We start from the raw sequence: 144,179 nt of genomic DNA, 5'->3' as shown, positions 1-144,179 counted from the left end.
GATTGGCCTTATGCCACCATTTGCTATTATTTTGATGAACAAAAACCAGGGAACAATGAAGGACTGTAAGGTATGCTGTTGTATGTATATGCATTCTGGGTCTTCATGAACAAACACTGGTTATCAAGGGTCATTGACTATCCTCTGCACCACTGAAATGGAATTACATTTATATAAGTAGTAGGCAGAACAGAGAACAGCACCAGAATAGAACTGGCTCTGCTAGAATTGCCTGGTGACAGGGAAACCTAAGGAAATTTCATGAGTGAGGTTTGGATCCAAATTCCCAAACTAAAAAGTCATCTCCAACCCCTTTGAATTTCATGGGATTTTAGCGTTCTGCCAAGGGAGTCGAACCAGTCTAGCCCGGTGCCGGAAAAACGCCATATTGGGCATTTATCCTGGAGAGAGAGAGAGAGAGAGAGAGCCACTGCTAGTCTGCCATAGTGATGGGCTGATGAAGTGCCAGGAGGATTCATTTCTGAGATTTGCCTTCCAATAGAAATACCAACTGGAAGGAGCTGCAGACACTGCTTAAACTGTCAGTGGAAAGGAGGGTGGGGGGGGTGTGTCTGTTAATTTTCAGCAGCGGAATTGATCTTTGAACATCCTGTTGCTGAGCTATAATGGTTTATGGGCTCTTCTTGCTGGTAAATGTGTCCTTTTAACGTGCTTTAAACAATACCTGGCAAAGCGACACATACAGATACGGAAAAGAAAAATGCCTTTGGTAATTGGTGATGAAGATGGGCAGATCCAGCATGCTCAGTCTTGCTATACAGGTGGTCCCCGTCTCCGCCCGCGTGGGTGGAAGTGTCCCCCAAGGTTGTGACAGCAGCAGTCTACAGACCGGAAATGAAAACCTGCCTTCTCTCCTAGAACAGGGTGTAAGGGAGTCATCTCCTATGCACACTTGCCCATACAGTGGTGGCCTTGGGCAAGTCACTTCACATTTCTGTGCCTGTTACCTCATCTATAAAATGAGGATTAAGACTGTGAGCCCCTTGTGGGATATGGACTGTGTCCAACCTGATTAGCTTGTATCTACCTCAGCACTTAGTGCCTAACACATAGTAAGTGCTTAGCAAATACCACTAAAAAAAGAGTAAGTGTTCTGTTGCCAATATACTTGGATCCCTAAGCACTTGATTGTCACCCTGCCACATAAACGTTTGATATTCACTCCACTCAGCCTCACAGCAATCTGTGAGGATTGTAAGGATTGTAAGCAATCCTTTCAATCTGCCATTTCCCCTATCTGCAGTTTATTTGAATATCTGTCTCCCCAGGTAGACTTTAAGCTCCTCACAGGCAAGGATCACATCTACTATCTCCATTGTACTGTATTCTCCAAGCACTTAATACAGTGCTCTGCATGTTGTGAGCACTCAATAAATACCATTGATTGACAGTGCTCAGCACACAGTGAGCACTCAATAAATACCATTGATTGACAGTGCTCTGCACACAGTGAGCACTCAATAAATACCATTGATTGACAATAGAATATGTAAGCTGATGTGTGCAAAAGGGCAATATTGACAAAAAATAATTGAGGATGTAGTTGAGGATATGACTTAGGGAGAAGAAAAATTCGCTGGGGAAGCCCTTCTGGAAGAGGTGGAATTTCAGAACAGGAAGCTGGTTGTGGGGAGAGAATGTGACCATTCATTCAATCGTATTTATTGAGCGCTTACTGTATGCAGAGCACTGTACCAAGCGCTTGGGAAGTACGAGTCGGCAACATATAGAGATGGTCCCTACCCAACAATGGGCTCACAGTCTAGAAGTACAGTTGCAATAGTACAAGTCCTATTGTTGTACTGTACTCTCCCAAGTGCTTAATAAAGTGTTTTGCACACAGTAAGCACTCAATAAATACAACTGAATGAAAGAAGGACTTTGAAGACAGGGATTGCTGTGGCCTGACAGATTTGGAGGGGGAGCGAGTTCTAGGCAGGAGGAAGGGGTTGGAGAGGAGGAGACAAGAACGAGGTATGAGAGTGAGGATGGATAGTTTAGCTTGGAAGAAATGAGGACTGCATGCTGGGGTGCAGTGGGAGAAAAGAATGGATAAGCAGCAGGAAGAGAGCCGATGAGGTGCCTTAAAGACAACAGTCGGGAGTTCCTACTTGATGCAGGAACTTAACCATTGGACTTTTCTGAGGAGTGCACTGAAGTGAGCAGAATGACAGTGTAGAAAGACGATCTGGGTAGAAGATTGAGGAATGGACTGGAGAGGGGAGAGGCTGGGGGCAGGGAGATTATTGATTCATTTATTCAATCGTATTTATTGAGCGCTAACTGTGCACAGAGCACTGCACTAAGTGCTTGGGAGAGAGTACAATGTAACAATAAACAGGCACATTTCCTGCCCACAGTGAGTTTACCGTCTAGAGGAGGACTTGATTAGCGAGGAGGTGCAGTGAGGAGTGCAGTGAGGAGACCTTTCCTGACTAATGGCTCATCTCTCCACCCTAATTCCCCCCTATTTTTCCACTTCAACACTTCCACGTCACTTATGCACTTAGACTCCTTACTTAGGTACTCATCCCACTGCTCCCCATGGTCTTTACCTTATTTATGTACATACCTTTAAACCCTATCTCTTCTCCTCGCCTATAATTTATTTTACTGTCCATCTCGCCTGCTAGATCATAAATTCCTTGAGGGCAGGGATCATGTCTACTAACTCTACTCTCCCATGTACTTCATCATCATCATCATCAATCGTATTTATTGAGCGCTTACTATGTGCAGAGCACTGTACTAAGCGTTTGGGAAGTACAAATTGGCAACATATAGAGACAGTCCCTACCCAACAGTGGGCTCACAGTCTAAAAGGGGTAGACAGAGAACAAAACCAAACATACTAACAAAATAAAATAAATAGAATAGATATGTACAAATAAATTAAATAGAGTAAAAAAATATGTACAAACATATATACATATATACAGGTGCTGTGGGGAAGGGAGGGAGGTAAGATGGGGGGATGGAGAGGGGGACGAGGGGGAGAGGAAGGAAGGGGCTCAGTCTGGGAAGGCCTCCTGGAGGAGGTGAGGCCATGTACTTGTATGGTGCTCTGCAAAAAGTGCATAGATAATATAGATAAATAGATAAAATACTATTGATTGACTGATCGATTGATCTGGTGGGGATATGCGGACCAGATTGGTGGCTGTTTGCATGAAGAGAAGTGGTGAATCCGGTTTTCCTAGGAGCCAAAGGAAGATCCTTCGAAAATTGTAATATTCTTAGATAGAGCAGGGGAAACTGAATCATTAGTAGATTTGATCAATTAGAGCCTGAAAAGAGTAACTGTCGCCTCATAATCCAGAGATTTCAGGCTAATGTCCAACAATACAATAATGGAAAGATTCAAGTCCCTTATAAAAGATCAGGCAGAAGTGGAGATTTATGCCTTCCTAAGAGTGCTAAAGAATTTGCAAAGCTGCAATTTTGGAACTCTAACGCATTCCTTCCTTAGAGAATTAGTAACGCATGCATGTTAAATTTGGGGCCTTGGACTGCATGCAGCCTACTCTGAAGGACAGCCAGTTGAAGCAGGGAAGTGGAACAGAGAGGAGAGAGAGAGTGAGACAGACAGGCAGAGCAACCATGTAGTGGAACTTGCCCCATCCCCACTTCTCCCTGCTCTGGGCTGTAAGGTCTGCTGCTGCCATTACCAGGCAGGGGATGCTCTTTGGGATTCTGGGGACGCAGGGAACCCACCTATGCCTAATTCTGGAGGCCAGCCTTTTGGCCATGGCAGCGGTGATGGCATGAGCCCCTCTGGTCCTGAGGGAGAATATGAGCTACCGGCAGATGCTGGGGAGGGGCAGGCATGATGGCATCTTTCTCTTCCTGCTGGTATGTCTGCTGTCGCTGCTAGGTGAGTATCTGTAAATAGGGTGTACAAGAGTTTCTGTAAATGAGAGGGAGGGGTATGTGTTGTTGGAAGTGTGAGGACAAGGGTTGTGTTGAGTACTGAGAGTGTGTGTGTGTGTATGTGTGTGTATGGAGTCTGTGATGGGTATTTGAAAGAGACAGAGGCTGACATTTTCTCAATCTTCCAGTCTTTCTCTCTCTCTCTCTCACACACACACACTCTGGCTCTCTCTCGCTCTCTCTTCCTTTCTCTCCACTGTTTTCCCATGCTAATCTTGAACAACTGTTCCTGTCCTATGGAAATCTCAAACACTAACATTGTGTCTGCAAGTAATTAGGAGAAATAGTTTTAATCCTCAATTAAATTTCATTTTGTTCTATTTAGTGATAATGTAGATTGCTAATGATTTTATAAAGATTTCATTGATAGTTTAAAGTATGGCCTCGATCTATATTTAAAGTGGCACAAGTGTCCCATCCACAGGAACAAGTTTGACCTGCCTGCAAAAGCTATTGGAATAACAAATGTGGGCATATGGAAAAACCTCCTGGAAATATATTAACTGGATTTAATGAACCATTGGAATATGTCAAGCAGCTGATGTTAATTCATTACACAGCCAAATGATGGGCCAAAAAAGCCATTTATTTGAGATGTAACTATTTACAATTGAACTTGGCTCATGACTTTTTCTCCTACAACTATGCCTTTATGCCCTCTCACCTACCCGTGGCACTTATGAGCGTATCAACTTGGCTACCCTGCTATTTAAGCATTAACTCCTCTACAAATCCACTTCTTCCAGACTGCATGGAGTGGTCAAAAGACTCAGATTGGCACTGCTGAATGATTACTTCCTATTCAGAATTTGTCCAGAAAGCCAGAAAATGGAGGTTTTTCCATCAGGTAGTCAAAGGACATTAAGGTTTGGGAATGCCCTCAAGACGTTCCTGAAGGTTCAGGCTGCTTGGGTGTATTGTGTGATGATTAAGGCAAGAAGGGCAGCAGCAGCCTCCATTGAAGTGTCTTGTTTGGGGTAGCATTTCTGCTCCCCAACCCTGAACATCCAAACAACTGCAAACCAGAAGCCAGACGGCCAGGCCCATAGGCGCATCTGGGAAGAGGCCCCCTAAGGAATCCATAGAAGAGAAGAGATGGGAAGACTCCCTTCTCTCCATCTACCTTCATTCAGCGCCCCAGCTCCTAAAGGAGGGGTTCGGATTAGGCGTCTGCCAAAGATGGCAGCCCTCTCTAGCCACCATCTTCCCCCTGCCACTGGAGAAATAATACGAATTTCACGCAATCAGACTTTTCTGTGTGATTTTCAGTACTCTCTGCAGTCGCTAGGTTGAAAGTACTCTGTGCTATTTTGGTAATTTTTGCTTTCTCTGGGCCTGGTTAGAATGAGGGGGAAAAAAGCAGGGGTGCATGTAAATAAATAACCCAAAGAAAATCTAGCAAGAAATCTGTCAGACCATTGAAATTGGCGCTCATCGTATCCCGATGGAGCTGACTTGTGATAGTAAAACCCTCTTAGTTGTCATTCATTATTCATTCAGTCACTACTAACATTTATTGTCTTGTGTAATGCATTCAAAACTTTAGGTTCCCTCCATATGTTCCTTTCTCTCATATTTTTCCAAGATGTGGAAGAGCCTGGCTAAGATATGTCATTCCTATCAGCTTCACTTGCACAAATATAAGGAGGCCATATGAAACTCCACAGCATTAGCAAAAATATAGAGGGCATTAATAATAATAATTTATTCCCTATCAAGCATTTCCACATTCAGGATGCTGTTCAAGCCCCTGGAATTAATTAGGCTAAGAAGTTTTCCTTGATAATGTCCTAAGACATTGTGAGGTTTTGTTGTGTTCTTGTGGCCGTTCTATTTAGCTCCTCCTGTTCTGGAAGTTTGGCTTTTTAACTGCACATTCAGATTGATCGTTTGCCAACCCTTTAACGAGGCTGTACTAGTGGATTTGGAATTTATTTTCCCAGTAGCAACACCCCAAATTGAGAGGGTGGGGGAGGTAAGTGAGGTTGGGGTGGTGGGGAAATTGCTCGGCTCCAGGTGTGTATCGTTCCCCTCCTCTCCCCACATCCCCGGGAGTTGCTCTCCCATCCCCTCCCTCCCCTCCCCACCTCCGTCCCCACCCTACGAAAACCCACCAAACCTGAGTCCTGGTGCAAATGCCACCCTGTGCCCTGAATTTGGCATGGTGATTTTCCCGCCTCCCAGCGGAGCTGGCAGACTGCTGTTCTGGGGGCGGAATATTTGGCAGATCCCAAAGTACTGCACTGACTCTGAAAGTGCAGGGTTCGTTCCAGCATGAAAATGCCATCTTCCCTGAGTTTGGAAGGCACCAGCCAATCAGCTGGATGGCAGTCTTGAAAATGGAGTAGAGGGAAAGAGTTTCGGTACAAGGTAGAAGGGGGAAACCGCCGGACTTATTAAAAGGCGGGGGGCATTGGATTCCCCATATTCATCAGTCAGGATCCCGGACTCTGAGGCTCGCTCTGAAGGAATCACTTAAAGGAAACTGAAATTCAATTTTATCTCCATGAGACGGAGGAGAAGAGTTAGTCACCTCCGTTAATCAAAAACGTAATGTGGGTAAAGGAAAACAGCTCCACCCTTCTCAAGGAAGGAACTTTAATAGTTTCACCTTCCGGCTAAAGCTTTTTCCCTTTTCTCTGCTTCCTCCAAGAACAGACTCCAAAATCCAGCTGTGTTTGAAAGGAATATCTATTTGCAGCTCTCCCTTTAGTATTTCAAGCTTCTGACATTTTCTCCAGGTCAGAGACGCTGCATGCAAATACCTGGCTGTCTATTCATGCTCTGCCACTCAGGCGGGGAGACCAAAAAGCTGGAATCAATCCCTGCCTTGGGATGATTGCTTAGTAAACAGGATGCACAAAATCCATTTTCATTATTAATACTCCAGTAAGGAGTCAGGTTCTCTATTTTGTCCTTCATAATGAGTGTTGTGTTAGAGGTGCTGGAATTTGCAGCTCGGAAAAGCCTCCCTGCGGACCGCAGAATTTCCTCACTTGTCAGCGTCCGACAGACACAAGGCATTTCTGTGCCAGGTGAAGTGATGGCTAGAGCAGAATGATTGTGAAACATCCCCTTAGCTGCCCATGGGTTCATTGGGTTATTGTCCTGTTGGCCTCCAAGGGCCCTCAGGTAACCTTTATACTGACCTGAAGGTAACAATCAATGGTATTTATTGAGCGCTTACTGTGTGTGCAGAGCTTGGGAGAGTGCAGGACAATGGAGTTGGCAGACACAAGGAGCCTCCCTGCCCACAAGGAGCCTCCAGATGCGTGTTCTGTTCCGTTTGTCACACAAGTCACGTGAAGAATGGAATGACATTATATGGAAACTTTAGGGAAAATTGGCAGTGCATAAACCCCCTGTCCTCTGTCCCTTCCCTCTAGAGCCATTGCTTCCCCCTCCCAGATCCCTGTGAACATGGGCCCTGCTTCCCAGCTGCAGGATTTGGTGACAGGTGCCAAGGCAGAGGAAACAGGCATAGGGGTTGGGTATGGTCACTGCAGACTTTCACTCCCCTATTTGTTCATTTGGGTGCAGAGAAATCAAAATCCTAGACCCCAAGGCATCCAGTGTCGGGCCAGTACTGCCAGGGAGGGGGCAGACCAGCTGAAAACTGGGCAAATGGTCACTGTAGTGATTGTATAATCTTTATTCTAAATCTGCATTGTTCCGCTCCTTTGCCAGTCACCCTCCTGTAAAATGGTTCACACTGGGAACAGAACAGCTAACATTAACTAAATGGAGTTCAGAAACAATTGTCAAGCAGGGTTAATTCAGCTGTGTCTAGCCCAGCGATAGACCCGGGCTGCTTTTCGGCAGCAAACTGGTTGATTTGAAGAAGTGTTAGAAATACTTGATCCGAGTATTTGGCACAAATGACTCTGATTCTCCCTCAGTTTTCTTTCAAACTCAGTGGAAGGTGTTTTTCTATTAAAAGATAATCCATCACCACCACACACCTAGGACTGCCAGAAGGGTGCCTGCAGCTGACTAGAAGTTCCTAATAACTAGTATTTTAAAAAATAACAGTTGCAAGTTGGTATCTTGCCACATTTGGAAAGAGACCACAAATCTGCTTTAAGCAAGAGAAACTGGAGGCTTTAGAAGGCTTGCTCAGGGACTTGATGCCTGCTTCTCACTTCTCATTGCCTGGGCCAAACCTAGCCTGAGTCCACAGAGGCCCACTTGGCTATTTCTATGCACTGCTTTGGTGACAGGTGTCTGTGATTCAGAAACAAATTAACATTAATAAGGTGCTCCTGTTGGCAGACTTGGCAGGTGAGGAAAACAACTGATGAGGCCATAGAGACAGATACAAATAGAGGAGGGAAAGTCTGCAATGACCATACCCAACCCCTGTGCCTGTTTTCTCTGTCAACTGAAGCCTCTCTGCTCCCAACGGCTAGTTTTACTAGCATTTAGAAAAACGAAACCCTACAAACAGTGACAAAAACGGGCAATGGCCGAAGCAGCTTGGTCTGATGGGGGCAAGGCACTGGGTTGAGTGGCAAAGGGACTTGGAGGTCAAGTCCTGGATTTCCCACTAACTAACTGCAAGGTCTAAAGCAAGTCACATAGCATCTCTTCCTCTCTCTCAGAGGGGTAGTGAGAATAAATAATGGAATTTGTTTGAAGTGCTTTAAGTTCCTTGGGAGACTAGGGCTGGATTGAAGTGGTGAGCTACTTCTTTTCAAAATCCCAAATGCTTTGGGTATGGCGTTATTTTGCTCTACGTTGATTTAGAGCTTTAAGCTAATGAGAGCTGATACTCTAAGTTCAAGCATTGGCCAAGCCCCAGACCATGAGGTGAAGCCCACAGAACATCTGCTCACAGCAAGGAAGTGAGAGGGGAGAGTTGCAGTAGCATCCACAGCCACATCTCCTGCTTAGAGCGGGAAACCAGAGAGAGGTGTCTTCCACTGCTCTAATTGTGGCTGTCTCTGATGTTTCTGTCTGAGAGGAAAATAGTCCACGTGGTTGTATGTGTGTAAGGGGTGGGGAGGGATCACTGTCTCTCTTTCTATGTATCTGTCTCTGGCTAAAGTTCTTTGTGTCTCTGTGTCTTTCCCTGAACGTCTGTTTCTTTGGACCAATCAATTGTATTGAGTGTTTACTGTGCGCAGAGAGCACTATACTAAGCGCTGGGGAGGGTCTCTGCTTCTCTGTCCCTCTGTCATCCGCTGCAAATGGCATCTGTCTCTCACTTGGTCTCTCTCATTCCCTCTCTATTTGTCTCTGCCTCTCCATCGCTCTTCTCTCTGTCTCTGTGTCTCTCTTCTTTCCCTCTGGCCTTCTCCCCCATTACTTTTACATCACTGCTCTGCCCCCATGGAAGTCCCACCTCCTCACACTGAATCTACAGGAAAATTAGCGAGAGAGAGGGTTCTTTCTCTAATTTTTGTTTCCTGTTGTTCCACCTGATACAGTAAGGATGGTCTGGTTACTGATTATTTTACGAAGGACACCTTAAGAGTTTGTAGCTTGTGTAAAGGGCAGCCTCTGTGTGAATGCATAACTACGCATGAGTCCCATCTCTAGGAATTCGTTCATTCATTCAATCGGATTTATTGAGCACTTACTGGGTGCAGAACACTGTACTAAGCGCTTGGGAAGTACAAGTCGGCAACATATAGAGACGGTCCCTACCCAACAAAGGGCTCACAGTCTAGAAGGGGGGAGACAGACAACAAAACAAAACATGTAGACGGGTGTCAAAATCGTCCGAACAAATAGAATTATAGCAATGGGCACATCATTAACAAAATAAATAGAAGAGTAAATATGTACAAGTAAAATCAATAGAGTAATAAATCTGTACAAGTGCTGTGGGGAGGGGAAGGAGGTAGGGGGCGGGGGGATGGGGAGGAGGAGAGGGAAAAGGGGAGTTTGACAGGCTTCCTCTAGTTTCTACAGGGCACGGGGGGGCGTGAGATTGGTTCGCAGTGATGCTCACACACGCGGATGCCCCTCACCTGCAGCAGCAGCTGCATCTCAAGCCCACAGAACGGCCAGCGAGGTGTAGTTCACCTGGCATCAGGGGCCTAGTGTTGTTTTGGGGGGAGGACTCAGTGGGCATTCTGTAATGCTCCACGAGGGGGAGGTAGAGGTCAAGCTGTTCTGGTCCCAATTCGTAATACGGGATTAGGAGAGGTTAAGAATCAACAGGCAGAATTTAGAAGGCTGCACGATTGAAACGTCCCGTCTCTTAGGTGGCAGGGACTTTTTTGTGACCATATAAACAGCCCGAAGCGGTTCTTTTTAATTTCCAGAGGCAGTATTTTCCGGAATGACAGTTGGGCCCCTAGCATTGGAATTTCACAATGTGCCGGCGGCTACAGAGCGGGTTTGGTGTGAGGCGAGGAGAGATACTTAGCTTCTGTCTAAATATCAATACCAACTATGTGCTGTGCATGGTAATTGCAACTACCCAGGCGGTTCTGGTAGGGGGAGGGAAAGGAGCAGGCAAGAAGATTTGGGATAAATAAATCCGCCCGAAAAAAGAAGTCATTTAGGACAACATCCTTTTCCCAGAGTTGTTTGTTAACTGTAGAATTTTTGGTTGAAAAATGGGACACCATCCCAAGCTTGTATGATGTCTTGTCCCTTCTTGGTGACCATGAAAAGGGCGGAGGATGAACGTTCCTCAGCCTTCTGGGATATCGGTGGGGACCGATCCCAGAATAAAATGGGAGTATGCACTGGGCATGCCCCAGGCTGTCTGTCAAAGTCCAGCATTGAAATAAGCAAGCACAGAGGAAGGTTGGTGCAAGGGAGGCTTACCAGTTTAGTTCAATTCTAGGACATATTTTTCTAAAATTGCCTAGGTCAACCTTCTAAAATCCAGGAATAGCCTGGTTAAAAAGGGATGCCTGATGGGGTTAGTAAAGTAGCTTGTAAATGTACTTGTTGTAGGGGGAGGATAGTAGCACACTTGGGCCTGGTCAAGAAGAAACAAGAGGTCTACAGCTCTTTGTGCAGGAGAGACGTTCAATTGCCACCCTCATCCCTGGAGGACTACTCTCATTGCAGGAGGTAGAGCCAGAGGAACAATTTCCTTGACACAACTTCAGCCTTTTATTCTTTATAATCTTGTGCATCCAGCCTTCCCATCTCTTCCCCTTCAGTGGTATGTATAGAATGTTTTCGATGTGTGGCACACCTTACTAAGCACTTGGGAGAGTACAGTGACAACAGAGTTGGTAGACTTGTCCGCTGCCTGTAATGAGTTTATAGTCCAGAGGAGGAGATGGATGTTAATATAAATAAATAATCGGCAGGTGTGTATTTGAGTGCTGTGGGGCGATTACCAAATGCCCGAAGGATACGGATTCAAGATGATGCAGAAGGGAAAGGGAGGTGGAGAAAAGAGGGCTCAACTGGGGAAGGCCTTTTGGAGGAGATGTGATGTTAATAAGGCTTTGAAGGTGGGGAGAGTGGTGGTCTGGTGAACATGAAAGGGGAGGGAGTTCCAGGCCAGAGGGAGGATGAGAGAAAGGGGTCAGCAGGGAGATAGATGAGATCAAGGCACACTGAGCAAGCTGGGGCTGGAGGAGCGAAGTGTGCCGGCTGGGCTGTAGCGGACACGGCCAACTGCCCTGTATCTTCCCTCTGTACTGGCTCCTCCGCTTTACTTAATCCCCCCAAGTATTTAGACTGTGAGCCCCATGTGGGACAGGGATTGCGTCTGGCCTGATTAGCTCATATCTACCCCAGTGCTTAGAGAATTGCTTGACAAATAGCAAGCGCTGAACAAATACCATCAACAAAACGTCTTCCTCATCACCCCAGCCTCAAATTCATTTTGTTCCCATGGTTCGTCCCGTGCTTACTGGTTTAATAATGATGGTATTTGTTAAGTGCTTACTATGTGCCAGGCACTGTTCTAAGTGTTGGGGTAGATACAAGGTAATCAGGTTGTCCCACGTAGGGCTCACAATCTCCATCCCCATTTTACAGATGAGGGAACTGAGGCACAGAGAAGTGAAGTGACTTGCCTAAAGTCACACAACTGACAAGTGGCAGAGCCGGGATTTGAACCCATGACCTCTGACTCCCAAGCCCGGGCTCTTTCCACTAAGCCAGGGTTTGCCTTTAACTAGGATCCTCTTCACTCATTCTTGTCGGTGTCAGGACGGCTTAGCCTTGCCTTTTCAGGGGTCCAGATTTTATTTTCCACTGATATATTTCAGGCTAGTGTCTTCCGGATCAAATGGCTTAGATCATTGCCTTCCTGGCTCCAGGATCCTGGTGACTAAGAATAATAATAAGGACAATACCAATAATAGTGGTATTGTTTAAGCACTTACATTGTGCCAAGTCTTCTAGACTGTGAGCCCACTGTTGGGTAGGGACTGTCTCTGTATGTTGCCAACTTGTACTTCCCAAGCGCTTAGTACAGTGCTCTGCACACAGTAAGTGCTCAATAAATATGATTGATTGATTGATTGCCAAGGACCCTACTAAGTACTGGGGTAGATTGGAGATAATCAGATCGGACACAGTCCCTGTTCCTCATGAGGCTCACAGTCTAAGTAAGAGGAAGAACAGGTATTGAATCCCCATTTTGTAGATGAGGAAACTGAGGCCCAGTGAACTGAAGTGACCTCCCCAAGGTCACACAGCATAAGAAGCAACATGGCCTAGTGATAACAGCATGGGCCTTGGAATCAAAGGACCTGCGTTGTAATCCCAGCTATGCTACTTGCCTACTCCACTTAGCTGCTGTGTGACCTTGGACAAGCTACTTAACTTCACTGTGCCTCGGTTTCTTCATCTGCAACATGTGGGTCCAATACCTGTTCTCCCTTCTACTTAAACTGGAACAGGGACTATGTCCAACCTGGTTATCATGTATCGACCCCTAGTGCTTGGCACATAGTAAGTTCTTAATAAATACCACAATTATTGAGTGGCAGAGCCGGGATTAGAAGCCAAGAATAAGAAGACCAACTGACAAATGAAGTTTCATCTCCTTTCCCTTCTGCTCCCTGGTGGAGGCGCTAATGATCGATGAAGCAATCAATAAGCAGAAGAAGAGAAGCAAAGAGCAAAGATAATTCCCCTGTTGACAATTCATCTTTTTATTAATTGAGAGCTGACTTGTTTAGGTAAGGCCTTTAGACAAGCTCCCGTCAGGGGAAGTTAGGATGAAATGGAGACTGGGGAGAGAGACTGGGTGAGAGTAAGTATCTGGTGGAAGTAGAAGGGACCAGACTACGAGGTGTTGAAGCCAAAGGCCAGAGCAAAAAGTAGGGCAGACGCCTGGGCAGAGATTTGAAATAAAAACAGACTGACATGGTTGAATGGGTAAAGGTCCAGGAAAGCTGTAGGCAATACAGGCTGGTCTGACAGGAAGAGGTCAGGGTGGGCATCGGTCAAATCAGACTAGTCCACAAGCTCAAGTAATAATAATTGTGATATTTGTTAAGCGCTTACTATGTGCCAACCACTGTACTAAGCACTGGGGTAGATGCAAGATAATCAGGCTGGACATAGTCCAACCTGAGCAAAAACTCCTCACTCTTGGCTTCAAGGCTGTCCATCACCTCGCCCCCTCCTACCTCACCCCCCTTCTCTCCTTCTCCAGCCCAGCCCGCGCCCTCCGCTCCTCTGCCGCTAACCTCCTCACTGTACCTCGTTCTCACCTGTCCTGCCGTCGACCCCCCGGCCCACGTCCTCCCCCTGGCCTGGAACGTCCTCCCTCCGCACATCCGCCAAGTTAGCTCTCTTCCTCCCTTCAAAACCCTACTGAGAGCTCACCTCCTCCAGGAGGCCTTCCCAGACTCAGCCCCCTTTTTCCTCTCCTCCTCCCCATCCCCCCCCACCCTACCTCCTTCCCCTCCCCACAGCAACTGTATATATGTTTGTACAGATTTATTACTCTATTTTACTTGTACATATTTACTATTCTATTAATTTTGTTAATGATGTGCATCTAGCTTTATTTCTATTTATTCTGATGACTTGACACCTGTCCACATGTCTTGTTTTGTTGTCTGTCTCCCCCCCTTCTAGACTGTGAGCCCGTTGTTGGGTAGGGACCGTCTCTATATGTTGCCAACTTGTACTTCCCAAGCGCTTAGTACAGTGCTCTGCACACAGTAAGTGCTCAATAAATATGAATGAATGAATGAATAGTCCCTGTGCCATATGGGGCTCACAATAAAGTAAAAGGAAGAACACATATTGAATCTCCGTTTTACAGATGAGGAAACTGAGGGCCAGAGAAGTTAATTGATTTGCCCAAGGACACACAGCAGGTAAGTGGCAGAGTTGGAATTAGAACCCAGGCCCTTTCCTCCCTTTCCTCCTTTCCTCTTTCCACTAGGCCATGGACTACTAGTCCCTGGGCTGCTAGTAGGCAAGAGGATTTGGCAGAAGGGCTAGACTCAGGAGAGAGTGTCAATCATCTGCCCCAGAAAGCAGGCACTGATTGCTCTTGATTGTGCTTGACTGTAGTTTTTTTTTTTTTCAATCATCTGATAATAGTAGTTCATAAAAATAATTACATTTCCATATTTTAAAGCACACCCACTATTTCCCCTTATTCCAGATGACATTTCCCCCAGTTTCCCCATTACCTTTTTCAGTGACTAATGAGGAATAGAGGAAGAAAGTGGAGAAAGTATGGGAAGGGCAGACAAATTCTGTGGGTCTTAAACTGTGCATCTTCTGTGCCTGCTCCAGCATAGACTGGAAGTCAAAGCACATAAAGAGCGCAAAAGTAGCAAGGAGTTGGTACACGGTGGACTACCGAGTTCAGTCAGGGCAGTCCCGTATTTTAAAATTGCCTCTAGACTGTAAGCTTGTTGTGGACAGGGAATGTGTCTACGAACTCTGTTGTGTTGTACTCTCTCAAGCACTGAGTGCAGTCCTCTGCAGACTGTAAGCACTAAATAAATACCATTGATTGACTCCGTCCTGGATCAGCTAGGAGCATGTATAGGCCAGATAACCAGCTCCTAGAAATCAGCTACACTGGGCTCACACTCTTAATCCCCATTTTTTACAGATGCGGGAACTGAAGCCCAGAGAAGTGAAGTGACCGGCTTAAGGCCACACAGCAGACATGTGGCGGAGCTGGGATTGGAACCCGTGACCTTCTTACTCCCAGGCCCGTGCTTTATCCACTACGCCACACTGCTTCAAGTAGCGGGGAGGAGAAGACTGGTGGCAGAGGAGGTGAGCATTAACACATGAACAGGAAGGTGCATTTCCCTCTCCTTGTGTTGGCAGCGACAGTGGAACACCAGGGATGGGGAGAAGGAGTGGGACACTAAGGTCTTGGGGCGAGGCAAGCTTTCTGTTGCTCAACAGGAAATAATAATAATGATGGCATTTATTAAGCGCTTACTATGTGCAAAGCACTGTTCTAAGCGCTGGGGAGGTTACAAGGTGATCAGGTTGTCCCACGGAGGGCTCACAGTCTTAATCCCCATTTTACAGATGAGGTAACTGAGGCCCAGAGAAGTTAAGTGACTTGCCCAAAGTCACACAGCTGATAACTGGTGGAGCCAGGATTTGAACCCCTGACCTCCGACTCCAAAGCCCATGCTCTTTCCACTGAGCCACACTGGGAATGGGTTGAGCACATCAGTTCTGAGGGTAAAATTGGCCCCTCTGACAGGCAACTAATGACACAGTTCAGTTGCAAAGTAATCAGGGCCTGCCCGAGGACTTTGGCAGTGAAGCCCAAAATAGGAGGGTTGAACCTCAGTGGTGTGACTTGGGAAATAGTAGCAAGGCCGAGCAATAGAATGAAAGCAGGCAATTGCTGGCGGTGACAAAAATAATTTAACATTGGTGGGAGGTAAGACTGAAGTCTTCATTGCTTATAGGAGGAAGGATTTCTAACGGGATATTATCTTGAACTGAGTTAGCGGTGGAGAGCTTCATCTTCTACCCATCTGTAACCCAAGGGAAATAACCACAGGGTGCCAATAGATGTGAGAGGAGCTTAGGGAGGCAGAGTGGCATAGTGGCTAGAGCACGGGCACGGGAGTCAGAAAGTCATGGGTTCATATATCCCCCTCGTCCCCATCTCCATCCCCCCCATCTTACCTCCTTCCCTTCCCCACAGCACCTGTATATATGCATATATGTTTGTACATATTTATTACTCTATTTATTTATTTTACTTGTACATATCTATTCTATTTATTTTATTTTGTTAGTATGTTTGGTTTTGTTCTCTGTCTCCCCCTTTTAGACTTTGAGCCCACTGTTGGGTAGGGACTGTCTCTATATGTTGCCAATTTGTACTTCCCAAGCGCTTAGTACAGTGCTCTGCACATAGTAAGCGCTCAATAAATACGATTGATTGATTGATTGATTCTAATCCCAGCTCTGCCACACGTCTGCTGTGTGACCTTGGGCAAGTCACTTCACTTCTCTGGGCCTCAGTTACCTCATCTGGAAAATGGGGATTATGACTGTGAGCCCCACATGGGACAACCAAACTACCTTGTATCTATTCCAGTGCTTAGAACAGTGCTTGGCACATAATAAAGGCTTAACAAATACCATAATTATTGTTATTAACCAAGATACTACCACTTTTCATATTCCAAAGATTGGCCCTCCTGAAGGTTTACAGACTCCAGATGTCTGCTCCATCTATACACTGCATACTCGAATAGTTTTGTGCTTGGACTATTGGTGGAATTCATCTCAGGGAATAATAGATGACACTGTGAGCTCGTTGTGGGCAGGAATGTGTTGCTTTACTTTCCCAAGCACTTAGTATAGTGCTTTGCACAGAGTAAGCACTCAATAAATAAAACTGAATGCATTTTTCTTTGAATGCCCCTATTTTGCACCACAGAACTGTAGACTGCTTGAGGGTAGTAACAGTCTCTCCAGAGCCTGTGAACCCCCCACTTTCTCATGGGGTACCTTCCCTTCATCCTTGACTTGTTCCTGTCCCAGTCACTGCTTCTCCTCGCCATTACTGAAACCTGGCTCACCCTAGATGACACTGTCTCCCCTCCTGGTCTCACCGGCGTCGGGGTTGGGGGGCATCTTTTCCCACTCCCCAAGACTCACTGAGAAAGGGGAAGGAGTTGGTTTCCTTCTTTAAGCGCCACTTTTGCTCCATCCCTCTCTTCCCCTTCCTTTGAAGCCCATACCATCCACCTCTCCCACCCACTCCAGTTACTAGTCACGGTCATCATCTACCACCCTCTTCACCCTCCACCCGGACCCCAACCCCTCCTTCAACTTTTTGAACCATTTTGATCCCTTTTTCACATTCCTTCTCACTTTCTCCATCCCCACATGGGTCTTTGGAGACTTCAATATCCAGGCTGACCTCACCATCTCCATTTCATCCTCACCAGCTTTAATTCTTTGCCTTCTGCCTGACAGCAATATTTCTCCATCCTTATTGACTTTCCCTTAGGTGAAAGGGCATAAGCCTGGGAGTCAGAGGTCCTGGATTCTAATCCCAACTCAGTCACGTGTCTGTTGTATGACCTGGGGTAAGTCATGTAACTTCTCTGTGCCTCCGTTATCTTATCTGGTGAATTCTCCTCTCTCCTACCTAGACTGTGAGCCTCATGTGAGACAAAAACTGTGCCCAACCTAGTAATCTTGTATCTACTCCAGTGCTTAGTACAGTGCCTGGCAAAGAGTGAGCACTTAATCAGTAACATTAAAAAAATGCTCATGTATCCCCTATCCTAAAAATAAAATCTCTCCCTTGACCCCACGGCTCCCTTTAGTTATCGCCCATTTTCCCTCCTACCATTTCCTCTCTGAACTCCTTGAGCAAGGTGTCTACACCCACTGCCTCCACTTCCTCTCCTCCAACTCTCTCCTTTAACTCCTCCAATCTGGTTTCTGTCCCCTTCACTCCATGAAGACTGCCCTCTCTAAGGTCACCGGTGACCTTCTTGCTAAATTTGACAACCTCTACTCCATCCTAATCATCCTTGCCCTCCCAGCTGCTTTTGATACTGTGGACCACCCTCTTTTCCCTGAAATATTATCCAACCTTGGCTTCACTGACAATGTTCTCTCCAGTTTCTCCTCCTATCTCTCTGACTGCTCATTCTCAGGCTTTTTCGCGGACTCCTCTTCTGCCTCCTACCCTCTAACTATGGGGATGCCTCAAGGTTCACTTCTGGGTCCTTCTATTCTCCATCCATACCCACTCCCTTGGAGAACTCATTTACTCTCATGGCTCTCCAGCCCTGACCTCTCTCTTTCTCTATAGCAGCACATTTCCTCCTGCCTTCAGGACATCGCCAGCTGGATACTAATAATAATGATGGCATTTATTAAGCACTTACTATGTGCCAAGCACTGTTCTAAGCACTGGGGGAGACAGAAGGTAATCAGGTTGTCCCACGTGGGGCTCACATTCTTAATCCCCATTTTACAGATGAGGTAACTGAGGCACAGAGAAGTTAAGTGACTTGCGCAAAGTCACACAGCTGACAATTGCCGGAGCCAGAATTAGAACCCACAACCTCTGACTCCCAAGCCCATGCTCTTTCCACTGAGCCACGCTGCTTCCAGCTGGATGTCTGTGTCACCTCAAACTCAACATGTCCAAAACAGAAGTCCTCATCTTCCCACCCAATCCCTGTCCTCCCCTGTATTTCCCATCCGTGTAGACAACCCCACCATCCTCCCTGTCTCACAAGCATGTGACCTTGGGATTATTCTGGATTCATCTCTCTCATACCACCCGCATATTGAATTTGTCACCAAGTCCTGCCAGTTCTACCTTCACAACTTTGCTAAAATCCACCCTTTTCTCTCCATCCAAACTGCTACCACTCACTTATCCTGCTTTTATTACTGTATCAGCCTCCTTGCTGACCTCCCTGCCTCCTGTCTCTCCCCACTCCATACTTCACTCTGCTGCCCAGATCATTTTTCTACAAAAACGTTCAGTCCATGTTTCCCCCCTCCTCAGGAACCTCCAGTGGTACCCATCCACCTCCACATTAAACAGAAACTCCTTACCATCACAGCTTTAAAGCACTCAATCCCCTTGACCCCTCCTACCTCACCTCACTCCTCCCCTAGTACAACCCAGCTCGCACACTTCGCTCCTCTAATGCTAACTTTTTCTCACTGTGTCCCGATCTTGCCACCCACCCCTCGCCCACGTCCTGCCTCTGGCCTAGAACACCCTGCCTTCTCATATTCATTCATTCATTCATTCAGTCGAATTTATTGAGCGCTTACTGTGTGCAGAGCACTGTAATGAATGCTTAGAAAGTACAATTCGGCAGTAGCTAGAAACAATCCCTACCCAACAATGGGCTCACAGTCTAGAAGGGGGAGACAGAGAACAGTACAAAACTAGCTCACCTCCTCCAGGAGGCCTTCCCAGACTGAGAGACTGAGCCCCCTTTTTCCTCTCCTCCTCCCCACCCCCCCCCCACCTCCTTCCCCTCCCCACAGCACCTGTATATATGTTTGTACAGATTTATTACTCTATTTTACTTGTACATATTCACTATTCTATTTATTTTATTAATGATGTGCATCTAGCTTTACTTCTATTTATTCTGATGACTTGACACCTGTCCGCATGTTTTGTTTTGTTGTCTGTCTCCCCCTTCTAGGCTGTGAGCCCGTTGTTGGGTAGGGACTGTCCCTATATGTTGTCAACTTGTACTTCCCGAGCGCTTAATACAGTGGTCTGCACACAGTAAGCGCTCAGTAAATACAACTGAAGGAATGAATGAATCAAATATCAGGCAGTTAATTGCTCTCCCTTACTTCAAAGCCTTACTGAAGGCACATCTCCTCCAAGAAGTCTTCCCTGACTAAGCCCTCCTTCTCCTCTTCTCCCACTCCCTTCTGCATCACTCTGACTTGCTCCCTTCATTCATCCTCCCTCCCGGCCCCATGGTACAAATAATAATAATGGCATTTATTAAGCGCTTACTATGTGCATAGAAATGTATATATCTGTAATTTATTTAGATTAATGCCAGTCTCTCCCTCTACACTACAAGTTTGTTGTGGTCAGGGAATGTGACCGTTATATTGTTAGAGAAGCAGCATGACTCAGTGGAAAGATTACGGGCTGTGGAGTCAGAGGTCATGGGTTCAAATCACAGCTCCGCCAATTGTCAGCTGTGTGACTCTGGGCAAGTCACTTAACTTCTCTGTGTCTCAGTTACCTCATCTGTAAAATGGGGATTAAGACTGTGAGCCCCATGTGGGAAAACCTGATCGCTTTGTATCCTCCCTAGAGCTTAGAACGGTGCTTTGCACATAGTAAGCGCTTAACAAATACCATCATTATTATTATTATTATAGTGTATTCTCCCAAGTGCTTAGTATAGTGCTCTGCACACAGTAAGCACCCAGTAAATACAAGTGATTGATTACAAGTCTCTTGGCTGACCTCCCTGCCTCCTGTCTCTCCCCACTCTAGCCCTTACTTCACTCTGCTGTCTGGATCAGTTTTCTAAATAACCATTCAGGTCATGTCCCCCTCTCCTCAAAAAGATCTGGTTGCCCATCCACCCCCACAGCAAACAGAAACTCCTACCAATGGTTTTAAATCACTGTCAACTCACCCACTCCTACCTTAGAACAGTGCCCAGCGCTTAGAACAGTGCTTTGCACATAGTAAGCACTTAATAAATGCCATTATTATTATTATTATTTTACCTTGCCTCGTGACTTTCTACTACTACCCGGTCCACAAGCTTTGCACTTTTACCATCAGCTTATTCACTATACCTTGATCTCCTCTGTCTTGCCCACATCCTCCCTTTGACATGGAACTCCCTCCTCTTTTATATCGACCTGTCAACTGTATTCATTGAGCACTTACTGTATGCAGAGCACTGTACTAAGCGCTTGGGAGAGTACAATATAAGAGTTGGCAGACACGTTACCTTCCCAAAACGAGCTTACAGTCTAGAGGGAGCTTACAGTATACAGGGGTTTACATCCAAGAGACCACCAATCTCCCCACCTTCAAAGTTGTATTAAAATCACATCTCCTCCAAGAGGTATTCCCTGATTATGCCCTCTCCCATCTGCAATGCCTATGCCCTTGTACCTGTATCCATTAAGTGCTTGCCATTCACCCCTCCCTCGACCCCACGGCATTTATATACATAGTCATAATTTATTTATATTACCACCTGTCTCCCCCTCTAGACTGTAAGCTTCTTGTGGGCGGGGAATGTGTCTACCAACTCTGTTGTACTCTCCCAAGTGCTTAGTATAGTGGTCTGCACACAGTGAGTGCTCAGTAAATATTAATGATTGTTTGACTTTCATACCAATCTCAATAGGGCCTTGCACACACTGAGCATAAAATGTTAGCAATCATTTCTGAGTGCATCCGGTTAAGAGGACAGTCCAATAAACTCATCTCATTAGGAACCTGAAAGTCTTCCTGATGGTGGAGGCTGGAGATGTATGTTCTGCACAGGTGGCTCCCATCAGAATGAAGCCATATAGGTGGTGAAAAGTGCTTGAGAAACAGGACCTCACGGACTGGCAACGGTTCTGATAGTTTCCTGGCCCACTAATGTACTGCAGATGGGTTTCAAAGCGAGTGTTGTCTCCTCCAGGTATAGGCCATGTGGTGCACACATGTGTCTTTTTGGTCAGATCCTTTGGTTCAATGGCTTCACGCTGGCAGCTTGGTAGGTATCAATCCCCTGGATCCTGGTCACCTTCCCTCAGTGGGGCAAGCCAATGCATGTGGGGTGGGCTGGATTTCATTGATGGGGAGACCTGTAGCCAGGGTAAGCAGACCCACAGAAGGCTTCCAAGCATCACTGCCAATTTATCCTTCTATCCTGACCTGAAGATCTGGCAGTCTGCTTCCAACTGCCGATCGTGCTGAATAATGTTCAATTATGCAGTGCTGCACGCGTTTAGGAGGGTTGGGTTGAGACCTCCAAATTCTTTTTCACATTTTCACCACTGTTATGTGAATCGAGCCAAGATCTTTTTCTCATGTTGGCTGTGGGGTGTTGGGAAGAAACGGGACACCAGATGCCAAACAAGTGAGTAAAGTAGGTTAAGGCTTTGCCCTGTAGTGGGGGTGGGGGTGGGGGCGGGGAAGAGAAGCAGAGCTTCAAGCTGCTGAACATGTCTGCGTTAGTTTAACCATTCATTACTTATTGGAGATTTGAAAAATAAAAATAATTTTTTCAAGACTCAGATTTTAGACAGATGGCTACGGAGTTCCCCAAGGGATTACAGTCCTCATGAACTCTGACCCTCTTATTTGGCAAATTCCTCTAAGATGAGTGGATAAACAGCCACCATCATCTAAGTGGTTTAAACTACATTCGTCGTTCATTGCAGGCCTAGGGACAAGGTGGCAGAGCTAGGGAAGAGGGAGGTGGAACATTCCGGTGAGCCCTGCTTCTTCCCTTCCCTCTGCCTCCTTTCTGTTCTCCTCCACTGAAGCCACTGCTCCAGGGGAAGGACAATGATTTTGATTTTTCTGAAATATTCTCTCTCTTTCTCTCTCTGTCCCTGTGTCCCACTGTGATTCCACTGTCTCGGAAGATTGGCAGATCCTCCGATCAATCCAAGAGAAGCAGCGTGACCTAGTGGAAAGAGCACGGGTCTGGGAGTTGGAGAACCTGAGTTCTAATGCCAGCTCCGCCAATTGTTTGCTGCGTGACCTTAACTTCTCTGTGCCTCAGTTTCCTCAACTGTAAAATGGGGATTAAATCCTATTCCCTCCTACTTAGTCTGTGAGCTCCATGTGTTCAACGTGATAAACCTGTATCAAGCGCTTAACAAATGCCCTCAGTATTATTATTATTTTTATTATTATTACCCCAGTGCTTAGAACAGTGCTTGACACAATATAAGCATTTAACAAATACCTTAAAGAAACAAACAAAAAAAATCAATCAGATCCTGTCTGCAGGAACAAATCAGAGGATATGACTTGTGAGCATGCTGTGAATCAACTCCTCCAGCACCACTCTCACTCTCTCATTCCTGCCAGTCATATTCCCCCTGGAGCATAGAGTGCAATGAGCACATAGGAGGGCAAGCAGCCAGCTCAGTGTGTTCAGAACCTCTTTACTGACTAAGCCACTGCAGGTTGTGGCCATAGCAAGCACCGTGATCCAGCCAGCCATCGGCTTGCTAGCCACCAGTGGTCTTTGTTGCTCATATTAACCAGCTATTTTTCACCTCGTGGAACACCCTATGCAGTTCTGTGGTTAAAAATATTCACCAGTGATGAGACAGGCCCAGCAGGCAAACCTCTATTTCTAGCTGTTTCACCTCCCCCAACTCAGTGAGGTGTGGGGTCAGACTTTGGAAAGATAAGATCATTACATGGTGTCAGAAGAGCTGTGGAAAAGATATGAAAGACAAAGTGAACCCTGCAAAGGAAGAAGTGAAGGCTTGTAGAGGCCTTCTCCCTCCCTCCTCCCTGCCCCCATAAGATAAATAAAACAGTACTCTGAGTATGGGAGAGGACTTGAAAGCTATCTATAGATGTCTTACAACTCTTAATCTGGCATTCAGTTGACAACTTGCAGAAAACTGGAGATAATTCAGGCAATGGTTTGAATATGCATTTGGCAGCATGGGGCTGAGGTGAGATGGCCATTTCTCCAGTTTTATCCCAGACTGCCCATTTTTCAGCTGGTCAGTCTTCTAACCGATTCCATGGAGTGTGTGTTTGTGTTGGGAGGAGGGGAGGGCCATCAGTGGCCACCTGAAGCCGAGGACATGAGAGAGCAAAGAAAATCCTCCATCATCTTGCCCGTTGTTGACAAAGAAGCACTGGAGAATTCTATGGATTTTAAAATTTGATGACGGATAACAGATTTAAGGGAAAAATGGACCAAACCTGAAGAACATTCTGTACCACCAAAATAAGATGTTTGAATGGTTTTCAATTCTTCACAGGTGGGCAAAAACCAAATGAAAGCATGGCACAGTGTGACCCAGAAAGGAAAAAACTGGGCAGTGCCTGTGCTTTTGGGAATTGAGTAGATTCTCTGATGAGAGATCAGATTAGCTGTGGATTTCAGAGTCAGACTATAGCATGAAGAGGACACAACCCTAGATAAGGCTGTCTGGATCTGCGGAACAGCAGATACTGCGGAAGGACCAGGCCAGAGAGTTAAATTCACAGAAAGAGACTGCTCCTGAACAGAGCTGATAAGAAGAATATGAGTGAAAGGGTCGGGTTACTTGGCATAAAAGCAGTTGCCAAAGGGAGAATGAGGTTATAGACAGGCAGGCAACAGACATGGTCCTCAAAGCAATCCTGTGACTAAAACGTTGGCCTACCAGGTGTAGACGAAAACAACCGCTTTGCTAAAAGCCGCAATTCCCCACCATGTAAAGTTCGAGTCTATTCTGATGTTCATCTACCAAAGAAGAAATTTCAGATGGCTGTGGTGGACTCAAGAGGACCTCCTCTCTGATTTCTCATCTTCCTGTCTCTCCCTGCTTCAGTCTATACTTCACTCTACTACCCAGATTCTCTTTGTACAGAAATGCTCTGGGCATGTCACTCCCCTCCTCAAAAATCTCCAGTGGTTGCCTGTCAACCTATGAATCAAGCAAAAACTCCTCACTCTCGGTTTCAAGGCTCTCCATCACCTCACCCCCTCCTACCTCACCTCCTTTTTCGCCTTCTACAGCCCAGCCAGGACCCTCCGCTCCTCTGCCGCCACTAACCTCCTCACTGTGCCTCGTTCTCACCTGTTCTGCCATCAACCCCTGGACTGGAATGCCCTCCCTCCAAACTAGCTCTCTTCAAAGCCCTACTGAGAGGTCACCTCCTCCAGGAGGCCTTCCCAGACTGAGCCATTCATTCAATCGTATTTATTGAGGGCTTACTGTATGCAGAGCACTATACTAAGTGCTCAGTTTCGAGGTCTTCTCAGGGTCCATCTTCAGCCCACTTCCCCTTGTCTGGCAAGACCATGGACAAACAGTTACACGGTCACTGGCACACCCATATCCTCTATGGGAAGGAACATTCTACAACCTCTTTCCTTTTCAGTCTGAACCACTGAATATCCCACCCCACTGTCCTGCTCAAAGTTCACCCCAAAGTGGTCCCTTTACATTTAGAGACAATTAGGTGTTAATGGTTGCAATCATCCCTAAGGATGGAAAAGGCAACAAAATTAACATTTGGAGCCATTCTCTAACAAGGGACTGATAGTGGACTAGGAATTGGAAGGTGATCCCTAGTCGGAAGTGTAATCTCGTTGTGGGCAGGGAATGTGTCTGTTTATTGTATTGTACTCACCCAAGCCTTTGGTACAATGCTCTGCACACAATAAGCGCTCAATAGATATGACTGAATGAATGAAAGATCTGTTTCTGCATAGTAACCTGTTTTTTCTCAACCTGGAGTTGATGAAATTGTTCAAACGCTAAAATCATTGCAGGAGGTAGGAACTTTTCAGTAAGTGCTCAATAAATGCTATTCATTCATTGTCATATTTATTGAGCACTTACCGTGTACACCGCAGCCCTACTGAGAACTCACCTCCTCCACGAGGCCTTCCCAGACTGAACCCCCTTTTTCTCTCCTCCTCCCCATCCCCCCGTCCTACATCCTTCCCCTCCCCACAGCACTTGTATATATTTGTACAGATTTATAACTCTATTTTACTTGTACATATTTACTATTCTATTTATTTTGTTAATGATATGTGCATATAGCCTTAGTTCTATTTGTTCTGACGATTTTGACACCTGCCTACACGTTTTGTATTGTTGTCTGTCTCCCCCTTCTAGACTGTGAGCCCGTTGTTGGGTAGGGACAGTCTTTATATGTTGCCGACTTGTACTTCCCAAGCGCTTAGTACAGTGCTCTGCACACAGTAAGCACTCAATAAATATGAATGAATGAATGAGAGTACAACACAATAATAAACAGTTACAGTCCCTGCCCACAACGAGCTTACAGTCGGGGGGGGGGGGGGGGGGGGAGAGAAATTCATTGATTTATCCGGGGGATCCCCTTCCTCCTCCAAGAGGCCAATCCTTTGCCAAGAAATGCAAATCCAAGATCTCTAGGAAGTTTGGGGAGGGAGTGGGTTTTGTTTGTCTCTTTGGCAGCTCTCTAGTACAGCCAGTGGGGTACAGAGAGAGACTTTTTCAGGCTGCCAGAAGAAGGCTCCAGACTTTCTCAGCTGAAGCTCACTCCCTCTCCTTTCCTCTTCTCCTGCTACTCTGTGCTCTGACGAAGCAGAATTTGAGATAAGATACCGGAATTGTGGTAACTTACTAGTTTAGCATCATTGCTGGGTTGGGGACTTTTGAAAGCACAGATCGCTATTATTGGCTTCCACATGCATTTGTCTGCTAAGTGCACCATTGAGATAAGGACCTTGTTGGTTTCAGCTTTTTTTTAGGAGGGGCCGGAGGCGGGTAGGGAACTTTTATAGCTATTACCGGAAAGAAGATTATGGTCCTCCCGCTTTTAAAATGAATTCCCTGCTTTGTCTCTGGTGAGCCCATTTGATATGGAAGAGGATACATGGGAAGCAGCATGGCCTGGTGGATAGAGCACGGGCCTGAGAGTCAGAAGGGCCTGAATTCTAATCCTGACTCCGCCACTTTTCTGTTGTGTGACCTTGGGCAAGCCACTTAGTGGCTCTGTGCCTCAGTTACCTCATCTGTAAAATGGAGATTAATGTGGGGCATGGACTGGGTCCAACCTAATGATCTTGTATCTACCCCAGCACTTAGTACAGTGCCTAGTATATAGTAAGCACTTAACAAATACCCTTAAAAAATGGGCACGTTCCTAACAGAAATGTCCCGTGAGCCTCTGATACCGGTTTATGGCCATGGACTCTACCTCCTTCCTACTTTTCCTGGAGAGCAGACTCCCACAGCTAACACCTTGCAGCAGGGAAGATCCTGTTGAAGTGTTGAAAGAGCACCGGCCTGGATGTCAGAGAACCTGCGTTCTGGTCCCGGCTCTGCTACTTTCCTGCCGTGTGACCCTGGGTGATTCATTTAACTACCCACGCTTCTCTAATGTCCCTTGCATTAAAGGAGGATTCATTTAACTTCCCTTTGCCTCAGTTTCCTCATTGGCCAAATGGGAATTCAATACCCATTCTCCTTCCCGCCTAGACTGTGAGCCCCTTGGTTCCCTGCAGTTTAGAATCTGGGTGGGAGGCAGGCAAATGCTACATCAGAAGAGGGAATGGAGAGGTCATTTCAGCCACATCGATACCACGGCTGGGCTCTGATGTGGGGATGAGGGGATGGTCTGATTTGCCTGTATCCAAGTAATGGCCCTAACTGACTGAATTGGGGACAATGTTGTATCTCATGACCTCATTGAGAAAGATGTTAGCCCATTTCTGTAATCAACCCTTCAGTGTTGATTGATAACAGACAGTTTACAACCAGGTCTCCCACTTTCTATTTTCTGCAGCCCTGTTGGCATTCAATGCCTGTGACATAGGAGATTATAGGACTCATGATGCCAGTCAGAAGTGAAAGGAGTAGTGAAGATGAGCACCGCCCTGTTTCAGTTGTCAGTCTGTCTCCTGTTCAGTTTTGGTGAGCTTTCCTTTCCCAAGCCAAATAAGCATCAATTGAGAACCCCGACTCCGACTCCTTGTTTTCCTAGATGGTATAACAAGTGCCTTAAACCCTGGAGGTAGTTATTTCTCCACCCACCCACACACTTCCTTTTCTTGGGTCTCCTCACTTTGACGGTCTCCGTAGGCAGGGAGAATTGGAGAGCTCAGCCGGGATGCTCTTTCTTCCCCAGCTTTTCTCATTGTTTGCGCATTCCTGCAGGAGGGGTGCTTCTCCAAAATTGAAACTTCATACTGTGCCATTCCTTCATCTCATTTCCAAGACCCCCTACTGTGCGATCCAGTGACACATAGTCATTCTGTGAGAATTGAGAAGGATATTGGCAGTTTGGGAGCTGTTGTTCCTGCTTATGTATGCAAAGAACATAATTGCTAAGTGCATCATCTGCTGTAATTTACTCATCCACATATAGCACTAAGCAGGGCATTTTCTCCTTCCATAGACACCCAGAGTTGACTTTGCAAGCCCTGTACCTTCCAGCAAGGAAATAGCCACTCTCTGAAAGACAAAGCTAAGGACTCTCATGGGAAGAGGTGAGTGGTGTGATTTAGGAGACTGAAGAAAGAGGGACTTGCAAAGCTACTAGAAAGAAATAGGTGAGGACCCAATTCCAGTATGACTTCACCTTTGGATCAGTGAGGAAAAAAAAGAAGAAAATTGAGCCAGATATCCTCTTTTCCATAGAGTTTGATGGACCACATAGGATGTTGGCTTGACAGCCCAGTGAGAGAAGAGGTTTTCTTACTTCCCCACACTGCCAAACCCATTGGCTTCAACTTTGCCTTCTAGAGATGACACCCTCACAGCCCTGCCCAATACCCCCCAGACCGTTCAGGTAACACAAAAGTTCGTACCTATTTCTCAGATCTTCAGCAAGCATGCACCAGGACTTTGGCATGGAAACTTGTCTCTTGGCTGAAACCACCAATTTGTGTTACAAAGGCCACAGAAGTGCCCTTGGAAAGTAGTGAGGACCCACTGCTACTTCTGGGCTGGCTTTCAGCTGAGTCACAGATAGACTGGCCTATCCCTATGCCCCAGATAGTGACATAATCCTCTTTTGGTCCTTTGCAACCAGGTTCTGCTTTTATTTTCTGAATTTCACTGGATATCCAGGACAAACAGAAGAGAAGAGGATTCCTAGGCATGGGGGTATGCTAGAATAGGCAGTTTTCATCCTCCAGAGCTAGAAACATCCCAGAATACCCTCCTGATAATTTCTGGAGCTGCCATACACCATCACTTCTTCACTCATGTTGTTGCCTTTCCATAAGACGGTATTCACGTTCTGCTTCTGGCCGAGTCCTGGAGGCCAGTCAAATCCCTAGGGTGGTGGTATGGGATGGGCAGAGCATCCAGATTTGGAATAATGCTGAGGATGCCTATCAAGGACAACTCCAAGTATCCTCTGTTGCACTGTTGGAGCCAGGATTACCGAGCTGTCTGGACCTTTGAGCATTTTTTTAATGGTATATGTTAAGCGCTTACCACGTGCCAGGCTCTGCACTAAGCGCTGGGGTAGATACAAGATCATCAGGTTGGAAACAGTCTCTGTCCCACTTGGCGTTCACAGTCTTAATCCCCATTTTACAGATGAAGTAACTGAGGCCCGGAGAAGTGAAGGGACTCACCCAAGGTCATACAGCAGACAGGTGGCAGAGCTGGGATTAGAACCCAGGTCCTTCTGATTCTCAGGCCTCTGTTCTATCCACTAGGCCATGCTGCTTTTCTTCCTATGGTGACAACCCGCAATTTGCTGGAGGATGAGACTGAGAGGGAGTGGAGGCTGTAAGCTCCTTGTGGACAGGGATCTCGTCAACCAACTCTGTTATATTGTACTCTCCCAAAGTGCTGAGTACATTGCTCTGCACACAGTAAGTGCTCAACAGAGGTCATTGATTGATGGATAGATTGGAGGCAGAGCTCAACAGCTATTTTCCAACAAACCTTCAGGAAGCAGGCAAGTGCTAAAAGGCCCCCTGGGGGAGCCTAATAATAATAATAATGGCATTTGTTAAGAGCTTACTATGTGCAAAGCATTGTTCTAAGTGCTGGGGGGGATACAAGGTGATCACGTTGTCCCACGTCGGGCTCACAGTCTTCATCCTCATTTTACAGATGAGGTAACTGAGGTGTAGAGAAGTGAAGTGACTTGCCCAAGGTCACACAGCAGACATGTGGCGGAGCTGGAATTAGAACCCAGGAGCTCTGTCTCCCAAGCTCGGGCTCTTTCCACTGAGCCACGCTGCTTCTCTGTAGCTGAATCTTAGAAGAGAGTGAGCGTTCAAGAGGATTTCCATTGTGCCTTTCCCTGAGGAACCTCAGGCTAGGGGGGGCCACAGGAGGATCGGTTCTCCCATTTTTCCCTCAAAACCCAAATGCCCACGCTTCTCTAATGTCCCTTGCAGTTAGTTTCTTTGTAGTATCCTCCTTGGAGTTCATCCTTGCAAAAAGAGAAGCAGCATGGCTCAGTGGAAAGAGCACAGGCTTGGAACCCAGTGGTCATGGGTTCTAATCCCAACTCCGCCACTTGTCAGCTGTGTGACTCTGGGCAAGTCACTTAACTTCTCTGAGCCTCAGTCACCTCATCTGTAAAATGGGGGTGAAGACTGTGAGCTCCACGTGGGACAACCTGATAACCTTGTATCCCCCCCCAGCATTTAGAACAGTGCTTCACACATAGTAAGCGCTTAACAAATGCCATCATCATCATCATCATCATCGTCAACCAGGCTTGCTTCAGTAGGAACTATTGTTTTTTGTTTGTTTGTTTTTCTATTTGTTAAGCACTTACTACGCTCCAGCCACCGTATTAAGCTCTGGGGTACGTACCAGCTTATTCATTCAATTGTATTGAGTGTTTACTGCATGCAGAGCACTGTACTAAGCGCTTGGGAAGTACAAGTTGGCAACATATAGAGATGGTCCCTACCCAACAGCGGACTCAGAGTCTAGAAGACCCAATCCCTGTCCACACGGGGCTCACAATCTTAATCCCCATTCTACGGCTGAGGTATCGGAGGCCCAGAAAAGTGAAGTGACCTGCCCAGGGCAGCAGACAAGTGGCGGAGCCGGAATTAGAACTCAGGTCCTTCTGATTTCCAAGCCCGTGCCCTATCCAGTAGGCCACACTGCTTCTCTACAGCCCACCCCGCACCCTCCGCTCCTCTGCCGCTATCTCCTCACCGTGCCTCGTTCTTGCCTGTCCCGCCATCGACCCCTGGCCCACGTCATCCCCCGGGCCTGGAATGCCCTCCCTCTGCCCATCTGCCAAGCTAGCTCTCTTCCTCCCTTCAAGGCCCTACTGAGAGCTCACCTCCACCAGGAGGCCTTCCCAGACTGAGCCCCTTCCTTCCTCTCCCCCTCATCCCCCTCTCCATCCCCCTCATCTTACCTCCTTCCCTTCCCCACAGCACCTGTATATATGTATATGTGTTTGTACATATTTATTACTCTATTTTACTTGTACATATCTATTCTATTTATTTTATTTTGTTAGTATGTTTGGTTTTGTTCTCTGTCTCCCCCTTTTAGACTGTGAGCCCACTGTTGGGTAGGGACTCTCTCTATATGTTGCCAACTTGTACTTCCCAAGAGCTTAGTACAGTGCTGTGCACACAGTAAGCACTCAATAAATGTGATTGATTGATTGATTGATTCTCTGTTGAGCCAGTTCTCTTCCCAGTTCCGATCAGGAAACACAAAGCTGCACTGCTAAGGATGACATACGCATGCTCCCTCCACCCCTTGTTTGGAAGTGCAAGGAGAGCAGCAGCAGACTAAACCCTTTGGTATGTATGTAGACTCCTCCGATTATAAGTTTTCAAAGGATACCTCCCTAGCTGGTCAGAATGCCTCCCTGGGAAAAGTGGTCATCTCTCGTGAAGGAAAACGGACAGCCCATGCAGGAGAGGGCATTTGAATAGGTAGCAGACCTCCTATGGTCAGTAGAAAGCAGAACGTCCTGGGTGACCCACTGAACTAAACTCTGGAATAAACTCTCCCAAGGACCTACTTTTTCATTTATTTTCTCTGGCCAATTGCTGCTCCGCTTCGCCGTTTTATGATTCAGAACAGGTAGGGTGTAGACACCGCTCTGTGTGTCCTGTCTGGAATTGCGGGTAGTGATGGACATCTTCCGAGCTCTGAAAAATTGCCACCGAAAATGGCTGCGGAAGTACATTTTGTTTCTAAGAATTATTTTAAATAACCCAAAATGAAGGATGATGTACCGACTGCAGCACAATCTTGATCTCGATGATTAACACTAAAGACGACTATTGAAAATGGGAGCTCCCGGGGTTTGGCTCAGAAAGAAAGCTTCATAAAACACTCGCTTTGGGGGAGCCCAAAGCTGGGGGACTGAGAGTAAAACTGGATTTAATTGTGTTTCCCACTAGGTGAATTCTAGTCGAGGAACGGGGCCTGGAGCGCCGTATCCGAATTGGGGCTGAGCGTCCTGGGGCCAACGCTTTCATCTATCCCCGTTGCTGTTTGCAGAGCTGTGAAATGGGGGAAAGTCCTAGCCACCAAATTGAGGTTCTGGTGGGGGTTTTTAGGTCCTCTCACCAAAAGTGCCCATAGCTACAAATTCTTATTATGCTTAACTGTACACAGCACTCTGAGGAATCCACAGCCTTGAGCTATTTTAAAACCTTTTTTGCTGCAACCTTGTATATTTGTCAGAGACTCGGAATGATTGATAACTGGAGGAGTGATGATGCAAGAGTGTAAATCTGTTATGAAAATCATCGCAGGCCCTGATGCTCAGAACCCAAAAGAAATTACCCTGGACCTAAAAGAAATCAGGCTGCCACAGATAGAACTTTCACTAAAATTCATTCATTCATTCAATTGTATTTACTGAGCGCTTACTGTGTCCAGAGCACCGTACTAAGCACTTGGGAAGTACAATGCAGCAACAAATAGGGACAATCCCTGCCCACAACAGGCTCACAGTCTGGAAGGGGGGAGACAGACATCAAAACAAGTGAACAAGTAAATCAGAAGTACGCTTCACAGCACAGGGACTGTCCTTTTTCAGCCTACCAATGCTTACTGCCATCAGGTGCCTCTCTGACAACGATGACACCACACCTTCAGCGCTACAAACATTATAAACAACAACCTAACAAGGGACAATCTTTTTGAGTGCCCAGTGTGGCCGGGACCTTTTCGGCCACACACGCACTCATAGGTGAACTTCACCATCAGTTGTGTCTTCTTCGAATACGAAGGATCACTATCTATGACGATGATGGTGGTGGTAAGTGTAGGAAGGCCGGCGAAAATTTTTCAGAAAACATTTTCCGGCCAGAATATATTGTGAACCTTTCTGCAAGGCTGGTGTAAATGGAGTCTGGTGGAGAAAAGCTGTCAGTATTCTTTGTAAACTTGGTTTTTCATTCCAGATGAGCCTCCAGAGAGAAGGAAAAGGAAGCTGATGTGGGGAAGGGAGGCCAGGGAGCTGACCATAGGAGTAGAGGGAGAGACTCAGAGCAGAGAGCATGTTCAGCCACTTTAATTTATAACTCTTTATTACGTCTTCAGTGAGCGAGTTGTATGTGTTCTGGGCATATTCCTGGCTACATCTTGCCCCCTGGGTTACTAGACACATTTTTGCTGCCTCTTGCCAAGGGGAAGTATGAATTTCTGGGCATGAAAACTGAACCAACAACTCCTGATTATTCACCACTGACTATCCGGTTAGTCGGCAAATTACCGAGACCCCTTATTCTTCTTCTTTTCCCATGCCCGTCGGGGACCTTTTGGCCATTTCACTGATCATTAGCACCTGGACCAGAGGCCTGATGGGGAAGGAAGAGGAAGGAAAAGTCCAACTTTTTCATGCTGCTTCTCGTTAGTAACTCTAGTTAGAGGTTCGTCGGTCGGGAAAGGCTATAATGATGGATAAAATTGGTGTTTTCGAAGGACCTAAGGGTTTCAGTTGTTCATGCCACTCTTTCCTCTCCCTCCTCATCCCTAATCCCTTCGGGCATCTGAGAGCTAGCTGAGCGGTTAAAAAGAAACAATCCTCTCCATCGGTGAGCCCAGCGAAGATGTCAACCAGCTAAGTGCGAGCTCTGTACTTCAGAGATTAATTTCACCTTGTTTAAGAAATCATACATCCACCAGTCCCTTTGGATGTCAGCTCTCACTTTTCTCCACTGGAATTTCACCAAGGGTAAGAGAAGGAATCCAGCAGGTGTAAGCCACCCGCAGTAGGGGCAGAGCAGAGTAAGTGGATTCAGAGAGAGAGGTGATGCCTCCCCAGAAACTATATCTTGGGGATATTTAGGTTTAGGTGTGGGGGATCTTAACTTGCCGCAAGACTAGACTCTTGTCTAGACTTCCCTACTATATCCTAAATCCTTCTGACAATATTACTTTTCTTTCAGCTTGTAGGCTGTAAGCTCTCTCCTGACTGTAAACTCATTAGGGGCGGGGAACGTATCTGCTAATTCTGTTGTGTCGTACTCTCCCAGGCACTTAGTACAGTGCTCTGCACTTATTCAATTCATTCAATTGTATTTGAGTGCTTACTGTGTGCAAAGCACTGTATTGAGCGCTTGGGAGAGTACAATATAACAATAAACAGACACATTCCCTGCCCATAACGAGCTTACAGTCTGCGGGGGAGACGTAGTATGACATAGTAAGACATAGTAAGCACTTAATAAATACCACTGATTGATTGTAGAAAGTAGCAGGGGGAGATCAGAAAGAAACTGTTACTTCCCTATAGGAGGAAAATACTATTCATTTGATTCTCTTTGTGGCCCAGCAGTCTCAGAAGTTGTGATAGCAACTACCACATTGTCTGTTTCCTTAGAAGGCAAAATGATGCTAGATCAGTCCTTCTGAATCAGCTCTTTCCGACCTTGGCTGAGAGGAGACAGGGAGGAAACCAAAACAGTCATCAAGGAAAGAAATGAGATGTCTCAAACTGGACAATATGTACGCTAATTCAGTAGAGCCACAGTACAGACATAGGAATACTAGAAGGTAGGCGGTGTCCACCATCCTAAAGTACTGGTCCTTTTCACCTTCTAGCCCCAATCCACAGCAGCAGAAGAAGAGATGTCCTTTTAGGCCTCCACTGGCATGGGACAAGTGTGGCACTATTCTTGCCAAATAGCCACCGTTGTCCCACACTCTATGAGGTTTTTTTCTGCTCCTCAGAGGATGAAGTTTCTAGAAACCATTCTGTGAAGGTTAGAGAAGCAGAAATGATGTCATACTTCTAAAATGTCTGCCAATGTATTACTTCGAAGATGGAGAAGCAGATGGTATTAAAACTAGAATATTGGAGGATTATCTTATTTTGCTCTTATCACAATGGCCAGGACTCCCAAGCGCTATTTTCAAATCGTCAATCTAATTCTTTTTAGTGTTTCCAAAGGGAAAGAGTGGAAGCGGGTTATAATAATAATAATAATGGCATTTATTAAGCACTTACTATGTGCAAAGCACAGTTCTAAGCACTGGGGAGGTTACAAGGTGATCAGGTTGTCCCACGGGGGGCTTACAGTCTTCATCCCCATTTTAAAGATGAGGTAACTGAGGCACAGAGAAGTTAAGTGACTTGCCCAAAGTCACACAGCTGACAAGTGGCAGAGGTGGGATTTGAACCCATGACCTATGACTCCAAAGCCCGTGCTCTTTCCACTGAGCCAGGCTGCTTCTTATGTTATTGTACACTCAAAGCCAGAACTTTCAGGTGGATCGGCACTAGAACTTTAGAATTGTAAACATCGGGTGGTCGTCAAATGGGCAGTGTTGAGGTATATAAGTCTATTTGGCAACAGTTTTCGATTGCTATTATTACTGAAGGCAGAAGTCTTGAAGTTTAAATCTCTTCGTAAGTGGAATTGTGTACTGGAGTTGCTGTCTTTATGTTCAGGTCTGCAGTATGAAGACTGGAGGTAAAGGTGACCGGAAATCTGATTATCTGAAGTGGGATGGAGATGAGGGCCTAAAAATAGGTGGGACCATAGGGAAGGAGAAAGAAAAAGGGAGAAAAGAGGAAATGAAGAAGGAGAGAGGGGAAAGGGAACAGGAGAGGTGAAAAGAGGAAAGAGAGCAATAAGTAAAGGCAAAGTTAAGGGAGGTGATGGGAAAAGGGAGAAAGAGAGAGGGCTGGGGTGGGGAGTACTTATCACCTCCTGTCTTCATTGGTGCTTCTGCCAAGCAGAAGAAGAAGAGAAGCAGCGTGGCTCAGTGGAAAGAGCACGGGCTTTGGAGTCAGAGGTCAGGCGTTCAAATCCCGGCTCCACCAATTGGCAGCTGTGTGACTTTGGGCAAGTCACTTAACTCCTCTGTGCCTCAGTTACCTCATCTGTAAAATGGGGATTAAGACTGTGAGCCCCCCGTGGGACAACCTGATCACCTTGTAACCTCCCCAGTGCTTAGAACAGTGCTTTGCACATAGTAAGCACTTAATAAATGCCATTATTCTTCTTCTTCTGCCATGTGCCACCACCTGGCCCCAGCAGTTATGCCAGGGTTGAGCCATTACTGTTGCCCCTCCAGTGCTGCCATCAACTGAACCAGGAAGTGGTAGATGAGTTGGGGTTAGTGGAACCACAGCCATCCAGATGGGCCAAAGCTGACCCTTCTCTAGAAGTAGTGGCGGTAGCATGTCTCGAGCATCCTCCGCGGTGCGGTGCCGTGCCCCGCACTAGGCACTTGGGATGTTCAGAATAACAAAGCGAGCCGTTTTCTTCCCACGAGGAGCTTACACCCTAATGGGGGAGATGAACATAAACATATTTACAATATTTCTGGGCCATGAGTAGGCATCTGGGGAACGTGGTTCCCTCCATTGGGCCAGTTCATCCACAGCAGTACTCCTCTTGTGTAGTGGAGGCGACACCAGCCAATGCCACTGCTGCCACCTCCACCCTCTAGGACAGAACCCCTCTAGACTGTGAGCTCAGAGTGGGCAGGGATTGTCACTGCTTATTGTTGTATTGTACTTTCCCAAGCACTAAGTACAGTGCTCTGCACACAGTAGGCACTTAATAAATACGATTGAATGAATGAACCCCCGAAAAAGGGGAGAAAGGGAGAAGAAGGGGAGCAAAGCTGGGGGACTTTGTGAGGGAGGGAAGTGGGTGAGGAGGATAAAGTTACTATGATCTGGGAGACTGGGGAGAGGGCAAAAAAGCCAAGCTGGAGCAGGAAAAGAAAGTTGAACAGAGACAGAAAACAGAGATGTTTCCAAATGTGGAAAAGCGGTAGGGAGTGGGGGAGGGAGAGGAGAGAAAAACCAGATCTTAGATTCCCCACAGATTCTTTGTTGGTTTCACCTGGTTTGTCTTTATTGGGCACGGCTGTGAATGTGGACAACTCTGTGAATGTGGACACCTCTGCTTCGTGCTCTCTGGATTGATAATGTTTAAAGTGGTATGCGCTGATTCTTCTCACTCTACATTAGAAAGTGATTCTCTGATATCGTTATCATTTTTATTATCTTTATTACCATTAATAATGATAGCAATGGTAATAATTTGGCTATCTGTTAAGCATTCATTCATTCATTAGTTCGTATTTATTGAGCACTTACTGTGTGCAGAGCACTGTATTAAGCACTTGGGAAGTACAAGTTGGCAACATATAAAGATGGTCCCTACCCAACAATGGGCTCACAGTCTAGAAGGGGGAGACAGACAACAAATCAAAACAAGTAGAAAGGTGTCAAAACCATCAGAATGAATAGAATTATAGCTATATGCACATCAGTAATAAAATAGAGTAGCAAATATGTACAAGTAAAATAAATAAAGTAATAAATATGTACAAATACATACAAGTGCTGTGGGGAGGGGAAGGGGGTAGGGCGGGGGGGGGGGGGGGGGGGGGCGGATTCCCTATGTGCCAAGCCCCGTACTAAACACTGGTGTAGATTCATTCATTCAATTGTATTTATTGAGCGCTTACTGTGTGCAAAGCAGTGCACTAAGTGCTTGAAGATGGATATGAGTTAATCAGATCAGACACGGTCCCTGTCCCACATGGGGTTCATAGTCCAAAGGGGAGGCAGAGTGACTTGCCCAAGGTCATGGAGCAGGCAGAGTCAGAATTAGAACCCAGCTCCTTTGACTCCTGGGCCCATGCTCTCTCCCCTCGGCCATATATACTGAAACAATTCCTATTTTCATATATTCAGAACTGGACTGGGTTGAAGCCATCCAAGTTGTGACCGCAGGGGCCCATGTAGGTGGAGACCTCCTGCTGTTATCCCTGACTTATGAAAGGTGATGGGTAGATCCTGGAAATGGGGCTGGGAGCAGGTGTGTAGAAACTCCGGCCGGGTGGGTGGGTGGAGACTAGAAGGCTGGGTCCCAGGATTTAGGAATAGATAATCCCCAGCCTCATTTCAGATATACACCATTTAGAACTGGGGAAGGGAGGGTGTCTATTGTTCCTGCTTCACGATGAAGCATGGCTCCGTGGAAAGAGCACGGGCTTGGGAACCAGAGGTCATGGGTGCTAATCCCGGCTCTGCCACTTGTCAGCTGTGTGACTTTGGGCAAGTCACTTCACTTCTCTGGGCCTTAGTCCTTAAAATGAGGATTAAGACTGTGAGCGCCACGTGGGACAACCTGATCACCTTGTATCCCCCCAGTGCTTAGAACAGTGCTTCGCACATAGTAAGTGCTTAACAAATGCCATTACTATTATTATTATTATTATTCAAGCCTTTTTTTACCTATTATCAATCCAGAGTCTCTTTTGAGCACTTACCCTGTACAGGGCACTGTACTAAGCATTAAGTGGGAGAGTACGACTGATCTCAACAAAGCAGATAAGGTCTTAAGAGTGAAGAGTGATTTTGACATCTGGAGCATCCCAGTAAGGGGGTCTATGTTTATTATTATTAATAATAATAGTAATAATGGTATTTGTTAAGCACTTACTATGTGCCAAGCACTGTTCCAAGTGCTGGGGTAGATACAAGATAATCAGGTTGTCCCACGTGGGGCTCACAGTCTCAATCCCCATTTTCCAGATGAAGGAACTGAGGCACAGAGAAGTGACGTGATTTGCCCAAAGTCACACAGCTGATAAGTGGCGGAACCGGGATTAGAACCCACGACCTCTGACTCCCAAACCCAGGCTGTTTCCACTGAGCCATGCTGCTTCTCGAAGTGTCCTTTCTTCTAGTCTCTCTGAGCCTGGTCCACAACCTCCCACAATTTCCCACCCTTCCTGAATCCCCACCCTCACCCTCCGCCTGCCTCCCAACCCCAATGCCTGATTTTCCTGCCCAGTCCTCTAGAACATTAATCTCTGAAAGAAACATGCCCCAGTCGAAATTTGGGAGGAGCTGATAGAAGGGTGTCAGCTCATCTCTTTCTGTCTTTGGGCTTAGCAAAATTAGAGGGTTGGCATCAGGCTGTAGCTGAAACCTGCAGCCAGAATAAGGATGCACCCTCCTCTGCAGTGGAAAGATTAAGCTAGGGGGTATGGAGGGAGTGCATGAACGATCAACCCCCCCCTTGCCCCAGCGCTGCTACTGAAGTTTCATTCATTCAGTCATATTCATTGAGTGCTTCCTGTGTGCAGAGCACTGTACTAAGCGCTTGGGAAGTACAAATTGGCAACATATAGAGATGGTCCCTACCCAACACGTGCTCATAGTCTAGAAGGTTCTCTCTCCTACTTAGACTGTGAGTCCCATGTGGGACAGGGACTGTGTCCAACCTAATTAACTTTTAGCTACCCCAGTGCTTAGAACAGTGTTTGACACATAGTAACTGCTTAACTAATACCATTAAAAAATAAAATAAAGAATGATCATTACATATGCCCAGGGAATAAGGGACCTATGCCTACACACATGGATAAAGCTCAATGGCAGCCGTGTTATTTTTTCACACACAGGATGTCTATATAGTTGTCAAATAAATACACTTGGCATTCTTTAGTTCTCAACTAGAACAAATCTTTCATTCATTCATTCATTCAATCAATTGTATTTATTGAGTGCTTACTGTGTTCAGAGCACTGTACTTAGTGCTTGGAGAGTACAATTTGCCAACAGATAGAGATAATCCCTACCCAACAATGGGCTCACAGTCTAGAAGGGGGAGACAGACAGCAAAATAAAACAAGTAGACAGGTGAATAATGATGGTATTTCTTAAGCCCTTACTATGTGTCAAGCACTGTTCTAAGCACTGGGGTAGATGCAGGATAATCAGGTTGTCCCCCATAGGGCTCACAGTCTTCATCTCCATTTTGCAGATGAGGGAACTGAGGCCCAGAGAAGTGAAGTGACTTGCCCAAGGTCACACAGTTGATGAGTGGCAGAGGCGGAATTAGAACCCACGCCCTCTGACTCCCAAGCCTGGGCTCTTTCCACTGAGCCACGCTGCTTCCTCCCCGGCTCCAAGACACTTATCCTGGGAGAGTAGATATTTTCCAAGCTGCCCATAGACGCCTGTGAAGAATCAGCCTAGAACTACTACCTGTGAGCAGCCTCTTGGCCATTTCAATGGGGATACTGATTCATACTTGTGTGGGGGTGGTGGGAGGGAGGGGGCAGGGGAAACTTAACTAATGCCTTTCACTACTCACCTTGATTCTGCCTTTTCATCCCATTTTGATCTATAAATGCAACAGGACTTTGTCCACACTCCCCTCACGATTCCTTCTCAGTGGAGAGAAGGGGAGCTATGTTCTAGGCTCGGAAGTTCAACTTTCGATCCATCCCTAACCTTTCACTTTGCCTTACAGATTCATAGACTCCAACATTTGAGATCCTTAAAGCATGCGCCTAAAGAACACAAGCTAGCCTGTCGAATATCCAGATTTCCCAAGGAATAAAGGCTAAAGCATGCAAGAAAGACATTTGCTCAGCCCTTACCCTTCCTTCCCTATAATCCCTATTCCAGATGAAGCTGCATTTCTGAGTTCATTCTTCATATGGACACCCCTAAAAAGGTCCCATCTCTGAAATCTGATGCATTTGATTGTTCTGTTTCCTTAATGAAGAAAGCTCTATTTTTTCCAGTCTTGGATAAACAGAGCCTCAAGGAGAGAGACAAGAAGCTCCCAGGGGCCTCCTCGGCCATTGGTGGCTCATGGGAATCAGCCTTCTGATTATCTGACTGTTCCACTCCACCTACTCTACTTGGGAGAAGAATACAGATGTCTTGATTGGTTTGGGATGCTTCTTTTCTCCTGCTTCTGGGCTAAGTCCCTTAAAAGATGACTCAAGTAGCATTCAAGGTAATCAACTCCTTCTATTTCATAGGCATTTTAAATGGAGCAAGGCCAGTGGATAAAGAAGGGCAGATGGAAAAAAGGCAGACGTTCGCTGGTAGATTGGTTACCAAACAGGAGCGGGATTTTGTACTATGTATTTGTGAAATGAGTATCTTCGATTCCATGCTACTACATTCTGGTTGATGGAAGAAAGTACCTGTCGCTTGTTGAATGTCTTTGGTTGTGCTCTGCAATTGCAAGCCTCTCGAATGACTTTTTAGTTTCACTCAAAGTCACCGAGATGTTTATGCTTTGGTTGCCTCCCACATCACAGCCATAAATACCAACAGAGTGAAGACCAGTAAATCTGCCATTCGGGAGCAAAAACATTGACATCCCAATCCAACTAATGACTCCCCTGCACCATTTTTATTATACAAACAGGGGTTTCCCTTATTCGGCAAAGAAGATGTCCTTCTGGAGTTATTTTTCAGAAAGGACAAGGTGTATGAGAGTCCAGGAGATGGATAATAGGGAAGCTGATTTGTGGAAATAAGGCACAGGAAAGAGGGTTACTCCTGCAACCTTTTAATGTTTGTTTTTCCACATAAAAGTACAGTTCATAATAAGACTGTACTAGGAAATATTGAGCTCAGTATTGCTGCTACAACCTTGAGTTTTGGAGAAAATTGCTTCATGGTACTTTCCCCGGGAAGATGCATTCAGCCCTGCTTTCTCACTGAGCCCTTGACAAAGTTCAAAGAGAGTTAAAGGCAAAAATTGACCATCATCCAAACTTAGTGAGTGACTTCTTACCTTGCTTTCTGGGCCAATTTTTATGTATGAGCGCATAGGGCTAAGGGGTGAAATGTTTGGGAAATGATGGAAGTGATGGCCGTGGACAAGATTATCCTTTCCTTTCATCTTGATCTAGAAAGAATTTATTTCCCCCCCAACAGCAACTTCAGTACTTCCATGTCAATTAAGCTCTTGAGTACTGCTCCAGCCTCCCCCCCGCCCACCCCTTCCCAAGCAGATTCTATTGCTTCCTCCTACCTGGCATTTATTTTAGTGACTGTCTATCCCACTAGCCTGTAAACACCTGAATGGTGGGGATCAATTGTACTCTCCCTAATGCTTAGTACTGTGCTCCGCGAGCAGGAAGCGCTCAATACGTACCATTGATTGACTGATTGAAAGAAACCTTTAGGGATATGACTCCATTCCCCCGATAAAATTTAACCAGAAATGCTAAAATACTCCACAGAGCCTCTTTAATAAGCCCAGGATGTGCTTTAACCATAATTTGTAAATGAATGGGATAAACTGATTGTGTATTCTATTACATCATCTCACCATGGTGAGATGGAAAAGAAAAAAAAAATGAAAAACGAAAACCAAGCACTTGGACAAACCCTCCTTTGGTTCTGATTGAACACAAAAGTGACATGTCTATTTGAACATCAAATGCACTAACTCTCTAAATCCACTAGACCCTTTAAAGACCCAAATGTCAAACAATCAGGGGGAACAGTGAACTGCCGGGAGATAGAGTGGCCTGGCAGACATCAGCTGGGAGAGGGATTGCTCTTCTTAAGCAGGGGCCTCTGGAAAATAGGGACACCAAGAAACAGATTCTAAAACAGTGAAAGGGGTTGCAACTGGGCACACAGTACAAAGTGAATTGTTGGTCACACAATGGCATTTCAGCCACGCATCCTCACCCCAGAGGATCGCACCATCAGATAGGTCATCTTCAAAAATGATTCTTTCATTTTATATACATACACACACACACATATGCATAGCTATATATCTAGAGAGCATACATATATAGCTATAGAGAGAGAGCTGGTTGGTTAGCTATACACACATGCATACATACACATCACTTTATATGGTAAACTGTAGAATAAAAGAAAATTCCTGTGAGTCGCTCCTATTTGGCAGGGACAAAGCGCTTACTATGTACCAGGCACTGTACTAAGCCCTGGGGTAGATACAAACTAAGGATTCAGAAGGATTCAGCGGCTCCCTAACCACTTTTCTAAAACTAAAGGTGTTTTCCAAGGATTGTGGCTTTTCTTGCAAAACCTCCCAAGTAAAAAAAAAAAAAATCTAAGCCAAAAAGCCTGTGTTATACAACTGCTTTAGCAAAAGTTGAACTACAAATGGACGTGCTGGCATCACTTTCCAGGAAATTGAAGTTTACCCATCATTACCCACAACTCCGATTATACACAGTGCTCCAACTAGTTGTTTAGCTCAACGTATCCTACTTTGCGGCTTAGTGCCGAACGAAGACATTTCCAAGTCTCTGTGTGAGATGTTGCTCTCTTGTACCAAATCTGCTCTCGGAGAGGGCAGTTCCAAGTCATACAGAACCTGCTTCCATGAGCCAAGAATATTAAATGCATCAGAGGCTATTGTGTGGTGATGAAACTTTACAATGTTTTCCATGGGAACCGAGTGTGTCTGAATGCCACATGCAGACAAATTTTACCCTGGGGCAATTATAATGAAGTTATATTAGAACTCATAAAAAGATTTTGCAGCCAACAGGTGAGCCAACAGTCTCATGACTTTGCTGGGCCCGGCACTAATTATATTTGCTTTCAGTGGCTGCCTCCAGTCACTGGGCCCTGTAATGTCACCACACTCATAAGCACTTCTAAGAGAAGCACTCCCTCCTGGAAAATATAGTAGAGCAATGAAGGGAACTATTTGTCGAGCTGCTCCTGCTCCACTCCCTTCCTTAGCTATACCCAGAGCCAAATATTGCAGGAGAGGGAGACTAAAATCTCTGTTCCAGATTTGAACTGAGTTTAAACTTCTGGGAAGGGCATGAGTCTTGTAGTGTGAAACGTGTTTTTCTAGTCGCCCAGATCTCAATAAAGACAGAAACTTCTGGGACTGTGGGGTGTTTCTTAGGCCTCAGAAGTCTCCTAGGGAGGGTTCAGGGTTGAAAACCTTTCATTCGGCGGGTCTAGAATCCCATGTGAAGTTGGAACAGGATGGGGTTAGGAAGAGGACAGCTGTGCTGTGGTGTTCCACCACTCTATGGAAAAGTGTAGAAAAGCGTTCAGGTGTTAGGGCTGCGGCTGCTAAATATTAGACAAGACCATCTGTAGCCACTGGACCAAAGCCCTGTGAAAAGGCCGGAGTAAATGAGATTTCTGACACTGTTGTGGTCAGGGAATTGCCAGCAATGCAAATGGCATGCAAAGAAGATGGCAAGCGGGGCTATGAATGAGATTGTGTTAGCCAATCAGCTGGGCAAGCAGAATTATTTGGCTGAACCCAGTAGTCTTCTAGAGCCTCGTACTCTTGAATTATTCGATGGGGCGGCTGGCAGTTGTTCAAGTTGAGCTTATGATTGGTTTTTGCAGTGACGCGTACTCACCTATATTTCCTGGGGGCATTAAAGTGAGGATGTGGATAACGGAATTGCCGTTATTCTTTTGGATGACTGTCCACTGATTAATATGTTCATGGTTTTGCATTTACCTGTTCAGATCGCTATCTTCAAAATGATGGAATTTTAGTCTATGGGAGACGTGGAATTGAATTTTTTAGAGCAAGACTTTCGGAGATCAAGATATTCCCTGCTTTTTGCACTTCCATTTTGACTGCTGATCATTTAGCCCAAGAGCTCAATGATTAAACAAGTCATGTTCTACTTCCATATTATATGTGGGAATTCACTGTAGACAAACATGTACTTACCCTACTTAAATTTCCATTTTTCCAGAAATATACCACTGCATCTTTTGTTTAGGTGCATTTTTTAAATTTGTAAAAACTGAACCTTTCATTCAAACAACCTTGTGGCTTAAGTGTGTGTGTGAGTGTGTGTATGTGCGCATGCGTATGTGTGATATATAGAGAGATCCTTCATGTCAGAAGATGATGGAACTGAATTTGGAACCCTATCCTTGTGCCCAAGCGAGGTTGCAAAGACCAGTGTGTGCCCACATTGTGCACACAGTGTGACCAGAAAGATAGTTCCTTTCTGTGCTAATGCATCTGCTGAAATCAAAACTGGTCTCCATTTTTTTTTATGGCATTTGTGAAGTGCTTACTGTGTGCCAGGCACTGTACTAAGCACTGAGTTAGAAGCTAATCAGGTTAGACACAGTATCTGTCCCACATGGAGCTCACGGTCTTAATCCCCATTTTATAAATGAGGTAACTGAGGCACAGAAGAGTTAAAGGCCTTGCCCAAGGTCACACAGCAGATAAGTCATAGAGCCCTCCCTGCCTGTGTGAGCTCCCCTTCAGTTCCCCATTCGGCAACTGCTTGGGCATCCTGCTGTCATCCACTCTCCTCACTTGTTCTGCCTAGCCTGTGTTGCAGTGAGCATTGTCTCAATGCTGGTGAGCTGACTGCCTTCCAGGGCTTTTGCTGTCGGTAATCTGTCATTTGATGTTGAGTTTGTTTTGTAGGTGATGATGTTAAGTACATCACTGACGAAAAAGTGATGGAGCAGAGACACACTTTTCCCACTTGATCCCCATCCTTTCCCTGGAAGATGGCCAACATAGCACTTCCTTAACCCAGAAGACCCTGTAGATGTGGAATGGAATGGGGGTAGGGCGTGAGGGAACAGGAGGGATTAAGGAAATGAGTGGCAGATAGCAGGTTGAAGTGACTCACCCCAAATCAGAATTAGCAGCAAAGCTAATCGAGGGGTTGTAGTCTATTTCTTCTAGGCCATTGGGTCTGGGAGTTTGTCCTGAAATAAATCTCGTGAAATCGAAGGGCTGCCGAGAAATTTGACTTCCCTCGGAATTCCATATCGATAAATGCTCAACAATAGCATTTTATCTTTTTTAATACAAAGCTCCCATAGTGCCTTTTCAAAGCACAAGACAATTGCTTTCTGGATTGAATACTGTTATGTTCACAGAGCTTCACAGATGAAAGCCAGGAACTCAGGTAGAGATGCCAAAGAGCAAGCAGTCACTTTTTTTTTGTCTTTTTGAGTTTAACATTTGTATTAACGACCCAACCTGTTTTCTCAGAGAAGTGCTCACCATGGAAATGTGCCATCTGGGAATGCAAATACTCCACACAATGAATTAGGCAACCATAAACAAATGAAGATTTGCACAGATGTAATTAAGAACAGAAAATACAAACCTCTGCGCAGAACCATGATTTACAGTCAAATTCACCTACCTTGGAAGCTCAGATTAGATTGCATGTGGTTTGATTATCAAGTTAGTGTTTCAAGGCAAAGCATATGTTCCTAGATGACCAAGTTTGCAGAGCTGTGTGAATTAGTTAATATCTCCGGAGAAAACCTTTTAAGGAAGGGTTGTTTTATGCTCTTGACAGTGCAAATGCGTGAGAAGTGAAAATGTATGCACGCAAACTGGTTATTTATATGGAAAAGGCAAATGTGCAAAAATATGTTGACTGCAGAAATTCTGGTTTTTCTGTATTTTGATCATTTGCCAAAAGCTGCACAAATAATTAGTGCTGCCATTAAGTATTCAGCATGTCTTCCAGGACATTTTTTTGGCATCGAATGGATTTGTTCTCCTGTATATTTGCGCCTATGATATTTTAAAGTATTTGGAATACGTATCTGCCAACTTAACTTCTAATATGTGCCACTTCTGTTAATTCCCTTTAGTTCTGAATCTGAGAACTTGGCATCGGCATTAAATGAAATGGGTGAAAACTCATCCAGGACTTCCGAGACTTGGACAGTCAAGCATCCCCCAAAGTTTAGTTCACTTTTCTCTCCACCTTCTTTTTCACTTTCATGGGCCACGTTTCCCGAGCCCAAGGGGAGACTCGAGTGATGACAATAATAGCGATGGCATTTGTTAAGCGCTCACTATGTGCCAAGCACTGTTCTAAGCACTGGGGGGGATACAAGGTGATCAGGTTGTCCCACGTGGGGCTCACAGTCTTCGTCCCCATTTTACAGATGAGGGAACTGAGGCTTAGAGAAGTGAAGTGACTTGCCCAAGGTCACACAGCAGATATGTGGCGGAGCCAGGATTCAAACCCATGACCTCTGACTCCCAAGTCCGGGCTCTTTCCACTGAGCCACGCTGCTTCTCATGCTACCTTGCTCCTAAACCAGGAGCTGCCAGAAATGTGGAGGGAAAGGATGTGGGTTGAGAACAACTAGTCTTTGTGCACCCAAGAGGTTTTGCTATTTTGAATATACTCTTGAACCAGCACCCAGCCCCAAACCTTGGAGGGTTTCCTCTCCATCAGTTAGGATTCTGAATCTTTCTCAACCAGCTGGTGCTCTGACCACCCTTAGATGAGCAGTTTCCTGGAAGCGGGAAGCAGAGTGGCCTAGTAGAGGGAGCACCGGCCTGGGAGTCTGAAGGACCTAGGTTCTAATCCCATCTTCGCCACTCATCTGCCGTGTGACCTTGGGCAAGTCACTCCACTTCTAGACTGTGAGCCCATTGTTGCGTAGGGACCGTCTCTATATGTTGCCAACTTGTACTTCCCAAGCGCTTAGTACAGTGCTCTGCACACAGTAAGTGCTCAATAAATACGATTGAAAGAATGAATGAATGAACTTCTCTGGGCCTCAGTTACCTCATCGGTAAAATGGAGATTAAGGACTGTGGGCCTTATGTGGGACAGGGACGGTGTCCGCCCTGATTAACTTGTATCTACCCCAGTGCTTCGTATAATGCATGGCACATAGGAAGCACTTCATGAATACCATAAAAAGTACAGTAGAATTGGTAGACACAACCACTGCTGTCTAGGAACATACAGTCCAGTTGGGGAGAAAGACATGAAAATAAGTTACAGATTTGGAAAATGGCAGGATATGAGTATACGGATGTGCACACAAGTGCTGTGGGGCTCAGGGTGGGGTGAATATCAAAGTGCCTAGGAGGTACGGACCCAAGTGCATAGGCGACGCAGAAGGGAGGGAGAATAACACAAGAAAATTAGTTCTTTGATGCTGCCACTAGTTAAATAGATATGTGTGTGATTGACGATGATGTTTTCACAGGCCAAGTGGAAAAATACCTGAAAGAGCCTTTCCATCATGGTCATCTAATCAAAATTAACATTAAGCTTCACCATCTCCCTTCTGAGAGAGGGGACGAGGGTGATCACCTCCATTTTACCATTGGCAATACTGAGGCTAAGAGCTTTTCCTGAAGCCAACACAATCAGGCAATGACAACCGAGGAAGGAGAAAGAATCTGGGAACCCTGAGAATGCATCTGCTGCTCGGTCTAAAACCCCCTGCCCGCCCCACGTCGTCTAGTCTATTCACCCAGGCAGCCAACTCTTTCATTCATTCATTCAATCGTATTTATTGTCTTGGGGATAGGGATAAACTGTTAATTGAAAAACCAATAATGCCAGTGTCCTTCACTACTGAATATTTAACGAGCTGCAAATAGCCATGCTATTGTTGTCTCAGGCCCCATTGTCCCTGTCCAATAATGATGATAATAATCATAATTGTGGTATTTGTTAAGCACTTACTGTGTGCCAAGCACTGTAGAAAACTCTGGGGTAGATACAAGGTAATTGGGTCAGATACCATCCCCGTCCAAAAGGAGGGAAAGGGGTAAGAAGATTCTTACCGGCCATGGCATAGCCAATAGGGGCCAGCAGGAGGGAGAAGGCAGTGGAACCAGTGGAAAAATCAGCCTCAAGTAGAGGGTATTTAACTGGGAAGAAAGTTGGCTCTAAAAATCACAAAATACTGCCTATCTTCAGCTACCAAAAACATTCCATTTTTTTTCTCAAGTAAAGTGACAGGTCATGAGTTTTGCATAAGGGGAGAAGCCAGATGGCAGCAGACATCTACATCTTTATAATAGAATGTCCACGCCTGTGAAAATTTCCCCTGCTCTATTTCTTTCATTCCTGAGAGAAGTTTCGTTCTGTTTCCTCTTCAGCTCAGAGCAGGCAAGTAGCAAAATTTGTATAAGTTCTGAAACCTTTTCATGAAAATGTTCTATTCGATACCTCCGATAAATGATATATGATGCTACCACAGGAAAACTAGTGTTGCTACAGACCTTAATCATAATTATGAAAATTTTTAATTTAAATGTAGGGCTGAGCATACCAAATACAGTACATGGCCATCTGGTAGTTTTCCATCTGGGCTCATTTGCAAAATACATTCTGTTTTTTCCCCCCACTATTTATAATCTTCCTTGGAAAACAAATATGCCTAATCTGTGGCATGCCAGAGATAAAGTGAGCTATTTACATGTGGCTTTTAATAGACGTGGGTACACAGTTGAAAGCAGTAACAGAGAAACTTCTTCAAATTTGCATTTAGGTGGGTGGGACACTTCCTTGGACTTCTGTTCGGCAGATTGGTCCTTTGGCTATTTCAAAAATGGTGCGGTAGTTCATTTCTCTCTGAAGCAGAAAGAAAAACCTGTAATGCTGGAATGTTAACTTCATCATCCTTCTCTCAGGACTGTGATGAGGATATTGTTTTGCATGGATACAGACCCTGCCTTTCTTCGGAGGAGTTCAAAGATCTGAGCAAATTCTATCTCCTTAGCCAAGCCAGGAAGATCTAAATAAAGAATTAGCACTGGTCCACAGAAGCCAGTAGCTACTGATCTTCTTGATAGTTCCTAATGCAAAGCTACCACATGTCTTCCGCAGCTTTCTCTCAACTGTGAGTCCGCTTCTAGACTGTAAGCCCGCTGTTAGGTAGGGACCATCTCTAAATATTGCCGATTCATACTTCCCAAGCGCTTAGTACAGTGCTCTGCACACAGTAAGCGCTCAATAAATACGATTGAATGAATGAACTCCAGCCTCATAGACTGCAGGGCACAGATGACACATTGGTGACCCGACCATGTTTTTGAGACCTAGAACTGGAACTCACAGTCGGGGTGGGGGTGTGGAGGAGAGGAATTTTTATTGGGATTTGTCAGCCTCCATGGCTTCTTGGCAAAATTACAAGAGAGAGGTACAAATTGTCTAAGGTGTGTTTGACTGGATTCTGGGCATGCCCTTCACCCACTTGAACAAGTTGATTTCCGACCTGCTATTGTGCCACCTCCTCTGATTGGTTCTACATACTTCACTCTCTACCCCGACCCTGACTCTTTTCATTCAATCGTATTTATTGAGTGCTTGCTGTGTGCAGAACACTGTACTAAGCGCTTGGGAAGTACAAGTTGGCAACATATAGAGACGGTCCCTACTCAACAGCGGGCTCACAGTCTAGAAGGTGACTCTTGCCGCCCTCCTCTTACCACCTCAGAATTTTCAGCTTCTGTGGGAATGTTCCAGCTGTCCATGGACTCCCCCACTCTCTCCAGAAACACTGTAGAGATCAGGGATCCAAGGTCACAGGTGGCCAAACCTCCAATTCCAGTTCTCTAGCTGGAACATTCAAAGATGGCACCAGGGGAGCCCCAGGGTCTTCCTGGGAGTTTTATACAAATAAGCATTTCTGAGGCTACAAATTCCAAAAACACTCGCTTGAGCTCAGACACAGTTTTGGACTTTCTAAGACTTTTAGGATGATTATCAGGACCCCAGAACAGGATCCAAAAGCCAAATTTGTCCCAGGGAAACTTTGCTCACCAAATAATCCTATTATATTACTTGCATTGTATGTCTGAGTTTAATAAGTAAGGTTAATTTCCATTTGGGTAGGGGTATATTTAATTGGAGGGAAATAGGTTAAACATTTTTTATTTTCAGCTCCTGAGAAAAAAAGGGATTCAATCACTGTTCATCCTCCTACTCAGAATGTGAGACCCATGTGGGATGGGGACTATGTCTGATCTAACTAACTTGTACCTACCCCAGCGCTTAGAGCAGTTTTTGACACACAGTAAGCATTTCATAACTTAAAAAAAGTGTCCACCTATAACTTGATCTTCCTGATATTGAATTGACTCTTCCCACTGTCTTTTGAAAAATTGGTCTTGGTATTCAAAGGTAAGATCATGCTAAAGATGAGCACTACAAGGACACTAGAAAAATAATCCAAACTTTCAGGAGAGTGAGAATAAAAGTAATGGCAGATAGTAATAATAATAATAATAGTAATAATTATGGCATTTGTTAAGCACTTTCTATGTGCTAGGCACTGTTCTAAGCACTGGGGGGGATACAAGCAAATCAGTTTGCACACAATCCCTGTCCCATGTGGGGATCACAGTCTCAATCCCCATTTTATAGATGAGGTTACTGAGGCACAGCGGGGTGAAGCGACTTGCCCAAGGACACACCGCAGACAAGTGGCAGAGCTGAGACATCTCAAATGGGGTACAATAGAGACTACAACCTTCATTTTCAGAAGAGAAAAAGTAATCCTCTGGCTTTACTCAGGAGCATGCCTGAACTAGTAAAATTTTAGAGGAGTTTCTCAGGAGCAAAAGCACAATCAAGTTTGTCACAAATCCTGTAATACCCATCTGAGGCTCTCTTGGGGTGTGGCAAGGAATAAGACTATTTGATGCTCACCCTTGGTTGAGGTTCGCACGTGAACCTTCCTGGTTCTCTCAGCTGTCTTCACTGCTTTGGAGTTAGAGAATCAGATTTTGTGCAATTGAGACTTTCCTAAAACCAAAAGATGGAGAAAATGGCAAATGTAAAATCAGAACCTAGGACTTTTGCCAGCACCCTGGTGCCTTTGGAAGTGAGTACATTAATATCCTAATTACACAGGTGGCTATATAGGGGACCCAGAAAAGGAACATGGTTTGCCCAAGATCTCACAAGCTTGGGACCATATTACCTGAATCCTGAATTCAAATGTTTTGCCAGACTTTTTCCCCTTCCTAAGCAACAAATGGAAAATAAATTTATTTTGAATGAAAGCACAGCTTTGATTGGAGACAAGAGGGAATCTCTGTGGGAACTGAATTGTGAAGTGAGATGGTTGGGGGAGGAGGGGTGAGGAGAAATGATATTAAAACAGTGAGGAAAGTAGCTGGAAAACCTGAAAATAATATCTCATTAGACTATAAACCCCATGTGGGACAGGAACTGTGTCCGACCTGATTATCTTTTATCTACCCCAGTGCTTAGTACAGTTCTTAGCACCTATTATTGAATATTATTGTTATCATTATTACTACCACTACTATCAATCAATCAGTAGTGTTTATTGAGTGCCTAGGCTGTGGGTTCTAATCCCGGCTCTGCCACGTCTGCTGTGTGACCTTGGGCAAGCCACTTAACTTCTCTGTGCCTCAGTTACCTCCGGTAAAAATGGGGGGTAAGACTGTGAGCTCCACATGGTACAACCTGATTACCTTGTATCTACCCCAGTGCTTAGTACAGTGCTTGGCACATAGTAAGCAATTAACAAATACTGTAATTATTATTATTATTATTCCCCTTGCTTCCTTTGCTCTTCCCCACCCCCTAGTCCTACAGCACTTACGTACATAGCTGTAATTTTATTTATTTGTATCTATGTCTGTCTGTCCCCCTCTAGACTGTGAGTTCGTTGTGGGCAGGGACTGTCATTGTTTATTGTCATGCTGTACTTTCCCAAGCGCTTAGTACATGCCCTGTGTGCAGTAAGTGCTTTATAAATATGATTGAATTAATGAAAGAGCACTGTCCTAAGTGCTTGTTAGAGTACAGTGTAATAGAGTTAGTAGACATGTTCCCTGTCCAGAAGGAGCTTAGGGTTTGGAGGGGGATCTTTACAGTCTAAAATGCATTTTCCAGGGAAAAGAAAATGATAAAAATACCATCGCCACCAGTGCAAAATTGACCAGTAGCTTTATCCCTGAAGGGAGAGGAAGTGAGCTGGTTCACTACCAGCACCACTGGGCTCTTTGTTTTCTGCGATTGATTCCTCTTGATCTCAGTGACCCTCCAGGCCTGCTAGCTCCTCAGTGTAACTTATGTGTTCGATACATCACAACTGGCTAGGGCAAAGCAGACTCTGTGGAAAAGGCACCTGACAAGATGGGTGTAAGCAAAGAAGCCAGAAGGGAACACATATTTTAGCGCTTAGTACAGTGCTCTGCACACGGTAAGTGTTCAATAAATCCGATTGATTTAGTGGTGCAGCTGCGGTTGTAGAATCTGGATGGGGAAAGACTCAGGATGGGTAAGAGCCAACAGTCTCCATAGAAGGCATCGGTCACTGGGATAAATGATATGTCTGCCTGGGTCCACCAGTGTTTCCCAAGAGGATTCCTCTGCCCCCCACACATCATACCAATCTGCTAAAAGCAACGTAGAAAGGAGGGAGAGCTGGGAAAAAAGGGCTTATTCAGGGAAGGCCTCTTGGAGGAGATGTGACCTTACTTAAGAAGAAGCAGCATGGCCTAGTGGCAAGAACATGGGCTGGGGAGACAGCGGTCGTGGGTTCTAATCCCAGATCCATCACTTGTCTGCTGTGTGACCTTGGACAAGTCACTTAACTTCTCTGTGCCTCAGTTACCTCATCTGTAAAATGGGGATTGAGACTGTGAGCCCCACATGGGACAACCTGATTATCTTGTATCTACCCCCACACTTAGAATCAATCAATCGTATTTATTGAGCGCTTACTATGTGCAGAGCACAGTACTAAGCACTTGGGAAGTACAAGTCAGCAACACATAGAGACAGTCCCTACCCAACAGTGGGCTCACAGTCTAAAAGGGGGAGACAGAGAACAAAACCAAACATACTAACAAAATAAAATAAATAGAATAGATATGTACAAGTAAAATAGAGTAATAAATATGTACAAACATATATACATATATACAGGTGCTGTGGGGAAGGGAAAGAGGTAAGATGAGGGGGATGGAGAGGGGGACGAGGGGGAGAGGAAGGAAGGGGCTCAGTCTGGGAAGGCCTCCTGGAGGAGGTGAGCTCTCAGTAGGGCCTTGAAGGGAGGAAGAGAGCTAGCTTGGCGGATGGGCAGAGGGAGGGCATTCCAGGCCCGGGGGATGACGTGGGCCGGGGGTCAATGGCGGGACAGGCGAGAACGAGGCACGGTGAGGAGATTAGTGGCAGAGGAGCGGAGGGTGCAGGGTGGGCTGTAGAAGGAGAGAAGGGAGGTGAGGTAGGAACACTTAGAACACTTAGAACAGTGCTTGGCATATAGTAAGTGCTTAACAAATACTGTTATTATTATTATTATTGTTATTCATAAGCCTTTGAAGGTGGAAAGAGAGGTGGTCTGGCATATGTGCAGAGGAAGGACGTTCCAGGCTAGAGGCAGGATGCGGGAATAGGGTCAGCAGCAAGCTAGATGAGATTGGGGCACAGTGAACAGGCTGGCATTAGAGGAGCAATTGTGCGAGCTGGGCCCTGGTGAGGTAACGTGGGCGAGAGCAAGCTGATTGAGTGCTTTAAAGCCAACAGTGAGGAGTTTCTGTTTGATAAGGAGGTAGAAGGGCAATCACTGGAGGTTCCTGAAGAGTGCAAAGACATAGACTTAACGTTTTCTTAGAAAAATTATCCATGAAGCGGAGTGAAGTATGGACTGGAGTGGGGAGAGACAGGAGGCCAGGAGGACAGCGAGGAGGCAGATGAAGTAGTCAAGGCAGGATGGGATCTGTGTAGCAGCAGTCGCATGGAGAGGAAAGGGTCGATTTTAGCAATGTCATGAAAGTAGGTCTGACAGGATTTGATGACAGATTGTGAATACGCGGGTTGAATGAGAGTGATGAGTTGAAGGCACCACCTAGGCTATGGGCTTGTGAGATAGGGAGGCTAGTGGTACTGTTTACAGTGATGGGGCGGACAGTGGAAGGACAGGGCTTGGGTGGGAAGATACCAGGTCTGAGGTAGATACAAGCAAATCGAGCTGGACGCAGTCCCCGCTCCATATGGGGCTCCCAGTCTCAGTCCCCATTTTACAGATGAGGTAATTTAGGCCCAGAGAAGTGAAGTGACTTGCCCAAGGTCACACAGCAGACAAGTGGAGGAGCCGAGATTAGAACCTAGGTCCTTCTGACTCCCAGGCCCAAGTTCTGTCCAGTTAAACACGCTGCCTCTCAATCAATTAAATGGAAGAGATGTGAGAACGTAAAATTCATTCAGATGTATCCAAACGGTGGGAACAGGAGGAAAACTAAATGTCTACATGTTTTGTTTTGTTGTCTGTCTCCCCCTTCTAGACTTTGAGCCCATTGTTGGGTAGGGACCATCTCTATGTGTTGCCGACTTGTACTTCCCAAGTGCTTAGTACAGTGCTCTGCACACAGAAAGCACTCAATAAATATGATTGAATGAATGAATGAAAAATATAAAAACAATTGCCAATAGTTAGAGTATGGCAAATTGATAAATGAATAAATAAATGAATGCAGTTTTCAAAGAGCCAAGTCCAAATACACAATCCCGGTAAGGACTCAGTTCATTCATTAGATAGCACCAAACCCTGTTCCAACTCAGTCTCCCTCTTCCCCACCTCCAAGTGGCCCTATCCTCCAACATGCAAGCCCACCTATTTATTATATTAGAATGGGTCCTCATTTCATTACCGTGCCCTTTCTCTCCAGAAAAGTAGGTGAGGCCGAGAGCCATAATCATTCTGTATTTGAGAGGTACCAGCCCGACTTCACAAGTGTATGGTGAGGGAAGCCAGACTGTTGCTAGTGTCTCAAGCTCATACCTGAAATCCGACCCCTCGCCCACCTCCTGCCTCTGTCCTGGAACGCCCTCCCTCCTCAAATCTGACAGACAATTACTCTCCCCGTCTTCAAAGCCGTACTGAAGGCACACCTCCCAGTCTAAGCCCCACTTTTCCTCATCTCCCACACCCTTCTGTGTGGCCCTGATTTGCTCCCTTTGATCTTCCCCCTGCCCAGCCCCACAGCACTTTATGTACATATCTGCAATTTTATTTATTTGTATTCTTGTCTGTCTCCCCCACTTTAGACTGTAAGGTCACCGTGGGCAGGGAATGTGACTATTGTTGTATTGTACTTTCATTCAATCGTCCTTATTGAGTGCTTGCTTAGTACAGTGTTCTGCACACAGTAGGTGCTCAATAAATACGATTGAATGAATGAATGGCCACCCTAAACAAGAAAAAACTAGAAAAATTGAACAGGCTATACTAGCAAATTAATTATATTGCTAAATCACTTAATAAAATTGTGGCTTGCTTTCTTTCCCCTCAAAAATCCATAAGGGATCTGCTATTAGTTATAAATACATACTGTCTGCAGGGCTTCTTTCTAAAGCATTGAGAACGACCTATGTCATCTACTCTTTTCCTCTTGGTTGTCAACCCAGGCTCTCTTCTCTTCTCAAATCCATTCACTGCCACAATTTATGCCAAGTCAGCTCTGTTCCCATTAGAAAAATTAACCACTGTTACTGTTATTTCTGGAAACACTGGTTTTAAAAGACTACATTTCAAGCACGAGTATATCAAACCTGTTTGTTGAACAAGGTAGCTGATGGATTATTATTTTTAATACGCCTGAGATTTGGCATTTTGGAAATTTGATTCAACTTGAGTTTAAATAATGTTTAAGTAGGAAGCTGATGTTGTCCATGTAGAAATAGACAACTTTTACAAAGATCTCGGCAAATACCAGGCAAATTGTTCTTCCCTTTATAAAGACAATGCAGCTTTGGTCTAGTAAGTGTTAGAAATGGGAGTTACTTAGTTTCAATATGTGCACTAAATGAGAATTTTAAAAATGCAAAGAGAAGAGGGGACAAATAGTACACATTAGTACTGGAGGAGAGACACAAACGTCCCTGTGTTTGGGGATTTCACTATTGAAGTGAAATGCTGCAAAATCTCCCCAACCCACTATAGATGAATGTGCTGCCATTAGGCCGTCATGGAGAGTAGACTCTCATGAGATCCATAAGATTCATGTTATACTGGATGAGAGAGTTGCCCTTGATGCAAAACTGTACTCTCCAGCAGAGGACAAATGATTTGTCTCACCATTCAAAATGCTACCACTCCTCTATCAGTGTTTCCACCAGGAACTTTTTTAGCACAAAGGCCTGCTCTACACAGCACAAAATGGAATGGGTTGGTCGGCACCTATCTACTGAATCTGAGAAGTGCCGATGGATAATTGCAATGATTAAGGTTATTTGTTTTCTTTTGTTTTTGTTTTTAATGGTATTGGTTAAATGCTTACCGCATGCCAGGCGCTGTACGAAGTGCTGGGGTAGACACAAGCTAATCAGGTTGGACACAGTCCCTGTCCCACACGAGGTTCATGGTCTTAATCCCCATTTTCCAGATGAGGGTACTGAGGCCCAGAGAAATGAAGCGACCTGCCCGGGGTCACCCAGCAGACAAGTGGCGAAGCTAGGATTCGAACCCAGGTCCTTCTGACTCCCAGGGCCCGGGCTCCTCTAATTGGTGGTGACTAAATCCCTCCATGCTGGGGAAATCCACAAATCACGTCACGTGCTTGGACTTTCCATGATCACGTGAATGTCATGTGGCGGTCACGTGCTCGGCATGCCCTGATCATGTGAGCGTCACATGGCGGTCATATGCCCGGCACCCCCTGTTCACATGAGTGTCACGTGGAGGTCACGTGCTCGCCATCCCCTGACCACATGAGAGGCATTTGGCTGCCACGTGCTGGCCAAGCGCTGGCCTGCCGTGATCACGTGACCAACATGCAGCCATCATGTGGCCAATACACCCTGATCATGTGGGCGATATGGGGCTTTTTCGCTGCGATCACATGAGCAGCAGGGCCATGTTGGGCTGCCCCTCCCCAACCGTCCCTGTGGAGCGTCTGTCCCCTCGGTCGACGGAGGGAAGCTGGGCCCTGTCAGTGGACCCTGGGGACTGAGACACCTTATCCGCCCAGCAATGGGCAGTTAGGAGGCTTTGAATGAGAGAACCCACATCCTTCTGACTTCCAAGCCCGTGCTCTAATCCACTAGGCCATGCTGCTTCTCCACTATTATGAACTAATAGTATTTCAAGAGCTTAATGAATTAGTAATTATTCATTGAATTATTAAGTTAATTTATCTCTAGGAAATCTACACTGGACTCCCAAGGTGTACGTGGTTAGTGGTGGTCAAAGTGGCTGGGATTTTTCTCAGCTGCCATATTTCCAACACTCACATCTCTGAAAATGCTGTGGTCCTTTGAAAAGCTTCTACCTAAAATCCTGGGAGAAATGAGTCAGGTCACCTACAAGCAACAAAATAATTCATTTATATCATATTTACTTTATGCAAATGCAATGTAAACAAAATCAGTCCAATAAACAGTTTTGTCTCTCTAATTTTCCCTTGTCAAAGATAAACAAGCTGGTAAGAGTCAGAGCTTTATGTACATTTATACAAAACAGAAAATCAGAGCAGATGCAAGAGATATAAAAGAGAGATAGCATACTGGGTTTAAATGCCTATAACACAAAACATTGGTAGCTGTTTACTAACAATTTAATTAACTTTTTTTCCTTACACCACCTTCATCTTGGAGCTCTCCATACCATATGGTTATTGCAGAGTAAACGGAGAAAAATGTTGTCAGATCTTTTTAGGTTCTTTTCACTGTCTGCAGGAGCAACCAAAATGGTCTCCTGGTTTTTTTGGTTTTTTATTTTTGTGGTTTTTTTTCGTGGGGAGGTTGAGTTCTCTTATCTTGTTATCTAACTGGTTTGCAAATAGTCTCTTACTAAAGGGAATTGAACTCGGTGTCTCTTGCCAGCTTCTTTTAAGCTGTGAATGGGTAGAAGAAATGCCCAGCATGATAATTTGGCCCTTTGAAACTCAGGAAGGACTGGGAAAGACATACAGGGGCATTGATTGGTAGAATGCTTTGTTCAAGTGACATCAGTCCTTCATATGGGAAGGGTTCTCCACAGATTAAGAAGTTCTGGTGGTTAGAAAAAGAAAAGTGGTGATGGTTTCAAAAGTGGTTAAAAAGATAGTGATTTCTTCTGTTGGACTGAAGCACTTGAAAGAAGTCCTGTCCTTTGATTAGTCACACAAAAACCGTTTCACGTGGTCATGCTTATCTTCAAGTTAAAATTCAAGCTGCTTCCATTATGTAAGGAAAAAGGAAACTGAGTCCCCATTCTTAGCTTCTCCAGAAAATCTCTGGCAACCATAGTGGGGAATGCCAGATACTGGAAACAGGGTTATATCTATATCTGTGTTGGAGATCCTGAGCATTGTAGTAGTGGTGGAGGAGGGATAACTGGAGGGATGATACATGATCTGGCGGATGAGGGCTCCGCTGCCTTTTGAAATCCTCCTCAGACCCAGTGGGCAGTTTGAGAAAAATGCCCCCGAATTGCTGGGCTCTCAAACAGCTCCCCATCGATGGTCCGGGAGAAATGACGAGCTAGTGTATTGTGCTAACGACGACACTGAATAGAGCCGATTCCCCCGGAGCCCACAGCGGCCCGGGAATCTGAGTCCAAAGCTCCCAGTGTTTCATTTATCCTCCATAATTCATTCATCACTTGGAGCAGGGCTGTGCCAGATCCCGGACTCGGCTTCTGCAAAGACACAGGCAGCCAGAGGAGGAATTTGGGTGCCTGCATTTTTAAGCCTAATCTCTAGAGAACATGCCTACTGACTCCTCTCCCAAGTGCTTAGTTCAGTGCTCCACACACAGGACGGGGTCAATAAATATGACTGATTGGTTGATTGATGTCTACAGAAAAGATGCTAGTTTATTAGACTTTCTTCATTGGATTTTATTGGCCCAGGGTCAACCAAGTGACAGCTTGGAAAAAAAAAAAGGTAAAATCCGCATGTTTTGAAATCTATCCCGTTAGCCAATTTTTCGTGGTGGGATTTGCTGTTAGTCGATTAATCAATCAATCGATCAATTGTATTTATTGAGCACTTACTGTGTGTAAAACACTGTACTAAGTGCTTGGGCAAGTGCAATATACCAGAATTGGCAGGCACATTTCCTGCCCTCGACAAGCTTACAGTCGAGAGGGACGATCTCATAGTCTAGTACATTCTTGTAACAATTTAGCCCAGAAGGAAAGCCTTTAATGTGTGAGAAGCAGCATGGCTGAGTGGATAGAACGTGGGCCTCGGAGTCAGAAGGACCTGGGTTCTAGTCCTGGCTCTGCCACTTATCTGTTACGGGACTTTGGACAAGTCTCTCATAGTTCTCTGTGCCTCAGTTCCCTTAGCTGTAACATGGGGATTTAAGACTGTGAGCCCTATGTAGGACAGGGACTGTGCCCAAACTCATTACCTTGTATCTACCCCACGCTGAGTACAGTGCCAAGCACTTAGTAAGCACTTAACGAATACCATAAAAAAGAATGTCAATCGATCGGTGGTATTTATTGAGGGCTTACTGTGTGCACAAGAGTGCGGTACTAAGCTCTTGGGAAATTCCAGTCCAATAGAGTTGGTAGACACGAACCCTGCTCCCAAGGAGTTTGTATGGTATGGAATGTGTTGGGGTGGGGAGGTGGAAGATGGGAGGCTTGTAACATTAAATATTTGGGTGTAGCTCCTGATTCCAAAAACACCCATGCCGACATAGCTGTGACATTCATCCATTCATTCAATTGTATTTATCGAGCCCTTCTGTGTGCAGAACACTGTACTAAGCACTTGACATCACGTGCATTATGCTGAGTATAGTATACGAAGGCCATCTTAAGCAATTCTGCCCCAACCTAGTATTTCTGAGGGATACCCTGACTCTCCTCCTTCCCCGACCAAATTACCCCAGTGCCTCTACATTCTCCTCCCAGGACCCTCTGGACAGCAAAGGAGGCACAAGTGGAGGGAGGCCGGAAGTTGGAAATGAAAATACCAGACATAAAAGGGCTATATCTCTATATACTGTGTGTGTATATATATATGTATATACACACAGGGGCTATATACAGAAGCAGGGTTGTTTAGTGTAAAGAGCCCGGGCTTGAGAGTCAGAGGTCATGGGTTCTAATCCCAGCTCTGCCACATGTCTGCTGTGTGACCTTGGGCAAGTCACTTCACTTCTCTAAACCTCAGTTACCTCATCTGTAAAATGAGGATGAAGACTGTGAGCCCCACGTGGGACAACGTGATCACCTTGTATCCCCCCCAGTGCTTAGAACAGTGCTTTGCACATAGTAAACGCTTAATAAATACCAGCATTATTATTATATCTCTACAGGGCACGCGACAGACCAGCTGAAACTTGGAGGAATGGCCACCCCATTCCTGATTGGTCGAGGGATCTACCCTTTTGACCCCTGCTTGTTGAGGTTGCTGGCAGCTCTGCATTTGTCCCCCACTCCATAACCAGTCAGCCTATTGTTCTCCGTGAGCAAAGTGGGCCGAGGAGTTGGAAAAGTTCAAAATCGTATCTGCCAGCTTGACAGGTGTGCTGATGAGAGCACTCCAGGGGCAAGCTTTGAAATGGACCTAGTGGCCCATGACCTCCAACCCCAACCATTGGTCTTCCCTGCTCAGAACAAACCCTACTAACTTTAGGTTGTTGCTTAAAGTTAGGTGCACCCCGTGCTGATTTGTGAACCCAGAGGAGGAATTTTACAAAGGAAGACTTGTTTCCAAAGATATGTTTGGCCTACCCAGACATGGCTTCTTTGAAATCAGCTGCTGCCTAATTCCATTATGCCAGTTGCCCAGAGATGGGGAAGGAAAATGTAGTGCATGAAATGGATAAATGTGGGGAAAAGCTGAGTCTGCAGAAACTTCAAATTCAATTTTTAAGTATGGGAGAACATTCAGCATGGAAATAGCATGACAAGTTTTCACTGCTGTGAGGTAAGATGTGTTTCAGTTGTGTGCTCATTTTGGTTCCCAGAGAATTAGGCATCTGCGTCATTATGTGAGTGGGAGTGTCTCTTTATGAATTCAAGACTCCTCTCCACCCCAAAGGGATTGCCAAAGGTAACTATCTTCATTAATTATTCTTGGTTTTTAGTTAAGGATTCACTTCCTCTACTTTTTCAGTACTAACAAACTGGAGAATTCTTTCTTTTGCACTGCATTTTCTTGAAAAGCTGTGTTTGCTTAAGGAAAAAGAGGGATGAGAAGAATCCTACCAGGAGTGGGAAGGAGAAGAAACTAACCACCTTGTCTTCAGCTTCCTGAGAACAAAGCTTTGTTCTGTTGTGACACTGCAGACTGTAATAATTGGTCTCCAGAAATACTGGTTATTTTAAGGGTCAGTGAGAGATTTCAGGCCTTGAAAAAGCTCATTCTTGGAGTCTGTGACACCTCGTCCGAAAAGACTTTGATTCTCTTTCCTTTATTTCATTGTAGGCATGAAAGCTGCAGGATTTCTAGCTACAGGAAAAGTGTATATTCAGTGCCATTGTAACTGGCTGTTTCTTTATATGGCCAGTGGCAGGTTATTTATTTACAAACTATGAAATAAGATAAAGATTCATGCTTAATTGCCAGGAGGTTATCTATGGCTTCTTTTTAATAGTACAGTAGTTTCCTGAAGTGATACATTTGGGGTGGACTTAAAGACTCCCCAGTGCACCAATGGCCAAGAATGTGACTAAAATCCACCTAATAATAATAATAATAATAATAATAATAATAATAGAATTTGTTATTCACTTAATTATGTGCCAGGCACTGTACTAAGCACTGGGGTGTATACAAGCAGATCTGGTTTGACGCAGTCCCTGTCCCAGGTGGGGCTCACAGTCATAATCCTCATTGTACAGATGAAATAACTGAGGCCTAGAGAAGTGAGGTGACTTGCCCAAGGTCACACAGCAGACAAGCGGCAGAACCTCATCCCAAAGAGAAAGTGTTTGGATTATCCTGGGGCAGATTTCCTTGGTCCTTTAAGGATGAGTGGTGTCCTCTGATACCGGCTAGTGAATATATTTGCAGTTTAGAAATATTGATGGTTTATCTTGGCACTAATACATCTTTGTCATTAAGAGATGGTCCCATTAACAAGAATTAGGAGGTGCTAACAAGCCACTGATATTCCCAAAATCTCCTTTGATTTTGTGTGTGTGTGTGTGTGTGTGTGTGTGTGTGTGGTTTTTTCCCTTAAAACAAATTTCCTGCATCCCTTTTTTAGCTTGGTAAATTAGTATGTCTCCTTCCAGGCAAATAATAAACCACCAATCATGAGAACATCAGGACATGATAGCCCTCCTTTTTCATTAATACATTTTTAAAATGAGGCAAGTACAGCAAATGTGTTTGTGACTTTCTCAATTACTGAGCCAAATCGCTCCTCTCCTTTTCTGCTCCCTCCTCTTCTTCTTCCCCTCTTTACAGCTTGCCAAGGCACACCTACCAGTACAAGAAAAGGAGGGAAGAACACTCTGCCTGGCTCTTGGTATTATTTAAACATTTTTTATTATAAAAATGTCAGGTTGCAGATTAATGAAACCTTGTCCTTTTTGTGTAATTTATCCTTTGAGGCTGAAGGAAAACCTTCAGGGGGAATATAAAAGCAATCAGGCATCCATTTAGAAAAAAGCTGTGATTTGGGGGGGATGTGATTTTATATCATTTCATTTTTCAATGTGTCTGATTCACATAATTTATTACTTGACACTTTTTATTTTCAATCATTTTGGTTGCTTATAAATAAGCATGCATTAATGTCAAGAGAATTAGCATTCCATTATAAACTTTACACAGACTAAAAAACTGGCTTCAGTGAAGTCTCTCTCCTATTTGGGACAGGCATATGCATTCAACAGTGTCTGCCTGAAGAATGAAAAACTAGCACTTTTTTTTTTAATCTTTGCTAAATAGAAGCTGTTCTTAAATGGAGACCGCGATTTCCAGAGGAACATTATATGCAGGTGAGGATCATGCATTTTAATGCCATTCTGTTTGGAATTTAATCTTGAAATCATTTAAATAATGGTCCTCTGAGCCAGTAGGAACCCTATTCAGCAGCGAAACCCCATGTACCAAATATCTGCTTCATTGTTTCCTAATCAAAGTGGTGGTAATATTTGACAAGGGTCTTTAAAAATAAAATAAAGCCAAATATCTCTGCGGTTCATCGCTGACCCTCCCAGTGAGTTTACAAGAGATTTTGAACTCTGTTCAACAACCTTTTCTACATGGAGGTAAAAATGTGGCACCCTCATTTGCTTTGAGATGAAAACAATTGATTACATAGTACCCATGCTAATCTATCATTTAATAATTGTATTCAATTGCCCCCCCCCAGTGTGATTTATAGGATTAAGTTGTGTTGCAGTACGGCAGAAGAAAGACACAAACAAACTGTGGGGAAAATCGAACTAACTGGAAGCTGTAGTCACCAACTCACTGTAATGCTAAATGGTTAGGATTTTATGAAAATGACCCCTCTCCCATTTCAAAATGCATAGGTTTCTACCCGGATAATTAAAAAAAAACTCTAGAAAAAAATATCCAAATATGATACCAAATCTGAGTTGTAAAACAGTGACATTAAAAGCTGCCTTTCTCAATCTTTAGAAGGGTGGGAGGGCTGTGACAGCAGCTGTGGCTAGAACGTTGGACTCTAAGCTGTTAGGATCCTAAAACTCTGTTCCTCTAACCACAATAGTGTTTATTGTTATCCTTGTTGTGTATGTTTTTGCATTTTGAATGTTTCATTTTTCCTTCTGTGTCTGTAAACAACCCAGTCAGATGGTGAGCTCCTTGGAGGCCAGCAAGCGGGTCTAATTCTCACCAGTGTATTTTTTTCTCAGCATTTAGTCCAGTGCTTTTCACATAGTAGGCACTTAATAAATATTACCGCTACTACTACATTATTCAAATGAAAAATAGACAAGTGGAAATGTCAGGTAAAATAGCAGAATTAAAGCCATGTGAGTATATGTGTGTGAGAGAGAGAATGCATGTGCTAGCTAGATTAGAGAGAAGCAGCGTGAGAGAAGCAGTGTGGCTCAGTGGAAAGAGTCCGGGCTTTGGAGTCAGAGGTCATCGGTTCAAATCCCAGCTCTGCAACTTGTCAGCTGTGTGGCTTGGGCAAGTCACTTAACTTCTCTGTGCCTCAGTTACCTCATCTGTAAAATGGGGATTAAGACTGTGAGCCCCACGTGGGACAACCTGATCACCTTGTAAACTCCTCAGCACTTAGAACAGTGCTTTGCACATAGTAAGCGCTTAATAAATACCATCATCATCATTATTATTATTATTATTAGACTATATAGGGGAAGCAGCATGGCATAGTGGATAGAGCACTGGCCTGGGAGTCAGAAGGTCATGGGTTCTAATCCCGACTTTGCCACTTGCCTGCGGTGTCACCTTGGGTGAGTCCCTTCACTTCTCTAGGCCTCAGTTACCTCACCTGTAAAATGGGAATTAAGACTGTGAGCCCCATGTGGGACAACCTGACTACTTTGTATCTACTCCAGTGCTTAGAACAGTGCTTGGCACATAGTAAGCACTTAACCAATACCATAATAATAATCATTATTATTCTATAAGCTCCTTGAGGGCAGAGATCGTGTCTGCCAACTCTATTGTAGTGTACTCTCCCAAGAGCTTAGTACAGTGCTCTGCACACTATAAGAGGTCAATAAACACCCTTGATGGATTGATTTCATATTCAAAGAGAACACTAACGACGGTGAGCTCCTATCCATGTTTCCTCACTCCACAAGAACCTCCAGTAGTTGCCCATCCACCTCCGCATCAAACAGACACTCTTTATCTTCAGCTTTAAAGCACTCAATCACCTTGCCTCCTCCTACCTCACCTGGCTATTCTCCTACTACAGCCCACACACTTCACTCCTCTAATGCCAATCTACTCACCATACCTTGATCTCATCTATCTCGCCTCCAACCTCTCGCCCGCATCCTGCCTCTGGCCTGAAAGGTCCTCCCTCTTCATATCCAACAGACCTCCACCTTCAGAGGCACATCTCCTCCAAGAGGACTTCCCCGACTAAGCCCTCATTTCCTTTTCTTCCACTCCCTTTGGCATTGCCCTGACTTGCTCCCTTTATTCACCCCCCCAGCCCCACAAAACTGATGAACATATCTGTAATTTATTTATTTACAGTCCCCCCCTCCCTTGACTGTAAGCTCACTGTGGGAAGGGAATGTTATATTGTATTCTCCCAAACACTTATGCTCTGCACACAATGCTCTGCACACTGTAATTGCTCGAAAAGTGTGATTGGTAGATTGATTGAAAAAAAACAAAGGGCAGCAAATAATCCATTCCATCTCCTGGGCTCTGTAGATCATGCAGATACATTGCATAGTTCGGTACCTGGAGCTGTTTTCAATCTCTGTCTTGGAATCAGGATTCCAAAAGATTTTGTCCATCCTAGACTACCCAATACTACTCACCGTGCCTCCATCTCATCTATCTCACCATTGACCCCTTTCCCACATTCTCCCCCTGGCCTGGCACGCCCTCCCCCTTCCTATATGACAGACCACCACTCTCACCACTTCCAAAGCCTTATTAGAGGCTTTGGAATACATCTACAAGAGACCTTTCCCAACTAAGCCCTCATTTCCCCGTCTCACCCTCCCTTTGGCATTGTGTATGCACTTGGATCTGTAGCTCTTAAGGACCTGATACCCATCCCACCCTCAGCCCTACAGCACTTAGGTACATATCTTTATACTCTGCTGCTTCGCCTATTTGTAATCTATTTTAATGTCTGGCTCCCCCTCAGACTGTAAGACTCTTGTGGGCAGGGATTGTGTCTACCAACTCTGTTGTATTGTACTCTCCCAAGTGCTTAGTACAGTGCTCTGTATGCAGTAAACACTCAGTAAGTACCACTGATTGGTACTAGGAAAAAAATCATGGTACCTGACAAATGGTACTGGGATAGGATTTAATTTCAGTATGGAGAATACAGGACACTAGCTGATCAATTGCTTCATAACTCTCCACTTCTGTGGAGAGGTGGGGCTTGGGTCATTCAAACAAGATAATTATATATCTCTCCCTAATAGATTTTTATGAGAAAATAGTACAAGACAATGTCATAACTAACTATCCCATTTTTAATGCCACTAAGGCCACCTCATTGAATAGCTAGTGGCATTAACCTAATGGAAAGAGCACAGCACTGTGAGTCAAGATATCCAGGTTCTAGTCCCCCACTTTGCCACTTGCCTGCTCTGTGACTTTAGGTAAGTCATTTAAAATAATAATAATATAATAATAATACTGACAATAGCGATGTTATTTAAGTGTTGTCTATGTGCCAAGTGCTGGGGTAGATACAAGCTAATCAGGTTCCACGTGGGGCTCGCAATCCAAGTTGGACAGAGAAAAGGTACTGAATCCCCAATTTGTAGATTCAGGAACTGAAGAACAGAGAAGTTAAGTGATTTGCCCAAGGTCACACAGCAGACAAATGGCAGAGCTGGGATTAGAACCCAGGCCTGTGCTTTTTTCACCAGGCCACACTGTTTCTCTGTGCTTCAGTTTCCTCATCTATCAAATAGGGATTCAATACCTGTTGTCCTTCCTGCTGTGAATTCCCTGTGAGATGGGATCAAATCTGATCTGATTATTTTGTATCTACCTCATTTTGTGGCACCTAGTAAGCAATTATTAGTATTGTTATTATTATCGGTTATTCATTATCACTGTTATTATTGGCCCAAAGTAAATACTTGTCTGTTTTCCTTAGAAAGGAGGAGAGCTAGGTATTTTACTCGATTGCTATAGTTAACTGATGTAGATTTTAATGTGAAGGGGTAGTGTTTTAGTTCTCCACTCTGGATGGATCTGCTGTCCCTTACTATTTCTAGCCAGATGGTAAAGGTCAGTGACCCTGCTGCACCTGACAGATACTCTCAAAAAAAAAAACAAAAAACGAGCAAAAAACCTAAAAAGTTTGAAAAAAGACAGGTCTCCAGGGCCGAGAACAGTGGATCAATACTCAGAAGCACAAGAGTAAGTTGCTTGATGACATTAGCCAAATTTCTAAATCTTTGTTACTTCTGCTCTTTTCTCTGTAAAATTGGACTGCAAATATATTGTTAAAGTGATTATCAATGTGAAGCCTCTTAGGATCGTAGCGATAGGCATTTGGTAACTTCTTAATAGAATAAAATGTGGCAACTCTGGTTTTGCAATCAACTTCTCTTAGTTTTCGACAAACTGCACTTGTTTACCCACTTTTTTCCCTTAAAATTCTCTAGATCAATGGGAGTGATAATTTATGTCACTCTCTAGTATCAATAAATATTCCCACTACATAAGGGAAAGCAAGTGTTACCATTTTGAATTCTGCAGGTTTACGCTAGAGAATAAAAATAAAGCAAAGTGCTGCATTTATTGTACAAATATAAAATATTATAAATACGTTATACATACCTTATTCACCAAGGGATGGTCCCTAATCCATTGCAGAAGGAAAGGCATCCATTTTTTGTGGAAATTAGTTTGTAGAACTAAGTACACACTCCAGAAATAAATCAAATGTGTGCTGGGGTTGGGGAGGAAAATGGGGTAACCAAATTGATAAGCAGCATGGCCTAGGGGAAAGAGCATGGGCCTGAGAGTTAGGGGATCTGGGTTCTAATCCCAGCTTTGCCAAATGTTTGTTGTGTGACCTTGGGCAAGTCACTTAACTTCCTCTAAACCTTAGTTACCTCATCTGTAAAAGACATAACTTCTCTCTGCAATTTAGACTATGAACCCCACATGAGACAGGGACTGTGTCCAACTTGATAAACTTGCATCTACCCTAGTGCTTAGGGCAGCTCTTGACACATAGAAAGAACTTAACAAATGCCATAAAAAAACTTAAAAAAAAAATGTCATTAAGCAACTACCCCACAATTCTACTCTCTAGAGATTGACCCAAAATAAGAGTAAATAAGAAGGAAGAAGGGTTGATTTAATGTTTCTAATTTCCTAGGAAATAATATTGCTCTTTGACAATAATTAGAAGAAGCAGCATGACTCAGTGGAAAGAGCTCAGGCCTGGAAGACAGAGGAACTGGGTTCTAGTCCCAGCTCTGCCAATTGCTTGCTGTGTGACCGTGAACGAGTCACTTAACTTCTCTGTGCCACAATTATCTCAGCTATAAAGTGGGGATTAAGACTGTGAGCTTTATATAGGACAGCGATTGTGTCCAACCTGATAATTTCGTACCTACCCTAATGCTTAATACAGAACCTGGCACATAGTAACCGCTTAACAAATACCATAAAAAAAAATATTTAATAGCATTCGTCAGTCCCTGTAGTGTCATGTGAGCTTCATTTTAGAATGGAACTATCAGTTCCAAATTACTTACTGTGCTTTATTTCCATCAAAAGTATTAGAAAAATAGATACAGAGATACTTACCTAGAACACTACATCATCATAAGTAGCCAGGGGCATGGCCTGTGTAAAACAACTCACACTCGGGAATTGAAATACGCAGAAGGCAAATATCTGCATAAATTTTCATTACCCATGATTCCAAGGAAGGGGATTTCCCATCATTGCTTGACTTTCCTAATTTTAAACTTTTAATTTAAAAGAAAAATGGCTTGGAGTGTTGGCAGCCATATTTTGGTGCTTACACCAAAGGAGTTTTGAGTATTTCTCCTATGTAGTTAAGGCTTCATTTGAAAATTCACCATGGAGTTTGACAGTTTGGTTAGCCTGGCTTTAAAGACGTACTGACAAAACACAAATTGATTATGGAGAAATATTCTTTAAAACTGCTGCTTCCTCCTTCTGCTCCTTTGAAGTACTGTGGTGTCATATTTAAGAAGGAGGCACTGTTATCCCAGACTATGGCTCAGCTGGGCCTCTCTCTCTCTCTCTCTTTCTCTCTCTCTCAAGTCAAGAGAAAGTTTGCAAGCTTTTCAGTTCTTCTTTACCATGGTCGTCCTCCAGGCAAAATCTGGGGATCTAAGATCTGGGGCATATTTTAAAAAGTGAATGTATAGAAGCATGCTTGTATTAAAACATTCATTCTGTTTATGATTTATCTATATATCTTTATTTTTGGAGACAGTGGCTTTTTACAGCTTTCTAATTTATATAGCCATTTGTTTAGGCTGTCAAAACATTTTTAATTTTAATTACTGTGTATCATGCCTCTGGGTATAAAACTGTCAGATAAATCTGAGACTCTGCATAAACATGTGGAGAGCTGCATGTGTTATCACTCAACAATTGCTAGTGGAGCAGTTAGAAAATTCTTCTCTAATATTTGTTTCATGCAGGACAACCCAGGAAGGATGATTTGCTGGATTCTTGCCAGATGCTTTGTACTAATGTTCATTACCCTTTTTAAAATGGCCCAATCATATCATTGACCACCTCCACCTCATAATAAAAAGTAGTAGTAGTAATAGAAATAGTAGTAGCAGCAGTAGCAGTAGTAATAGTGTTTATTAAATGCTTATTCTGTGCCAAGCACTGTATGATTTGTTGGGAGAGAATACACAGGTGATAATCAATCAGTCAATCATGTTTATTGAATGCTTACTGTTTGCAGAGCACTGTATTAAGCACTTGGGAGAGTACAATATAACAGAGTTGGTAGTCACGTCCCCTGCCCACAATGAGTCTACAGTCTAGAGGATGCTTACTAGATATGATCCCTGTCCCTCAGGGAGCTCACAATCTGAGACTTCTAACCCCTAATAATCTTTCTAAAATAAGCATTAAACTGAGAGAAAAATCCCAAGATTCATTTTTTGAAACCTTGTTGGCTTTTCTTAAACTTTCATTACCTAAATAGTCTTTAGTCAATTGATGAATCCATCCTAATAAACAAATTCAGCGGTAGACAAACAACCCCTCTGTCTCCCACACCAGTCTTATGCCCTTTTGGGATGCAGTTCTGGTCCTGTGCTCCTCCAGCTTCATCCCTATGAACTCCCCCTCTCTCCCTTGACCCAGAGGGCACTACTAAGCATCCAATTCCCCCACTGCTCCCCTGTCCTTTCCCCCTTACCTTAAGGGGAAGTGGTAGATCCACCAAGCAGGACTGTGGGATGGGGGGAGTTGGTTGGGCTTTGCTGGCACCACAGCCATGGCCTTGCCTGCTCTGCAGGTGGCTGGGGTCCTGAGGGCAGTCCGAGGGAGCCCTAGGCTTGGGAGCACCATGAAGTAGACAAGAGCAACGGGTCAGTGCTCTCATAATAATAATTATAATGGTATTTGTTAAGCGCTTACTCTGTGCCAGGCACTGTACTAGAGAAGCAGCATGACTCAGTGGAAAGAGCACGGGCTTTGGAGACAGAGGTCGTGGGTTCAAACCCCGGCTCCATCAATTGTCAGCTTTGTGACTTTGGGCAAGTTACTTCACTTCTCTGTGGCTCAGTACCTCATCTGTAAAATGGGGATTAAAACTGTGAGCCCCCCATGGGACAACCTGATCCCCTTGTAACCTCCCCAGTGCTTAGAACAGTGTTTTACACATAGTAAGCACCTAATAAATGCCATTATTATTATTATTACTAAGCCCTGGGGTGGATACAAGCAAATCGAGTTGAACACAGATCCTGCCCCATGTGGGGCTCACAATCTCAATCCCCATTTTACAGATGAGGTAATTGAGGCCCAGAGAATAATAATAATAATATTATTAATTTTGGTATTTGTTAAGTGCTTACTACGTGCAAAGCATTGTTCTAAGCGCTGGGGAGGATACAAGGTGATCAGGTTGTCCCATGTGGGGCTCACAATCTTAATCCCCATTTTACAGATGAGGTAACTGAGGCCCAGAAAAGTGAAGTGACTTGCCCAGGGTCACACAGCAGATATGTGGGGGAGCCGGGATTAGAACCCATGACCTTCCGACTCCCAGACCCGTGCTCTATCCGCTATGCCATGCTGCTCCCCATCCCTCCTACTCTGAGCCAGTAGGCCGTAGACCTGAAGTGGAAGTGAGCATGGGACGATAAAGGGGTGATCACCCTTACAGCAATTTGAGCTGGACTCCCACACTTGCTTGTCCCAAGTCTCTGAGAGTTTCTGATCAGGGCCAAAACAACCCCACAATCCACAAGAGGTGGATTTCAGGCCTATTAACTCTTTTTTTAAAGTGGTATTTGTTAAGCCCTCACTATGTGCCAGGCACTGTCCTAAGGACTGGGGTAGATACAAGCTAACTAGATAATGGGGCTCACTGTCTTAATCCCCATTTTACAGATGAGGTAATTTAGGCCCAGAGAAGTGACTTGCCCAAGATCACACAGCAGACAAGTGTCAGAGATGAGACTAGAACTCAGGTCCTTCTTACTCCCAGGCCTGTGCTCTATCCATTAGGCCACACTGCTTCTCTTTAAAACCTGCTCCTTCTCAGTCCTCACCCCCTGAAAAATCCCTGTCCCGTCTTCGCCCTTGAATTCTGGGGCAAAAAGTTGACACCTCTGGGAGTGAGTGCTGTGTGAGTCTTCTTGTGCTGTATAGAAGATATCTAATGATATGGTATTTTGGCTGTCATAATTGTCCGATTCATTTGGCATCCCTTGTAGTTGTAGCTACTTTTAGTTGTACCAATAGTAATAGTAGTGGTGGTAGGATTTATTGAGCATCCAGATGGTGAGGTGCACTCTACTAGGAACTTGGGAAGTACAGAGTAACGAAGTGTCCCTTTCCCTACCCACAAGGGGCTTACACTCTATCAGGGGATACAAATATGAACACATACGCACACACACATATGTGGGCCAAGGAGGGTGGAAAATAAGTTCATATGTCCTAGAGATGGCTGAAGGGATGATATAGCTCAGGGTACTGGGAAATGAATCTGGGACGGCTCATTGGAAGAGGTGGGATTTTAGGAGGACTATGATTGTGGGGAGAGCTGTGGTCTGTCTGATGTGGGAGGGAGGGAGACAGGTAAACAGCATGAGTGAAGGGACAGAAATGGGAGAGTGCAGACATAGAGAAGAAATTAAGGCAGTGAGTATGTATGACCCACTCTAGGAGAGGAGATAGGAATGATAGGAGAGAGATGGGAAGATAGGAGGAGGGAAATGTGGGGTTGAGAGATTTTTGAAAATGGGAGGGATATTGTGTGAATTTGAAGGCAGAGGGGAAGGGGCCATTGGGGAGTGAGAGGTTGAAGAGGGCAGTGAGAGGAGGAGAGGAGAGTAGGAGAAAGTGATTTTAGGAGGTGATGGGGTAGGGTTAGAGGTACTGGGAGAGGGAGTGGATTTAAGCAACAGGTGGGCGATCTCCTGTTGGATGTCAGCTGCGAAGCTGAAGAAAGATGAGGAAAAGATGAAGAAGCAGGACTATTGTTGAGAGGGTACTGGGGAGATTTTGGTAAATCCATGACGGGGGGCGGGGGGGGGGGGGGGAGGGAGAGAGAGAGAGAGACAGAGAGACAGAGAGACAGAGAGAGACAGAGACAGAGACAGAGAGAGAGAGAGCGAGAGGAGAGAGAGAAGAGAGAAGAAAAAAAGGGAGAGGGAGGGGAAAAGTGAAAGATCATCCAATGTCATAAGATGTTTCTTTGGATTACATCCTGGTCACCACCAAGGGGTGTTATGTTTCTTGGGAGTGTTCGAACAGCTGTTGGTATCCTTTACACAGAGACATAGGAAACACACATACACACTCGGGGTCTCCTATGTGGTTTCTCTTTTTACCGGGGTTGGGATCTACACACTTGGCTGACAAATTGAAGAGAGGAAACTGGTGCTTCCTTTTGCCCCCAGAAATCCCTGGATCCATATTGTTACACCGAGGTCTAACATAAAGTAAAAGGAAGGAGGTGAGTGGTCAAACTTGCAGGTAGTGTTAGTTTAAACACTTACTTCAGAAAGGACTTGTCAAGGCTTTTTTTTCCTATCTTGTTCTCCATTCTCATAAAGCAGACCCAAAGCCAGACTCCCTATTGATTCATCTTTTGGTACTTGTACGGGATATATATTAACTTTTTTTGTCTTTTCATCCTATTCAGCTCTCTACGGTCAGCTTTTGTAAATGTCACACACATACAAACCATGTAGAGAAATGAAATTAAAGAACAACTTATCTTTGCCCCCTCACCTTATCTCTCCACCATCACCACAACTCCTTCCATTTCCTCAAAACCATGTTGAGGGTCCCCTTCTCTGAAGGGGAAGAGTTAATATAAGACTACAGTGTGTATTTATGTTGAGAGTGGGTTGGCCTGAATGAGAAAGGTTGCTGTTGGGATTGAGTAATTATGCAGAGAGCTTGGGAAAGAAAACAATGAAGCATGGGTAGAGACTGGAGTTATTACCTTAGCTAAAAACGTCCCAGGAATCAGTGTAATTGCGTAACAGTATGGAAAGGAGCCTCCAATCATTTTTATTTCTCTTACTCTTGGCCCTGTGATCCCATTGACCAATTTAGGAGAGCTGGTATTTGTCCATGATGATACCGAAAAGTTTAATGGATGAGAGCATTTTAAGAAGGCTAGGGTAGATCAGGGAGACTCAGGCAAGTTGTGGGTTTTGTTTCTTCACTTGAGTGCCTTGGGTATACTAGGGTTTTTATTGGCATTTGATGACAGGAATAAGATGTCAGAATACATTTTATTCATCATTAAGAAGCCGGAGTGCCTAGTGGATAGAGCATGGGCCTAAGAGTCAGAGGACCTGGGTTGTAATCCCAGCTCCCGTCACTTGTCTGCTGTGTGGCCTTGGGCAAGTCCTCTCTGTTCCTCAGTTACCTCATCTCTAAAATGGGGAAATAAACTGTGAGCCCCACGTGGGACTTGGACTGTTTCCATTTTGATTATCTTGTATCTACCCCAGTGCTTCGTACAGTGCCCGGCACATAGCATTGAATCCACTGCTGAATGTCTCCACGGTGTGGTCAGAATTTCACTCCGTCGACCATAGGAGATGGAGGAGGGAACAGACTTCTTTGCTCTAGGACATCCTCTGTGCAGATGTTTGCATATGGTGATCTGCTTTTCTTCCCCTCTAGATACATATTTATAACTTGGATAATCAAATTTCTGGCTTAATCTTCTGTCTCTTATTTAATTAAAATCCATCATTGATGCCAGAAGAGGACACACTGCATGGGAAATGTAAATAGATTTGCTAAATTCAAAGTAGGGACAGGACTCTGCTGCAGTTGAACCTTTTCAGTCTGTTCCTTTTTCTCTTTTAATACATGCTTTCTTAAATATAGGGCAACTTAAATATCAGGCTAGTTTATTCCCCTGTTAATGTACTTAATGCTTGTAGAAAATGTCAGCTCCACAGCTATTGAAGTAAAAATTTCTGATTCTCCCCTGAAAAAGACCAACACAGGGCACGCTTCTACAAAAAGGTGGGATCACCGGTGAGGATTGATGGGTTGTTCCCTTTCAGCTTCCCTGTGGAGGCTCTCAAAAGCCCTCACTTGCTGCCATATGAGTTGTGGATGAGCTAAGTAATGTGAAAGGGCTTCAGGAATAAAAGCTCTGTATAAAATTGAGGTTTTATTGGTATTATTATTTTGTGAATGCCAGTCCATTTGGAATAATCCAGTCACTGCTTTTCCTGCTGTCTCTTCTGTCTCTTACTTCCCTCTGGCTCTTTGCATGAGCTCACAGATTTCAATCAATCAGTAAATCAGTCGATCATATTTATTAAGTGCTTGCTATGTGGAGAACACCATACTCAGTGCTTGGGAGAGTACGATATAACCGAGTTAGTAGACACGTTTCTCTCCCCACAAGGAGATTTGCTGAGTCAGAAGTAACCGAATAAGCTTTGAAGACTAAAACCGGTGGCAAGAGCTAGACTGCAAATGCCTTGAGGCCAGGGATCGTGACCTACCAATTGTAGTATACTCTCCCAAGTGCTTAGGACAGTGCTTTGCACAAAATAGACACTTAATAAAGCCCACTGATCGATTGATTCAGTTGGTTGGCAGATTGGCAACATCACAGAGCTGGAGAGAAAAGGCCTGTGTTCATACACATTGAGCTTTTCCACCTGTGATGGGTTTAAAAGGATTGGGGCAGGCCCTCACCTTGGGCCCTCCCTCTATTCTCAGGGTTTGGAGATGGCATCTTCATGAATCTCCTTTCCACAGAGAGAGCTAAGTATTCTGCTTTGCAATCTAAAAAGCCTGTTCTGTGGGGTAGATTTTTGCATAGATCATGAGCCATTCTATTAAACAAAACTAAATTCAGTTACCTCTTCACATGCTATTAAACACAGTTATATTGAAATGTGTAGGTTGAGACAGATACCCAGGACCACAAGATAATTGGGAGTTAAGTCTGTGTGACAGTCTGGATAACTAAATTAACCCTATTCGCACCTGTTTCTTTAGGCTCTATGAACTACATGCAACCAAGTTAATTTGAGCAAGTTGTAAGATAGATGCTTAAAGCAGCAATGTCAGGTACTTGAAGAAGCAATCAAGGAGTTTAGGCCCCATTTCTATGGAAAAGGAGACACATAGATGATTGGGGGGTATAGACATTTTCCGTCTTTGATTCATATTACTCTATTAAACTATACAAATATGTGTCCTAGGAAGATCACTATGCTCTTGAATTCTCTTCCTCAGACGTGTCTTACCTCATATCTTTGAGATTTCAGGTAACTGAAGAGCTCAGACATTAATAATTTATCATTTGTAAATATTATTGCATATGCACTGCAGTTAGTAACATTATCAAATATTTTTCTGGAATCTAGACATACTTATGTTTATGCTATAGGAGAGAAAAATGTCACCACACACTATACATATAGTGTGTACGTATGTGCGTGTGTGTGTGTCTGTGCATAGAACATTTCAATGATACCCCAACCTGTGTCACTGCTTTTTCTGAGCTGGATCTTGACACCAACTTTTCATTGATGTGATTGTAGTATAGTTCTCAAGGTTGATACCACTGCTTAATTCTTCCTATGTCTAGCATCATATCTGTAGGTTTATAACTATCTAGCTGTTTTTAAACCGCTCTAAAAAGCAGCAATTTGATCCGTGGATCGGGGAATTCCACACGCTCAGGAGGAAAACCTAGGCTATGGTGAGGTCCAGAGGCTGGTCCTGAGTTAGCCCCAGGTATGAGATTTGGGAACTGGACAACCCAGAATGAAAGTGCTTAGTACAGTGCTCTGCACACAGTGAGCACTCAATAAAGATGACTGAATGAATGAATCTCTGACCCAGTCTGAAATCATGGCAAGTAGGAGGCAGAGGGGAAAGTGACAGCAGGAGGGAAAGAAAGGGAAAGAGGGAGAGTCAGTCAGTTAGTCATAGGTATTTATTGAGCACTTCCTGTGTGCAGGACATTGTATTGGTATGAAAGCAGACTGGCCATACTACCTACGGGAGTAATTGAGAGAGGTTCTGGAGAGAAATTTGTGAGTCTCACTATATGATCCCAAATACTCTGAGCTGGAGCACACAAAGGAATTTAATTTCAGAAAGAGAAAGAGGGAAAAGCTAAAGCCATACTCAAACAGCACTCAGAACAATCCTATACATCCAGATTCCTATAACCTTAGAAACCAATTTCATATATAAACAAGGTCCTAAAATGGTCTTCTTATCCCCACATTAGAAGATCTTCCCCGGACAGGTGGCAGGCAATGCATGCAATCTGAGATCAGCAGAGCGGAGACCAAAATTCAGAGAGCCAGAGGTGGTGGGTCTCCTGTCTTTAAGGGACTTCCTCACTTGATTTACTCCTCTTCCCAGATGCTCCTGGGAAATGTAGTTCTGTAGATGAGAATGTCCGATTTATTTTCTACTTCCCCTCAGTTCCTTAGCTCTGCCTCCAATGGAAGGCAGACTGTTTGGACGATCCGCTTTGCCAACGCTACTTCAAGCAGAATGCCTGATCCCAGGAGTTTGGAGAACCTCCCCACACATCCCTGTTCTAGAAGATCCAAAGGGGGCCTGACTGGATCTTGGGCGGAAGTTGTAGTTGGTTCTGGCCACAACGGAGTGCACTTAAATCCTCGTGGATAGACGTAAACTGGACCTGGCCGCCAAAGAGTCTTCCAGGCCTCGGATGACCTGGGGCCAGGTCAGAACTCTCGAGCCTGTCCTGGATCAGATTGGATTCCTTGAGCTCACCCTAAGATTAGGAGAGTGAGGCAGTGTTCCCCCAGGTACTGCCCAGATGAATTTGCCTTGCTGTGAGACTTCAAAAAAGGCCTGGATGTCCTGTAGTCCTTCTATAACAGTAATACTAATCATGGTATAAGTGCTTACTATGTGTCAAGCGCTGGTGTAGATACAAGATGATCACTTTAGAAACAGTCCCGCTCCCACTGCTCACAGTTTAAAGCAGAGGGAGAATAGATTTTTCATCCCCATTTTAAATGGGAGGAAAATGAGGCACAGAGAAGTGAAGTGACTTGACCACGGTCACAGAGCAGGCAAGTAGCAAAGCTGGGATGAGGTTTTCAGACTCTCAGGCCTGTGCTCTTTCCACTAGGCCATGTTGCTTCTCAACTAGAGCATGAATGCTTGAAAAAAAATGCAACGGGAAGCTGTGATTTATTTCGAGAGAATAAAGTTAACATCTTGCCAAATGAAAGGCTAGGAGGAGGATCTGTCAAACAGGCAAAGAAACTACCAGCAGAACCATCCCAAAATGTGTTTTATCATGAGGGCCAAAATGTTGGTCACAAGAAAAGCTGCTGAAACATCACCTTCCTTCCCTCATCAAGTATTCCAGCAAATCATGAGACAGGCAGATTAGAGGCAGCCATTTGAGATGCTTCATCAAGCCTGCTGAAGTTCCTTCAAGCAATATCCCATTCCATTAGTTATTAAATGGAATGGGAATAGGCCTGGGGATAAGAGGCTGACCAATAAAGTGGAAGGTCATCCTGAGGAGATTTTTCTCACCTACAGAATATTCATAAGAGCAGTCATTACACATTGAAAACTAGAAAAGCCATCAGCAAGTTCAAGGGCCAGAGCAATTGGAACTAGTGTTCCAGAGTGGCCTCCAAAATACTTCAACTTTTAATAGCAATGGTGGAGCATTTGGAGAAATGCTAGGTGTATAACTTTGATTTTTTTCCCCCTCAAACTAAAGCAATCAAAGGATTTCCTGCCGTCTCATGAGACTCTCAGTTTATGAAGACACAGGAGATATGTAATGAACGATAGGCAAAAGATCAATAACCATAGCTAGATACAAAAGAGACTGTAAGTTCCTTGGGATCAGAGAATGTGTCTACCAACTCTGTTGTAGCAGTTAGTCAATCATTCAATATAATTTGTTGAGGGCTTACTGTGTGCAGAACACTAGACTAAGCTCTTGGGAAAGTATAATATAACTGAGTTGATAGACACATTCCCTGCCCGCAAGCACTAGTTTAGTCTGCATTCTCCCAAGCGCTTAATACAGTGCTCGGCACCCAGTAAGCACTCAATAAATACAACTAATGGTGGAGAAAGGCTTCAAAGTTCTTCTAAAATAATAGGCCAGAGAAGACAGGATGATCAAGTGTCTTCTAGACTATTCTAATGGTTGGGATATCTAGAGCCGTTGTTTTCCCCACCAATACCATTCAAATACATTTTTCATTTCACTGTTACTCTGGCATCAATAATTGTCCTGCACTGATATTTGGCATCTGGAGCAGTCAAGAGTCAACTGGGTTCACTGTGACTAACTTAGTTTCCAATTACTAGTTGTTCAAGGCTTCTCAAATATTTTGCTTTTAATTAGAGAACCTCGATGTAGACTGCAACGCCTTTAACAAAGCCAATCCAATGGGAATAATTTGAGGAGTCAGTTGCTATTGTAAAGTAATTGGGAACCAAAAGTGATTCATATATGAAGAGTAAATTAAGATGCACAGTAGAAGTAGGGATTTATACCTGGAACGTTAGAGGTCTTAATGACCCCATAAAAAGGAATAAGGTCATTTGTTATTTAAAGGATCATAAGGTATCGCATTTTGTAAGGATATTGAGCATGCCCAAGGTTAAAGCATTCATGAGTGAACCAGGTTTCCCTGTCTTCATTTATAAGCAGTACTAGAAGAGTTAGCACTTGTAATAAAGCTGTAAATTTTAAAGTGACACGCTCTACCTCCAAAATCCTAAGGGGCACCGGCCACTAGGCTGAACTTTGGAAAATGTGAGTTATATTTTCAAAAGTCAGTATTTGCATTTCATCCTCAATTTTTCATCTAATTAAGACCACAGTTTTCCAATTTTCCAGGGCAGTATGTCGTGCGGTTAGATGGAGAGAAGTGAGATGAGATTTACCAAGAGGGCTTAAAGACTGTGGGCTCTGCCAATAGACAACATCAGGAGTGCTTGTATCACCAACTCCTCACCAATCCTCCTGATCCCTGCCTAAGACAGAAGATGTCTCCTCACGCCTCACAGACCTCCAGTGTACTTCCATTCTTACTACTTACACTCTGCACACAGTCAGCACTCAATAAATACTATCGAGTCAATGATTGCCCCTTCAATGTGGATAATTCCCAGACCTTCCTCTCTAACCCCAAAATGTCACCTGATCTAAAATCCCTCATCTCCTCTTGCCTCCAGGATACTTCCACTTGGATAGCCCACTGACACATCAAACGCAATGAGGCTATCACTCCCAGAGAGGTGTAGTATAGAGAAGACAGGGACAACAGCTCATACCAAGTCAGGCACCTTTATTCCCGCTCCTGAGCAGGAGGTCTCAGCTCAAGGCCTTGGTCCAAGCACTGAGTGTGGTACTTGTTAAGCTCTTACTATGTGCTAAGCACTGTTCTAAGTGGTGGGGTAGCTACAAGTTAATCAGGTTGGACACGGTCCCTGTCCCACATGGGGCTCACACTCTTATCCCCATTTTGCAGATGAGGTAACTGAGGCACTGAGAAGTGAAGTGACATGCCCACGGTCACACAGCAGGCATGTGGAAGAGCCGGATTTAGAACTCAGGCCTGTGCTCTATCGACTAAGCCACACTGCTTTCTATGCATGTAGGGTTTTAACACATCTGTCCAGCTACATAATCCCACTCCTAGGTGAGGCTGTCAGCTCCGTATGGCCCTCCAGTAGATGATCCCTCTAGCAAGAAACATCAGTAGTCCCCACATTGTCCATCGGGTTCTGATTCTTTGTTTTGTTTTATGGTACTTGTTAAGTGCTTACTCTGTGTCAAACACTGTTAAGCACTGGGGTTAACCTAACAAGTCGGTTAGGTCAGACACAGTCACTGTCCCGCATGGGGCTCACAGTCTGAAGTGGGAGAGGGAACAGGCATTGAATCCCCATTTTACACTTGAGGAAACTGAGGCGCAGAGAAGTTAAGTGACTTGCCCAAGGTCACACAACTAGCAACTGTCAGAGCCAGAATTAGAACCCAAGTCCTCTGACTCCTGGGCCCATATTCTTTCCACTAGGGTGCGGTGCTTCTGAGGCTTTTCATTGGTGGTTGAGCAGGAAGTCGGCTCCCCTTGGTCTCCAATGGTCCACTTTCATCACTCTTAGACCCTCCCCCGGTGTTCCTGCCAGCGCACAAACTCCACAAGGTCCTCTTGGTAACCTTGAAGTCATCTTTTTAATCTCCCCCCCGTGACCAGATCTGCCATCCTGGAGCCATGTGGCCCATGGATTGTGGGGAAGGGGAGAAGGGTACCTCCCCCTAGCAAGGTGTAGGGGGAACACAGGGTGCTAGAGAAAATGCCAAATTGAAATGGGGAGGGGAGACTGGAAGGGTCCCATGGTGACAATGTCTCCAGGAGATGCTGCAGGGCTGTGTTCTGGTACAGGGCACGCTGGTGGAAGGACAGGTGGCAGAGGGGTAGGGGAGGTGGCAATATGGGTTGTGACTCTTGGACTAAGGGATGGGGGGCAGAGGAGCACACCGCGTTACCCTAGATGTGTTCCACGGCAGATGCTGCTCTCAGCACTGCCCTGGGGCTGAGTTCTGGAATAAAGGTTGGGGGCATCAGCTCCATGGTGGAAGCAGCTTGGAGCTCCTGTATGTCATGGAGTTCACCCAAGGCTGTGGGAATGAAGAGGAGGAGGGAGAGAGGATGATTGCCATGGCAGCCTGGAGGTGGAGTTGGGGGGGGTGAGTCTTGTAGCAGAGGGGTCCCACATGTGGAGTGGGAGCAGGGCAGGAAATGGGAAGGAGCCGGGGTGGGGAGGGCCCGGCAACACTTCACGGTGGAAACGGCTCGGGGCTCACTTCTTTGCCACGGAGCTCGGGCCCAAGGAAGGCAAGGGGTAACAAACATATCTAAAATGCAATTATTCATCTTCCCTCTTAATCCCACTCCTCTAAACTTCCTCATCTCTGTTGACAGGTAGTGCAACCCTGTCCCAGAAGCCCAGAATCTTGGTGTCATCCTCTATTCCTTGTTGTCTTTCAGCTCTCATATTAGGTCTACTGTCAAATCCTGCCATTTCCTGGCTCTGCCCCTTCTTTTCCACCCAAAAAGTTACCACCTTGTTCCAAGCTCTGGAACTAAACTATTGGATCAACCTCCATCCTATCCCTCCTCCGGTCTATACTATATGCTACTACACAGATCATCTTCTTGAAGCATCACTCAGTACCCAGCTCTCCACTTCTAAAACCCTCCACTGGCCTCCCAGTTCCCTCCATATCCAGCAAAAATTAAATCCAATCATCAACACTGAAGCTCTCCCCAGACTCTTTCCACTTTGCATATCCTTTCTCTTCACCCATTAATTAATTAATTAATTGATTGATTCATTCATTCATTCATTCAACTGTATTTTCCAGATTGTAAACTCCTTGCTGGCAAAGAATATGTCACCAAGAGGGAAAAAGGAAAATTGCACCTGGCACAGAGGGTAGCAAATAAAAGAGAACAGCAAGGGACGATCTCGTAGTCATGTAATCTGGAAGAAAAAGATAATATCAGTAATGTATCACTTTTAGCAGCCACATTCTCACACACTGATTAAAAAAATGATAATCTCAACCCAATAAGTCCATCTTCCAATCTGAAGGATAGCTAAATATAGACTTGAAATAAATGATCTCTAGAAGGCATATTGTGATTCATTTACCTGAGACAATGCATATTCATTGAGTCGACAACTGCCTACTGACTCTCAAAGATTTTGGGAAGGGATTGATACATACTTGATGTGGTGGGTATTTTCTTCAAGGCAAAAACCACATCCCCTTTGATGATACATTTCAGAAAATTATTGCTTTCAAACTGGTATGTTCTGCCATATTGAGGGGAGGATTCGGCTCAAAACATTTATTCTTTGTCATGTAGACAGCCAGAATAATTCATTGGCCAGGGCTGCACTGTTAGGCTGGTAGCCAGCATTGCTGTCATGAGACACTCTTGGAAGACACTGGTAGAGCTCGTTTGGCCAAAAATATTTCCGTTGTTGCTAAACACATAGAAAAACAAAACAAAATGGGGGGAAATGTTATGGGCCAAATCGTGTGTGTATGTGTGTGTTTTCTCATATATTGCTGTCCTTTAGTTTTAATGATGACACTTCAGAGGGTGAGATTTTCTAAACGTGCCGGTGTGGCTGATAAAACCAATATGGGATCAACAGTCCCTTTTGCTTTGCATTCAGGGGAAGATTAGCTCTTTGTGCTCCGTTGTATTTTTTATTCACAGTCCCCAGTACTGTTTTCTTTTCTCCCTCTTGGTGAAAGAGATTTAAAGTGGAGACTTTGGTTCTAACCCAGTGAGTCCATTTCTGATGGCCGTGTGCTCAACTGACCCATGTCCTGTGGCTGTTAAATTAAGGTATTTGTTAAGTGCTTATTTAGATGTCTAGCAGTTAACTAAGCACTGAGGTAGATACAAGGTCTCAAGATTGGATGCAGTTCCTGTCCCACATGGAGCTCAAAGTCTAAGGGGGAGAGAGAACAAGTATTTAACCTCCCGATGAGGAAACTGAAGCACAGAGAAGTTTAGTGACTTACCCAAAGTCACACAGCAGGCAGTTGACAGAGCTGCGATTAGAACCTGGGACCTCCGAGTCTCAGGCCCATGCTCTTTCCACTAGTTCATGCTGCTTCTCCCTATTATTCATCATTTCACTATTTCATTTCTGTGCCACAACATTTGAGATTTTGTTTCTTTTGTTCTTTATGTTTTTGGGTTTTTTGTCCCCCAGCCATCTTTCTACAGTTATCCCATTTCAGGTTACCACGGTGTACCCGTTTGGACATCCTACTCATCATTCATTCTCCCACGTTCTGACCAGCAGAAGTGTAACGTGATGAGCATTGCTTCCCACACTGGGTCTCTGACTGAATTCAAGGACCTCACTGTGATCCTGACTTGCCACTTGACGTTGGCTATTGCACGTTGGTAGCGTACCTGGAACTACTCTAGAAACCAAATGTGTCATCTTTGGTAAATCCAGGTCTCAAAGCCATAAAGAAGGCCAGACACTACAATCACCCCATATAGTGGCAGCTTGATCTGAATCTTGATCCCATCTTGGAATCACATGCTGTCTTTAAGCATACCAAAAACACCCTATCCCCTTTGGTTTTTGTTTTCTAGCTCTGTCCTTGAATCACAGGAACTAGTGGAAGGTGCTTGGGACTGCCAGTTAAGAAACCTGGGTTCTAAACACTAGTGTGTTTTTGACCCTATGCAAGTCAATTTACTGTTCTATGCCTCAGTTTCCTTATCTGAAAATGAACATTAAATATCTGCTCCGATTAAAATAGTGATGAGTCCTTTGTTGAAAAGGACTATGTCTGATCTGGTTATCTTGAATCTACCCGAGCACTTAGCACAGTTCTTAGCATTGAGAGAGCTTAATAAATCCCATAATTATTATCGGACTATGTGCGGGTCAGGTAACAGAATTAAGTGATAGCATTCACAGCTGGGTCACCGATGTTGACCCTTGGTTGCTTATAGGGTTTTCCAGGTACAAGCTGATACATAATCTGTCTTCTTCTGATATATCAATCAATCCATCAATCAATTATGTTTATTGAGCACTTACTGCATGCGGAGCACTGTTTTAAGCCCTTGGGAAAGTACAATAGATTCAATCGATCAATGGTATTTATTGAGCACTTACCATGTGCAGAGTAGTGTCAGCACTTTGCTGATTCTGAGTAGCAGGATCTGATAATTGTGCTTTTAAAGAAGTCATGCAGATTACCATATTATTATGTATTATAGTATTATTTTTATTCTAGGGCCAAATGGAAGGTACACTTGGAAGAGCTAGCCTTGTATAGACATGGCCTGAGTTACCCTTTTTCACATTACTTGAGTGAAAGACAAATGACTGACTTTAGTTTATCTACATTTTTATTAGCGTAAAACATATCAAGCAATTTTTAGCCTCTTTGTTTCATAGCCCTTTGTTCCTGAAAATAATCAATGACTTTTAACAGTCAGGCTGAGGAATCGATACACAGGAGTGAGTTTATTGACTTGACGAATGCTTTTTCTCCATGAGATACCGATGGCCATGATCTTAATTTTGCTCCACTAGTCAGGGAGCGGAATGTACATGCAGTGGAATCTTCCAGTTCTTTAATGTAGCTTCCTAAAATGACCCAATTTTGATCCTTTTCATATTTACATTTAGAATGCAGAATTTTGATTTCATAAACATTTCCAAAATTAGACATCATTAAAGCTATTAAACCTCCTGTCTCTCTTTCTGATTGAAAATAGGGAAATCAAGACTCAGAATGTCATTAATACTATTAACTCAGTTGCATTCTAGAAAACAAGAAGCGTAACAGAGATCCATTCAATAAGTGCAATCTCTGTTAATCTTGCTCCTTACCTGTTTGCATTTTAGATTCTTTTATTGAACTCTCATTTCAGTAAAATTATCTCAGATTCTTCTTCATCATCCACTACAATTAAAAGTACAGTGTAACTTAACTGATGCAGGTAAAATTGGCCAGTTGAGTGGGTTGCTAAAAATAGTTGCCCCATCAGTAACTACATCCTTTTAAACAGAGGCTCCTGATATGGGACAAAAGTTTGTGGGTTTTTTTGGGGGGGGAGTGGGGTTAGTGCACGATATTAGTAATCGTGATATTTGTTAAGCACTTACTATGTGCCAAGCACAGTTCTAAGCACTGGGGTGGATACAAGGCAGTCGGGTCAGACACAGTCCCCGTCCCATGTGGGGCTCACGGTCTTAATCTCCATTTTACAGATGAGGTAACCAAGGCCCTAAAAGTGAAGTGACAGGCCCAAGATCACACAGCAAACATGTGGTGGAGCCAGGATTAGAACCCACATCCTCTTACTCCCAGGCCGAGGCTCTTTCCACTAGGCCACACTGTTTACAGTCTAATGGAGCCACACAAAAGTTTGAGGAAACCTTGGACTTTGGGCCTCCCCCAGTGAAAGTTAACCTTCTCCCATCCTCTCCAGAGAGCACATGCCTCTATTATTGGCATGTCCTTCCTGCCCTATGATGGTTCTGTTACTTTTGAATTTGGATGCCCAGGTCCTGGAAAGAGGGTCCAAGTTCATTCATTCATTCAATCATATTTATTGAGCGCTTACTGGATGCAGAGCACTGTACTAAGCGCTTGGGAAGTACAAATCGGCAACATATAGAGATGGTTCCTACCCAATAACAGGCTCACAGTCTAGAAGGAGGAGACAGACAACAAAATAAAACAAGTAGATAGGTGTCAATACCATCAGAATAAATAGAATTATAGCTATATACAAATCATTAATAAAATAAATGGAGTAATAAATATGTACAAATATATACAAGTGCCGTAGAGAGGGAAAGGGGGTAGGGCAGAGGGAGGGAGGGGGGGCAATGGGGAGGGGAGGAGGAGGAGGAGAGGAAAAAGGAAGGGGAGCTCGGTCTACGCAGGCCTCCTGGAGGAGGTGAGCTCTCAGTAGGGCTTCGAAGGGAGGAAGAGAGATGGTTTGGCGGATGTGTGGAGGGAGGGCATTCCAGGACAAGTCCCAACAGCAGTATGCTGCTGGGGGTAGAGACTTTCTTTGGGATCCATAGTAGCACACTTTGAGATTGCCTCAATACTTTGCTGCCACCCCAATCCCGTGCCTCTTAGATTGGAACCCCGAAAGGCACGGGAAGTATCCAGGGGTCAAGATAGCCAGTTCCATCCCATAAGGGCTAGTTGCTGAGGTTTGGGGAAATGCCAAAAAAACTCCAAAACTCCACCAGTTGTTAAAGGCTTCCACAGGAATAGGAGCGCACAACAGAATCTTGATCTTGATCAATTGTTCAATCGATGGAATTTAATTTGCACTTACTATGTACAGAGCACTGCATCAAGCACATGGAAATATAATACAATAGAGTTAATCAATCAATCTCATTTACTGAGTGCTTACTATGTGCAGAGCACTGTACTAAGTGCTTGGGTGAGAACAACATAATTATATAACAGAGTTGGTAGATATGTCCCTGCCCACAAAGAGCTTACAATCTAGAGGGGGAGACAGGCATTAATCTAAATGAATAGTTTATAATATAGAATTCATTGAAAGTATATACTATTTAGATAACAAAATCCAGGAATTATTGCCTATCCCTGATCTGGAACTTGTTCCTAACTTAAACCCAGGGGTTATAATTCTCCCAAATCCATCGCTATACTTCCCTTAACAGCTCACGGGTCCTTCCGTGGTAGTTCAACCTGTGGACCTCCAGCCTTCCGGGCAATCACCAGCTTCCCATGTCCATTGCCTTTAGGCACCTTACACGGGTCACCGCACCTTCTCTCTGTGACTTCTTTTCCACCTGGGGAGTGATCGATAGTCCATGCAAAGGACCCTGCTCCCTGGGAGGGGCACTGAAGAGTGAGTTCCTTCTCTGTTCTAGAAATTCTGGGGCCTTTCCCCCTTGTCTGTGTGTGGGGCTAGCTTGCTCTGCCCCACTCACCAATATTTTGAGATGCTTTATAGCCAGCAGCAACCATGGCAGATATAAGGAGGGGGTTCTTTTGGAATAGCTAGGGTGGCTCATCCCATGACCATGAAAAGCATGTCTCCAAGAACAGTGCCCCACCCCCCAACCTCCCCATGATGGAGCTTACAATGTAATAGGAGACAAGTAGACACTAGTTGCATTTCTTACAAGAGTAAGAGAGTAGGCGTTTATTAGAAAAATGAACATGAGTAATTAACTAGACAGATATATACATGAAGGCTAAAAGTGGAGATTCCTCATTCAATCAGCCATGAGAGAAACTCCTGTCGTTCTCATTCATCAAAATGTATGTGGTAGAATAAACTTAGGGGAATCTCCTAGTAAAATCCAGACCTAGAGCTGGTGAACTCTATAGACAGTGTCCATATCTCCCTGGAGCAAAGCTAAGTAGTATGTGAAAATACATTTCACAGATTTCAACTGTCTCAAAATCACTAACTTATCTGGCTCACTAACCAGTTAATGACAGGGCGATTTGCTCCTAATACTTTGGGAAGCACTGTGGCCTAGTGGAGCGAGCACTTGCCTGGGAGGATCTGGGCTCTAAAGCCAGCTCCACTACTTGCCTGCGCTGTGACTTTGGGCAAGTCTCTTCACTTCTCTGAGCTTCAGTTCTCTTTTCTGCAAAGTGGAGATTCAATACCTGTTCTCCCTCCTACCTAGACTGCGAGCCCCATAGGGGACCTGATTACCTAGTATCTACCCCCACTGCTTGGCAAATAGTAAGCGCTTGATATATATCTCAATTATTATTATCATTATTGTCACAATTCAGGACTGTAGGGCAGATCAATATTCAAGTGAGCTCTTATGACAGAGTTTTTGCCAAATGATTGTGTCTTTGTGGCTATCTCCTGATTGGACTGATGACTCTAGTCTGTAAGCTCATTGTGGACCGGGAAATGTGTCTACCAGTTCTGTTATAGTTGACTCTCCCAAGCACTTAGTATAGTGCTCTGCACACAGTAACCACTCAATAATTACGATTGACTGACTGAATTGATTGATTGGCTCTGAATTACCCTCCTCCCTTCACAGGCACCTGACTTTGACTCCAGAACCTATCCTGAGGCCTCTCAGGATAGCACTGGGCTGAGGAAGACAGGGTCAGGAAATGAAAAATCCCAAGGTGACCAGCCTGACATTTGGGTTCCTATGGTGCACTCAGAGGTAAGGCTAGTGTTCTGTCAGTGTAAGTGCATTCATTTCATCTGTGTGGAAAACTAATAATAATAATAATTGTGGTATTTGTTAAGTGCTTACTATGTGCCAGGCACTGTACTAAACACTGGGGTGGATCCAAGCAAATCAGGTTGGACACAGTCCCTGTCCCACGTGGGGCTCACAGTCTCAATCCCCATCTTGCAGATGAAGTAATGGAGGCTCAGAGAAGTAAAGCAACTTGCCCAAGGTCACACAGCAGACAAGTGACAGGGCCAGGATTAGAACCCATGACCTTCTGACTCCCAACCCCGTGCCCTATTCACTACGCCATGCTGCTTCTCAAAATCTCTGCTAACATTGAGTTGGTGCACTATATCAGACCTAAACCACATTTTTCCATATAGGTAATTATCTTCCAAACAGATGCCTGACCTCCATACCCTTTGGGAATTTGGTATTGCCCCCACCTTCAGCTGAAAAGCACTTATGTACTTATCTATAAATAATTTTTATTAATGTCTATCTCCACCTCTAGACTGTAAGGTCACTGTGGGCAGGGAATGTGTCTACCAGCTCTGTTGTATTGTGCTCTTCCAAATGCTTAGTACAGTTCTCTGCACACACAGTAATCACTCAATAAATACCATTGATTAAGCAACTGATTAATTCTACAGATAAAACCAATGTGTTTGTTGTGCTTGGAAATCAGATGAGAGTGCAGCCTTGAGTTTATCTGATTACCTGGTTTAATTTTGGCTGCTTGTGAAATGGGTTCCCTTTGGATCATGACTCTCTGCATGAGCAAAGAGGGCATCATTACTTTCTGACCATTGAATCTAAAGTTTCTTGGGAAATCAGGGCATGGTACGGACAGTAAGAAGAATATACCCTGTTGTCAACCGAGTGCTTGAGTTTTTAAGTAAGCTTGGGAAAACAGATCATTTCACAATCACTAGCCTCTTTTCCCCTGCCAGTAGACCATAAAGCTCCTCACCCCATCTCCTACAAGTCTTCCCCAGTTAGCTTTCACATGGCATAATAATAATAATAATAACGATAGCATTTATTAAGCACTTACTATGTGCAAAGCACTATTCTAAGCACTGGGGAGGATAGAAGGCGATCAGGTTGTCCCACGGGGGGCTCACAGTCTTCATCCCCATTTTACAGATGAGGTAACTGAGGCTCAGAGAAGTTAAGTGACTTGCCCAAAGTCACCCAGCTGACAACTGGCGGAGCTGACATTTGAACCCATGACCTGTGACTCCAAAGCCCGGGCTCTTTCCACTGAGCGACGCTGCTTCCCGCTGCATGTGCTTCACGCTGCATAGTGGATAGAGCACAGGCTTGGGAGTCAGAAGGTCCCGGGTTCTAACGCCAGCTCCGCCAGTTATCTGCTGTGTGACCCTGGGAGAAGTCGCTGCACTTCTCTGGACCTCAGTTACCTCGTCTGTAAAATGGGGATTGAAACTGTGAGCCCCACATGGGACAGGGACTGTGTCCAACCCGATTTGCTTGGATTCACCCCAGCGCTGTGCCTGGCACATAGTAAGCGCTTAACAAGTACCACAATTATCATTATTATTATTATCTCAAGTTGTGCAAGCTCCCTAGAAATATCCATCACTTATGCACTCATTTATACACATCCTGAGCATTTTTGTAAACATGTTATTCAACCATGTATTCAATTGCTTCCTTTAATGATTCCATTTTCTCATATCTGTCTCTCCCATTAGAGTCTTAGCTCCTCACAATCAGCTTCAAAGCTCTCCACCGTGTCTATCTCTCTTCACCAGCTATTCTCCAACTCACTGTGTTCATTTCCTCCAAGCCAACCTTCTCGACTCTCCCACCTCCATCTCCTCATTCACACTGTTCCCCCAGATGGGAAGCCCCTTCCCCACATCAGACAGACCACAGCTCTCCTCCTCACACTCATTCAGTCTTATTTATTAAGCGCTTACTGTGTGCAGAGCATTCATTCATTCATTCATTCAATCGTATTTATTGAGCACTTACTGTGTGCAAAGCACTGTACTAAGTGCTCGGAAAGTACAAGTTGGCAACATATAGAGATGGTCCTTACCCAACAACGGGCTCACAGTCTAGAAGGGGGAGACAGACAATGAAACAAAACATGTGGACAGGTGTCAAGTCATCAGAATAGAATTAAAGCTAAATGCATATCATTAACAAAATAAATAGAATAGTAAATATGTACAAGTAAAATAAATAGAGTAATAAATCTGTACATACATATATACAGGTGCTGTGGGGAGGGGAAGGAGGTAGGGCCGGGGGGATGGGGAGGAGAGGAAAAAGGGGGCTCAGTCTGGGAAGGCCTCCTGGAGGAGGTAAGCTCTCAGTAGGGCTTTGAAGGGCAGATGTATGGAGGGAGGGCATTCCAGGCCCGGGGGTCGGGGGGGGGGCACTTGATAACACTCGATAAATTCCAGGCACTTGATAAATACGATTAATCACTTGATCGATCGATTGATTATCCCTTCAGTCAACTCTAGCACTTATGAACTTATGCTGTCTCCAATGGGCCATGCTGTTCCTTATACTACTCCTTCAACTAGTACTACTACTATTACTACTAGCCTAATGGAGCAAACTGCAGTAAGATCAGTTCTAATCACTCAAAGCCCTCCTAGAATCCCACCTTCTCCAATAAACTTTCCCCAGTTTGTTTCCCAGAACCCTGAGTCCTATCATAATGCCAGCCTACTTATTGTACTTCATTCTCATCTGTGTCATTGTCGACCCCTTTCCATGTCTTCTCTCTGACTTGAAATGCCCTCCCCTTTCAGTTCTGACAGACCACCACTCTTCTCATCTTCAAAGGCCTACTAAAATCATATCTTGTCTAGAAAGCCTTCCCTGCCTAAACTCTCATCTCTCCATCCTATTCAACCCCCCTTCAGTGTCACCTATGCACTTTGGTCTATACCCCTTAAGCACTTTGATAAGAACCCCACCCCCAGCCCCATGGTACTTATGTCCGTATTCTTATATTCTGCCATTTCCCCTATCTCTAATTATTTCAATGCCTGTCTCCCCCTCTAGACTGTAGGTTTCCTGTGGGCAGAGAACCTGTATGCCAACTCAATTGTACTCTCCCAAGTATTTAGTTTTTTTGTTTTATTTTCAAATGGTATTTGTTAGAGCTTACTATGTGCCAGGCACTGTATTAAGCGCTTGGGGTAGATACAAGATAATCAAGTTGGACACAGTCCAAGTCCCACATGGGGCTCACAGTTCTAATCCCCATTTTAGAGATGAAGTAACTGAAGCACAGAGAACTTAATTGACTTGCTGAAGATCACACAGCAGACATGTGGTGGAGCCAGGACTAGAATTCACTGTACTTAGTACAGTGCTCTGTAAACAGTAAGCCCTCAATAAATACGATTAATCACTTGATCGATTGATTGATTATCCCTTCAGTCAACTCTAGCACTTATGAACTTATGCTCTCTCCACTAGGCCATGCTGCTCCTTGTATTACTCCGCCAACTAGTACTACTACTACTACTACTAGCCTAATGGACCAAACTGCAGTAAGATCAGTTCTAATCATTGTATATCTCCCAGAGCAGATGTTAGCAACACATTTATTTCTTCAGATATGCTTCTCCACATGTCTCTCTCTCTTCACACAAACAGTTATTGCTCGGAGCAGGAGGAACTCATGACAAGCACCATCCTTTTGGTTTTAACAGTGCAGACCTAATCCCCTTTTATTGAGCACTTGACTAAGCATTTGGGAGAGTACAAAAGAGTTAATAGCTATGATCCCTGCCATCAAGGCACTCACAAGGAAACAGACACTAAAATAAATGACAGATAGAAAGAAGAAATAGAATATGAAGGTATGTACATAAGTGTGATGTGGGGGTGTGAGTCTCCAAATGTCTCTGTGGGATGGAACAGCCGTAGAGGGGTATAAGGTGGAGAGAATAGAAATTAAATGAGGATGGCCTCCTGGAAAGGGATATGATTGCAGAATTCATTCATTCAATCATATTTATTGAGCAGCGCACTGTACTAAGCGCTTGGGAGAATACAGTAGAACAGTAGGCAGACACAGTCCCTGCCCTTGGAAGGTGGGGAGAAAAGTGGTCTGTTGGATGTGGAGAAGGAGGGAGATCCAGGCAGGGTGGAGGATATGAGCAAGAGATTGGCGGTGGGGGAGAGATGAGCACAGGGTTCAGTGAGGGGAATGAAACATGTCAGCTGGGATGCATTTGGAGAAGAGAGTGGATAAGTAGAGGGGAGAGAGCTTATTGAGGGTCTTGAAGCCGAGGGTCTAGAGATTCTGCTTGATGGGGAGAGGACTGGGCAACTACTGGAGGTTTCTGAAGAGTGGAGAGACATGTTTCCAGATCAGGGGGCCTGCAGTTACAGAGCGAGAGGTGGAGAAGGAGCCAGAGAAAGAGATTGAGAAGTATCAGAAGGATCTCTAGGCTGTGAGCTCATCGTGGGCAGGGAACATGCCCACCAACTCTGTTATATTCTTCTCTCCCAAGCGCTTAGTACAGTGCCCTGCACATGGTAAGTGCTCAAGAAAGACCATCGATTGATCAGCCACAGAGGTAGGCAGAGAACCGGGAGAGGGCAGCATCTGTGAAACTAAGGTTAGATGTGTTTCCAGGAAAACATCTGAGAAATTGAGAAGGATTAGGATAGATGTGACCAGAGGAGATTATTGATCACCTTGGAGTGCAGAGGAAAAATGAGCTTGTTAGATGGTCAAGGAAGGAGTTGGAGATTAGGAGGGGGAATCCTCTGGTGTGCGCAACCTGTTTGAGGAGTTTGAACAGGGATTGTAAGGGAGGAGGGAGGAGGAAAATTTCTGAATGGTGTAGTGAAGTCCATAGAAGGGTTTTTGGTTGTTGGTTTTTTTTTAAGATAGGGGAGATGAGAACCTGTTTCAAGGCAAAGAGGATGGAGCAGTTGAAGATGATAGGGAAGGAAGAATCGTGGGTGCAAGTGTTTTTAGAAGGTGAGAAGGGATAGGGTCAGAGGCACAGGTGGAAGGGTTAGATGTCAAAAGCAGGAGGGAGACCTCCTCTTGAGCAATGGCCAGAAAGGATGAGAGAGTAGATACATAGGGGAGTGGTGGGAGGGAACTGGAGGGGTGTGGGGGGGGTGCGGGGTAACAGGGAGTTGGAGAAGGGAGAATGTGACCTTTGGACATTTGATATTGTCCAACCCTCAACCCCACAGCACTTAATAATTAATAATAAATGTGATATTTGCTAAGAGTTTACTATGTGCCAGGCAGTGTGCTAAGAGCTGGGGTAGATACAAGCAAATCATATAGGGCACAGTCCCTGTCCCAAACGGGGCACACAGTCTCAATCCCCATTTTACAGATGAAGTAACTGTGGCCCAGAGAAGTGAAGTGAATTGCCCAAGTTCACACAGCAGACAAGTGGTGGAGCTGAGATTAGAGCTCATGATCTTCTGACTCATTCATTCAGTCAGTCAGTCAGTCATATTTATTGAGTGCTTACTGTGTGCAGAGCACTGTACTAAGTGCTTGGGAAGTACAGCGTGGGCTGTGAGCCCCACGTGGGACAACTTGATTACCTTGTATCTACCCCAGCGCTTAGAACAGTGCTTTGCACATAGTAAGCACTTAATAAATGCTACCATAATTATTATTATTATTACAAGTTGGCAACATATAGAGACGGTCCCTACCCAACAACGGGCTCACAGTCTAGAAGGGGACACATGCTGCTTCTCCACTTACGTACATATCTTTAAATTACATATTATAAATTATTTATTTATTCATATTAATTTCTGTCTCCCCCTCTAGACCGTAAGCTCATTATGGGCAGGGAACGTGTCTGCTAATTCTGTTGTATTGTACTCTCCCAAACGTGCAGTACAGTTCTAGATTGTGAGCCTGTTGTTGGGTAGGGACCGTCTCTTTATGTTGCCGACTTGTACTTCCCAAGTGCTTAGCACAGTGCTCTGCACACAGTAAGCTCTCACTAAATATGATTGAATGAATGAATGCCCTGCACATAGTAAGCACTCAAGAAATATTATTTATTGACTGATTGATTGGGAGGGATGTGGGGGAAGTCATGCCTGATGGCTTTGATTTGTCAACAAAGAAGTTTGCAGGTGTCATCAGGAGCAAGAGAATGAGGAGGTGAGGGTCATTGGGGGTTTTAGAAGGGAGCTAAAGATCTGCAATACTTGGTGAGGGCAGTGGCCATGGAAGTCAATAGGGAGGAAGAGCAGTGTCACTATGGGGAGGCTAGAGTTTTAGCAGGCAAGGATGAGTTTGAGATGGACGAGGTCAGCCCAGTGCCTGGATTTTCGCATATAGGAATGGAGGAAGCATACAGTGGGGTGAGAGCCATAGTGGTGCAAGATCAACGGAGGGCTGGGGTCGGGGGAGAGGAAGTTGAGTTTGGCGGAGACAGTGGAGTTGAGAGCATTGATCTGTGAATCAAGGGAGAGGAGTTTAAGTAAGGCGTCTAACTGGAGGATGATGGCCTGGGATAAATGTTGTGGGGTGGTCAAGAGATCAGAAGTCTTTGTGCAGGAAGAGGACAGTGTTGACAGGACAGGAGGTATGCGAGAGAAGGTGGGTTCAGAGGTTGAGGTCAGAGAGTGAGATTCACTATTACTGAATAGTAATCAATGAAAAAAAGGCAATTAGAGGAACATGTTTCAACAGTCTGCTGTTTCTGGCAAGAAAAAAAAACATTTTATTTAGCAATACGGTGGCTGAAAACTTAATGAAGCTTTCTTTGCTGGGCCTAGACACAATGTACAGCAAATGTCCAGACTGGTTTAATAATACCTGGAATAATCATAATTATGGCATTTGCTAAGTGCTTACTACATGCCAAGCACTGTACTTGAATACAAGCAAATTGGGTTGGACACAGTCCCTGTCTCATGTTGAGCTCACAGTCTCAATCCCCATTTTCCCGATGAGGTAACTGAGGCCCAGAGAAGTGAAGTGATTTGCTCAAGGTCACACAGCAGACAAGTGGCGAAGCCGGGATTAGAACCCATCACCTTCTAATTCCCAGGCCCGTGCTCTAGCCACTATGCCAACTCCCTGCCCTCTGAGGTCCACGCACAGCCTGGCTCCTTGAAATGGAAGCAGGTAAGACATTCCCTAGAATGTCCCTAGACATTCCGTAATGAGTTTCCTGAGCTGAAGACATTGCCTTCTATGCTACATTATTTTTATATCATTGTTATTATTCTACTGTATGCTTATAGGACTTGCTATTGCTATCTGCATTTTTGTGTGAATGCCTCTTTATGCAGTAAACCCATCTGTAAGTTGTGCATTTCATGGTAAATGAGAACAATCTAGTTAACAAACCTCAACATAATTGTTTCATAACATGCTTTTCAAATTCACATCAGCCCGCCTTTCTTATTTCTCAGCGATTTCCTTCAGCCATACCAGAATCACTAGTACACATTGTTCATTATCCATGCATGTGATCTCTTGTGTATTTCAAATGATCACAATCTGTCATGTTTTGGAGGTAACCACTGTCCAAATATGATTGAATGAATGATCTCAAAGCACTTTCTAAGAAAAGCGGCGTGGCCTAGTGGATAGAGCACAAACCTGGGAGTTAGAAGGACCTGAGCTCTAATCCTGACCCCACCACCTGTCTGCTGTGTGTCACCTTGGGCAGGTCACTTCAGTTCTCTGGGCTTCAGTTACCTCATCTGTAAAATGGGGATTGAGACTGTGAGCCCTGTGTGAGACAGGGACCCGATTCGCTTGTATCCACCCCAGCACTTAGTACAGTGCCTGGCACATAGTAAATGCTTAACAAATATCAAAATTATTATTATTATTATCGTTATTATTAATAGCAATAAACACAAATTCCTGGATCCTTAAAACAACTCTTGGGGAAGATAGTGACGCATCGTATTTTAGAAATGAGAAACACTAAAGCTCAGTGACTTGTCCAAGGTCAGAAGGCCAAGCAGGAAAATAAAACCCAGAATTCCAGATGTGTTGCTCATCAGCATCCACGTTTCCTCCCATCTGCTTACACTGTAAGAAAATTCTCCAGTGATGGCAGAACTAAGGTACGTTTTAAGTTTGCCTGTCCAAAAGTGAATAAAAATCTTTATCCAGACAGGGAGAAAAGATGCTATAATAGTTTGTCTAGAGACTAGGGGACTGCAAGGGATGATTTCATAGTAACCAATTAGTTTTATTTTTTGGAACTCTCCATAATGATCTCATCATCATAAATTCCTTTGGTGTTTTATTGAAATAAATCATGATGAACTCATCTGGTACAAATATGGCTGCCATAAGCACTTTGCTTGGCTTCATATTGTAATTCGGCCCCTATTAAATGGAGCGTTATGGTAAAGTGTTTCTGTATTTTCTGGCAATGCAGCATCATTACCAGAAGTAGCACTTCTGAAGGACAATGAACTCAAGAATTAAGGTGAAAAAACACACAACTGCTGTCCATTCACATGCCCTCTGCACACATGCCACATTTACCTTCCTCATTTCGAAGGACTACTCCCTGGGTTCATTATTGTCCAGTATTTTATGTTCCATTTGCCTCAGAATTATTCGCTTAACACTCCAGTGAAGCGGTTCATTCTGGTCTATTCTACCTTGCTGATGAGAAGATGCCAAGGGGATTATCCAGGATTACAGAAATTCAGCATTGAGCTGGGAGTTGAACTTGGTTCTCCCAGATTCCAGGTGATTGTTTATTCACGCCACTCATATCTATTCACACCCTTTCTTCCCCCTTGAGAACATCGTTAGCCATTTTCTCACTTCTCTCAAAGACAGTATTCCTGTCTAATTCCTTTCAATTAAATCTCCTTTGCTCTTTGGAGTTCTCCCCAAACCCCACTGGGATGACAGTCCCCTCCTTCCCCCGACCCTGCCTCAGAGGGCAGTGAAATGCCTGACAGATGGGGAAATTCCCAGCAAGGCCTTTCTGAGTTGATCTGTGACTGGAATTCTGGCTTTCCCATTAGCATCCTAGAGGCTTTAGTTTCCTGATAATTGACTTAGGTAATTAAGGTTGGGTGATCAATTCATCTGCTGCATTACAGACAATTAAGATAAAATGGGGATTACTATGCATGTGTGCCTTTGTGTGTGTGTGTGTGTGTGTGTGTGTGTGTGTAGACTACATGCCTTTATAGCAGTCTTGCAAATGGTCTCCAACAGCTATTAAGACTGCAAAAAATCTGATTTTGCCTACCAAATTGTCCAAGCACCAATCCTAGCTAACACACCTCCTTCTTCTGTTCCCCCAGATCACTGAGCTAAGAAAATACCATCATTTGCTTGAAATAAACAAAATCAGAATTCTCACCAAAGAATCCAGTGAAAACCAGACAGAAAGGGAACCCAAAAGAGCCAGAGTATATAAAATTTATCATTTTGCCCCCTGCCTTTTTTTCTTTATGGCTTTGGGCACTTGAAGGCTAGGGCTGATTTTCATGAACGATTTTCATATCCAAAAAATAGCATGAGCTGAAGAACAACGTCTTTCTGACGGATAATATTTGTATGATTGGATCATTTATTGCACATTGAGGCATAGCCATTCCGTTTAACAAGCTATATCAGGAGGTGCTGCTCAGTGGAAGTTGATGCAGTGTTGTGATGCCCTCACATGTATCCAACAAACAAATATTTGTGTAGATGTAAAGATAAACCTATAACCAGAATGCTGCACATTTAAAACTGGTGCTACTCCAAATAGATTGTCATTGGTCTCCTCACTATTATTATTTTTATTATTAGGGTATTTGTTCAGCAGTTACTATGCATCAAGCACTGACTGTTCTGACTGCAGAGGTAGATGCAAGTTAGTCAGGTTGGACACAGTCCCTGAGTCCATGGGGCTCACAGTCTAAATGGGAGGGAGAACGGGTATTTAATCCCCATTTTACAGCTGAGGAAACTGAAGCAGAGAGAAGTAAAGTGACTTGCATAAGGTCACACAGAAAGCAATTGGCAGAGCTGGGATTAGAATCCAGGTCCTCTGACTCTTAGACCCAGGCTCTCTCCACTAGGCCATGGTGCTTCTTCCTGTTTAATTATATCTGAGGTGAAATACACTACCTTTTGAGTTATCATGCCGGGTGGTTTGACACCTGTTCTCGTTTCACTTGCATGAAAAATGTTTCCATTAAAATAAAAAGATGATTAAAGATCTGTTTTCATTTCTTGCCCTAGGTCCCTGGGAAGAAATTGGGTGTGTCAGCATGGGGAAATCTCACAGCAGGTTGAAAAATTTCACAAATTCTGCCTGCGTTTGAATGTCACTATTGATAGCTGACTCATTAGCAAGCCAAGAGTTGAGGAATTTGCATCTGGTGATGTTAGGAACAGTTCAGTAGAGAAGCAGCATGGCTCAGTGGAAAGAGCACAGGCTTGGGAGTCAGAGGTCATGGGTTCGAATCCTGGCTCCGCCACTTGTCAGCTGTGTGACCTTGGACAAGCCACTTAACTTCTCTGTGTCTCAGTTACCTCATCTGTAAAATGGGGATTCAGACTGTGAGCCCCACGTGGGACAACCCGATCACCTTGTATCCCCCCCCCCAGTGCTTAGAACAGTGCTTCGCACATAGTAAGCACTTAACAAATACCATTATTATTATTATTATTATTATTCAACCCAGTACAGCAGATGAATGACCTCTTGGAAATGGGATATATTTTCCAGGAGACTGTATCTTTGGGCACAATGCCTGATTGGCCGGCGAGACTGCGTGATTGGTGGCTGTTTCATGAGAGTGTTGACAGTCGGCCCTTGCACCCCCTTTTTCTCCCCCACCAGTTAGACTCTGGGGACCTTTCTGAGTCTTGCGCTATGCTCCCCTCATCCCCAGCCCTCCAGCCCCACAAGAGTGACAGCAGAATGAGGGGACAGAGTTTGGAGTTGAGAAGCCTGAAACATTCTCTTTCAGTCGAGGTAAACAAAGTGACATCAGGCTTTCTGGCATGGGCTAAGTGGTTGTGCACTTGGCAGTGGCTGCTAGCACATTCCCTGCTAATATTAGAATAATAATAATAATAACAATAATAATAACAAATAATGGCATTTATTAAGCGCTTACTATGTGCAAAGCACTGTTCTAAGCACTGGGGAGGTTACAAGGTGATCAGGTTGTCCCATAGGGGGCTCACAGTCTTAATCTCCATTTTACAGATGAGGTAACTGAGGCCCAGAAAAGTTAAGTGACTTGCCTAAAGTCACACAGCTGACAAGTGGCGGAGCTGAGATTTGAACCCATGACCTCAATATGGGGTTAGACTTTACATTGTTTGATTTGGGTAAATTTAGGCCAAAATTTACGCAGAATTTACACAAATAGACAAAAATCTTCTTAAGCTTGGCCCCTCTTGTCTGGACCACCACTAAAAGCTTCCCAGGATCCCCCAGACATAGCTCTCCTTACCCTGGGGTAAGACCGCCCTGCTTCTTCCAGGTGATAGAGTTGAGCCTAAGACGTGGATGAGGTGGAACCGCATACCAGAATATGGCAAAAAGTACAAAAACTCACCGGGGTTGGCTTATTTTTTTTGTTCCCCTGGGATATTATGGCTAATTGAACTTGAGCAAAAGGGAAACATGTTATTGGCAACTATGCTAGGAGATCACGTGCTTTCTAGATGGGCATGGTACAGTATTTGCAAAAGGGCTAGCACATTTTCTGGTGTTTGGGCAATTTATGTTATCGTTCCTGTCTAAAAATCATTCATTCATTCATTCAATCATTTATTGAGTGCTTATTGTGTGCAGAGCACTGTACTAAGCGCTTGAGAAGTACAAGTCGGCAACATATAGAGACGGTCCCTACCCAACAATGGGCTCTACTCCAGAGGTTTTGGAAGCACCCCACTTAGCTAAGATAAAATTTGAAAATTAAAAACAAGAGTCATTAAAATAAAACGAAGTAGTTAAATTTTGCACTGAAGCAATCCATGGTATTTAGTGCTTGGAGGAGACCAGCTAGGATAACATGGAATGCTGAAGCTTGTTCTGATAATTTTATACCAATAGTGATGACCCTGGGGAAACTGATGCAGGGAACAAACCTGCTACTCCAGGCCAGGCTTCTACACAAACCCCGAACTCAGTTCATTGGTGGCAGCACAATCTGTCTATAATCCTCACCTGTCTTTTTTCTGAGCAGAAATAATCTCACTGAGAGTCCAACTGACAAATATCTGGTAGGATGGTGTGTGTGTGTGTGTGTGTGTGTGTGTATCTGCGTGTACGTGTGTGTGTGCGCACATGCTTGTGCATGTATGTGTGAGTGTATGTGTATGTGTGATTTAGCTGGTCACACTTCGGTGGCTGCTGCATCCTATTGGTGTTGATGTCTCCTACCGGTTTCTGGGCCCTACTTAGCCACCTTGGAACACTGCCCACCCTTGCCTGTCGCGATGTGTCTGTCATTTTTGACTGGGTGTGATTTTATCAGCCCAGTGACTTGTCAGGTCCCAAAAAATTATAAAAGGAAAAGTCCAGATGGTGACATTTGTGGTGCAAAAGAAAAGTGTCTTTTTCAGTCAAGCTGCTTTCCAATTATTTAAATTGCTATAGCTCTTTTCACTTATTCATTTTTTACTTATGAAGTAAGATGTAGTAGGCTTTCCAGGCCTCTCCGGACGCCCCCAGACTCACTCAGGTAGTGAGCTAATGTTGTGTAGTGGGACTCAAGAATGGAAATGAATCATTTCCCAGTACTGAGCAACTGATGTGGGGCATGATAATCATTGCATATATAAAAAAAACCCTCTGAAGTAAACCACTTTTTTTCTTCAGTGGTGTCAATTTAGGTTTGAAACAAATATCTGCTCTCGTGTCCATAGAACACTGTAGAGCATAGTCTGACTTACAACTCTGTAGCCACATGTTCAGAGCTCTCTGACTGCCGGTATTTACATGGGGCAACCTGATGACCAGGACAGCCTCCTCCCTCCCTCCCTGCCCATCCACCATAGCTGGGGAAAAGTCCTGCCCCCGTTGGAGGGTGGAGTGGGTTAGAAGCCTGCTACGGAGGCATTGAGAACATTAGGAAGGCTGTGGTGTTTGGACCCAGAGTGGACCCGGCTGGACCGATGTGGAGCCGGAAGACTATTCCCTCCCTATTGCAGAATCGTTGTTTCTGCTGAATTTACCCTGCTATTTCTTTCCTTTGTGTATCTGCCCTCCCCATACCTTTTTGCTGGTGAGTCCCCTGTGGGATTGGGTCCAGGTCAGAATTGCTAACGCACTTAGACATGGCCTGTGGCCCTCCCACCAATCAGCACTCAGCCAGTACCTCAAGACTTTTAGAAACTTGGGAAGCTGCAGCCACTCGGGACTGGGGACTGGAAGCTATCCTATATCCCAACTTCTGCCCAACCTCAGGAACCCTACAGGTTTATCATTTCGACCTCGTTGTATTTAGAGGATTTCCATTCCCCATCACTCCATTCTTTTCAGCTCTCTCTGATCCTTCATCCTCATGGTGCTGTCTCCCCTTTCTGAATCACACTTTTGAAAATATAGGCCCATCAGTAACAGCAAATAAGTGTTATTTAGTGAGCACTTACTGTGCGCAGAACATGGTACTAAGAGCGTGGTAGAGTACAACAGAGTTGGTAGACTTTATTTCTCCATCTTTATTGAGTCCCATCCCCTTTGTCCTCACCAGTTGTTTCGGATGTTTAACTCCCTCATCAAATCCTTTGTCTCCCAACACCCTGCCCACATACTTTTTGAGAAAATTGAAACCATCAAGTGTGATCTCCCTAAAATCTCCCCTGTTCCTCTCCAGTCCATCCCTCCTCCTGCCCCTTCTTTAACTCTCCCATCTTTCTCAGCAGTTTCTTAAGAGGAGATCTTTCACCTCCTCTCAAAATCCACCCCTCCACCTGCACCTCTAATCGCATCCCTTTGCACCTTATCAAAACACTTGCCCCCTTCCTTCTTCCCTCCCTGACTGCCATCTTCAACTATTCATTCTCCAATGACTTCTTCCCTACTGCTTTCATACATGCTTATATAACCACATCCTAAAAAATCCCCTCCTTTGACCCCATGACTCCCTCTAGTTATTGCCCCATCTCCCTCCTATCATTCCTCTCCAAACTCCTTGAGTGAGTTGTCTGTGCACATGGCCTCCATTTCCTCTCCTCCAATTTTCTCCACTGAAGCTGCCTTCTCTGAGGTCACCAATAATCTCCTTCTTGCCAAATCCAACAGCCTATACTCCATCCTAATCCTCTACCACTTCTCATCTGCCTTTGCCTGTGGACAACCCCCTTCTCTTGGAAACATTATTCAACCTCTGCTTCACTGACATTGTCCTCTCCTGGTTCTCCTCCTATCTCTCTGGCCACTCATTCTCAGTCATTTACATGGGCTCCTCTTCTGCTTCCCATTCCTTGACTGTAGGCATCCCTCAGGGCACAGTTCTGGGTCCCCTTCTATTCTCCATCTATACCCATGCCCTTGGAGAACTCATTCACTCCCAATGCTTCATTCACCATCTCTATGTGGACGATTCCCACATCCATCTCCAGCTCTGATGTTTCTCCTTCTCTGCAGTCTCACATTTCCCCTGCCTTCAGGACATCTCTTCTTGGAGTCCTACTGACACCTCAAACTTAACATGTCTAAAACAGAACTTCTTATCTTCCCACCCAAATCCCGTCTTCCCCATCACTATAGATAGCACTCCCATTCTCCTTGTCTCATAAGCCCATAAACGTGGCATTGTCTTCAAATCATATCTCTCATTCAACCCACATATTCAATCTGCACCAAATCCTGTTGTTTCTACCTTCATAACATCACTAAAATGTCCCCTTTCCTTTCCATCTACATTTGATCCAAGCATTTATCCTATCCCGCCTTGATTACCACATCAGCCTCCTTGCTGACCCCGCTGCCTCCTGTCTCTCCCCACTTCATCCATACTTCAATTTGCAGGGAAGCAGTGTGGCCCAGTGGAAAGAGCACGGGCTTGGGAGTCAGAGGTCGTGGGTTCTAATCCCAGCTCTGCCACTTAGCTGTGTGACTAGGGACAAGGCACTTAACTTCTCTGTGCCTCAGTTACCTCATCTGTAAAATGGGGATTAAGACTGTGAGCCCCACGTGGGACAACCTGATTACCTTGTAGCTCCCCCAACGTTTAAAACAGTGCTTGGCACATAGTAAGTGCTTAAGATATACCATTATTATTAGTTGCTGCCCAGATTACTTTTCTTCAAAACTGTTCTGTCCATGTGTCTCCCCACTAATCCAAGGGGTCTTCCCTGATTAAGCTCTCTTTTTCCTGCCCAAAATGAGTTAACAGTCTAGAGGACTGTAAGCTAACACTGTAGCTAGAAGACCGTAAACTAGTGCTAGTAAGCTAGCACTACAGTTATTATTCCCATGTGCCCATGATACTGTGCTGAGCACTGGACAGAACACATTCGACAAAGCCCCTCCCATTTGGGGAGCACAGATGAAAACAGAAAATCTGTCTCAGAAATGTAGAATCATTGAACAAAAGGAATCAACCAGAAGCCCAGAGGTGGCCTAATAGCAAGAATGAAGCCTATGGAAAAATAAATATTTACACCCAGTATTCAGAGGAATCTCAACTGTTCAGGGAAGTAAAATCACTGTTTCAACTTCATTGTCAATTTGAAAATAAGTGCTTCTAGTGAGAAGCCATCTATCGTTGTTCCTTTATTGAGCCACATTCCAAGTTCACTGAACTATGACGGGCACAGACATGCTTATTTAAAGAGATTGTCAAAAATGTAACACTAGCTTAGCAACACCTGTTGACATTTTCATACAGGCTAACTAAAAAGGAAGTGTCATTTTTAAAGCAGAACACACAAGGTAGTGCCCCCAATAATTCCATGTGTGGTGTACATTGGAGGAGAGTCTTTCCAAGGGCTTGGAACTTTCTTAGTAGCGCAAATAGTGCTTTGCACATAGTAAGCACTTAATAAATGCCATTAAAAAAATAGGTTCTGTGGACCGTTTTTCCAACGCAGTTACCAACCAGTACTCCCAACCTAACATTGCCTGCCATGTCACCTTGGGCAGCTGGTGATCTTTTGACATTGGTTAAGCACTTACAAAAACCATCTACCTTGGTTAGCTGACCTATTTAGAAGACAGAGGAGGCAAGTAGATATTCAGGGAAGAGAAAAAAGAGTTAATTTTCTCCATCCGGCTGCTAGTTTGAAATGACTTAGAGAAGCGGCATAGCGTAGTGGATAGAGCACGGGCCTGGGAGACAGAAAGACATGGGTTCTAATCCCAGCTCTGCCACTTGTCTGCTGTGTGACCTTAGGTAAGTCACTTCACTTCCCTGTGCCTCAGTTACCCCATCTGTAAAAAAGGGATTAAGACCGTGAGCCCCACATGGGACAGGGACTGTGTCCAACCCAATTTGCTTGTATCTACCCCAGTGCTTAGTACAGTCCCTGGCACATAGTTAGCGCTTAACCAATACCATTATTATTATTATAACTTGGGATAGATCAACTGGGAGAAATCTTATGGGAAGCAGCATGGCCTAATGGAAAGAGCACAGGCCTTGGAGTCTGAGGACCTGGGTTCTAAAAGTGGATCTGCCATTCATCTCCTTTGTGACCCTGGGCAAGTCACTTTATTTCTCTGTGCCTCCGTTTCCTCATCCATAAAATAGGGAGTAAATCCTACTCCCTCCAACTTAGACTGGGAGCCTAGCTTGTATCTACACCGGGGCTCTGCATGGTGCTTTGCACATAGCAAATGCTCAACAAAAACCACAATTGAAGAAGTTGAGGGAGTTGGTTTGTTGGTTGCAAAGATAAAGGCTATGAGAGTACGCAATAGTTCAGAGGTGGAATTTGGAGAATCGGCAGCAAACTCAGCATCCTTTCTTCTTGGTGTTCTTGCAGCTCCATCCTTTTGCCTTCTTGTGGACCAAAAAACAAGACCCCAGTAAATCAACATCAGAAGCTGGGGGCAGATACCTGAAATTGGAAGCTGGAGACTGGCATCCCCTTGTCCTTCAATCAATCAACCAATCAATAGTATTTACTGAGCAGTTGGGAGAGCAGTGTTTGGCACATAGTGAGTGCTTAACAAATACCATCACCATCATTATTATTATTATTACCATACAGTAAGTAGACAAGATCCCGGACCTCAAAATGCTTCCATCTGCTGTGTGCGGAGCCTGGTACTAAATGCTTGGGAGAGTACTGTAGAGTAGGTAGACTTACTTACTGTGTGACCTCAGGCAGGTCACTTAATTTCTCTGTGCCTTAGTTCCCTCATCTGCCAAATGGGGATTCAATACCTGTTCTCCCTCCTACTCAGGCTTTGAGCTCCATGTGGGATCTGATTAACTTGTATCTACCTCAGCACTTTGTACAGTGCTGGGCACATAGTAAGTGCTTAACAAATCCCACAATTATTAATTACATGATCCCTGTCCTCAAGGAGCTAACAATCTAGCAAGTGTCAGGTCTGAGTCAGCAGTACCACAGTGCTAATGGCTCTACTGGGAAGTCAGATTCTAGGCAGAGACTTTGGTTAAGAAGGGACCAGCCTGTTTAAAATCTCAGTCTGACTCCAAATAGGGATTGTCTCTGTTGCTGAATTGTACTTTCCAAGCGCTTAGTACAGTGCTGTACACACAGTAAGCGCTCAATAAATACCATTGAATGAATGAATGAGTGAATGAATGAATGAATGAACTCTAGGTGTCTCTCTCGGGAAATGAGTGAGAGTCAACACAAAGTTGTTTTTTCTACCTTAGATGTGTGGACCACAGCATTTCGTAGGACAAATCAATGTCCTGGGGTGTTGGCAAGAGAACCAGCTTTAATGAGATACTTGGCCTTATTCTTAGAATTAGACAAGTCAGAACCTGTATGGTTTTCCAAACAAAATCTCAGAATCTCTTAAGGACCCACCACAAAATTAGACGTGACTTTTGTTTTTTTCATAGATGATTTAAGGTATCTGGTAAGAGAAAAGCAAGCGTTTTGGACTGATCCAGATCATAGCCTCCTAATTCCTTTTGTTACTTTAGTGTCCAAAAGATTATTATTATCATTTCCTAACTTTAGAAAAAAAAAGGAGCCTTACAGAAGACTCATCTAAATTAGATATCGGTCCATGTGACCACCTGGCAGAGCACTTAAAATATGACATTGCCCCCATGTACATTATGTTTTCAATTAATGAAGGCTGCAAAAATTCAATCTAGGTATAAAGATCCACTCTTCGGCATCAAGAAGATTCGTACAGCCTGCAGTAAATTACATAGGGAGTCTAGTCCCTTGATTATACTGGGACATAATTTAATAGGTAGGGGAAGGTCAAGAAGGTGATTTGCCAGTGGCCACCTAGTTACAAAGATTCCAGGCAAAGGCAGGCAGAATGACAAGATCATTGTTTCTGTAAGAAGCCAGAAAAAGAAATTCAAGATTGTGCCTCTGCAGCTAATTAGGAGGGAGGCCTTTACCTTAGGGAATAGGAAAGGTTACCAGGGTAATGAAGGAAAAAAAAGAGAGAGAGGAAGAGGAATAAGGGTATGAAAGTTTCCTTTTTTATTAAAAATCAGAAATTGGAATAAAAATCAGAAAGATTATTCTTTCCTAAGCTACGTCTGGAACCCAATACCATTATCCCATTGATAAAGTTTTAGAGGTGCGGTGAACACTAATAATTTGCAGATTGCTTTCTAAGTGGCAGTTCTTGCCATATTTCTCAGTCAGGTCTTTTCCCGTGTGTGATGGAGGACAGTGGACTGTCAAAGTGTGGTTCTTCCCTGCCACAAGGCACGCCAACAAAAATAGGCCCAAAGCTCGAGAGAAACTAAGGAAGGCCTGAAGGAACCCAGGGTGCAGGCAAGACAAATTGGAACAGAAATGGAAATCAATATAATCCCAGATTCTGGAATTCCTAGAGTTCTTCAGTGACAGATGACGGATATTAATACATTAATGATGAAAATTTTTATAGGCAGATAAGCCAATCACTGGTATTTCACGCAGTCAATGGTATTTATTGAGCACTTTGTGTGTGCAGAGCACTGTACTTAGCTGTTGGGAAAGTATAATACAACAGAGTTGGTAGGCACATTCCCTGCCCTCAAGGACCTGACAATCCATTCGATTGTAAGCGACTTGAAGGCAGGGAACAGGAGCATTGCTACTGTGGTACCCACCCAAGCACTTCGTACAGTTCCCAGCACTCAGTAAGTGCTCAGTAAATATCACTGGTTGACTGATTGATTTTAATCGACAACAGGTGCTCAACCAGAATTTCCGTAGTCGAAGGAGGAAACTGAGGGAGTCATGCGAGAGTTGCTCTCCACTTGCAAAAAGTGTGTTTACATTGTCCAAATCCTGAGCAAAAACTGGATTGTGTTATTGCACACTTTTTCTCCTCCAAATGCTCTGAAGTACTTATTTTTTCTAAAATTGGTGGAGGCTACTAGTTTTGAGGTCGAAATGCACACTATGAAATAATTAAGCACCGATTTTCAGAGTAACTCTGAAGGAGAAAGCAGAGGAATTGTTGCACTGTCTTAAGAGTTCCTTCCTCAGAGCTAATCTTCAAAAAAAATTTTAACTCATATAGCTCAGATATCTCCTTGCCCAAATTATTGTTCAGCCGTGGAAACTACATTTGCCTGTTTTCAAGGCTCTGGAATTTAAGCCTGCAGAACCCCCAGGAATTCACAGCTAAAGCTATTTCTTCTTAATTCTTTCCTCTGTGCCTATGTGTTGCTACATCTATGTATTATAGAGAACAGTATATTTTTTTCTGACAACAAGATTCCAGAATTGTCAACTTCCAGGCTATGTGGGCTTAGGGCTAGTCAGAGCCAGTGCTTGGATCTGGGAGGTTCTGAAAAGCTCTTAGGTGCTGGAGGGGTCAAGGAAATTCTCTAAAATAATCCCCTTCCTCCACCTATCATTTTTCTAGCTCAGGAAGTTTGCTGAGTCCCTGAGTTACCAGAAACTGTTGGGTGAGGTAATTATTGTGCATCTAATATGTACTTTTCATGTCTTCTGGTAGGAGATACAAGAATTTAATTCCTGTACAATACTTCAGGAAAAAAAGAAATCCCTGAAAAGATGAAACAGCACTGTTCTAAGAATCTCTCTAATGCCTCAGGAATATGGCACCAATGCACTCTGAATTTCCAGCGCTTCATCACACCTTGAATACCAAGCTGTGCCTGGACAGCCTTGTTGCTATTTATTTTTCTAGTGGATAAAATAAAAATGCCAAAAAAGTTATGAGTGGCTGTGTTATATAAAACCTTCAAAAGAGAAGGTTTTATATAACAAATGAGAAGCAGCATGGCTCAGTGAAAAGAGCGCGGGCTTTGGAGTCAGAGGTCATGGGTTCAAATCCCAGCTCCTCCAATTGTCAGCTGTGTGACTTTGGGCAAGTCACTTAACTTCTCTGTGCTTCAGTTACCTTAACTGTAAAATGGGAATTAAGACTGTGAGCCCCCCGTGGGACAACCTGATCACCTTGTAACCTCCCCAGTGCTTAGAACAGTGCTTTGCACATAGTAAGTGCTTAATAAATGCCATCATTATTATTATTATTAAAAGGTGTCGACTGGATGGGCACACCGGCTTGAGTAATATGAATACACCCTAGCTGAAACACATTCCAACTTTAAATGTCTTTCTGATCTTTATAAGTAGGGGGAAAAAAATCCTCCAAAACCCTCATTCACTCTGTCCTTTTGCTCCTCTTTTTCAGCATTTCTTAATTTGGGCTGGGAGAGGCAATGCTGGGATAGAATTTGAGAAAGATAACCAACCTGACTTCTAGATCACAGATGTATATCCAAATATATGGAAACTTATCCAAATAAAAATCTCCAGAGATTTTGAGGACACATCACTGGATTCAAGGTAATTTTTGTTTTTCTTTTATGTGATTTTTTTGACATGAAAGGGCAACAAAGTTTCAATTTGTAGTAGCCTGAAAATGCAGGCAAATGTCTAAATCTCCTACATTACCTCACTGCTCTCCTATTCCAACCCAGTCCGCACACTTCACTCCTTGAATGCCAGCCTATTTACTGTATCTCTATCTCACCATCTTGCTGCCGACCTGTCGCCCACATTCTGCCTCTGGCCCGGAACGTCCTCCCTCTTCATATCATCATCATCATAATCATCAATCGTATTTATTGAGCGCTTACTATGTGCAGAGCACTGTACTAAGCGCTTGGGAAGTACAAATTGGCAATATATAGAGACAGTCCCTACCCAACAGTGGGCTCACAGTCTAAAAGGGGAGACAGAGAACAAAACCAAACATACTAACAAAATAAAACCCGACAGACAATTACTCTCCTAACCTTTAAAGCCTCACTGAAGGCACATCACCTCCGAAAGGCCTTCCTTGACTAAGCCCTCATTTCCTCTTCTCCCACTCCCTTCTGCGCCACCCTTGCACCTGGATTTGTGCCCTTTACTCACCCCTCCCTCAGCCGCACAGCACTTATGTACAGACCCATAATTTATTTATCTATTTTAATGTCCATCTCCCCTTCTAGACTATAAGCTTGTTGTGGGCAGGGAACGTGTCCATTAAATTGTTGTATTGTACTCCCCCAAGTGCTTAGTAATAATAATAATAATGATGATGATGGCATTTGTTAAGCGCTTACTATGTACAAAGCACTGTTCTAAGCGCTGGGGAGGATACAAGGTGATCAGATTGTCTCTCCCACGTGGGGCTCACAATCTTCATCCCCATTTTAAAGATGAGGTAACTGAGGCACGGAGAAGTTAAGTGACTTGCCTAAAGTCACACAGCTGACAATTGGCAGAGCCGGGATTTGAACCCATGACCAGTGCAGAGTACAGTGTGCTCTGCACACAGTAAGCAGTTAATAAATATGAATGATTGATTGTACATATCCTTATACTTCTATTTCATCTAGAGAAGAAGCATGGCTCAGTGGAAAGGGCAAGGGATTGAGAGTCAGAGGTCATGGGTTCAAATCCCTGCTCTGCCGCTTGTCAGCTGTGTGACCTTGGGCAAGTCACTTAACTTTTCTGTGCCTCAGTGACCTCATCTGTAAAATGGGGATTAAGATTGTGAGCCCCACGTGGGACAACCTGATCACCTCGTATCCTCCCCAGCACTTAGAACAGTGCTTTGCACATAGTAAGTGCTTAACAAATGCCATAATAATTATTATTGTTATCTATAATTCATTTTAATGTCTGTCTTCATTCAATCGTATTTATTGAGCGCTTACTATGTGCAGAGCACTGTACTAAGCGATTGGGAAGTACAAGTCGGCAACAGATATTCATTCATTCATGCATTCAATCGTATTTATTGAGTGCTTACTGTGTGCAGAGCACTACTAAGCGCTTGGGAAGTACACGTCGGCAACAGATATTCATTCATTCATTCATTCCATCATATTCATTGAGCGCTTACTATGGAATTGTGTCTACCAACTCTAATGTATTGTGCTCTCCCAAGGGATTAGTACAGTACTCTGTCCACAGTGCTTTGTCCACTGTAAGCCTGCAAATACCACTAACTGATTGATCCCTGTAGATTGTTATTCAATCAGCCCTCAGACGGCTCTTCTCCAATATAAATAATCTGTCCCTTTAGCTTTTCCTCCTATTATTTTCCAAGACTGAAACATCGCTGTAGCTCTCCTGTGAACCCCTGCCAACTGAAATAAAGTGCTTGATGGTACAGTACAAAATTATGAATAGCTTCATGTATTTGCCCAGTTTTTATCTTCTCTCTATCGTGTTGCTACATTGTAACCCCCCAAGGGTCTAGACAGTCGTTAAGAAAACCCAAAGTACCTATTACGCTTGAAAATGTACCCAGAGGCCAAAGCAATAAGCAAGGATTCTCAAAATAATAAATTATGTATGAAGTGCATGATGGCACCATAAATGATTGAATAAACTCTTTGTCATGGATTTTGAGTCCTCTAAGGTAATTCCTGAACTTTAATGTGTTAGGGCAAAGTTGTGAAAGACAAGTGTGTAACTTCAAACTTTAAAAATTTATTGTGATCTACATGCTGCTGAGAAATGCATAATTTCTGGATTTAACACCTGATTAGCCATTAAATGGCTGTCAGGAGAAAATTCTGCTGTAATCAGTTTAGCTTTTAGCCCCTAATTATCACTTCACAGTGGAGTTGGGGCCCATAATTGAGAACTGCAACATTTAAGGACTCCAATAGGGCATTTTTAATACAATGAGGAGGACATTTAACAGGTACTGGTACAGTGGAAGGAAAGGTGATTGGATTTGTAATTTTAAAAGAGGGTTAAGCAAGTCTCTTAACCATTATGCAATAAAATGAGCTCAGCTCTCTATAATTTATCTGGCATTTAGGTCAAAGAAGCTCTTTCAGAATTCCCTAAAATCAAGTGGAAACATTTCATCTTTTATTGTGGACTGCCTCGGGAAAGAGTGGATAGAGCAGAAGATGAGGATTAGGGTTAGGAATTAGTTGCCAGGTGTTCTATTTCTGATTCGGAGTCAGACTTCCCTCCTCTTCTGTTCTGCTAAACAATCCTCTCCACCGTCAAAGTAGTAGTAGTAGTATATACTGAGCCCCTACTTTGTGCAGTGCACCGTTCTAAGAACTTGGAAAGTACAGAATGAAGAGACACATTCCCTGCCCACAGAGAGTTTATAGTTTGATGGGGACTAGACAGACATAAAAATATTTAAATTCGAGTAAAATATTTAAATTCGAGTAATCAATCAATCAACTGTGTTTATTGAGCACTTACTGTGAGCAGAGCACTGTATTTAAACACTTGGGAGATTACAATATAACAGAGATGGTAGACACATAAATCATCTCAGTCAGTGGTATTTATTGAACATCTACTGTATGCAAAACACTTTGCTAAGTGCTTGGGAGAGTACACCAGAAGAGACACAGCCCCTTTCCTGAGGGAGTTTGCAATCTAGTGGGAAAGAAAGGTAGACATATATTATTTACAAAGGGAGGAAGCAGAAGGAAGAGCAAGAACAGGTAGAAGTATGAATATGTTAGAGTAGAATAGTTGACTATACATAAGTGCTGGAGATGGATATTGAATGCAGAAGCAATGTGGCATAGGGGTTATCTTTGTACAGAAATGCTCTGGGCATGTCACTTCTAGACTGTGAGCCCATTGTTGGGTAGGGACCATCTCTATATGTTGCCAGTATGTACTTCACAAGCGCTTAGTACAGTGCTCTGCACACAGTAAGCACTTAATAAATACGATTGAATGAATGAATGTCACTCCCCTCCTGAAAACTCTCCAGTGGTTGCCTGTCAACCTACGAATCAAGCAAAAACTCCTCACTCTTGGCTTCAAGGCTCTCCATCACCTCTCCCCGTCCTATCTCACCTCCCTTCTCTCCTACAGCCCAGCCCATGCACTCCACTCCTCTGCCGCCACTAACCTCCTCACTGGGCCTCATTCTCACCTGTCCTGCCATTGATCCCCGGCCCACGTCCTTCCCCTGGCCTGGAACACCCTCCCTCCACATATCCGCCAAACGAGCTCTCTTCCTCCCTTCAAAGCCCTACTGAGAGCTCACCTCCTCCAAGAGGCCTTCCCAGACTGAGCTCCCTTTTTCCTCTCCTCCTCCCCTCCCCATCACCCCCCTCCCTCCCTCTGCCCTACCCTCTTCCCCTCCCCACAGCATTTGTGTATATATTTGTACATATTTATTACTTTATTTTACTTGTACACATTTACTACTCCATTGTATTAATGATGTGCATATAGCTATAATTCAATTTATTCTGATGGTTTTGACACCTGTCTACTTGTTTTGTTTTGTTGTCTGTCTCCCCCTTCTAGACTGTGAGCCCATTGTTGGGTGGGGACCATGTGTTGCCGACTTGTGCTTCCCAAGTGCTTAGTACAGTGCTCTGTACACAGTAAGTGCTCAATAAATACGACTGACTGAATGAATGAATGATAAGGCACGGGCCTGGAAGTCAGAAGATCACGGGTTCTAATGCCGACTCCGCCACTTGTCAGCTATGTGTGATCTTGGGCAAGTCACTTTACTTCTCTGGGCCTCAGTTACCTCAGCTGTCAAGTGGGGATTAAGAATGTCAACCCCATGTGGGGCAGGGACTGTGTCCAACCCAATTTGCTTGTGTCCACCCCAGTGCTTAGTACAGTGCCTGGCACACAGTAAGCATTTAACATGTACCATTATGATTATGATATTATTGGAGTTGAGTGACTGTTTCCACCTGACTCTGGGCATTGGGAATTAATCAGGCAAGTTTTGGAGGAAGTGGAGTTTTAAACTGCCTCTGACGATGGAATGAATTGTGGGGTGTGTCTTCGCACAGTACGTGCTCAATAAACATGATTGATTGATTGTCTCCCCGTTAAACTGTAAGTTCCCTGAAAAGAGGAACCATGGTTTTTACTTCTGTTGAATGTTCAGTCTGGAGCTCTCATTGTGGGCAGGGAATGTGTGTGTGTTTATTGTTATATTGTATTCTCCCAAGTGCTTAGTACGGTGCTGCGCACACATTGAGTGCTCAATAAATACCGCTGACTGACTGTCAGTGACGATGATGAAAGTCATCCCAGATCCCAGTTTTCCTGTCAATGTGATGAAGATAACATTTGTGACTTTGTGGGATGCTGGAAGAATGAATGATGTCTGCAAAGTAATGCCATTTTTCCTTAGTAGATTGGTTAATATGCATTTGAACTGGTTACTGGACGTATGTAATAATGTCAAATTCACTTACACAGTTTATGAATTTGACCTGTCATAAGGTGGCAGCCTTAGACTACATTTGTGGGAACTTTACATTATCATTGTGGCTTTGAAGATTCAGGGCTTGGACTTCTAAGCACTGAGAAAGAGATATTCCTGTTTCAGTGTCTTTCTGGATCTTAAAATGGGTGAGACCTGAAATTTTAGAGCTTTTTATAAGTATCATTTCTTGGTGAGCTTAGAACAGGATAACCCTCTCCCGGATTGGCCTGGAAATTGAAGTTCTCCGGGTGGTCCAGGCAGGGTTTCCCAGTGTCTTAGATTGTTCCAGATTTCTTCCCTGAGCAAGTGCTTCTGGGAAACATAGTCCTAGAATGTGGCTAATCCAAGCACAATTGGAGTTTGAGGTTCCACAAAGGAAATGTACCTTTATAGACAGCACTCCTGCGGTTGGGTGAATCCCATAAATATTGGAAGCCACAAGGTCAGCGTAGCAGGCCAACTCAATGATTTCCCAAGTCCTTCAAGCATCGCTTTCACAGTACTAGTGAAGAGGGACAGGAAGAAGCGATCGGGATCCATCCTTCCACTTGCCTTCCCGTTTCCCACTGCCTCCCCCCATTCCCCACCTAGACCCCTATGGACTGCAAAGTTTTCACGGCAAATAGTTTAAAACAAAAACCTGATCTTGTTTTCTTCAGGGATTCCAGGACATTTAAAATGATAAAGCATGAAATTCCCAGCAAATGTTGGCTACCGCCACCACATCACTGCACCAGGAGCGAGATTGGATCTGAAACGTGCTAGGGAAGCCCCCATTCCCTGCCCAGACTCAGTTGGACTGCAAAGTGCTCATGCTTCCAAGCATTTTAAATGAGTTTCACTGTGGAGAAAGTGGGTCAGGTGCACATGGCCCTGGGCTCCTTGCTTCCACCCCCTCCAGAGGAGCCATCCCAACCCCAGCCCAGGTCTACTCTCCGCCCATGTTGGAAGGGAACGCCAAGCCTAGAGTTCCCCGGTGGGAGGAGATGAGTACCAACAGATGATGGGGATGGGGACAGGGAAGAATCCTGTTCCTGAAGTGATGAGGTTCTCCTGCTGATGACTTTGATTTTTCAGAAACATTCCCCCTGCCTCTGCATGTCCTACTGTGATCCTACTATTACCTGAAAATGAACTGGTTTTAACAAAGAAGCCCTTCAGTGTCGGCACCACACAGGACAAGAGCAAAAAAATGTAAAAGTAATAAGCACAAAACTCCTGGCCAATGCCACATGAAAAGATATGGGGCTGCCACCCCCATTTTCCTTCCTCCTGCCAATCAGCTCCTGTCTGTGGGAACCAGTCAAAGGAAGCAGTGTCTCAACAGGCATATTGGCAGATGTGTCCACCAATCAGAGCCTGCCTGGAGGAAGAACTAGGAAGAGGAAGCAAAATACCCTATAAAGTAGTGCTTTAAACTGCTGAGAAATGATCAAAGAAGGTTGTCCAGAGGTTAATCTTTCTTGTGGTGGGCCGTACTTCAGCAAGGCGCAAAACTCTCGTGTACCCTCAGAGGATATGGTGGGAGGTATCTTTGTGATGTCAGGATGGAGAATTCCTGCTGAAACAGTAGGTTCCAGTTTTTAGTTTAATTTTTGTGATCACCTTGGTTCTCTTTACTGTTAAAGCCCTGACTTCAACCAAAAGTCTGATTGCATTAATGGCCAGCGATTTTCAGTCAAGATGTCATAACATTTTGGTGTGGGGTGGAGATTCGAAGAGCAAGTGTAAATTTTGGATATGAAAGACAAACTCTGAAAGTTAGAAACTTAGAGCATTGAGATACATTCAAAGTTGGATTCTCCAAGAATCTGTAATTTAACAATCACAGTAGAGACTGAAATAACCATTTTGTGAAGACTTTTCCAAGCCCCTGGTACATCCTGAAGCCTACCGGCATAGAGTATTTAGAACAGGATGGGATCTACCACACAATCGAACGATCAATCAGTGGCACTTTTTATTGGGTATTCAGTGTGTGCAGAGCACTGTACTAAGCACTTGGGCATTTCTGCCCCTAATAATAAACAAATTCATAATTGTGGTATTTGTTAAGTGTTCACTATGTGTCAGGCACTATAGTAAGCTCTGGGCTGGATGCAACCAAATCTGGTTGGACACAGTGTCTGTCCCACATGGGGCTCACAGTCTTATCCCCATTTTACAGATAAGGTAACTGAGGCACAGAGACGGGAAGTGACTTGCCCAGGGTCTCACAGCAGACGTGTGGCAGAGCTGGGATTAGAACCCAGGTCCTTCTGACACCCAGGCCCAGGCTCTAGCCACTAAACCATGCTGTGAGTCACTTCAGAAACTTTCTAGTGCTTTAAATGCTACCCTCCTGCCCACCTACTCTCTCATTGCCTTCCGCTCCCTAGGAGGAACATGACTGGCAAGGAAGAGAGAGTGTGAGTGACACTGCATAAGCCACTAATATTCTAATCAATTTCTGCCAGCAGGTTTTTGGTCCCCCAGCCTCAGGACCCAGGCTAATTTGTCACTCTCACTGGGAGACTATCATCATCATGATGAGAAGCAGTGTGGCCTAGTGGATAGAACATGGGCCTGAGAGTCGGAAGGACCTGGATTCTAATCCCAGATCCACCTCTTGTCTGCTATGCGACCTTGAGCAAGTCACTTCAATTCTCCGTGCCTCAGTTACCTCATCTGTAAGATGGAGATTAAGACTGTGAGTCCCCAGTGGGACAGCCTGATCACCTTGTAACCTCCCCAGTGCTTAGAACAGTGCTTTGCACATAGTAGTTGCTTAATAAATGCCATTATTATTATACCCAAGGCAACTGAGCTTGAACCACGCATTGCCCGCCCCCCTGCCCTGAAATAAAATTAATATATCCCAACCCACCGAACGTGACATTTACTAGTCTTCTAAAATCCTCAGGTAGTGAGGTGGAAGTGGTGGTGGAAATGAACGTGAATCCTGGAGGATTCATTCTGGAGGTTGAACATTCTGAGCGCTACCTCCAAAGGGAGAGAGAAACCTAACTTGCAGGCAATTACAAATGCTAGAGCTCCTCTTCATCCAGTCTCTATTTCTGCTCTCCTGACCCATCCCTGCTACCAGGGATGGGGAATATGTCTGTTTGTTGCTACATTGTAATAATAATAATAATAATAACAATGGCATTTATTAAGCGCTTACTATGTGCAAAGTGCTGGGGAGGTTACAAGGTGATCAGGTTATCCCACGGGGGGCTCACAGTCTTAATCCCCATTTTACAGATGAGGTCACTGAGGGCCAGAGAAGTTAAGTGACTTGCCCAAAGTCACACAGCTGACAGTTGATGGAGCCGGGATTTGAACCCATGACCTCTGATCCCAAAGCCCGTGCTCTTTCCACTGAGCTCTCCCAAGCGCTTAGTACAGTGCGTTACACACGATAAGTGCTCGGTAATTACGATTGAATGAATGAACGAATCGCCCTGCTCACAAAGGTACACAGCCCAACAGAGCCTGTTTTCCCTGAGGCTACTGAGCAGGCAGAAGGAAGAGAGAGAGGAGAGATGAGCAAGAAGTGGCCAGTGGAGGCTCCAATCAATCATTCGAAATTATCGAGCGCTTAGCACTGTACCAAGCGCTTGGGAGGGTATAATGTAACAAAATTGGTGGAAACGTTCCCTGCCCACAATGAGCTTGTAATCAATCAAACAAGCAAGCAAGCAGGCAATCAATCAATGACAGCTTTTTTTAAATGTTATTTGTTAAGCACATACTATTGAGTGCTTACTGTGTGCAGAGCACCGTACTAAGCACTTGGGAGAGTACAATACTGCTGAGATGGCAGTCACATTCCCTGCCCACAAGGACCTTACAGTCTAGAGGGGGAAACAGATATTAATATAAATAATATAATATTGATATAAAGAAGCAGCCTGGCCTAATGGAAAGAGCACAGGCCTGGGAATCAGAGGATCTGGGTTCTAATTCCAGCTCTTTCATTCATTCATTCAATTGTATTTATTGAGCGCTTACTGTGTGCAGAGCACTGTACTAAGCACTTGGGAAGTACAAGTTGGCAACATCTAGAGACGGTCCCTACCCAACCGCGGGCTCACAGTCTAGAAGGGGGAGACAGACAACAAAACAAAACATATTAACAAAATAAAATAAATAGAATAGTAAATATGTACAAGTAAAATAAATAGAGTAATAAATCTGTACAAACATATATACAAGTGCTGTGGGGAGGGGAAGGAGGTAGGGCGGGGGGGATGGGGGGAGAGGAAGGAGGGGGCTCAGTCTGGGAAGGCCTCCTGGAGGAGGTGACCTCTCAGTAGGGCTTTGAAGGGAGGAAGAGAGCTAGCTTGGCGGATGTATGGAGGGAGGGCATTCTGGGCCAGAGGGAGGATGTGGGCCAGGGGTTGACGGTGGGACAGGTGAGAATGAGGCACAGTGAGGAGGTTAGCGGCAGAGGAGTGGAGGGTGCGGGCTGGGCTGTAGAAGGAAAGAAAGGAGGTGAGGTAGGAGGGGGCGAGGTGATGGACAGCCTTGAAGCCGAGAGTGAGGAGTTTTTGTATGACATGTAGGTTGATTGGTAGCCACTGGAGATTTTTGAGGAGGGGAGTAACATGCCCTGTGTGTTTCTGCACAAAGATGATCTGGGAAGCAGCGTGAAGTATAGATTGAAGTGGGGAGAGACAGGAGGATGGGAGATCAGAGAGGAGGCTGATGAACCAGCAGGGTAGCGGTTTGGATGGATCTTGGCGATGTTGCGGAGGTGACACTGGCAGCTTTTGGTGACGGATTGGATGTGAGGGCTGAACGAGAGAGCAGAGTCAAGGATGACACCAAGGTTGCGGGCTTGAGAGACGGGAAGGATGGTAGTGCCGTCAACAGTGATGGGAAAGTCAGGGAGAGGGCAGGGTTTGGGAGGGAAGATAAGGAGTTCTGCCAGTTACTTGCTGTGTGACCGTGGGCAAGTCACTTAACTTCTCTGTGCCTCAGTTTTCTCACCTGTAAAATGGGGATTCAATACCTGATCTCCCTCCTACTTAGACTGTGAGCCCCATATGGGTCAGAGACTGTGTCTGACCTAATCAACTGGTACTATCCCAGCACTTAGTAAGCACTGACACATAGTAAGAGCTCAACAAATATTATAAATAAATAAATAAATACATTGTGGATACATTATCAGTGTGTACGTAAGTACTATAGGACTGAGGGTGGAGTGAATGATTATCAAGTGCTTAAAGTAACAAATCTGATTGTGGTCTGCATCTCTTCCCGAGATCCATTTTGCTTCTGACAGGATACAAAGATGAGACAGGAATCAGTAGTCTTAGCATTCTCCAAAAACAGACACAAGCTTCACCACCAAGGTGCCTTAAGGTTATCAGAACAGTACCACCTAGCTGTATTTTTTTTAATGGAATTTATTAAGCACTTACTATGTGCAAAGCACTGTTCTAAGCGCTGGGGAGGTTACAAGGTGATTAGGTTGTCCCACGTGGGGCTCACAGTCTTAATACCCATTTTACAGATGAGGTAACTGAGGCCCAGAGAAGTTAAGTGACTTGCCCAAAGTCACACAGCTGACAAGTGGCGGAGCTGGGATTTGTATTTTTGTTCAGCGTCTGTCATTCCAACTGAAAAATAATAATAATAATAATGATAGAATTTATTAAGTGCTTACTATGTGCAAAGCACTGTTCTAAGCACTGGGGAGGCTACAAGGTGATCAGCTTGTCCCCGGGGGGGCTCACAGTCTTCATCCCCGTTTTCCAGATGAGGGAACTGAGGCACAGAGAAGTGAAGTGACTTGCCCAAAGTCACACAGCTGCCAGTTGGCGGAGCCGGGATTTAAACACATGACCTCTGACTCCAAAGCCCGGGCTCTTTCCACTGAGCCACGCTGCTTCCAACCAAATGCCAAGACACTTTACCCGGTGAAATTACCAGCTAAATTGTAATAGAGAGGAAGATATAAATTACATTCTACAGGCTGCTTGGAAGGAAAAATATGCACAAAACCCAATTTTAGGAGAAACAGGAGCTACAGCTTTGCAATTTCCAGTTCGGCTTTGGGTCATTTCTCCACACCAAACCTTGGAGAGAAAGTCTTCAGCATCACATCTGGAACACGAGCAGAGGGGTGCTAGCTTTTTGCTAATGCCCTACATTGACACAGCGCATTTCCATTACCCGATCGTATATTCCATAGTTCAGAAGTGTGTTTCACTATTAAACACACTTGAAATGCATCCATTTCCCCAAATGGGAGCATTAGCAGCACACTCCATTCAGAACCGTGTGGGCCAAGAGGTCGAGATTCAAGCATACACTCCCATTATCTGCTTTCAGAACCTCCGCCTTTACCTATCTCGAGACAAAACTGCCCGGTGCGTGACTGTGCAACCGCACTGCCAGTGTAAAAACATTCCCCTAGCTGTGCCATCACTCACACAGCTAGTGGAAATGATAGTAATGATGCTACTTTGGCTTTCTGTGACACTGTCCTTCTGAAGAGCTCAAAGCGTAAAGATAAATTGTTCAGAAAGGGCTCCTTTATTCTACTGCTTCATACACATATGCCTAGAGAGAGGAATTCAGGCTTCAACCAACAAAAATGACCCCTAAGACCCTCTCGGGAGGACATGTAAGTATCTAGGTACATCTACTTTGGGGCTGCCTAACTGCAGGCAGCCAAATCCCCCGATGAGGGATTTTTAGGCAAGTTGGTGATTTCCAAATGAAGAATATCAGCCATAGAACTTCAAACTGCTCCTGTGCAACTTGGACTGCCAGTGAAATACAGCTTCCTCCTTTTTGGAGAACAATTATTTCTTTTATTTTTCCCCAGACAAGCACACATGGTCGCCTTCCTCCTCCCTTCTGAGGCTCCCGTGGAAGACAGCCAGCACTGTAGATCATGTGGGGTTACTCCCTAGATAGACTTGCTGAACACAAGTGCATTCTGGGATTGGAATGGCAGGTTAGTTTCTGATTTGTTACAGAGGAAGTATTTGCAGTAGCTTTCAAATGATCGTACACTAAAGTTTGAAGGAGGTTTTTTTAAAATTGTATTTTTTAAGGCTTATCCACATTTTTCCCTAAGGGACCAACTGAGGTGTAGCCTTAGGGTCAGCAAGTGCTTATTGAGCACCACTGATTACTAAGCACTGTATTAGAGAAGCAGCATGGCTCAGTGATAAGAGCGCGGGCTTAGGAGTCAGAGGTTGTGGGTTCTAATGCCGGCTCCGCCGCTTGTCAGCTGTGTGACTTTGGGCAAGTCACTTCACTTCTCTGGGCCTCAGTTACCTCATCTGTCAAATGGGAATTAAGACTGTGAGCCCCACGTAGGGTAACCGGATTACCTGTATCCCCCCAGTACGTAGAACAGTGCTTGGCACATAGTAAGCGCTTAACAAATACCATAATCGTCATTATTAGGTGCTGGAAGTCTATGTTAAAAAAACAGGCTCGATTCCTGCTCTCCAGGGCTTACGACCTGACTGGGGAGATGAGGCAGGCAAAAACACAATCAACCTAAGCTGGAACAGATCGATTCAGTGATTACAGGAGTGAATTGAAGAGAAAAAAGAGGATCCCTGAGCCAAAAGCCATCACCATTCAAAATGAAATTTAAAACAGAAACAGCTGCACTTGGCTATGCCCTACATTAGGTTCTTGTAACTACTGGGTGAAGAGAGAAATAGAATATCAGTTAGGGAACTCTAAGAGCAATGGGTCCTCTTTTTTTCGTTAAGGGTTTACTACCAGATAATTATGTTGGGCACAGTCCCTCTCTCACATAGGGCTCACGACCTTAATCTCATTTTACAGATGAGGTAACCGAGGCACAGGAAAGTTAAGTGACTTGCCCAAGATCGGCAGACAAGTGGCAGAGCAGGATTAGAACCCAGATCCTCTGTCTCCTAGGCCCATGATTCATTCATTCAGTTGTATTTATTGAGCACTTACTGTGTGCAGAACACTGTACTAAGCATTTGGAAAGTACAATTTGGCAACAAATAGAGATAATCCCTACCCAGCAACGGGCTATGATCTTTCCGCTAGGCCATGATGCTTCTCTTCCCAGCCTCTGATTCCATGAGTGGGACCGAGCCTGACTACTAAGTATCTCTTCAGCTTTCGGTAAATAGTTCCGGTTTCATCAAGTTTGTCTATATGCTGAACTACATTCAGGGCAGTAAATCATCCAGTTTAATACAACACAGTCTAACTTACAACTGGTTCCCAAAGCATTTATGTACAAATGCGTAATTCACCTATTTATATTAATATCAGTCTCCCCCTCTAGACTGTAAGCTCGTTGTGGGCAGGAACACATCTATCAACTCTGTTACATTGTTATATATAAATACACCAGATACCTAACCTTGTATCATTTACCAAAAGCTGGAAACGCTAGCCTTATTAAATGGCAGGCTCCATTAAATATTTTTAAATTATTTTATTGAATTGCTGACCAGGTCACCTGTGTACATGCACCTGTGTGTGTGACTTGGGGAAAGTTTTATCAAATCTGTCTGTTTTTCATCTAACCAACAGATATAAACATGTAGCTAACCCACTAGAAGTTTGGTCATTGTGCAAATGGACATCTTACGATAAAAGTCAGGGAGGGGGTTGGCTGTGCCATATTATGGCTAATCTTTGGTGTTTCACTTGGTCACGTGGGAAGGCTGGTGAAGGAACTGCAAAAGAAGAAAGGAAAAACTACATTTCCCAAGAATCAAAGGGGCTGACTCATGACCTCTTTGCCCCACACTAGTGGGTGGGCCTTGGATGGAGTCAAGCCCCTGAGTTCTTCCAGGAGGGGGCTGGAAGAGATGGAACGGTCTCTTTTCTCTCCCGATACTGATCAGTGAGCTTTCTTCATGTAGCTCTGCAGAGTTGGCTCCACATGGGTAAGCCCATATCTCCTAATTAAACTCAAAGAGAATGATAGGCCAGGGAAATGGGGTTTGGTGATTGAACCAGGCAGTTTTCTAGTGTAACTTTTGGTTTGTGGTTCTAAATCTCTGTTTGGAGTCTTTTCAGTTGTGAGATCTAATTGGTAAATACATATATAAAATCACTGTTTTGTTCAAAATACTCAGAGTTACGTTGGATTCTGTTCTGAGTCTACATCTCCTTTATTCTTTTGAAATGCCTGGTCTGGAGAAAGGCTGCTATGGCTTCTTGTTCTACAAGAGTAAAATAAAATATTTTAGCAGAGGTGTATTCTCTCTACATTCTGTATACAGCATATGGAAGCACAGTAGTCATTAAAGGATACTGATGAGGTGGAGACCCAAAGTGATGTACTTCCCAAGCGCTTAGTACAGTGCTCTGCACACAGTAAGTGCTCAATAAATACGAATGAATGAATAAGGGAAGCAGCGTGACCTAGTGGATGGAGGACAGGCCTGGGAGTCAAAAGGACCTGGGTTCTCATCCCCACTCCACAACGGACCTGCTGTGTGACCACGGGTGAGTCACTTAACTTCTCCGTGCCTCAGTTACCTCATCTATAAAATGGGGATTAAGATTGTGAGCCTCACGTGGGACAACCTTGTATCTACCCCAGTGCTTAAAATGGTGCTTGGCACATAGTAAGCGCTTAACGAATACCATTATTATTCAGCACTTAGAGCAGCGCTCAGCTCATAGTAAGTGCTTAACAAATACCATAGTAATGTAAGTGGGGAGAAGCGACCTGGAGATAGACACATTGGGAACGGTGAGTCATTAAAACACAACACAAATACACAAACTAAAACCCCAAATCAGCAGGAGGCTCAGGCCAGAGGAGCAGAATATCAAGTTGGGAGTCCAAGGCTCACCTGGAGCCACTTTCCCACTGGGGTGGTGGAAGGCAGGATGGGCTGGAATCTTCCCGGTGGTCCGGAGGAGAGTTGCTGTGGTGTTCTAGTCCAAGTCACAGTAATGCCCATGAAGGGAGAGGAGGCTGCACGTTCACCAGTGTGCCTTTATTGCTCAGCAGCAGAACAGTGCTCTAGTACCACTCCTGGGGAAAGCAACTGGCTGGCCTGATCCCAAGCCTAACTCTTTCAGAAGTATTCTGAGAAGTGTTCATTCATTCATTCAATTGTATTGATTGAGCACTTACTGTGTGCAGAGCACTGTACTAAGCGCTTTGAAAGTACAATTCAGCAATAGAGACAATCCCTAACCACAACGGGGGCTGCCCATACAAGCGCTTAGTACAGTGCTCTGCACACAGTAAGTGCTCAATCAATACAATTGAGTGAATGAACGGGTTTACAGTCTAAAAGGGAGGAGATAGACACCAAAGCAAGTAAACAGGCAGCAATAGCATAAATGTAAATAAGTAGAATTATAGATATATACACATCAAAGCAAGTAAACAGGCATTAATATAAATAAAAAGAAATATAGATATGTACATAAATGCACAAGTGCTGTGGGGCAGGGAGGGGGGTAGAGCAAAGGGAGCGAGTAAGGGCGATGAGGGGAGGGGGAGCTGAGGAAAAGGGTGGCATATGGTCTTGCTTACACCATTAAGGCAATTTATAATTGCTACAAAAGCTCATTCTACTGTTAAGCACTTACTGTGGGCCAGGCACTGCACTAAGCGCTGGGATAGATAGAAGTTAATCAGATTGGACACAGTCTGTGTTCTGCAGGGGACTCACACTCTTAATCCCTATTTTACAGATGAGGTAACTGAGGCACAGAGAAGTGAAGTGATCTGCCCAAGATCACACAGCAGACAAGTGGCAGAGCCAGGATTAAAACATGAATCCTTCTAATTCCCAGGCCAGTGCTCTATCCACTAGGCCGTGATGCTTCTCATGCTGATATGATATACTAGGGGCTTATTAAAGAAAAACTGCATTAAGAAAGTGAAAAATCTGGTGATTTAGAGACAGAACCCAAGATCCAGTTCATTTCACTTGTGCCCAATCAAAACAGGTAAGGTGTGGATTGTCTGGTGTCAGTGTTAACACTTTGGCTCAGTGGCTCAGCACCCAATCCCCACTGCCACCAGCTGGAGAAAACAAAGAGCTGTTTAGCTCTAAGGTAGTTTGTCGAGCACTCTGGGTTTGTGTGTGTGTCCCCATCCCCAGGTCCCCTACAGCTTGGGGTGTGGGAACCTGAGTCCACCTTAAATCTGATAGGTCACACTTGGGACTATGACTTGAGGCCAGGAGCCAGCTACAGTGGACTTCCCGTGACAGCACTGGGGTAGATACAAGCTAACCGGGCTTTAACAAGTGGGGTGGAGGCTATCACAGCAATTCTCACCACTTTCTTCGATTGACCCAGACCATTTGAGATTCTGGGATGAAGCAGCAGTGGAGACGGAGGCCCCTTACTTGTTTTCATAAAGTCACTGCAGTTACCGAACAGAGACTCTGGTTTCCACCCTTTGGGGGTGAATATCAAGCAGGCCTCCCATCTGCAGACCCAGTTTAAGGAACGGAAGAGGTCCCTTTTAGTTCAACCAAAAGAGAGAGTCTAACTGGAAGTAATGATGATCATTTCTCCAGTAGATTATTGCTACAGCTGTTTTCCTAAACAGATAGCTGTTATGTCAGGAGGGTTTTGTCTTCCCATGGTTCGCAAAGCTGAAAGCAACGGCAGGGTGCATGAGATTGACTTCTGGATACAGTAGAATGTAAAAGGTTGGGGAACTTCCCCTTGCCTGATGGAATGGTATTGGGGCAGGGGGCAGCGTGAACATTCTCAATGCCCATTTTCCAGACCATATGTGAGGTCCATTTCATCTTCTGCCCTGCACACTCTCATTAGTGGGTACCCTTCTTTTTTTGTGTGTGTGCGCCAATACATGTGTATGCGTAGGCCAATTCTGGCACCTCATTGCAAGCTTGTGACCCCTGGGTGCTGCATGTGTGTTTTGTGATTCGTGTAACTGTCAACACTTCATTTTGGGTCCCTTTTAGTTGGCCTTCCCTGACAGATTCTGCATTGCTGACAGGGTTTGGCATGACTTCATTCTTGTGCAGTCGTCTTCCAGAGAACACTCTAAGTACCCAAGTGCTTTTCTGATTACTGTAAAAAAAAAAAAAAAAAAAGGTCTAATCCAGCATTGAAAGTCAAGCTGTATAATGACTGTTGACATTGGAGCAGCAAACACTGGCAAAGCTATTAAGCGAATAGCAAATTGTAGGTAATACAGTATCTTTGCCTAAGGGGAGCTTTGCAGGGTATTGAGAATCGGTATGTGTCTGAGAATGTATCTGAATAAATCATTCTTAAGAACAAATATTGAAAAAACCCCTTTCACCTACCTGGATATTTCTCTTCTCCCCTGCCAGCTACTACTAACAGTTAGGAATGCCACAGGAAGCATTGGGGGAGGGCAGGGACTGGTGAAGGTATGATCTTTTTGGTGCCCAGCAAAACTCCTTCAGGCTCAGTACACCTGAGCAGAGCCATGCTCCCAAGAAATCAGTGGTACATATTGAGCATTGATTGTATGCATGATCTCTGCCCTCAGGGAGCTTACAATCAGTCAGTCGTATTTATTGAGCACTTACTACATACAGAGCACTGTACTAAGCGCTTGGGAGAGTACAGAATACAATACGACAGAATTAGCAGACACATCCCCTGTCCATAATGAGCTTACATCTTCCAATCTAACTCCGGAGAGTTAGTTGCTGTCCTTCCTATAGAAGATAGTTCCTGGGTTCAAGGGCAGACCCCAGAGGAAATCCCTCTGGAGTGTTTAGTGAGCTGTCACTTCTTGTCAACATAGCTCACTTGGGATGAGTTTGCCTCGAGGTTTCAAATGTATAGAAAGCCATTTCTCCTCACATTACCTACTGGGAGGACAAGGATTTAAGAAACACACAATCAGGGTGGAAGCAGCCCTCTCATATTGCACATTTTGTTTGTGCCTGGGCTCCACGAATGTCTTTAAACCATTTATTCTGCCCTCTCAGTTTACGTGAGCCCAAGTTCAGGTCACCATACAGCAATTGCTTAGGCATCCTGCTGCCAATCTTTCCCCTCTTCTCCTGCTAAATTGAAAGCTTGAGGGCAGGGATTATGTCTTTTTACTGTAGTGTACTGTTCCCAGCACGCAGTACAGTGCTCTGCACACAGTAAGCATTCAAATACCACTGATTGAGTGATCCTTACGTGTCTCACCCAAGAGAAGCATCTTAAAACATTTTGGCTCTTAGCAAAAGCAGTTGAACCCAGAGGCAAGAAGTGCCTTACTTTGTTCCTTGGTAGTCCAAAATCAACTTGGTGGACATGAAGAGTGGGTCACAATCTCCCATATGTGATATTCACCCCACCCTCACCTCCACAAGCATTTATGTACATATCTGTAGTTTATTTTAATGTCTTTCGCCCCTCTCTAGATGGTAAGCTCCTTGTGGGCAGGGAACATTTCTACCAACTCTTTTGTACTGTACTCTCCCAAGTGCTTAGTACAATTGTATGGGCACGATAAACACGTAATAAATTGATCGATGTGTGATTCCTAGGCTCATCCCTGAAGGATGTGTGCCTTAGGATGAATTAACTGATGAGAGTATTGCCTTTTAGCACCTTATTAATAATAATGATAATGATGGTATTTAAGCGCTTACTATGTGCAAAGCAGTGTTCTAAGCGCTGGGGGGATACAAGGTGATCAGGTTGTCCCACGTGGGGTTCACAGTCTTAATCTCCATTTTACAGATGAGGGAACTGAGGCACAGAGAAGGTAAGTGACTTGCCCAAAGTCACACAGCTGACAATTGGTGGAACTGGAATTTGAACCCATGACCTCTGACTCCAAAGCCCATGCTCTTTCCACTGAGCCATGCTGCTTCTCACTTCCCACTGCTTCCCCTGAAGTAGGGAAAAATCCGAAAGGTGTCAACTCTTTACTGCTGCCTGCTGTCCACCCTTCTCCCCCAACCCCATCTCTGGGTTTGACTACCTTTTTGTGGCATGCTGGGCCCCATGGGAGCAGCCCAGTTGTATGTATCAGTGAAAAATCCTTTCTGGGACACAGCCCTGATCTCTTCTAAAACCAATTGGGGGAACCTGTTGCATTTCACCCCAATTTTCTATCTTCTAGGGGCAGCCTTAGCTTTTCCTTCCTATAAAGGGGTATTTTAATATGTCCTTTGAAAATATGGGTATATTGTGAACCATCACCTTACGGGAAATGTTTTCTTATAAACTTAAATGTATTGTTTTCCTGTTCCTGACATGACTGAGCCCTACATATAATTAAAAAGGACACTGTAGATCTCTCCCCCTCATCCCTCTCCTCCTTATCCCTTTCCCTCCATCATTCCTAGGGACTTTTCTAACCCTGGCCACCCCAATTTCATCTCCCTTAATCCCTGTCTCCCCATCTCCTCTCCACTGGCTACGTGACACTTGGATCCCAGGCCTGAGCCCCATTTAAGCTGCTGGATCAATCAGTCATATTTATTGAGTGCTTACTGTGTGCAGAGCACTGTACTAAGCACTTGGGAGAGTAGAATATAACCGAGTTGTTAGAACCATTCCCTGCTCACAAGCCCGCTATTGGGTAGGGACTGTCTCTATATGTTATCAACTTGTACTTCCCAAGCGCTTAGTACAGTGCTGTGCACACAGTAAGCACTCAATAAATACGATTGAATGAATGAATGAACTATTACAGTCTAATAATAATAATAATAATGATGGTATTTGTTAAGCGCTATGTGCCAAGCACTGTTCTAAGCACTGGAGTAGATACAAGGTAATCAGATTATCCCACATGGGGCTCACGGACTTAACCCCCATTTTACAGATGAGGTAACTGAGGCACAGAGAAGTTAAGTGACTTGCCCAAAATCACACAGCTGATAAGTGGCGGAGCCAGAATTAGAACCCATGACCTCTGACTCCCAAGCCCATGCTCCTTCATTAAGCCAAGCTGCTTCTCTGGATGGTCCAGTCTAGAGTCTGGATTCATTCATTCAATCATACTTTAGTGCTTACTGTGTGCAGAGCATTGTATTGAGCACTTGGGGAAGTCCAATACAACAATAAAGAGTGGCATTCCCTGCTCACAAGCTCACAGTCTAGAGTTGGGGAGACAGACATCAATACAAGTAAATAAAGTTACAGATATGTATATAAGTGCTTTGGGGCTGGGAGGGGGGAAAGCGCCAAGGGAGCAAGGCAGGGCAATGCAGAAGGGAGTGGGAGAGGAGGAAAAGTGGGGCTTAGTTTGGGAAGGCCTCTTGGAGGAGATGTGCCTTCAGTAAGGCTTTGAAGAGGGGGAGAGTGATTATCTGTTGGAGTAGAGGAGGGAGGGCATTCCAGGACAGAGGCAAAATGTGGGCTGGGGTTGTTGGCGAGACACGTGAGATTGAGGCACAGTGAGAAGGTTAGCACTAGAGGAGTGAAGTGTACAGATTGGGTTGTAGAAGGAGAGAAGTGAGGTGGGGTGCCTTGCTGCTCTCTGGCTCCGATTTCTGTCCCCAGGCACCTGGGGTCCCATGGATCTAATAATAATAATAATAATAATAATGACAGTATTTGTTAAGCTCTTTGTATCAAGCACTGTTCTAAGCGCTGGGGTAGATACAGGCTAATCAGGTTGGACACAGTCCCTGTTCCACATGAGGCTCACAGTCATAATCCCCATTTTACAGATGAGGTAACTGAGGCACAGAGAAGTGAAGTCACTCGCTCAGGGTGACACAACAGACAAGTGGTGGAGCCGGGATTGGAACCCATGTCCTCTGACTCCCATACCCGTGCTCTAACTATTAAGCCATGCTGCTGGAGGGCCCCTCCCCGCAGGTCCCTGCTTGGCCCCCACATTAGGCTCCCAGGAGCTGCTGCTACCGATGTCCCCACATGACCCTCTCTTCTCCTCTCTCTTTCCTCCTAAAGCGAGTTTATCAGTGGGTATTGAACAAGGCATCACATCACTGGTTTGTTGGTTTTTAATTGAGAAAGGTTGGGGGAAAGACAGGTGAGGGAAGGGTGGAAGAAAACTGGTAGGAACAGGGCAGAGCGGAAACCGAATGGTGCAAGGGAGGAAGGAGCAGGGAGGGAATTGCATTCCCTGCTTGGATTGGACATATTCCGTTAATGGTATTTATTGAACGCTTACTGTGTGTAGAGCACATGATGTTGGCAGGGCTTTCAGATCCTGGGCTATGTCAGCAGTGAGCACCTGATGCACCTCCAGATTTTATGGATTGTGATCTCTTGGAACTGGGCTACACCTGTACTTGATGAGAGCCAACGCTTTACCACCACAATCTCCGATTTGATTTTTAAGCGCAAATGACTCTCCAGAACACCCCAGTAAAGGGGGTGTTTCCTGATAGCAGACTGGAGATTGGAGCCTTCCAGCCCTTTTCCTCAACCTCCGGGATTCTGTAGAATCGTTTCGGATTGCAACCAAGGGAGGATTGGCAGCCTGGGTACTTGGGAGTGGGATTCCAATCATCCCAGCTCTTAAGCCGTTCTGTCACATTTGTAACACACCAGCTGTTTCCAAAAACACTTTCTTAATATAGGAACAGCAAGCATTGCTGCTGAAGCTATTCAGAATTGAGCCGGAGAGAGACTGCAATTGTCGCATCTTGTGAAAGAACAAAAGCCAAAGCGGAAACTCTGGGGAAATTGCTCCGAGGCTCCCTCTGCCTGCAAATGATTTCCTCTCCCCCCGGAGCCCCCTGTGTGACCACCTTTTTATTCATTCAGTCGGGTGCCAGCAGCCCCTTAAACTAGAGAATCGATCAGTTCAATCGATGGCATTTATTGAGTACTGTATGCAGAGCACTGCAGTAAGTGCTTGGGAGAGACCAGTGCAACAGAGTTGGTAGACAGGATCCTTTCCCACAAGGAGCTTACAGTCTAGAGGATGGTCTTACAGTCTAGTGGATGTCGTATGAGAGGTCATAGCCAGAAGTTGCTTAACAAAATTCCAGTTATTTACTTGTGCCCCGAAATTGCTTCTCTGTGGGATGGGAGTCAGTGTTAGATAAAGGGTGCTCTTTGGTAGACAATGGGGAAATGGAGGAAGAAAATAGCATTCCGAGTCAGAACGAGAAGTAGCCTGGTATGAGCCCTGGACAGTGCTGCTGAAGATTGCTGGTCCATTTCAGAACTTGTTCACTCCAACAGGTTAAATGGGCTTGGGAGTCAGAGGTCATGGGTCCTAATCCCAGTGTGCTACTTGTCAGCTGTGTGACTTTGGGCGAGTCACTTAATTTCTCTGTGCCTCAGTTACCTCATCTATAAAATGGGGATTAAGACTGTGAGCCCCACCTGGGACAACCTGATTACCTTGTACCCCCCCAGTGCTTACAACAGTGCTTGGCACATAGTAAGCGCTTAGCAAATACCAACATTATTATTATTTCCCAACATTGCACTGGGTTTGAGTCATCGGTGGTTGCTCAGTGAATCCCATTGCCACTTATTAAGCATTTACTTTATGTCAAGCACTGATAAATCAGTCCCTGTCCCACATGGGCTTTCAGTAGAAGATTAAGTATTTTATTTCCATTTTACAGGTGAGAGAACTGAGACCCAGAGAGGCTAGGTGATTTGCCCGAATTCACACAGGAGGCCAATGGTGGAGCTGGGATTAGAACCTAGGACTCTTGTTCCCAGTCTCTCTTGCTCTTTCCACTGGGCCGCACTCTCTCCCATCTGAATATGACGGCCTCTTCTAAGGCCAAGAGGTGTACATTTTGTCAGCTTTTTGGTATAAATGGACCGTAGACTAGACTCTAAGCTAGTTGTGGGCAGGGATTGTGTCTACCAATTAATAATAATAATGGCATTTATCAAGCGCTTTCTATGTGCCAAGCACTGCTCTAAGTGCTGGGGAGGTTACAAGGTGATCAGGTTGTCTCACAGGGGGCTCGCAGTCTTAATCCCCATTTTACAGATGAGGTAACTGAGGCACAGTGAAGTGACTTGCCCAAAGTCACACAGCTGACAATTGGCAGAGCCGGGATTTGAACCCATGACCTCTGACTCCAAAGCCCGGGCTCTTTCCACTGAGCCATGCTGCATCAATACAATTGATGTATTGTACTCTCGTAATAATAAATGATTGTGATATTTGTTAAGGGCTTACTATGGGCTGAAGACTGTACTAAGCACTGGGGTAGATACAAGATAATCAATGTCCCACTTGAGGCTCACATCCCAAGTAGGAGGGCGAACAGGTGTTGAATCCCTATTTGGCAGCTGAGGGATCTGAGGCACAGAGAAGTTAAGTGACTTGCCGAAGGTTACCCAGCAGACAAGCAGCGGAGCAGGGATTAGAACCCAGGGGCTTAGTACAGTGCTCTGCACGTAATAAGCCCTCACATGCTCGTTGCGGGCAGGGAATGTGTTTATTGTTGCTTTATACTCTCCCAAGCGCTTAGTACAGTGCTCTGCACACAGTAAGCACTCAATAAATACGATTGAATGAATGAGATATGATTGATTGTAATGGGTTCACATGTAAATCCGTACCCAAGTCAGCTGTATAGCAGAGAGCTGTCCTACTGGAAGACGACACTGCCAATAGAGAGGTTGTATCCATGAGTGTGCGGGCTTTTGAAAGAGAATCACTTGCACACTGTGCTCTTGAAAATACACACGTGCAGCGAGGCACAGGGCGGGGAGTTGGGAGACCTGAGTTTTAATCACGGCTCTGCCAAGTCCCTGCTCTGTGACCTTGGGTGAGTCACTTCTCTGTACTTCAGTTTTCTCATCTGTAAAATGTCAATTAAATACCTGTTCTCCCCATCCCTTAGACTGTGAGCTCCAGCTGGGACAAGGACAATGCTCAATCTGTTTATCTTGTTTCTACCTCCAGGTACAAGAAAATCCTCTAGATTGTAAGCTCCTGAGGGGTGGGAATGTGTATCTCAACTCTGTTGTATTCTTCCCAGACTCAGGAGGCCTTCACAGACTAAGCCCCCCTTTCCTCTGCTCCTCCCCCCCTCCCCATCGCTCTGACTCCCTCTCTCTGCTCTACCCTCCTCCCCGCCCCACAGCACTTGTGTATATATGTACATATTTATTAATCTATTTATTTTATTAATGATGTATATATATAATTCTATTTATTTATGTTGATGCTAGTGATGCCTGTTTACTTGTTTTGATGTCTGTCTCCCCCCCATCTAGACAGTGAGCCCGTTGTTGGGTAGGGATTGTCTCTCTTTGTTGCTGAATTGTACTTTCCAAGCGCTTAGTACAGTGCTCTGCACACAGTAAGCGCTCAGTAAATACGATTGAATGAATGCTCTCCCAAGTACTTAGTACAATGCTCTCTGCACACAGTAAGCACTCAATAAATACCCATCGATTGATCTACCCCAGAGCTTAGCACTTAGTAAGTACTTAAACCTTGTGCCCTCATCACACACAAGTTTTTCACATTTTCTGGTCCCTTGCTGTTCAACATGAGCATTCTTCAGGCAGCAAGAGTGTCCTATTTCCCTACCCTTGGTGTCTCAGTTCAATTTCAGACCAAGGGGATCTGTTCCAGAACACTTCCTGGGGCTCTATTCCAATTTTAGGTCATCCCCAGGATGGAGAGCCCGAGGAAGTTAGCCCAGGGGGTTGGGTTCATTCCAGAATAAGAAAGCCTCTTTGGATCTCTGCTCTGGGTGGAATTCTCAGGTCTGCCCTGGAGCAGGTTTAATCATTCCCCCTGACTCTTCTCCCTCTCCCCAGCCTTTTGAATGGGCCCAGCCTCCCCCCACCCAGCCCCACATCACTTAAGTACATATCTGTAATTTTATTTATTTATATTAATGTCTGTCTCCCCCTCTAGACTATAAGTTCGTTGTGGGCAGGGAATGTGTCTGTAATATTGTAATAGTGTACTCTCCCCAGTACTTAGTACAGTGCTGTGCACACAGTAAATGCTCAATAAATACGATTGACTGACAAAACAATAGGGAGCTATTGACTGTGGTATTTGCTGCCTAGTCTATTAGCCCAGATCCTAGCAGCTCCATAGAGAAAGCTGGACCTGAACTTGCAGTGGGGAGAATATCCCTAATAAGCAAGGCAGTTTGTGGAGAGTATTTAGGATGTGTCCTTTCTCGACCCTTCTGAGCAACTGGCCACCAAGTGCTCACCCCTTCTATGTGTCCTTGAGCCTTCCATTCCTGGTGGCTCAGTAAGTGCTTTCAAAATAGGAGAGCATAAAGGGAAATCAGTAGGACTTGGCTGAGAGTTTTTTTCTTTCCTCTTTTTTTTAGTCATAACACTGTGAATAAGCAATATGCCCTTGAAGCTTTTATAGAAAAAAAGCTTAGGTTTTTCTTCAGCAGAGTGACTTATATTCTAAAAATTGTCACAGTTTTAGCACCTTATCACCAAAAACCATAGTCTTCAGTGTGTGGGGAGATTTGACAAATGCATAAAGGTGTATTCATAGTGTACTAATGATAGGGTTTTGTGGTTGATAGTTCTGATGTACGACAAATTATTTCACAAACTCTGAGCACCATACCCATGATCAAATGCTGTTATCTGTGAATTATACAAGTTAAATACATTCCAGTAAGACACCTCAAACTAAACACGTCCAAAACAGAACTCATCTTCCCACTCAAACCCTGTCTTTCCCTTGTCTTTTCTATCACTGTAGGCAACACTACTATCCTTCCTGTCTCACAAGCTCGTGATTTTGGCATGATTCTCTACTCATCTCTCTTACTCCACCCACATATTCAACCTATTACCAAATCCTGTCTGTTCAACCATCACAACACCGCTAAAATCCACCCTTTCCTCTCCATCCGAACTGCTACCGTGTTAATCCAAGCACTTCTCCTGTCCCTCCTTGACTGACCTCCCTGCTTTCTGTCTCTCCCCACTCCAGTCCGTACTTTATTCTGCTGCCCAGATCATCAGTGATCACTGCTCTTTCAACTAGACCGTAGTACCTCTCCCCACATATGCTCAAACATATACCTCAACATTTATCATCTCTATATTGAAAATTAATGTTGATCCAAATAGAATGTCCTGCTAGTCTCCTATAATCTGAGTGTTGAGTTCATGTGAAATCTTGCATTAAGGATAACTCACATGGTACTACCCACCAGTCAGGCTTGCATAAATAAACAAGAACAGTTCTTTCAATAAATGGGACTCTCGGAGCCCAAACGGGCTCGTGTTGTCGGAAAAAGTTCCCCGATTCCCTATTTGCATTGTAGCCAAAATGCATATTGGAAACCGATACCATGGCAGAATTAAATGTGTTTATTGGTAATCCAGCTTCTAACTGCTAATATTCTCTCCTTAGTTGTATAGAAAGCAGTGTCAAGTCCAGGGACCCAGAAGTGAATTAATATAGTATATTAGTATAATATAGTGCTCTCTTAGGCACATCCTTAGGAAAATGGACTAAACACATACATGGCAGGAGTAATACTAATGTGTTGAACTCAAGACTGAGTAAATGTGTAAATGTGTATATATCTCTTTAAAAAAATTAAGAGGGTCAGGACTGGTAAGGAGAATGGTGTATGATGTGAATTGTACAGTAGGAGAAGCTGGACTGGAGGAAAAAATTATAAACAGTAATAATGGCATTTGTTAAGCACTTACTTTGTGCCAGGCACTGTACTAAGAGCTGAGGTGGATACAAGGAAATCAGGTGGGACACAGTCCCTGTCCCACATAGGGCTCACAGTCTCAATCTCCATTTTACAGATGAGGTAACAGGTACAGAGAAGTTAAGTGATTTGTCCAAGGTCACTCAGCAGACAAGTGGTGGAGCTGGGATTAGAACCCACGACCTTCTGACTCCCAGGGACGTGCTCTATCCACTGTGCCGTGTTGCATTACCACCACTCCTTTCCCCTACCAAAAGTTTCATCCCTAAGCTTGATCCCTGCCTGAGGTTAGCGTATTCCTCAGAAATCCTTAGGGAATGAACTTTTCCCCAGGTTGGCTTTTAGCTGGACTGCAATGTAAGAAGTGTGGTCTAAGACACAGAGCCCAGGACTAGGAATCAGCAGACCAGAGTTCAAGTCCTGGCTCCGCCACTCGTCTGCTGTGTGCCTCTGTGCCTCAGTTTGCTCATTTGTAGAATGGCAATTAAATACCCATTCTTCTCCCTCTTCGACTGAAAGCCACGTGGGGGACAGGAACTCTGAGATCTACTTATCTTTCATGCAACCCAGAGTTGAGCACAGTGATCAGCACATAAAAAGTGCTTAGTAAATACCGTTAACGTCATTGTCATTATTACAGCGATATTGCCAGGCTCTCGGTATGTCGACAGCCCTCTCTGTCCCCTGGTCATCTATCCATTATCTTACCCCTGTCTTCACACACAAGGATCCTAGGATCCCAGTTGATCAGAAGATGCTGGTGGCCACCCAATTGCTGAAGGCCATCCCTGGCCCCTGTCCTGAGTCGCAGGTCCTGTCAGAACTGGTGGTGCCTGTGATGGAGCAGAGGGGCGGCCCTCATCCATGATGTCACGGGAAGCCTACTGAGGAACCGTTGCCAGCCTGAAGTCACAGCCCCGAGCACCTCCCATCAGATTTAAAGTTGGACTCGGGATCTTGGCGCCCACACCCCAAGCTGTAGGGGACCTGGGGATAGGGGAGACCTGTCTGGGTGGGCTCAGGCCCCATGCGAAGAAAAGGGAAGGGTTCTTCTCTGGGCTAAGCCCACGGCCTTTCTGTTGGAAAGTTTTGGTTTCCCAAACAGACCCGGAGCTTCCCGGAACCTCTCGGCTCATCGGATCCCCCGATCCTGGAGTCATCCTGGCCTAGAGTGGCCCCCTTCCTCTCTTCCCCCGTGGGTCATCCTAAGCCGCAGTTCTGAGAGGCTTCAGTCCACCATGAATTCACAAGGTGAACTTTCACATGCTTTTTCAGGGTGTCCAATCAGTAGTGCCTCCATGTCAGCGAGCTGTCAAACCACAGTTCATATTTTTGTTCAATCAATCAATCAGTGGTATTTGAGTGCTTACCAGGTGCAGAGCACTGTACGAAGTGCTTGGGAGAGTCTAATAGAACAATATAACAGACCCATTCCCTGCCCATGGTGAGCGTGCAAGTCTAGAGGACTTATTCTGAGATAATTAGAGCCGAGATAGTAAGATCTTCAGAGTCTCCAGTTACAGAGTCAAGCCTGTGGCTTTGCAAGTAGTTTAGGATTCCTGTCGCAGCCAATGGTCAAAATCTGGCTGACTCTACAGGTTGGGTTGGGTGTCCTTCAGAGAGACCTCTGCTTCATCTTTCCTTTTGGTGGAGTTTGTCTATGAATTTGAGTGCGAATGTATAGTTGCTCTTCAGATTTGAAGAAGACACCACATCCCGAAACCACCTCCTGGGCTGTACGTGGGAGAGGGGAAGAGTGGATTGTCTGTCAAAATGAGGTCCTCCTGTAACCATTTTGTAATCTCAAAAAAAGTCCGCAGAGGTTTTATATGGGGATTTGTCGCTTATAGAAATAAGGACATTTGGTGTTCATATCTCACAGTGCATTATATTGGGATGCATGGCATACTTGAATATAGCAGCTACTTCTTCAGACCATGATATCCTTTACTCCTTAGGAGACAGTAATACATTACAGGTGTTATAACTTTTCTTCAGAATCAGACTGCCTGGGGAACTGTAAATCTAAATCATGGCTGCCCTCAGGAAATCCACTAGCCTGTAAACACAGTGAAATGAGTGAGATGAAAGCATCTGAGGGAGAAAATGAATTTCAGGCATCCCACTGAAGTCGATTGAGTTTTTATAGTCTGGTCACCCCCTGTCACAGAGGCAGAGCCTGGAAGGGATAGACTTGCCCACAGTGACTGGCAGCTGATGAGTGGGTCTCAAGCTAGACTCATTGGCTCAGGGGTGCAATCAAGGAAACAGGACTGATGTCGAATTGCTTCCCAACCTCCTGTCCTACTGTGCAGATTGAGTGCTACCTAAGTAGCAACTAAAGCAGAAAGGCTTTTCCTGCCTGGAAGTGTAGCCTGTCAGAGGGGCTTCTAATCAAGACTCCGCTTAATTCGAAGAACACATGCAGACAAAGGGAAGAAGACAGGTGAGAGGGGTGATGTCACTAATAACTCCTTCACTTATGTGAGTCCATGGCTTTGCTTATTGGTCCCGAAGTCTCTACAAAGTGAATTATTCAGCGGCACGTGTGGAAAGGTGTCTGGGTAACAACATCAACTTGTATCCTATCCCTCTTAAGTGATCAAATCTGCTATTTCTTGGTGGGGACCAGGTCCTGCTGGGCAGTATGTTAGCTTCCGGAGTAGTTCAGGAAGCGTGGGCGTGTATGGCATGACATCCCATTCCATTGGCAGGAACACTGTCGTTTACTTTGATCGCGTTCTCAAATGCTTGGCATCCTGCTCTGTACACAGGAGGTACTCAGCAAATACCGCTGATGGTGAATGTACATGGAAAAATTTTCCAGGTGTGGCAATAAGTTCTATTTTGTTCTTGGTTAATTTCCAAAATTGCATTACATACCACAGATTTTAAAAGACTCAACATACCAATGAAATAGTGAAGCCTGTGGCTTTTAAAAAATAATTACCAGCAAAGTACCAAACCTATTACTCAATGACAGGATGGTCAGACGGTGGAAAGTTTAGCTGTAAAGACAGACTTGCCACCTCCAACAACCAGGGACAGCCTGAAAGTTATTTTCTATTTATTCTGCAAGTCAAACAGTGCAAAAAGGAGAGACAAACGTCTCTAACAGTCACAAGATCATTTTCTTTTGTCTGCAGGAACTAATATTAATTCCAGGAGCATGTTCAAATGAATGAACTAATAAGTCATCGGGACAGAGGTTGGCAGCAGACAGTGACTCTGCTATCTGTTTTTCTCTCTCCTTTTTCTCCCCTTCTCTTGCTCCTTCTCCCATCACTCTTGGTTTTTTTCTTTTCATTTTTTTTCCCTTTCTCCCTCTTTATGCCATGCATCAATCACTCCCATTCTCATACATTCTGGCAGTAAAAAGTGATGGGGTAGGAATCTGGGAAAAGCCTTTCCACTTTCCATTCAGTGGAGTGAAGAGAAAGCAGATGGAGAAAGATACATTACTCAAGTCATGTCTCCACAGCTTCAGATCATCATCAGTCGTATCGATTGAAGGCTTATTGTGTGTAGAGCACTGTACTAAGTGCTTGAGAGAGTACATTACCTGTCCAGGTTCAGATCACGTTGATTCCAGGGAAGGACAGAAAGTGGGATGCCAGATTCCTTCCCAACCAGTCCCCCGCCCCTTGTGGCTAATGAGAACTGATTTCAATTATACCAAAGTTTCTCTAATGGTACAAACATTTTAAAGCATGTAACAGCAAACTCCAAAAAACTCCTGTAATATGTTTTACACTAATGTGTACAGTACTTCAAGAGAATCTAGACTATTGAGATTTGGAATCAGACACAATAAGCGCTTAGTGCAGTACTCTGCACACAGTAAGCGCTCAAGAAATATGATTGAATGAATAAGAAATATTTTCTTAAAGCTTCACAAAATATTTTCTCTCAATTTAAAGCATTGTTCTGAGAAAAAAATTTCCATTTTAAAAGGTCACCTCATTTTCTACTTCAGTGAAAGCCTGTGCTCTGGAATAAAGATTCCTGTTTGAAAAATTTCTTACCTAAATTCTAGACTGTGGAGGGAAATAGAACAGCAAAAAAATCGTGCAACCCTTCCAAACAGAACATAAGGTTTGAAAGGTTTCGTGCCTTTCCCTTCTAAGTATGGAGCTACTGTATTTAAATAAGGGTTAAGATTGTCACTCTCCATTTCCCACTTTCTGCACATATTAATGAGCCCTAGAAGATCATGTGCTTGAGATCCAAATGAAAAGCAAGGCAGTTATTATGATTTATCAGGTAGAGAACAACTTTTTTCACCCTCTTGTTTTTTTTAAAAAAGAAAACAAAATCTTGCCACAGAGTCATTACAATCTGGTGATTTGTGTTTTTAAAATGTGCTTCTACCTTTAGAGCTATTAAGTGTCTTAAAGTCTCTAAAGTAATTCTTGCATGATTTAGAATAAATGACATCCTTTTAAAAGATAAAGTCTGACTTGATATTTTACACCTATTCAAGTCTATTGTGTTGACTCCCATATACATCCAAAAAAAGGTATTAAAAGAAAATGTACACTGCCCTCAAACGTCAAAATGACACACAGGGCCTAATTTTGCCCTTAAATATGCATTTGCGGCCAATTGAAGCTACTTTAAGCTACACAGACAAGAGAAAGGTCTTTTTAAACTTTCCCCTCTTCGTTATTCTCCCCGGGCCCCCACAGCAACATTCCTTCCCAGCTGTCTCCTGAGAGGTGGCCGCCTTCTTACTCTTAAAATGGAAACTTTCTCCCTGTACACCACCTCCTCTCACTTCTTAATACTTGTGCCCACTCTCTTCTCCTTTTTTTGCTTTTATCTTCAACCAGTCTTTCTAGTTGTGATGGATGGTCCAATTTTGGTTTGGGTTTTCTTTTTTTTTTAATTTCATGGGTGATCAGTTAATCCCCAGCTTCTCCCACTCTGGAACCCCACCCCCTTTTTAACCTTTCTCCTCCTCCTAACCATGACTCTTCAAATTATTTCTCCATTTTCCCCAGCTCCTGTATGGCTTCCCCACCCCACCCCCACCTGGCACCCCTTGTTGAATATTTTTATTTTGCCCATTTCATGGCTTGGCCGGCCCCTTCCTCAGTTGCTGTCCCCAGCCTGATTTAGCAGTGGGGACTGGCATACATATAACTAGACTCCTTCTTCTGGGTCCATGCTCAAACTTCAGTGTGCAGCATTCAACAGAGGCACAGTCCTTCCCAGTACAGGAGTCACATATTTGAAAAAGCTCTTTCAAACTTCCTGTAGCCGGATGTACTTTCCCCTCCAAAATCATTCTGTAAAATCTGATTTCCTATTAGGACATCTGAACCACGAACCATCTTTGGCACAATTTAATTGAACTATAGACCAATTGAAAAACCAGCAAGAGGAAACACTTCTTCTTACAATGGTTAGTGAAAGTAACTGCTCTAAGCACTGGGGTAGATACAAGTTCATCGGGTCAGACCCATTCCCTCCTGTCCCACATGGGGCTCACAGTCTAAGTAGAAGAGAGAACAGAGAAGGCATAGAGAAGTTAAGTGACTTGTCTAAGGTCACACAGCAAGCAATTGGCAGAACCAGGATGAGAACCCATTTACTCTGACTCCCAAGCCCAAGCTCTTTCCACTGGGCCATCCTAGTTCCCTGGTAGGCCTTTGGAGCTTATTTCCCCAGGACGTTGTATGGACAGAAACTATCAGATGGCTCAAGAGGGATTTGGGTGAATTCCTGGACGGGTATCCCATAACAGGTTATTAGAGAATCAGTGTGGTCTAGTGGATAGAGCACGGGCCTGGGGAGTCAGAGGACCTGGGGTCTAGTCCTGGCTCTGCTGAGTGACCTTGGGCAAGTCACTTCACTTCTCTGTGCCTCAGTTACCTTATCTGTAAAATGGGGATTAAGACTGAGCCCCATGTGGGATAGGGACTGTGTCCAGCCCAATTACCTTGTACCTACCCAAGTGCTTAGCACAGTGCCTGGCACATAGTAAGTGCTTAACAAACACCATAAAAAAATAGAGGGAAAGCTAGGGCTGAAGAAGAAAAAAGAAAGTAGAAGGGGGAAAAGGTAATAGATGTTATATGGCCATCCCTAAAAACATCAGGATTGATTTCAAGAAGGGCAACAATCAAACGATTCTTCTAAGCCACTTGCTGCCTCTTATTGGTTTTAGGCTATTAAGCCAAATGGTCCATTGGTCCATCCAGTGTTCTTAACCCGTGTGCCAATTCTTCTCTTTCAAGTACTGTTGCAATCTTACATTGCTTATTAATGATTTACTGAATAGTTCTAATTTGGCATATGAACTTTTCCAAGACTCAGGTCCTTGTGTTACCCTTGAGGTTTCTGCAGCTATTACAAGTATTTTTCCTTTAAGTCCTTTCATTCATTCATTCAATCATATTTATTGAGTGCTTACTGTGTGCAGAGCACTGTACTAAGCGCTTGGGAAGTACAAGTCAGCCAGCAGCAGCCGGCACCCAGCCAGCAGGTTCTTTAAATCCGAATTTTAAAGTTCTGCCAGGGGACAGGGCTGGAAGTAAGACGGAAAGGGTTGGAACTTGATTTTGGTATAAAGAAAAATCCGCAAACCACTGTTCCAGTTAGGAAAATTGTTTGGTGGCAGTGGTGGCTGCAGTGGTGTCTCTTGATCACTGGTAGGTGGGGCTGGAGATGGAGCTCCATGCAGGGACCTGGAGGGGCCTCGAATGCCCTCCCTCTGCCCATCCGCCAAGCTAGCTCTCTTCCTCCCTTCAAGGCCCTACTGAGAGCTCACCTCCTCCAGGAGGCCTTCCCAGACTGAGCCCCTTCCTTCCTCTCCCCCTCGTCCCCCTCTCCATCCCCCCATCTTACCTCCTTCCCTTCCCCACAGCACCTGTATATATGTATATATGTTTGTACATATTTATTACTCTATTTTACCTGTACATATCTATTCTATTTATTATATTTTGTTAGTATGTTTGGTTTTGTTCTCTGTCTCCCCCTTTTAGACTGTGAGCCCACTGTTGGGTAGGGACTGTCTCTATATGTTGCCAACTTGTACTTCCCAAGCGGTTAGTACAGTGCTCTGCACACAGTAAGCGCTCAATAAATACGATTGATTGATTGGAGGGCAGGGGTCAACAATCAACTGGATCCACACAGACTCTGGGGGGCAGGGAGGGGTTGACCAAAGGCAGTGCTGCTAGGAATGCATGGCCCTGTCCAGTCAGCCCTGCCCACCCAGGTACCCTTTGCCACTTCCCCCCTCAAGTCCATTTTCCGGGAAGAAGGAGGGGGTGGTTTCCTGCCGACTCGCTCCCTGTCTTTAACCCGCCCTTGGGCACCACCCCTGGGGTGTTTCAGAGGGAAAAGCGACATCTCAGAGCTGAACAGGAAAGGCTGGCTGAGCCCTACCGCCCTTGCGTGACCCGAACTTTGGACTCGTACTCTCACCGGACTGTGGGGAGAAGTGTTCTGGGTACTGGGAGGAAGGATGGTGGCCCTTTTCCGGGGGTTTCTGTCCCCTGCTCATCAAGTAGAGGCCGGGGTGTACAGTGTGGGGGCACAGTGTGGGGGTGGGGGTGCAGGAGGTGCCCAGCCTCTGGCCCTGCTGGTGACATCATCACATTAAACCATGGGCCCAAGGTAACATGTGTGACATCAGAAGTGTTTCAGGATGAAATATTTTCTAGTTTCTGCACCAAGGAAGGGAAGGGGATATGAGCTGATAAGTCTATTCAGTTACAGGCGGTATTGAATGTGTGCTCACTTTCTCCTCTTAACCTTGGCGGAAGACTTCACCAGAACTTAAACTTTCTACTGTGTTGATCTATGAGAAATTGACTTCTAAATAAGGAGTTTTCTAGAGCTCCCTTTGAGAGTTGTAAAGTGTGTAGGAAATAAGACTAGAAAATAAAAGGAAAAATGATTTGGGAGAATAAATAGCATTTTCAACTTTCCAGGTCTGATTTCTAATAGTTTAACTGAACTATAAAAATTGTGGAGAAATTCACTTTAAAGGGAATTAGCTGGATTTCATTTCTTCCCTGGTATTTTCTTTTCAATGGAGTCTTCCTTGAACTGTCTGGGAAGTTTTCTCTCTTAAGCTTCAGCTGTGGTATTTTAATCATACAAGCAACTCTGGAATTTAGTGCCTGACAACTCTGGAAACAGGATGTGGCCCTAATGCCTGCAAAATGGCCTAGATATTAGAAATAGAAATCAAATGGAGATTAAAGTAATAACTAAATTCC

The 144,179-nt window shown here is 44.5% G+C and overlaps 1 protein-coding gene across 1 annotated transcript; it reads left to right on the top strand.

Moving 5' to 3' along the window:
- Positions 1-39,905: 39,905 nt before the first annotated feature.
- On the top strand, positions 39,906-108,307 carry LOC119947860. The gene is made up of 10 exons (XM_038769513.1): positions 39,906-39,990; positions 40,534-40,751; positions 61,429-61,514; positions 62,877-62,937; positions 63,363-63,412; positions 88,422-88,553; positions 105,502-105,609; positions 106,801-106,867; positions 106,964-107,145; positions 108,233-108,307. Exons 3-10 carry the CDS (start codon positions 61,473-61,475, stop codon positions 108,305-108,307), a joined length of 717 nt encoding a protein of 238 aa, XP_038625441.1. The 5' UTR covers positions 39,906-39,990; positions 40,534-40,751; positions 61,429-61,472.
- Positions 108,308-144,179: the final 35,872 nt, after the last annotated feature.

The sequence above is a fragment of the Tachyglossus aculeatus genome, chromosome X4 (genome assembly GCF_015852505.1).
Source record: "Tachyglossus aculeatus isolate mTacAcu1 chromosome X4, mTacAcu1.pri, whole genome shotgun sequence".
Taxonomy (NCBI): domain Eukaryota; kingdom Metazoa; phylum Chordata; class Mammalia; order Monotremata; family Tachyglossidae; genus Tachyglossus; species Tachyglossus aculeatus.
Note: the sequence above shows the minus strand (reverse complement) of the source record. Positions and strands in the feature narration are given on the sequence as shown.

Bases quoted from the DNA above. Each gene is read 5' to 3' on its own strand.
- LOC119947860 (XM_038769513.1), top strand. From the start codon at position 61,473: ATGAATTCAAGACTCCTCTCCACCCCAAAGGGATTGCCAAAG. The intron at 61,515-62,876 runs GTAACTATCTTC...CCCTCTTTACAG, and splicing joins CCCCAAAGGGATTGCCAAAG to CTTGCCAAGGCACACCTACC. The intron at 105,610-106,800 runs GTCCTTCAATCA...CAATTAATGAAG, and splicing joins CTGGAGACTGGCATCCCCTT to GCTGCAAAAATTCAATCTAG.